This window comes from Mesoplodon mirus, assembly GCF_964341445.2.
Source record: "Mesoplodon mirus genome assembly, chromosome: 3".
Classification (NCBI taxonomy): Eukaryota; Metazoa; Chordata; class Mammalia; order Artiodactyla; family Ziphiidae; genus Mesoplodon; species Mesoplodon mirus.
Window position 1 is genome coordinate 174909736 of NC_138978.1, and position 144179 is coordinate 175053914.

Genomic DNA, 144179 nt, shown 5'->3' on the forward strand with positions numbered 1-144179 from the left:
ATTTGAGAGTTTTAAACACATAGCAAGGAATTTAAACTTTTCCACAGATATAGCCTATGATTTGGGGTTAGGGAGTGGAGTTTTTGAACAAAAGTAATAGCATGAAAATTTAGAGAGACCACTTAGGAGATTACTAGAATAGACCAGGCAAGTGGAAATTAGGCCCTGGACAAAGAAAAACACATGAGACTGGACTGAGAATATTGATGAAAGAAAGAGGCATTGGCAAGATAATAACCTCCAAAGAAAGCTAATTAGAATTACCCTCAAAGACCTTCTGGCATGAATCCCAATACACAGAGTAGAAAAAACTAGGCAATATAGACGATCCTCCAAATCAGGAGCTCAGCAAATATAGATTCTCTGAACCAGAGAAGTCCAGTGGCATGGCATTTAATCATGGAAGTCAGTTTAATGGGCAAGAAGAGTCTCACAAAAGCTTATCTGAAGTTGGGAAGAATAAGGCTAATCAGGTATATTATCCAGTGATTATATTTGCTTAATCTACTCTTCATGGAAAATAACTGCAACTAAACATGTTACCTGATTGGAGAGCATTTTAAGTAAACCCACTTGCAAAATTTGGTTCTTGCTTGAACATTGCTTGAACACTTGTGAGTGCAAGAGATTGCTATAATGGAGGTCAAAAACCCAGGTTCAAATCATGCCTGTCACCAACTAAGTTTGTAATCCTGAACAGCTGCTTAAACTCAATAATTGTTACTTTCTTCATCTGTAATATGTTGACAATAATACCTTCCTCATCTGATTATGACAATTAGAGGAGACAATGCATGTAGAAATACCTGGAACAAAGAAGTGCAGTAATACTGGTTTTCTGATTTTTGTTTGTTTTCCTTTCAATGCACTTGCACTGAAGTGCATAAGCCAATCCATCCAAGTCTGTGCTTGGGCACTGTGTAGTTTTGTTAGGTTCTGAGATAGTGGCCACATGATTAGCTTTCTAAGTAAGGGATTCTCACTACTGCCCCATTTAAAGTTAGTAAGTGGGCAAGTTAGAATCTTACTTAGAATCTATTTGGCCCACCATTTTATCCCCTTCTCACTTGTTTATTCTCAGTGTCAGAACTTTTTAATGCCAATGTGTCCAGCTCTGCATCCTGAGACCTTTAGGATGGAGAGGCCAGAGCAGCCTGGTGAGCAAGCTCCTTTGAGCAGGGTTGTAGTGAGGATATAGCAACTATGAATCATCAGAGGACAGTATTTCAAGCAGAATGAGAGCCATCCAGGCCAGGAGGGGCAGGATACTTCTCACTTGGAAAGGCTGACCTGCTTCTAATAAAGGGAGAGACAGATGAGAAGAGAAGGAGATGACTGGCAAGTCTTCACTGGGGAAGGATAACAGACAGCAGGGTTGAGGATCTAAGTCTACTTTCTTTTATCCTCCTGAAAACAAATTCAGAATTAGAGAATTAAGATGCCTGTTCATGTGTCTTCCTGTCTGTGGCTGCCCAGTTAGGCTGCTGTTGGAGTTATGCTACGTCCAGTCAACCACTCTTCCAGATCAGGTAACCGACAGAAAGGTATCATACCTGAAAGTAGGTTTACATGGATAATCCCCATAGATGTTATGATAAAACTCTAATTGCAGTATGCGTAACTCAGAAGTTCATTATAAAGAAAACAACAAAATTCATAAATAGTTCTGATTTTAGGGAGAGGTATAAATATGAGATATAGCCAAACTCTCCATCATCTCTAAAAGAGGCAGCATAACAGGGAGATCAGCTCAGTGCTTTGTGTCCACCTAGAGGGGTGGGATAGGGAGGGTGGGAGGGAGACGCAAGAGGGAGGGGATATGAGGATATATGTATATGAATAGCTGATTCACTTTGTTGTACAGCAGAAACTAACACAACATTGTAAAGCAATTATACTCCAATAAAGATGTTAAAAAATATAAATAAAATAAAATAAAATAAAAGAGGCAGCATAGCATGGAGGTTAAAAGTGAATGTTCTACAACTAGCCTACCTGGGTTCAAATCCCAGCTCCACCACTTACTAGCTATGTGACCTCTGGTGTTGTTTAATCTTTCTGTGCCTTGGTTTCCTCATCTGTAAAACAGATGTGATAATAATACTACATATATGTAATATGATTTGTTGTGACAAATAAAAATTAACATACATAATGCACTCAGTGAATGGAATCCAATGTTGAGGCAGAATCAAGAAGCATGTGTAATGATGATCCTCAAACTTTATTTGAGTACAATCCCTTGCTACTGCACAAAATTTTAACCAGAGCTTCAAGAAAGTAGCTGACTCTTCTGTCTCTGGAGACAGCTGTTGAGCAAAAAAGGGGAAAAGCAAGACTTGGAGAGGGGAGATAAGACAGTAATTGACCTCTGGAAAATCCCAGATGGCCTTGCCACCCTCTCTGGAGTTCTGTGGATGACACCTACTGTCATATATGATTAAAAGGGCAAGAGCATGGTTAAAGAATAGACCCAAAGCCCCTTGCTTCACACTTCCTGCAGGGACAACACCATGGATATCGATGAAAGATTAACTGAGCAGCAGCCTTAGAGGAATGAGTGCCAATCCCAGTTTGTTCACTGTCTACAAACACTAAATTAAAAAACAAAATGGTGTCTTCCAGGGCTTCCCTGGTGGCGCAGTGGTTAAGAATCTGCCTGCCATTGCAAAGGGACACACGTTCAAGCTCTGGTCCGGGAAGATCCCACATGCCATGGCGCAACTAAGCCCTTGTGCCACAACTACTGAACCTGAGCCCTAGAGCCCACAAGCCACTACTACTGAGCCCACGTGCCACAACTACTGAAGCCTTCTCGCCTAGAGCCCGTGCTCCGCAGCAAGAGAAACCATGACAATGAGAAGCCCGCGCACCGCAACCGAGAGTAGCCCCCGCTCACCGCAACTAGAGAAAGCCCGTGCACAGCAAAGAAAACCCAACACAACCAAAAATAAATAAATAAATAAATAAATAAATAAATTTTTTTAAAAAATGGTGTCTTCCTAGAGTGGGTATTTTTGCATGGACTTTGTCTTAACCAAAGAAGCCACCTGTAAACATGATAAATAATAAAAGGCAACTAGAAAGGTAGAAGCACATTTTGTACCATAAGACACAGAAACACTGTCCACTGAGCTGCCAGCAACACTGGCCATGCCTGTGTGAAATAGTGAAGGAGTATATGAAACATTTTATAATTAGGCATCATTCATTCAACTCCTCAACCCACATTTTTAAGTATCTACGATGCATTGCACATGTTAGATTCTTAGGCTGATGATCCCTGGTTGAGGAATTACACAGCACAGCTAAGCAGAGCACAATACTGCATTCCATGGGCAAACATGGAGATGTCACCTGGAAGCAGCAACCATAGAATTCTAGGTAAATGACCAAAGTAGGTGTATATGACTATAAAATGGGAAAAGACAGCAACAGTTATGAACCATTTCATAATCATTAAAGAAATACTTACAACTCCAGAAATACAGATAAAATATTCTTTATAACTTTCCCAAAGACTCTACATATAGGCAATACTTTTCCAGCCACATCTAAGACATTTTTATCCACTGGAGTCACAATGTTGAGGCCTTTTAGCCTGATTCTGAAGCTATGTTTACATTTACTATTTAATTTAAACAAAGCCTCTCTTTACAGAGAGCTATTTGTGCTGGATGAAGCCCTCCACACTCTCGTGGTGTTCTGTCAATGACTCCGTGGAATATGATTTTGGTTCAGGTCCAAACTGCCATGAACAAGTCACCATGGTCAATTTCAGTCAAAGGCTGGGCTCCAGTAAGACCAAGCCCTTCACCCTAACAGGAAGGTCCTCAGATTCCTTCTGGAGCACCTCACTCCACCCCAAGAGCCAAAAGCTTGACTAAAATTATATCTAAGAAGTATTTATCATGTTCTAAATTCCACAAGGAATATTGAAGATTAATCCATTGTTTCAAGGCCAGCTCAAGACGACTTTTGTTTGTAATCGCAAGTCTCAATGGACCCATGTATTGTTCCAACCATTCATTTAGTGTGGTTAGTTAGCTCTCATTGGTGTGATTTCTCATTTGCACTTTTACTTTTCTGACCATAAAAGTAATTTAGAGACAGCATGTAAGAACAGTTCATTTTTTGTGCTTTGAGTTCAGTCTAATTTAAAATTCTGTCACTTCCTACCTGTGTACTGTGGCAAGTTACCTGTTAACTTCAGATTATAGTGTTGATATAGGAATTAAATGACATAACACATTTATTGCACTTGACACATAGTAGGCACTCATGTTGATGATGATGGTATAAAGTGCGGAGAATATAGGAAAGAGAAAATAAAATCACACATAAATCTGATCACCTAAGGGATAAAGCACAGTTGAGATTTTGGTGTATGCCCTTCCTTTATCAAAGTGTACATATGAGTACGGATATCTTAGAAATGTTGCCCAACACTAAATATAGTTATATAACTTGTTTTTTCATGTATGAAATACTAAGATTTTCTCCACAATATTTACTTCCAACTCATGATTTTAATGGCTGAAAACTATCATATGTTTTACATAATTTAGTTCACTCTTCCCAGATTATCAGATATTTTATTTCCATTCTTCATCACTGTAAACAATGCAGCAATGAATATCTTTATGTGTAACCACTTTTGTGTGGCTTTGAGGGCAGAAGGGGGTTCAAGTCCTGGCTCTGTGACCCACTAGCTGTGTGACCTTGAGCAAGAAATTTAACTTTTCTGAGCCTCAGTCACATTCTTTGTAAAATGGTGAAAATAATAGTACTTACTCATAGGCTTTTCATGGGGATTGAATTGATAATCCATGTAACACACTTAGCAACAGAATAAACACTCAGCAAATATTAGCTACTATGATTATCTTTCATAAGGGGAATTACTGAGCCAAAGTTTGGAAGAGATTAGAGTAACATACACAGGTTGAGATCTTCATGAAATATTGGCGGGGGGGCGGGGGTGGTTCTATATAAAAGGGTTAAACTGGGCCTACAGGCTCCAGAACTCTGATTGGGATTAGTGTAAACAGTAACCTGAAAAACAACTGTGGGCACCTGTTGCCTCATCTGTCTTATCTTACGGTGTCATTGAATGAAAGTACATCCTGGGAGGAGCAGAAGTGTTTCCAGGGGATGCCTTGTTATTTTTAGTTATCCCATGGTGTGCTTGCCTGTAGTAGTAGGTGGGAGGGTGTCTGTGCAATTCCCAGAAGCAGTGCTCACCCTGTGTTCCAAAAGGGGGAGCACCTGCTCTGCATAAAGCCCACTTCAGAGGCTCCAGAAAGAAACAGTTGTGGCTCCTTAGTTCAATAAAGGGTCAGGGTCAGTCATGGAAAAGCTGAGAAGAGATGCTTCCATGGGCAGAGAAGGTGGAACAGGGGTCTCCCCCTGGAGAAGGAGTAGAGGCTGGGAAGCTGAAGGCAAGGAGGTCATCATGCAGCATCCTAACCCAACCCAACCCTGCTCTTCACCCTGTCTTTGCCATCTCACCGAAGGATACCATCTTACACCCAGCTGCTCAGGCCCAAAGTTTTCACGTTAGATATATCAGAAAACCCTCCTGCCTCTCTCTCCAAAATATATCTGGAACCCACATCTATCTTCACCCCCACTACTGTACCCCTGATCCAAACCACTATCACCTCTCACCTGGTTACTGCAGCAGCCTCCTAACTGGTCTCCCTATTTCCACTCAGGCCATGTCCCCCTCCCATGTCCATGCTCCACAGGGCTGCCAGAATAATCTTTCCAATGCATAACTCAGGTCCTATCACTCTCCTACCTAAAATCTTCCAGTGACTTTCTCTGCAACTAGAATAACCTTCTAACTCCTAACCCTGGCTTATAATTATATCTTGTGTCCCCAGCCTGCCTCTCTTGCCTTGCCTTAACTCCAGCCCTGCAATCCCACTGGCCTTATTTCTCTTTCTCTGGAAGGCCACCTCCTTCCTATTTTAGAACCTTTGCATTAACTGACCCACATACTTACATCTTCCACTTAATTGTATCATGCACACTTTCCCAAAGAGGGAAAGTACTGGCTATCTCAGGGAGTGGAGAGTTTCCTCTCAATGGAAAGTCCCCATTGGAAAGAAAAATCAGAGAGTAGTTTCCAAAGCATGAAGTGACAGACCAATTTAGGCACCCTTGGCAATTTCTCCCAACTCTGGGGTCCTGCATTTTCTTCCATGAATAGAGTTACTTTCATAATCAGATATATGAAGTCTTTTGCTTACTTGTTTGTTTTTCAAAGAAAATTCTGGAGTTAGTGTGAAGGATAGTTTGGAGAATGGTGTCACCATTTTCATGGAGACAAGTGAGAGGCTCTATTGATAGGACAGACATGAGTATGAAGACCAACCTTCCACAGCACAATAGGGATTCAACCACCCTAAGCTTAATCAATATGTAGTGGGATGGATTTTCAGGCAATGTTCTTCTTGGGAGTTCAATATATTTAGAAGGAAGAAGATTGCTTCTTTTACAAAAGGAATGCTGTAGGCACATGTGTGGTATATGCATTTGGAGGTGTCCCTTTCTTGCCTGAACCCCTTGTATCTGGATGTTGCATTTACAAGATAGCTGTGGCTATGGCTGGTACTCCACTCTATGGCTATAGAACAGAGCCAGGCCAAGTGTTCTTACAGAACCAATTTTATGACTTTGTCCTTATTAAAGAAAAATTATTATAATAAATAAAGAAAAATTATGATTCTCTGTCCAGCTAGGCTAAATAAATGCTCGCTGAGCTAAAGGATGATAAATGAGGACCAGGCATGGATCCAGGGTTTAAACTCTACATGAGAAGTTCAGCTTCCATTTGTCACTGTGGGACCCCAGGCCAGTTTCTTGCCCCTGTGTGTCTCGTTATCCATTTATAAACACAAAGTATTTGCTGAGCCATTCCTATACTAGAACTATGCTAGACATTCTCAGATGTCAGGTTGGCAAACAGATCAAAGATGCTGCTGATAGACACAGACACACATGCAAATTGATGTAGAAATAATGGGGAGTTCTACAGGATCTATTCCTAAGAAGTTATAAAAAGAGAGAGAGAAAATGAGAGTGGGAATTCATTTTAATTCAACAAATGTTCATCAAATACCTACTAAAGTCAATGAACAAGGCACCATGGAGAATAGTAAGGAGAGGGAGGGATACACACGCTTAATAATACAGTGGTCTGCCCTCCACAACTAGTCAAGGAAATAGTCATAGAGACAATTAAGTCAAGGTAGTGTTGTCAGACTAACTCTTACGTGTTATTCATTCTAACTAATGGGCTCATGGAGGAAGTAGCATTGGAGCCAAGCTTTGGAGAAGAAGCGTGAAGGAAGCATTAGAGTGGAGAGAGAGGGAAGCATGAGGTCAAGAACATCTGCTTGGTATAGAATCATCTCCATTCTGAAGGATGTGTATAGCTCTCCTTTTCTGTGTTAGGCAATGTGCTAGTCTAGGGATACAATGTGAGAAAAATAGACCCAATCTCTCTTTTTATGTACCTCGTCACTTAGTAGTGAATATAATATTAATGAAATAATTCCACTAATAAACACAAAGTGGAAACATGGACACCATATTTCTATTTTCCCTTATCAATAAGTTAGTTTCCCTCCCTGCACCTGCCCTTATGGCCCAGGGAAAGAGAACAAAACAAACACCTCCTCAGAAAGAAGAAGAATGTGACAGGGGAAATCCTGATAGACAGGAAAAGAAAGTGGAAATCCCATTTTATTCATCCTAGTTTATTATTGAGCGAAGAAGGAGACAAAGAGAGTGTGAACTGGTTAGGCATGCATGTCCTAGTTTTCCCCACTCAGAGCAGAATCCGAGAGGAGGAAGTGTGATAGTAACATTCCAAGAGCCTGACATTAAGAACTTTAGAAACTTTAGGAGATAGTTAATGACATACTTTCTTAAGCATAACAGTAGGAAAAGTTCTACTGAGGTCATTTCCATCATAGCCAAGGAAGACAGGGTAATATTTGCAGAGATAAAGCTGATGTTGACATTTTTATGTACCTTAGTAAGGAGGTACAAAGATGCTAAGAAATCCTAAAATCATTACTGAATTAGTCAGGACAGGCTAGATAATTGCTATGGACTAAACTGGTTCCCCCAAGATTCATGCTTTGAAGCCCTAATGTAATTGTATTTGGAGATGGAGATTTTGGAAGATCATTTGGTTTAGACGAATTCTTGAGGATGGAGTTTTTATGATGGATTAGTGCCCTTGTAAGAGGAGACAAGAAAGCCCTGCCCCTCCCTCTCTCTAGGGCATAGAGAAAAGGCTGCCACATTTACTCCCAGAAGAGAGCTCTCGCCAAAGACTGAACTGGTCAGCACTTTGATCTGGGACTTCCTGGCCTCCAGAACTGTGAGAGAATAAATTTCTCTTGTTTAAGATACTCAGTCTAGGGGCTTCCCTGGTGGTCCAGTGGGTAAGACCTCGTATTCCCAATGCAGGGGGCCCGGGTTCCATCCCTGGTCGGGGAACTAGATCCCACATGCCGCAACTAAGACCCGGCACAGCCAAAATAAATAAATAAATAAATATTTGGGCTTCCCTGGTGGCGCAGTGGTTGAGAGTCCGCCTGCCGATGCAGGGGACACGGGTTCGTGCCCCGGTCCGGGAGGATCCCACGTGCCGCGGAGCGGCTAGGCCCGTGAGCCATGGCCGCTGAGCCTGCACGTCCGGAGCCTGTGCTCCGCAACGGAAGAGGCCACAACAGTGAGAGGCCCGCGTACGGCAAAAAAAAAAAAAAAAAAGATACTCAGTCTATGATATTTTATTGTGGCAGTATGAGCAGACTAATACTGCTATACTGCTATAACAAACAATACCTCCCCTCTGCCAAATCTCAGAGAATTAAGGCAACAAAGATGTACTTCCTGCTTACTCGAAGGTAGCTGTGTTACCAGGCAATTCTACAGAACAACTGCTCTCAGTGTGAACACTCAAAATAGAAATAGTTACAGATGTAGAAAGCAAACTTAAGATTACCAGGGGGTAAGGAGGGGAGGGACAAATTGGGAGATTGGGATTGACATATACACACTACTGTATATAAAATAGGTAACTATTGATAATAACGACCTACTGTATAGCACAAGGATCTCTACTCAGTACTCTGTAATGGCCTATATGGGAAAAGAATCTAGAAAAAGGGTGGATATATGTATAACTGATTCACTTTGCTGTATACCATTGTAAATCAAGTATACTCCAATAAAAAAAAATTTTTTTAATGTGAGCACTCAGTGATCTAGGGTACTTTTATCCGGTTGTTCCACTATCTCAGCATGAGAAGCTACTGAAAGGTTTAATCATTTCTGAAGACAGCTCCCGAACAGAGGCTGTTCTGGAATGGATTTCAGTTGATCTAAGTCTCTGGAAAGCCAAGTGTAGTCTACAATGGGTAAAATGCTTACAAGTCCCAATAACAAACGTGAGCTCCTGTCTCTACAATGGGTGTTTGCTTCTGAGAGGAGTCTATATAGAATATCTTGTCTTCTTTCTCATTTACTCTCCTGAAGTTCTCTGCCACTTTCCCCCTACAGTCAAAGGAGAATCAAAGCAGAGACAGTCAGATAAGTATTCCTCCTTCTTTCTTCTACTACTGACCAAGTGGGTAGGTACGTCTTTTAAAAATAATCAAAATCTCTTTTTAAGATTTATATGTTATCTACATACCTAATAATTGCTTCAGGTCTGCAAATCAGATCACAAAATAATTATAAACACCAAATGTGGTTCAAACTGCCTCTTACAGTTTCAGGCAAGCAGGAAGATGGTGTTAATTTGCTGCACTGTTGCTCAGTGCATCTCTGGGGCCATTAAAATAAATGTTACATCACAACAGCATGCTGTATCCTGAAACATAGGGAATCCATGGCCTTGAAAGTTTCAGAGAATATCACTTAACAATTACATCACATAAGCCTCATTTCAAGTCTCCCCAGTCATAGAGACCAGGAGGCCCGTGGATGTTTGGGCTGTTTAGGGAAAAATATGACTCTAAGAATGTGGATTCTTAAATTCCCATTGCTATGGGGTGGCCAGTTCTCTGCTCTCTAACAAGCAGAATTAAGACACAAGAGACATTTCCTTTCCCCTGGGACTATGTTGTTTAGAAGTAAAGTTCAAACTTTAATACTGATGAATAACCTTGAGGGGAAAAAGAGTGAAAAGATTAAGATTAGAATTTCCTGGTGTTCTCTTTTCCTCTTAGCTACAATCAATTTTTATCCCTAGGAAGTGATGGAGGCAGAAATGATAGTGAAGACGCTAGGGCCTGGTGGGACAGGTGTGCAAAATATTAACAGTCTCTCTTTGTTTGATTAGAGCTTTCCAGTTTATAAATCACTTTCACAATCTCATGAGATTCTCTAAAAAATCTCATGAGGTAAGGTAGACAGAGTTCTTGTTTTTCAAGGGGAATCTAAGGTCTAACGGAGTGAAGGGACTGATCAAAGATCACATCACTCATGAGAAGAGGAGCCAGAACAAGACTCAGGCTTCCTGTTGCCTAAGACGTGCTCTTGTCACTATATCACCACTCTTATATCTTGTCTAGATTCTAGTAAATAATTCTGTTTAAAACGGTGGTTTAAAAATATCTGAGTGAGAGACTGAGAAAATTTCCACTCATGGAATTAAATTCAAAACTCCAACTCTGTTTCTTTAAAATTTCCAGCTCTCCTGGATATGTATGGAAGAGAAACACAGAAGATATGATGGATATCATAAGAATTCAGTAGTGGGATTGGGAGATTAAGCTTAGGTTGAGTGATGAGTGCTTTGGAAGGAATATTGCAGGTATGATGGCATCTGTGTGATATTTTCCCAAGTCAGATGCATTTGAGACAATGACTTCATCTAGAAATGGAAGTTTCTATCATTTTCTTTTTCTTCTTTCTTTAAAAAATATAATCATGAGCTTTTCATTAGAAATATGCTCTAGTGAATTAGCCATCTTCAAAGTGACCTTTTAAGGATTCTGATGGCTGCTCTTGTGAGATCCAGTGGGGAATCATAGAGCCACCAGTGACATACTTTGTTCTGGCTTTCACATAGAAGTAGCTGCCTCTAGGACCTGGGCTCAAAAACAGGGAAATAACCTATCCTCTACTGGCCTTACACTTGCATCCTAAAAAAAAAAAAAAATGTGTTGAAAGAATCTTTTCTTTAGAGATATGCTTTTTAGAAATAAATTTTTGAGATACTCAATATCATTGGTCATATACATGAAGATAATATAAATGAAAGTACAGGTGATGCCCAGATCAACTCTGGAAGCATGGGGTACATTGCAGAATCTGTGGGTTGATCCAGAGCTCCTGCAGAGGGGACTGAACATCTTGTTTTCAAAAGGTTGACTCATCAGGGCTTCCCTGGTGGCACAGTGGTTGAGAGTCCGCCTGCTGATGCAGGGGACACGGGTTTGTGCCCTGGTCCGGGAGGATCCCACATGCCGCGGAGCGGCCGGGCCCATGAGCCATGGCCGCTGAGCCTGTGCGTCCGGAGCCTGTGCTCTGCAACGGGAGAGGCCACAACAGTGAGAGGCCCGCATACCACAAAAAAAAAAAAAGGTTGACACATCAGTTTTTGGCCGCTGATAATTGCTGTCTTATATATGTCATTTTTTAAATGTAGAAATACGAGTTGGAGAAACAGGAATCTTGGAGATGGGGAGGAAGAACAGTAACCAGCCCTTGATGGGACAACAGCTAGGGATATCTGATATAGTCTTCTGAGAGGAGGATGAAGACCGTGAAAAAGAGAGGAGGGGGAATTTACCACAGTAGGATGCTCTATGGGTTGCTTTCTCTAGGTACCTTTTCCTTCTCCAACTCACACCCAAGCCTAGTATCTAACTTGGCTCATCAGCATGCTGTCATCATCAACATCATCCACACCATCAAGCATTAAAAAGTTGATTAAAAAGAAATTGCTGCTTGTAAGTCAGCTTTGTTAACACGTTTGGGAAAGCCAGGGGAAAGCTCTTAGCCTGTTTGCCTATGTCAATGACAGCTGCCAAAATAAGCCCTTGGCTTAGTGCTCCAGGGCCTAGAGAAACCCAGGTGGGCCTGAGAAATTAGAACAAAGCTCTGAGTTCAGTGATATCCAAAGTCTTGTCTCTAAACTTTCTATTTTCCTTTTGTAGGATTCTCCCCTGTCCCTGCCCCTACCCCCAAGTATACCAATCTCTCAGATCTCTTCCTTTGGTGATGATGATGCTGCTGCTGCTGCTGATGATGATAATTAACATAATTAAGCTTCTACCTTGCTTCTACAAGGTGTGAACATCCTAGAGGCCAAAGTAATGTGGTTTGCAAGAGTCATATATGCATAAATGATGCATATTTTAAACTTTTTATTAAAGCACAGATATATGCATAAAAGTGCACATAGGTATAAACACAATGAATTTTCAAAAGCAGAACACAATCATGTAACTAAACACCCAGATAAGAAAAATAGAACATTAACAGCATCCAGAAGCCAACCCTTCGCTCCCTTTTAGTCACTAGAACCCCCAAGGCTGTCACCCTCTTACTTCTAATAGCATAGGTTAATTTTGTCTGACACGTACTTTATAAAAATTAAATTCTACATTATGTGTGTTGCATGTTTTTCTCTCAGCATTAAGTTCATGAGATTTATTGTTTTATTTAGTAGTTGATTATTCGTTCACATTGCTGTATAGTATTTTGTTGTGTGACTATACCACAATGTGTTTATCCATTTAATGTTGAAGGGTATTTGGCGAATTTCCATTTTTTGGCTATTATACATAGTGCTGCTATGACTATTCTCATATATTTTTTGGTGAAAATATGTATGTATTTCTTTGGGTATGAGCTTATCGGTGGAACTGCTGGGTCATTGGGGATGCATATGCTCTACTTAAGTAGATTCTGCCAGTTTTCCAACAGGAATACACTATTTAATATGAACATATTTAATAGCACCATGGAGAGTTCCAGTTGCTCTGCATCTTCCCAAACTTGGTGTCTTTCAACTTAGCCATTCCAGGGGATATGTTCTATTATGGTCTTTTTTCCATTTTAGTTATTGAGTTTACCATTTTTTTGCCTTATTAATCTGTAGGAGTTCTTTATATACTCTGATATAAACCCTTTGTCAAGTATAAGTATCGTAAATATTTTTTTTCCACCCTATGGGTTGAATTTTCACTATCTTTTGACAAAAGAATTCTAAAAATACACCTAAAATACTTCACTGAGACGTTACTAACTGAGAGGATTAAGAAACTTCAGTCAGCTCTGTAGAGAAAGACATGGACTTGGCTTGGCCCAGCTGGGAGAAGTAGGAAACCTAAGCCTTACAATTAAGACGGGATATGTAATAATAATAATAATAATAATAATAATATCTATCATAGACTAATTGCCTACTACATGTCTGGAGATTATGATACATATATTATCAAAGTTAAACTTACAACTTCTCTACAAGCTGAAAGTATTATTATCAACCTCATTTTCGGATAGGAGACTGTGGCACAGACAAAGTAACTCTAAACCTAGTGTAAACTCTTCTAAACCTCTGCTCTCAACCATTACGATATACTATTTTTGTCAAGCTAACTCTAAAGCCTAAAGTGAATAATAATTTTCTATTTAATAAGACCTAAGCTAGCTAAACATGCCCCTCAGAAATGTCCCAAATTGGAGGGAAGAGGCTAGGCACTTACCTAACACTGAGCAGTCACTGGAGGCATTCTGACCTCATATTAATCCCGGGCAAGTCTGACCACATATTAATCAGCAAGTCATCAAGAAGGACTCAGCTGAGAGGTGTTGGCCACCAGCATCCCTGGCAGCTGGGAATATGACTGCTTCAGTCCTGGAGGGGATACTAAGAGGTGTACCACGACATCCACTAAGTCCACTCCTTGTGCTCTCTGTATCTCCACTCTTCATAAAATAGGTTCTGTGAAAAGCTCCACCAGGATTTTGTCAGGCCCTTCTCCTGATAGAAACTTGTAAGAGGAAGATCAGTAGCATGAACTCCAGCCCCTGCCACTACAGTTGTTCTTGAGGCTACAACATATACTCATCAGCTCTCACTTCCACCTCCCCCATTCCAGAGTCCCTCACCCCCTGTACCTCTGCTAGTGAATATGGGTTACCTGGTATAGTGACCCAGGTCCTCAACCCATTGCTGGCCCACCAACTGATCCAGCTTCAAAACCCCATATTCAAGTTTCTTGGGCCGCTCCTGGTACCAATTGTTACAGGTTGGTTTCCTGAGAAGGAGGCTCTGATATGGAGCTAAGCATACAGGGAAATGCTCTTGGAATTAACACCTGTGAGTGAGGAAAGGAAGCACGACTGGGCAAAGAGAGAAGTCGAGCTGCAAAGCAGTTGCAACAGAGACCTCAGCCAATCTTACAGGAAGCTCTGAAGTTGGATGGTCCTTCAAAATTATCACAAGTTGAAGGAAGAGGCTAAACCTTTGTATGCCCACATCAGGGACTTCCCTGGAGGTCCAGTGGTTAAGACTTTGCCTTCTAATGCAGGGGTTGTGGGTTCGATCCCTGGTCAGGGAGCTAAGATCCCACATGTCTCACGGCCAAAAAAACCAAAACATAAAACAGAAGCAATATTGTAATAAATTCAATAAAGACTTTAAAAATGGTTCACATAAAAAAATCTTTAAAAAAAATAAATAAAACTTTATATCCCCACATCAACTAGCCATTGGATGGAGCCTGGGTCCAGGATGGGGATTAAGTCTCAGGAAGGCAGTTCTCTTCATCCGAAAGCTGTTGACCAACAATGTGTCCAGTTCTTCAGTCCTGGAGGGGTGACCTGAGCAGATCACCATGGCATCCATTAGAAATACCAATGCCTTTGATCTGAGATGCAATAATTCAGGAGAGTGAAATTTGCGTTCGGAAATTTTGAGGTGGCCTTGGAAAAGCAGACTTCTGGAAGGGGTTTGGACTTACACAGGTAAAAAATTCTTCATTACTACCACGTTTCATCAATTATAATCATCAGTATGTCAACAATTATAAGATAATTTCAATTTTGTTATTACTTTATATACTAATAGAGAAATAAAAATAGCACCAATTAAACTATGAAACGCAATGTTAGATGTAAGAAGCATCTCAATTTCAGAGTTGGGAAAATGTGAATAAAACCCTCTATATCTTAGAATTGATGATATATGATAAATTTTGACATCTACCCTCTACACACACACACACACACACACACACACACACACACATGCAGCATTTCCCATAGTTTTAGTGAACATTGCCCAAATGGCAGTAAAGAAGGAAGGGTGAGCTTACTGGCAACACCATACTGAGTCAAGGTGCCCAGATAAAGCAGTAGTCACTGCACCTTGTACCTAGGTGTATGTGGTGGGGGGCGGGGGTGGGGGGAACACATCCCATACACAGGAAGGGAAAGCACTCGGAAAATGTCCAAGCCACAAGGGAGCCAGGCCTCCGCTCAAGAATCCTGCTCAGCTCAAAGGCAGACGTGTCTGTGCTTGGCCATTCTGCCTCTTCCATTCTTTAATCCTAGGATAGCAAGGAGCAGAAAGGGAGCTTTCACTCTTCCCCCTACTCCACTTCCAATTTCCTGTCACCTCTAATGTCATGAGGACCAGCACAGTAAAGAAGGTATTCCGGATGAATGATGTTCACCATTTAAAAGCAGGACACTGTTCATTGTCTCTCAGCCCACCCACACCTCAGGCTCTGCCCTCCCGACTCTCATCAACTCTACAGCAAACAATTCTCTCTTCAGTCATCCAAATAGCTTTTGAAATGTTGCCTCCTGCATGTAACATTTTATGATGTCCTAAGGGCGCTCTCCTTGGTCTCTTCCTCTCTGAACTCTGAGTCATCTTCACTCATGTTTCCCACTTAAATGCAGGTACATCTTTGCTAGACCAATGTCTGGCTTTGTTTAGTTGCAGCATTTGTCTGGGATTTTGTTGTCGGCATATCCTTTGCAGGCTGACACACGACCATGGTGTCCCTTTCCCACATTGTCAACAACACAGAGAAAGGACTTGACAGTACAAAGCCTGTCATGGATAGAGAGGCTCTTACCAGCCATCACTGCTGCTAATGGTGAAGGGTCCAGGATCTTAGATGTACATTGAGGTATCAAATGTACAGTGATTCAGTGTACAAAGAAGAACGTACATTTCTCATTGGAATGATCCAAAGAGGTCATTGCCAGCAGCCTGGTTTTCCCAGCAGCCATGAACAGTGGGGTGATTTCTGCTCCAGGTTTCTCAGATTTTCTGAGGTGCTGGGGAGAACTTGAAAACATCAACATTCATCACACACTAGAGGGTGCCATAGCCTTGAGTAACTGAGTCCATCTAGGAAGTATTTGTCTCTGAGCCTCAGCCTGAAGCCTCAAGAAAGGGAAGCTCCAAAAGTTTAAAGTGCCAGAGCTGGACTGACCACTAAGACATCGGTTAGAGGGGATGCCTACACTATCAGACGGACTGTTCCAAAATTTTCAACGGATCAGGATTTATGCCACTGCCTGAGGTTTTCAAAGGCAATACCACAGTGATATTTTAAAAAACTATCCTTAACAATAACTACCAATTTGCATAGCATTTACTTTGAGCCAGGCACTGTTGTAAGTAATTTATGTGCATATTAAATCCTCCCAACAACCCTAAAAGGCTATTTACAATTTACCAATGAGGAAACTGAGGCAGAGAGTTTAAGAGATTTGCCCAAGATCACACAGCTACTAAGAGGAAGGGCCAGGATTCAGATCTAGGAGTCCATCCTGGAGATCTAACGCACAGCATAGTAATTATAGTCAGCAATACTGTACCATAAACTTCAAACTTGCTAAGAGAGTAGATCTTAATTCTTCTTACCACAAAATATGACATAATAATTATGTGATACAATAGAAGTGTTAGCTAATGCTGTGGCAGTGATCGTATTGCAAATATATAAATGTATCAAATCAACACTTTGTACATCTTAACCTTACACAATGTTATGTGTCAGTTTTATCTCAATTATTTCAAAAAAGAAGAAAACAACAAATCTAAGAGTCCAGGTTCAAAATCTGCACCATTCTACCTTGCTCACATGTCAACACAAGCATCATGTGTTCAGTTGCCACATTTCTTGCCGGGAGTAACAAGAAATTTCTCCCAACTCCCCTGGTTAAGCAACCATCATGCTCAACACTGCTTACTGTCTAAAAGTTCTTTCTTAGCACTCCCTTGAATCTAGTTCCCATCCTTTAGGTCCACCCTAGACTTTCTGACCATTACTGTGAAGTTTTTACTGACAGTGCCAGCCTCAGCAATGGCTCCTGACTGCCATAGTTCTAAACCCAACTGATAAAATCTCTCTTGGATTTCAACAAGCTATTGGCTAACATTTCTTTAACTCCTGCTCCCAACAGTGGTGAAAGGACCTGAGGGAAAGTGACAAATTAGCTTCAATGACTTGACATTGCTCTTGAACTAATTAACTTTATAAAACTCTCAGCTTACCTTCATAGAATATTAGAGAAAGAATTAAGTTTTAAATGAACTAAACAACATAATGCCCTGGGATTTTTTTTCTTTACTAAAAAATAGCATATTTAAAGGTCTTCCTGTCTTATATTGTTGGCAGAAATTTATTAAATGCACCCACAACTGAACTTAGGTTGAATCTAAATTTGATTTCCCTTCTGACTTCACCAGCAACTCACTGTGGGACCTCACCACAGAATTTCCTCTTTCTGTGGAGAGAGAGAGCATCTACCTAAGAGATCTTTTCAGGAAAATTGTGGGCAATTTAGATTTTGGTGAATTAAATTACATTCTCAGTGCATTTTATAACCTCATGGTTATACAATGAGGAAGGCTTGTTTTATTCGCATTGGTACGTTCCAATTTAAACATATGGGATTGTCTGAAGGTGTTTGGGCCAAGTAGATTCTCTGTCAACACTTTAGCTCTAGAGAAAGCCCAATTATTTTGAGACCGGGGTATATTGACAAAGTTTGAAGATTGCTATTTCTAGGGAATGTGGTGGAGTCAGAATGCTTGGATTCCATTCTGACTCCAATTCTGGCTGTGAGATTTTGCACAAGTTACTCAACCTCACAGTGCCTCAGTTTCCTCACCTACAAAATTGGCATAATAATAGTACCTACCTCGTGGAAGTGGAGTGGTTATAAGAACCAAGGGAGTTAGCATGTGTAAAGCACTTAAAACAACACTGGCATTGACTTTGTGCTCAATAAATATATGTACTATTAGTCAACTTGCTTTTATAGTGACAGTCACTGTTGTCATTCCCAACAGTACTTAACTGTCCTGGGTGGGTGGGTAGGGGTGGGCTATACTAAAGCTGTTGCCCTCAGAAGGTACAAACTGGAATGAAAGGAAAGTAGCTTTCTCAGAATCCCTGTGTATAACATTATTGCAGCCAGGTATCCAACTGTGACTCTGAACTCAAGTGAGGGCTGGTACAGCAAAGCAAGAGAACGTTATTCAGTAACAGCAACAGGTCTCAACTGTTTCTTCTGCGTGGTAAGGCAACTCCAGGGATGCTTGAAAAAGAAGTCCTGCTGGGGTGAACCTGAACATGATCTGGCAGCCAGGTCTCCATCCTGGGTCCAATTGCCAGTTGTGCCTGTACGTGAGCTCCCAAAATTGGGTGGTCTAATTAGGTGGGCAATGATATCTCCAGTCATGCTTAACGGGAGCATTCCAGGTTTCCAAGGGATGATGGTCATCTGTCCTTGGAAAAGTCAGACTTGGAGCCTTACATGTCATCTCATCGCCTGTTTATAATGCTGTCTTGAACTAAGAGCTGGGGTTATAAACCAAGTTATAGGATGCTGACTGGGTGTTTCATGCTGTTCAAGAAATTGGCTACCAGATTTCAAGACTGTAGACAAAGAAAGTGTATTGTAAAGATGGCCTCCAACGATGGCCAGACACCTCTCTCAGGCTGATTAAGAGGGAACCAAACCTGTCTGCTAACACAAACCAACAATACAGAACCCACCCACTCTTTTTAGTCTAGTTTAAAACCAAACCTGGAGCATTGCAGAAAGAGATTGACGGAGTCATTGAAGTCATCAGTCATGAGTTTGTGGGTTGTTTTCTCTAAACCAGACTATGCAAGAGAGTCCCAAGAAAATCACTTGTTGAAATTGTGGGTAAGTGTGGGAAGGGCAAAGTGATATATTATCCCCAAATTGGACACCTGCGTAAGGGACAGATTTGCTGATTTGCAACTGAGCCTATCTGAGCAGAGGAAGAGAGCGATGAATATGAAGTTAGGGCAGGTGATGGTAGAATAGCCTGTGCTCCCACTGTTGGTCACAGCATGGGTGCATGAATTTCCCGTGAGTCACACAGACACTGCAGGAGGTTTGAGCAAGGTTTGGAGCATCTTGCTGTTACCCCAACTGAGAAGGCTGAGCTGCAGGTAAGTCAGCTCGTTCAGCCAGAAATTGTAGGAGGTTCTTGGAAGATACCAAGTCAGATGTAACTGTCCCATGTTGGAGAACTAAGGAGTGGGGAGCCCCTCACCCATCCTCACTCCCATGCAGGGCCCCCAAAGGATGCATTCAGGCCTGCCACACACAGGGCTTTTGGGGGCAGTGTGAGCCAGAGGAGAAGCAGCAGCCAAAAGAAGATCCTGACAGGTGGCTGACAAGGGCAGATTGGGTGCAGAGAAAAGATTATTCAGAGGTTACTTTGATTTTAAATTAATACTCCATTTATTAAAAACCCAGTTCTTTCTGAAGCTTTTAAGTTCAGCCTACAGATCTTATTATTCTATTTATAGTTCCAGCCATAATTAACAATTGCTTTTTAAGAAGCTGTAGTTAACATTTAGTGTAATTTACAAACTTAGTTCAACTCCTTTAAATATTTTCAGTTGCATTTATACATTAAATTATGAAATATATCTAATTTCCTTTTTAAGTTCCCCAGGTGTCTGACTGAACAACAACAACAACAAAATCCACCTTTCTATGTGCTTGAATAACTCTTATCAATCTAATAAATTAAACTTGTAAAAAGGTAAAACTTAGGACTTCTTAAATGTTCTAATGCAAATAGATAAACAGTACGATTTTTACTTAAAGTTACAAGTTCATTTTTTAAATTAATTTTTATTGGAGTATAGGTGCTTTACAATGTGTAATTTCTACTGTACAGCAAAGTGAATCAGCTAGATGTATACACATATCCCTTTTTTTTGGATCTTCTTCCCATTTAGGTCACCACAGAGCACTGAGCAGAGTTCCCTGAGCTATACAGTAGGTTCTCATGAGTTATCTATTTTATACATAGTATCAATAGTGTATATATGTCAATCCCAATCTCCCAATTCAGCCCATCCCCACCTTTCCCCCTTGATATCCATATGTTTGTTCTCTACGTCCGTGTCTCTATTTCTGTCTTGCAAATAAGATCATCTGTACCATTTTTCTAGATTCCACATATATGTGTTAATGTATGATATTTGTTTTTCTCTTCCTGACTTACTTCACTCTGTATGACAGTCTCTAGGTCCATCCACGTCTCTACAAATGACCCAATTTCATTCTTTCTTATGGCTGAATAATGTTCCATTGTATATATGTACCACATCTTCTTTATCCATTCCTCTGTTGATGAACATTTAGGTTGCTTCCAGGTCCTGGCTATTGCAAATAGTGCTGCAATGAACTTAGGGTGCATATGCCTTTTTTTTTTTTTTTGCCCAATTTTATTTTTTTAATGTTTATTTGTTATTTATTTATTTTTTCTTATTAGTCATCCATTTTATACACATCAGTGTATACATGTCAATCCCAGTCTCCCAGTTCATCACACCCCCACCCCCACCCCCTGCTGTTTTCCCCTTGGTGTCCATACGTTTTTTTCTCTACTTCAGTGTCTCAATTTCTGCTCAGCAAACCGGTTCATCTGTACCATTTTCTAGGTTCCACATATATGCATTAAAATACGATATTTGTTTTTCTCTTTCTGACTTAGGTCACTCTGTATGACAGTCTCTAGATTCATGCTGTCTCTACAAATGACCCAATTTCGTTCCTTTTTATGGCTGAGTAATATTCCATTTTATGTATGTACCACATCTTCTTTATCCATTCGTCTGTCGATGGGCATTTAGGTTGCTTCCATGACTTGGCTATTGTAAATAGTGCTGCAATGAACATTGGGGTGCATGTGTCTTTTTGAATTATGGTTTTCTCTGGGTATATGCCCGGTAGTGGGATTGCTGGGTCATATGGTAATTCTATTTTTAGTTCTTTAAGGAACCTCCATACTGTTCTCCATAGTGGCTGTATCAATTTACATTTCTACCAACAGTGAAAGAGGATTCCCTTTTCTCCACACCCTCTCCAGCATTTGTTATTTGTAGATTTTCTGATGATGCCCATTCTAACCGGTGCAAGGTGATACCTCATTGTAGTTTTGATTTGCACTTCTCTAATAATTAGTGATGTTGAGCAGCTTTTCATGTGCTTCTTGGCCATTTGTATATCTTATTTGGAGAAGTGTCTATTTAGGTCTTCTGCTCATTTTTGGAATGAATTGTTTGTTTTCTTAATATTGACCTACATGAGCTGTTTATATATCTTGGAGATTAATCCTTTGTCTGTTGATTTGTTTTGCAAATATTTTCTCCCATTCTGAGGGTTGTCTTTTCATCTTGTTTATAGTTTCCTTTGCTTTGCAAAAGCTCTTAAGTTTCATTAGGTCCCATTTGTTTATTTTTGTTTTTATTTCCATTACGCTAGGAGGTGGATCAAAAAATATATTGCTGTGATTTATGTCAAAGAGTGTTCTTCCTTTGTTTTCCTCTAAGAGTTTTATAGTGCCCAGTCTTACATTTAGGTGTCTAATCCATTTTGAGTTTATTTTTGTGTATGGTGTTAGGGAGTGTTCTAATTTCATTCTTTTACATGTAGCTGTCCAGTTTTCCCAGCACCACTTATTGAAGAGAGTGTCTTTTCTCCATTGTATATCCTTGCCTCTTTTGTTATAGATTAGTTGACCATAGGTGAGTGGGTTTATCTCTGGGCTTTCTATCCTGTTCCATTGACCTATATTTCTGTTTTGGTGTCAGTACCATTCTGTCTAGATTACTGTAGCTTTGAAGTATAGTCTGAAGTCAGGGAGCCTGATTCCTCCAGCTCAGTTTTTCTTTCTCAAGATTGCTTTGGCTATTCGGGTCTTTTGTGTTTCCATGCAAATTGTGAAGTTTTCAACTATAATCTCTTCAAATATTCTCTCCGGTCCTTTCTTTCTCTCTTCTCCTTCTGGCACCCCTATTATGTGAATGTTGTTGCGTTTAATGTTGTCCCAGAGGTCTCTTAGGCTGTCTTCATTTCTTTTCATTCTTTTTTCTTTATTCTCTTCCACAGCAGTGAATTCTGCCATTTTGTCTTCCAGGTCACTTATCCATTCTTCTGCCTCAGTTATTCTGCTATTGATTCTTTGTAGTGTAGTTTTCATTTCAGTTACTGTATTGTTCATCTCTGTTCATTTGTTCTTTAATTCTTCTAGATCTTTGTTAAACCTTTCTTGCATCTTCTCGATCTTTGCCTGCATTTTTTTCCCCGAGGTCCTGGATCATCTTCACTATCATTATTCTGAATTCTTTTTCTGGAAGACTGCCTATCTCCATTTCACTTAGTTGTTTTTCTGGGGTTTTATCTTGTTCCTTTATCTGGTACATAGCCCTCTGCTTTTTCATCTTGTCTATCTTTCTGTGAATGTGGTTTTTGTTCCACAGGCTGCAGGATTGTAGTTCTTCTTGCTTCTGCTGTCTGCCCTCTCACATGTGTCTTTTTGAATTATGGTTTTCTCTGGGTATATGCCCAGTAGTTGGATTGCTCAGTCATATGGTAGTTCTATTTTTAGTTTTTCAAGGAACCTCCATACTGTTCTCCATAGTGGCTGTATCAATTTACATTCCCACCAACTATGCATGAGGATTTCCTTTTCTCCACACCCTCTCCAGCATTTATTGTTTGAAGAAGTTCAAATTTATTACTCAATTAACCATTTTGAAATAGAGTCACAAGATTGACCTGCTACTCTAATAGGTAAATTCTCTTAAACAATGCAAGTACCTAAAGCATAAATGTGTACAGATTCCTTATAAAAATACTATGCTATAGGTTTAATTCTCTTAAAATTTTTATACTAATTCTAAATCTTGGGGCTAAAAATGTAGTTTCTCACTAATAAGATAATTTGGTCATCCAAGAAATTTGAAGGATACCCTTCTCAATAGTTGAAATTGAAAGATAATCAGTTTAGGGTCAAGGGTACATAGCCCTCTAAGCCCACACCATTCAGGTCCCAGGTCACTCATGGAATTCTGAATCCTCCACCTACCTGCTTCTTCACTTGACTGGATTTGTATTTATTTGGCCCTTAAGATATTTATATGCATTCCTGCCTAATTTTTTCTATCTCTTAGGCCACAAAATTTTTATATCTGTAAAAGATAATCAATGGGTTAATTAGTTGATCTCCAATTGAATTCTGAGTATCTCTATGGCTTGGCCTGTCCTTAACTCACCAACTCCAAGGTCATTCTATGTACAACCTAGGATGACACTTGCCCTCTTCTTATTCCTGCCTCTCATTTCTCAATCCCAATTAAGTTGGAACTAGGATCAGAAGAGAGAATAAGGCTCTTCCCCTCTAGTTTATTGAGGCCACAGGTCAAGCCTGAGCTGGAGAGAGGGGAGGAAAGGAGATGAGCAACTTAAATTGGAGTGGCATGGACTTTTTAATAACAAAATGAATAGAAAACTATGGGGTTTGCTTGAGAGATCTATAAGGGAAAGAAAGGGAGAGTCAACAGCGTAGAATTGAAGACAATGATCAGAAAACAAAACTTGTTTGGTGCTTATATATTGTTGAGTTCAAATTGTTCTATAAACATATAATACTTGAGCAAGGATAAATATTAAGACTTTTATTAAGCCTTAAGAGGTGTATGGCTGTAATTGTTTCTGACTCTTAGAATATATGGACACTTGATCTTCCACATCATCTTCTTTGAGTCCCAGTTGCTAATTCTGGAACAAAAAGAAAAATCCCCTTCAGTCTCTTGCTATGCTCTTCTCCTGAGTGATATTTTGCTCCATTACAAAAACGCACAGGAAAGTCTCGGTCCAGAATTCTACATTTCTTTTTTCTTTTTTTTTTTTTTGATGTACGCAGGCCTCTCACTGTTGTGGCCTCTCCCATTTCAGAGCACAGGCTCCAGATGCGCAGGCTCAGCGGCCATGGCTCACGGGCCCAGCCGCTCCGCAGCATGTGGGATCTTCCCGGACTGGGGCACAAACCTGCATCCCCTGCATCAGCAGGCAGACTCTCAACCACTGCGCCACCAGAGAAGCCCCCAGAATTCTACATTTCTTGTGTCATCTCCAGATCATTCTCATCTCTTCATCGTGGTCTCACCCTCATGGCCCTGTTTCCATGTCTGAGGTCCCTGATGAGTCGGGCGTATTTCTCAACTGTTGAACAAAAATTCGTAATGTATCCTGGATATGAATCCCTTGCCAGGGTCCCCAAGAAGAGTGAAGATCTCATCATGCCCTCCCCTTTCTGAGAGCTTGATTTATTCTCCATTTTAAATTTAGCTGCCTTTGGAGAAAGCAAGTGCCATGATGATTAAAACAACTGGCCAGAATCTGGACAAATCATACAGGCCCAGGACTGCAGGCTCTTTCTTTAATCTATGCCCCAGGCTCCAAGGCTAGAATAGGCCCTCTCCAGGCTCTAGGCCCAAGTGAAACCCCACCACCTCATCACAGCTGTGCATCCAAAATAAGGGAGAAACCCAGGTACCAAAGGAAGGAGACCAGAAGAGAAAATTAAACCCTTCAGTAGTAATGTGTTAAGTCATTGCAGCACTCAAAGGCAGCCATTCATATCATCCAAGAAGCCCTGAATAAATGTTTCAGTAATGAGACTTGCAGAAAGGAGCTTGTCACCCTGTGATAGTCTTTCTGCAAAGAGTTTGATTTAAGGTTGGTGTCAGAGCATGAACCATGTTAAAATACAATTACAGAAGAAACAGAAATTTCATTAGTGAATTGCAAGGAATAGCTTGGAACTGAAGAGGCTGATGAGAGCTGATAGGTGTTGGCAGGGAGAAAAAGGGGAGAAGAATGTGAAGGGAGAAGCTGTTTGTCCCTCTGTGCCACACTGGAAGGAAGATGGAGATGTCGCCTTCAGGGACAGGGAGGGATAAAATGATTTCCTCCTTTGAATTGGGATTCATGACCCTCTCAGCGGATCTGGCACTTCTACCTCTTACTAGAGTGACCATTAGTATAACTGTAACCCTGTGTCCCCCATCTTCCCACCACCTCCCATCCAACACACATACCCTACTTCTCTGTTAATAGGATCTTGATTGGCTGTAGAAAATGCCATTTCTGGGGAATTTAGGTAAAAGGGTATTGGACGACTAGAGGCTGAAGGCCCAACTCTATCACTTTCTATCAGTGGGACCACGTGTGTACCAGTACCTTATTAGCAAGTCACTAAACCCCTTTCTGAATCTGTTTCCTGTCTGTGATAAAGAGGTCCCTGGGACATAACAGGCACTCAGTAAACAGTACAAGGCTGATTATTACATGGTTCCAAATGGATGGATTAAATCAGTGGTCTCAAAGGTGGGGGATGCATGCAACCCAGGTGTGCAAGATGCCTCAGAGGAGTGTGAGAAGAAAATATTATAATTTCCATTAACATGTACTTTTTATCTAAAAAAGAAGAAAATTAAGCTTCATTTATCATCATTTAATAGATTAGCATAGTTAATTTTGTAAAAGTGCTTAGAAACTTATATGTGGCTAGCACACATAGTAAGCATTACAGATGGATTTGCTATACTTATATAATGTGTGTGTGGTGAGCACTCCAAATTATTTTTAATTATAGAGATATATAATTAAAATTTTTGACACCACTGTCTACACAATTAGTGCTCCAGAGGGATAAGGAAAAAGAAGAAGAGAGAGGGAAAGAAAGGCAAGAAAATAGGAAAAGGAGAGATCTCAGTTGGACTAGGGTATCCACAGATGGAGAGTGTTTGCTCTGGGGTACTTCCTATTACTCCTCTATTGTCACTCACTGGCCAGAGCTTCTCAGTTGTGATCTCAACAGGGCAGAAGCCAGCTGCGTAGGTGTTTCTATTCCTTTTTTTGAAATTTATTTTTCATTTTATTTTTTAATTTATTTTTTATTGAAACATAGTTGATTTACAATGTCATGTTAGTTTCAGGTATACAACATTGTGATTCATATATATATATTTTATATATATATATATACATATATACATATATATACATATATATAAGCCCATATATATATGGGTTTTTACAGATTCTTTTCCCTTATAGGTTATTATAAAATATTGAGTATAGTTCCCTGTGCTAAATAGTAGGTCCTTACTGATTATCTATCTTACATATAGTAGTATGTATATATTAACCCCAACCTCCTAACTTATCCCTCCCCCTTTCCTCTTTGGTAACCATAAGTTTGTTTTCTATGTCTGTGAGTATCTTTCTGTTTTATAAATAAGTTCATTTGTATCCCTTTCTTTTTAGATTCCACATATAAGCAATATCATATGATATTTGTCTTTGTCTGACTTACTTCACTTAGTAATGATAATCTCTAGTTTCATCCATGTTGCTGCAAGTGGCATTGTTTTGTTATTTTTTATGGCTGAGAAATATTCCACTGTATATGTATACTACATCTTCTTTATCCATTCATCTGTCAATGGACATTTAGGTTGCTTCATTGTCTTGGCTATTGTAAACAGTGCTGCAGTGATCATTGGTGTGCATGTGTCTCTATTCCTTTTGAAAGTATAAGAGGCAGTTGCTTTCCTTTGGGAATGGAGGACATCTTCCAAGTCTCATTTCCTGCTCCCTTTCCTCAGGTGGTGGTAGGGAAAGGCAGTTAAAGCATGGGTCTAGTCCTATAAGGATGAGGATCTTTCAACATGCCGCTTTTTACTTGGTGTCTGATGGAATCTCAAAACCAGATGGGATTGCAGGTGCTGGCCAAAGTGGAGTTAGCCCACCACAGCTCATCTTTCCAGATGATTACAATGAAAAACTCTGAGCACAGTAAAAAGAAACAAAACAAAACAAAAGGGAGAGCTTCAAGGCTGGTGACCACATGGAGATGTGGGAAGACAGTTTTGCTCCCAGGGGACATGGAAGCTTCACACTGCTTCCCCACATACCTTGCCCTATGCATCTCTTCCATCTGGCTATTCCTGAATTATATCCTTTTATAATACACCGGTGATCTACCATGTAGCTGACAGGGTCTTGGAGCTCCGGCCGGGTGTCTGGCCTGATACTCTGAGGTGGGAGAGCTGAGTTCAGGACACTGGTCCACCAGAGACCTCCTGGCCCCACACAATATGAATCAGTGAGAGCTCTCCCAGAGATCTCTGTCTCAACACTAAGACCCAACTCCAATCAATGACCAGCAAGCTACAGTGCTGGACACCCCATGCCTAACAACTAGCAAGACAGGAACACAACTCCACCCATTAGCAGAGAGGCTGCCTAAAATCATACTAAGTTCACAGACACCCCAAAACACAATACCGGGTGCAGTCCTGCCCACAAGAAAGACAAGATCCAACCTTATCCATCAGAACACAGGCACCAGTTCCTTCCAGAAGAAGCCTACACAACACACTGAACCAACCTTACCCACAAGGGGCAGACACAAAAAACAACAGGAAATACGAACCTACACTCTGTGAAAAGGAGACACCAAACACAGTAAGTTAAGCAAAATTAAGAGGACACAGCAGATGAAGGAGCAAGGTAAAAACCCACCAGACCAAACAAAAGAAGAGGAAATAAGTAGTCTACCTGAAAAAGAATTCAGAGTAGTGATAGTGAAGATAGTAAAGATGATCCAAAATCTTGGAAATAGAATGGAGAAAACACAAGAAACCTTTAACAAGAACATAGAAGAACTAAAGAGCAAACAATGATGAACAACAAAACCAATGAAATTAAAAATTCTCTAGAAGGAATCAATAGCAGAATAACTGAGGCAGAAGAACGGATAAGTGACCTGGAAGAAGAAATAGTGGAAATAACTACCACAGAGCAGAATAAAGAAAAAGGAATGAAAAGAATTGAGGACAGTCTCAGAGACATCTGGGAGAACATTAAATGCACCAACATTTGAATTATAGGGGTCGCAGAAGAAGAAGAGAAAGAGAAAGGGAATGAGAAAATATTTGAAGAGATTATAGTTGAAAACTTACTTAATATGGGAAAGGAAATAGTCAATCAAGTCCAGGAAGTGCAGAGAGTCCCATACAGTATAAATCCAAGGAGAAACATGCCAAATCACCTATTATTCAAACTATCAAAAATTAAATACAAAGAAAAAATATTAAAAGCAGCAAAGGAAAAGCAACAAATAACATACAAGTGAATCCTCATAATGTTAACAGATGATCTTTCAGCAGAAACACTGCAAGCCAGAACAGAGGGGCAGGACATATTTAAAGTGATGAAAGAGAAAAACCTACAACCAAGATTACTCTACCCAGCAAGGATCTCACTCAGATTCAATGGAGAGAGTATAACCTTTACAGACAAACAAAAGCTAACAGAATTCAGCACAACCAAACCAGCTCTACAACAAATACTAAAGGAACTTCTCTAGGCAGGAAACACAAGAGAAGGAAAAGACCTACAAAAACAAACCCAAAACAATTAAGGAAATGGTAATAGGAACATACATATCAATAACTACCTTAAATGTAAATGGATTAAATGCTCCAACCAAAAGACACAGACTGGCTGAATGGACACAAAAACAAGACGCATATATATGCTGTCTATAAGAGACCCACTCCAGACCTAGGAACACATACAGACTGAAAGTGAAGGGATGGAAAAAGATATTCCATGCAAATGGAAATCAAAAGAAAGCTGGGGTAGCAATACTCATATCAGACAAAACAAACTTTAAAATAAAGACTAGGGCTTCCCCGGTGGCACAGTGGTTGAGAGTCCGCCTGCCGATGCAGGGGACACGGGTTCATGCCCCGGTCCGGGAAGATCCCACATGCCGCGGAGCAGCTGGGCCCGTGAGCCTGCGCGTCCAGAGCCTGTGCTCCACAACGGGAGAGGCCACGACAGTGAGAGGCCTGCATACCGCAAAATAAAAAATAATAATAAAATAAAAATAAAGACTATTACAAGAGACAAAGAAGGACACTACAAAATGATCAAGGGATCAATCCAAGAAGAAGATATAACAATTGAAATATTTATGCACCCAACATAGGAGCACCTCAATACATAAGGCAAATGCTAACAGCCATAAAAGGGGAAATTGATACTAACACAGTCATAAGAGGGGACTTTAACACCCTACTTTCAACAATGGCCAGATCATCCAAGATGAAAATAAATAAGGAAACACAGCCTTTAAATGATACATTAAACGAGATGGACTTAATTGATAATTATAAGACATTCCATCCAAAAACAACAGAATACACTTTCTTCTCAAGTGCTCATGGAACACTCTCTGGGATAGATCATACCTTGGGTCACAATTCAAGCCTTGGTAAATTTAAGAAAATTGAAATCGTATCAAGTATCTTTTCCGACAACAATGCTGTGAGACCAGATATCAATTACAGGAAAAAATATGTAAAAAATACAAACACATGGTGGCTAAACAATACACTACTTAATAGTCAAGAGATCACTGATGAAATCAAAGAGGAAATCAGAAAATACCTAGAAACAAATGACAATGAAAACTCAATGACCCAAAGCCTATGGGATGCAGCAAAAGCCATTCTAAGAGGGAAGTTTATAGAAATTCAATCCTACCTCAAGAAACAAGCAACATCTCAAATAAAAAACCTAACCTTACTCCTAAAGCAATTAGAGAAAGAAGAACAAAAGAAACCCAAAGTTAGCAGAAGGAAAGAAATAAAAAAGATCAGACCATTAATAAATGAAAAAGAAATGAAGGAAATGATAGCAAAGACCAATAAAACTAAAAGCTGGTTCTTTGAGAAGATAAACAAAATTGATAAACCATTAGTCAGACTCATCAAGAAAAAAAGGGAGAAGACTCAAATCAATACAATTAGAAATGAAAAAGGAGAAGTAACAACTGACACTACAGAAATACAAAGGATCATGAGAGATTACTACAAGTAACTATACGCCAATAAAATGGACAACCTGGAAGAAATGCACAAATTCTTAGAAAAGCACAACCTTCCGAGACTGAACCAGGAAGAAACAGAAAATATAAACAGAACAATCACAAGCACTGAAATTGAGAATGTGATTTAAAATCTTCCAACAAACAAAAGCCCAGGACCAGATGGCTTCACAGGCGAATTCTATCAAACATTTAGAGAAGAGCTAACACCTATCCTTCTCAAACTCTTCCAAAATATACAAGACAGTGGAACACTCCCAAACTCATTCTACAAGGCCACCATCACCCTGATACCAAAACCAGACCAAGATGTCACAAAAAAAGAAAACTACAGGCCAATATCACTGATGAACATAGATGCAAAAACCCTCAACAAAATACTAGCAAACAGAATCCAGCAGCACATTAAAAGGATCATACACAATGATCAAGTGAGGTTTATCCCAGGAATTTCAAGGATTCTTCAATATATGCAAATAAATCAATGTGATACACCATATTAACAAATTGAAAGAGCAAAACCATATGATCATCTAAATAGATGCAGAAAAACTTTTGACAATATTCAATACCCATTTATGATAAAAACTCTCCAGACAGTAGGCATAGAGGGAACTTACCTCAACATAACAAAGGACATATATGACAAAGCCACAAACAACATCGTTCTCAGTGTTGAAAAACTGAAGCCCTTTCCACTAAGATCAGGAACAAGACAAGGCTGCCCACTTTCACTACTATTATTCAACATAGTTTTGGAAGTTTTAGCCACAGCAATCAGAGAACAAAAAGAAATAAAAAGGAATCCAAATAGGAAAAGAAGAAGTAAAACTGTCACTGTTTGCAGATGACATGATACTATATATAGAGAATCCTAAAGATGCAACCAGAAAACTACTAGAGCTAATCAATGAATTTGGCAAAGTAGCAGGATACAAAATTAAAGCAGAGAAACCTCTTGCATTCCTATACACTAATGATGGAAAATCTGAAAATAGAAATTAAGGAAACACTCCCATTTACCACTGCAACAAAAAGAATAAAATACCTAGGAATAAACCTACCTAAGGAGACAAAAGACTCATGTGCAGAAAACTATAACACACTTGTGACAGAAATTAAAGATGTTACAAACAGATGGAGAGATATACCATGCTCTTCGATTGGAAGAATCAATATTTTGAAAGTGACTATACTACCCAAAGCAATCTACAGATTCAGTGCAATCCTTATCAAACTACCAATGGCATTTTTCACAGAACTAGAACAAAAAATTTCACAATTTGTATGCAGACACAAAAGACCCTGGATAACCAAAGCAATCTTAGGAAAGAAAAACGGAGCTGGAGGAATCAGGCTCCTTGACTTCAGACTATACTACAAAACTACTGTAATCAAGACAGTATGGAACTGGCACAGAAACAGAAATTTAGATCAATGGAACAGGATAGAAAGCCCAGAGAGGGACCCACATACATATGATCACCTTATTTTTGATAAAAGAGGCAAGAATATACAATGTAGAAAAGACAGCCTCTTCTATAAGTGGTGCCGGGAAAACTGGAGAGTTACAGGTAAAAGAATGAAATTAGAACACTCCCTAACAGCATCCACAAAAATAAACTCAAAATGGATTAAAGACCTAAATGTAAGGCCAGAAACTATCAAACTCTTAGAGGAAAACATAGGCAGAACACTCTATGACATAAATCACAGCAAGATCCTTTTTGACCCACCTCCTAGAGAAATGGAAATAAAAACAAAAATAAACAAATGGGACCTAATTAAACTTAAAAGCTTTTGCACCACAAAGGAAATCATAGATAAGACGAAAAGACAACCCTCAAACGGTATTTGCTTTTCTCTTTCTGACTTACTTCACTCTATATGACATACTCTACGTCCATACAGTATGCTAACACATATATATGGAATCTAAAAAAAAAACAAAAAAAATGATTATGAAGAACCTAGGGGCAGGATGGGAGTAAAGATGCAGACCTACTAGAGAATGGAGTTGAGGACATGGGGAGGGGGAAGGGTAAGCTGGGACAAAGTGAAAGAATGGCATGGACATATATACACTACGAAATGTAAAATCTATAGCTAGTGGGAAACAGCTGCATAGCACAGGGAGATCAGCTCCGTGCTTTGTGACCACCTAGAGGGGTGGGATAGGGAGTGTGGGAGAGAGATGCAAGAGGGAAGAGATATGGGGATATATGTGTATGTATAGCTGATTCACTTTGTTATAAAGCAGAAACTAACACAACATTGTAAAGCAATTACACTCCAATAAAGATGTTAAAAAAAATAGACAACCCTCAGAAATGGAGAAAATATTTGCAAATGAAGCAACTCACAAAGGATTAATCTCCAAAATTTACAAGCAGCTCAATATCAAAAAAAGAAACAACCGAATCCAAAAATGGGCAGAAGACCCAAATAGTCATTTCTCCAAAGAAGATATACAGATTGCCAACAAACATATGGAAGGATGCTCAACATCACTAATCATCAGAGAAATACAAATCAAAACTACAATGAGGTATCACCTCACACCAGTCAGAATAGCCATCATCAAAAAATCTACAAACAATAAATGCTAGAGAGGGTGTGGAGAAAAGGGAACCCTCTTGCACTGTTTGTGGGAATATAAATTGATAAAGCCACTATGGAGAACAGTATGGAGGTTCCTTAAAAAACTAAAAATAGAACTACCATACGACCCAGCAATCCCACTACTGGGCATATATCCTGAGAAAACCATAATTCAAAAAGAGTCATGTACCACCATGTTCATTGCAGCTCTATTTACAATAGCCAGGACATGGAAGCAACCTAAGTGTCCATCAACAGATGAATGGATAAAGAAGATGTGGCACATATATGCAATGGAATATTACTCAGCCATAAAAAGAAACGAAATTGAGTTATTTGTAGTAAGGTGGATGGACCTAGGGTCTGTCATACAGAGTGAAGTAAGTCAGAAAGTGAAAAAAAAAAAACCTTATGCTAACACATATATATGGAATCAAAAAAAAAAAAAAAAAGAAAGAAAAACGGTCATGAAGAACCTAGGGTCAGGATGGGAATAAAGATGCATTCCTACTAGAGAATGGACTTGAGGATACGGGGAGGGGGAAGGGTAAGCTGGGACAAAGTGAGAGAGTGGCATGGACATATATACACTACCAAATGTAAAATACATAGCTACTGGGAAGCAGCCACATAGCACAGGGAGATCAGCTCAGTGCTTTGTGACCACCTAGAGAGGTGGGAAAGTGATGGTGGGAGGGAGGGAGATGCAAGAGTGAAGAGATATGGGGGTATATGTATATGTATAGTTGATTCACCTTGTTATAAAGCAGAAACTAACACACCATTGTAAAACAATTATACTCCAATAAAGATGTTAAAAAAAAAGAAAAGAAAAATCAGTTGTGTTTCTACATACTAACAAAAAATGTAGAAACTAAAATAAAAACGCAATACCATTTGCCATTACTCCAAAGAAAATGAAATGCTCAGGTCTAAATTGCATAAAACATGTACACAATTTGTGTGCTAAAAATTACAAAACAGTGATGGAAAAAATCAAAGACCTAAATAAATGGAGAGATACAGGTATTGCTTCCTGCCTGTTGTCAGAGTTTCTTTTTTTCTGTGTTTACCTCTCCACCTCCACTTGGGGTGCATTAGAGGTAAAGAGGGCACCAGGGGGAGACATCATGGGCACCTCATATGCCATGATTTTATTTCCATCTGTGACAGTTTACATTAGGTTCCACTGATCTCATTCTTCCAAACTTAGACCATTTGTGAGCTCACAAATGGTACTGGTAGCCATTTCTAGTTAATGTTTTTAGAACTCATTAATTCAACAAATACTTATTGGGCACCCACCAATAATGCACTCAATGCTGTGGGTACAGAAAAACAGACACAATGCCTTTCACAGAAGATAAAAAAAAAAATTTTTTTTTAAAGATCCAGTGCCTACTGGAAAAGATCTAATCTCATACCTTCTATAGTGATCAATAGAATCTCAGCTTAGGAAGGTACAAATGAAAAAGAGTGTTTTCTAGAAAAATTAACCAAAATCTTATGTTTCTTCTGAGGCTAATACATTTAGCGAAAATACACAAAAATGTGGCTGTTTTCCCAACTCTTTTTCTTCTAAATTGATTCAGAGATCTGGGAATTTGTTGTTCCTTCCTGTTGGTGTTCCAGGGCCTGATCGATTGGTCTCAACTGTGCCCTGAGTACTCACACGAGGCCAGCTTAATAATATGCTGACTCATTATCATTCTTGACCAGCCAACCAAATCTTACTCCAAGGATATCACTGAATGCAGCCACCGTGGAGGTAAATTCTGAGCCCAAATGCCACCCATCCCTAGCTCAGGATCTGTGGAATATGGAGCAAGGAGGGTCAGTTAGATCTTGATTCAAAACCTTCCATCTCTTATCTCCTCTGTGGCTGGGTCCAGTTCTATAAGCTCACTGGATCCTCAAATTCCTTTCTACGATGGAGATATAAAAGAAAAATATCTTCTTTATGGGGATAGTAGAAAATTTAAATGAAGTAAACATTAGTCAGAGTTGCAAAGCATGTAAATATGTACTTGAGAAAACATTCAATTTCTCCCTCACATCCCTCTGCTCTTCCAATATGGACAAGTTACTCTGGGGTTCTTCCCCAAAGTTAGAGAGGTCTTGGCTCCCCTGAAACAGGTCCAGGTAAGTCTTGCATGTCCAAAATTTCTCCTCAATCAAACCAGTTTAGATTGAAACCTACAAATCTCATCTTAACCATTTCAACCCATCCCCCTCTTCAGCCCAGGTTAGTCCCCAGCATCCTGTCCTCTCTGGGATCCTAACATCTCCAGTCACACATTCAGTATATGATTTCCTGGGCCAGCATGGGTACCACATGCATGCTGAGGCTCACTACCCAGTTCTTCGATGGCTCCAGCCTCAGGATGGGTACCACCTGCCAGCTTCATCAAACCATAGAGTCCTTAGTGAAATATTGATATTTTGCCTACAAGTTCAGTTAGTCTCCAAGTAGAAGACTAGGCCATCAAGCTCTTAGACATAACCTCACATGTGATATTGTATTAACTGCTCCTTGATATAAATAAGAAAGCCACAGGTCCCCAAAATTTATTCCCACATTAACTGGGCTAATTACACCTTTTCTATGTTTCCACTGGCTTGCTCTGGGCATCACAGTCATTGCATTTAACTCTCTGGAGCCTAGGTCCATTCACCCATCAGCCAGTCTCACCCAGCAAAACGTGAACTCCTTCATGGCTGGGAAGGTGTTTTGTTCATCTTTATATGCCCAGTAGCCAACACAGTGCATGTCATGTGTGCCCAATAAATATTTGTTGAATGAATGAAATAAGTCCCCTAAATGAATGAAAAATTCCTCCTGTAAGCACGCCATCTAAACATTGTACGTCTGAGCACGTAGGCCTAGCATTTCCCCATGGTGTCATAAATGGATGAGGCTGCCTGAACAATTCTACAGGATAAACTGGCTGCCTTCTGGGCTTTTCTCTAAAATGCAGACTGCTATCAAGGCTGCTAATATTTTTTCCCTGGGTGTACCACAGAGGATGCCAGGCTTTATTCATCTAAGGTGTTTGCCTCATGTAACAACTTGCTTCTTAATGAGCTTGTTTATCTCACCATCTTGGATGTTAATATTGTCGAGAGGGAAGCATGCTGATTGACTGTTACCAAAGCAAAGATGAAAATCTCCAGGGAGAGCATCAAATACATTCTATGTGTTAACAATTAGTCAATATCTAAGCTCTCTTTCAAGAGAAAAGAAAAGAAAGGGAATAAAGGGAAAGGAATGGCTTTACGATGAGCCATAAAACATTGTTTGTAACTTTCTTTTCTAAGCTTCTGGTGAGGTCCATGAACCAAACTGCTAATCTTAAACTCTGCCTTGCAGGTTGAGGCTAGGGACCTACTGGGCTCACCCCTCAGCCACGCACTCTGCAGGAAAACATATACTCTGAATACAAAGGCAAGGTGGAAGGCTGAACAGTCCATCCTTATCAATGTTTCCATTTGCAATTTGAGTTTTGGCTATAGGAGTCTGCTTACTGAAACAGAACACTTCCCCCAGAGAATGGCTTCCCTGCTGGTTATTCCCTATTTGCAAACTGCCTCCCTCCCCAGGCCCATTCTCCGCTCTCCTCTGCCCTACTCTGGGACCCAGAGGCTGGCTTCCTTCCCTCTGGCTTTTGCTGGATTTGGCCACCAGTCAGCAGTACAAGATCAGAGGGTGGGACGTCCGAGTCCTCTCATGTCCCACCTTGCTGCGGTGTCCAGTTCCCTAGCAGGAACTGCCTGCTTCTAGGGCTACTGCTCCTCCCTGCTGGCTCTCATTGAGCTCCAGTACACAATCTCTTTCTCTTGCCCCTGAGTCCTTGGGGCTGTAACAACCTCCCACTGTGGGTAATCTCTGGGTGCCTCAATTTATCTTGTCTGTGGTTTTAGCCTTGCCCACACCTCCTTAAATGGAACTTTTACTCAAATTTCTTACTTTGAGCCATCTGAGACGAATACCTATACACCCTACTGTCCCAAGTCAGAGGATGTGGTCCCTTGTTATTCTTTTTCATATCATGTCCCTCTATGGTGTTTTCATATTTTGCAAAATATTTCCAATTCCAACACATCTCAGCCCCATGGGGATTCTGTGATTTAGGCAGGGTGGGTTGTTATCCCCATTTCTTACCCTCCATCAGATAAGAAGGTTGAGACTCAGAGGCTAGTCACATAGGCCTCTCCCAAGGAGGGAAAACCTTATTGGAAAAATAACACATCAATCCTCACTGAAACTAGAAAATTTAAATCATTCTCTATCCTCTTTTCTCTCAAAGTTCTTGAGAAGGTGAGAGGGGATGGGAACAAAGCACAAAAGGAGAGATGGACCTTAAATGGAAGCAGGGGCATTGCCTCCATTTCAACAGGCTGGAAGGCAGGATATATGGCTACAGGTGCAGTGGTTTGGAAGAACTGGCTGGATGAGAAGGACCTTGTTTTTTTCCAACTGTATCTTTGAAGTAAGATCACCAGCTAGGGGATAGTGGCAGAGACTGGAGGGAAAGGAAGGAAGGTGTAAAATAGTCATTTCAGAGAGTGGGAAGGTGAATTTCTACATTTAGGAAAATATAGTTGGATTGTTTGGCTAATGCATTCTTTTGAGATTTTTGGTCATAAGTTTGAAGATGTCCAGTAAGCAGAGTTCTGTGTGTGTTTTCTTCACCCTCTCCTTCCTTTTCTCTGTCTCTCTGTCTCTCTCTGCAATTCTCAGCTTCTCTGCTGTGGGCATACAGTAAACGGATGCTTGATTTTAACCAAGTTGGAACTTTGCCAGTTGTTTACCAGAAGGGATGGGGAAAGAAGTTAAAATTTTTTATAAAGGAGAGGCTGCAGTGCTAGAATATGGAATCCAGGTAAAGAAGAAATGATGACATGATAAAGATGAGGACAGTAGAAAAACTGGTAGGCCCGGTGGTTGGTGATCTTCATGGGATAGAAAGTAACACTTGAGTAAATTAGCTGAAAGTGTAGAACTTAGTGCTTGGAATCCAGATTTTGGAAGATCTTGTTATCCTCAATGTCTTATCTTGTTTTTAACCTTAGCATTCAGCACAGTGCTTAGCATATAGCCAGAAGCACCAGAATGAAGTTTGCAAAAGTGGACGAATCGTCAGTATCAAGAGAAACCACCCTGTGGAAGGGACAGATATTTTGCCTCTGCTGTTCATTTATTTAATATGCGCATTGCCAGTCAGCCCTTTCTCCGTGCTCCATCCCTGTCTCCTCTCTGTCTGTCTCTCTCATACACACACGCACACACACACACACACGCACGAGTACTGCAGCAGCAATCGTCTGCTTTCTGTTTCCCTGAACTTCTGACTTCTAGTGTCTTATTCCAACCTACCCACCTGAGCCTAAAATGCCATCCCTCTGCACTCTGTTTCCTGTAATGGCCCCTATCATTTCCTCAATGAAACTTTTCTGAAGTCCTTCAGCCAAAATAGCACTGTTTCCCTCACACCCATGGCATATCATTGGAGCCATTGCTATGGCACTTGCTTCATTTTGCCTTAATGACTGATTTTATTTGTCTTTGTCACATAAGGAGAGTTTCCAAATCTGATTAGGTTTTGTGTGCCCCATGATCCCTCTACAAATCTTTGTTGAGTAAATAAACAAATAACTGGAGTTTTCCAAAGAAAGGCACTATCTAATGGTAAGTCAACCAGGTTCCGGTTTAGGGTGAAGGAAACAATAGACTGTCATGAAGAGTGAGTTTTTCTTGAGCTCAGAGAACAAAGTAAATCCCTGTATTTATCAGCAGAGAGAGAAATTGACAGTTTTGACTCAAAGAATCAGGCTATTAGGTTAGCATTTCCATAATGACAGAATAGAAGCCCTGGATCTCTGCTCCTCTGTGCGCCGCCAGCTGCGTCTCGATCTCTGGCCACAATGGATCTACTAATGTTTGCTTGATATATTAAAATTAATAATAGCAACAGCAACAATAACAGCTAACATTTGTATAATGTTTAATTGTGCTTTTCACACGTGTCCCGGTTATTTCCCACATTCTGTGAAGTTCATTTGTAAATACCCATTTTTATTTGTAAAAACCCATTTTTATAGTCAAACAAACTGAGGCACAAAGAGATTATGGCATTTGTCTAAGGATATATAGCTGATAAGTAGGTAAAGGAAAATCTCGGTTCCAAACCATTTGAATCCAAATCTCATAAGGTTTGATTTTATAATTATTTCTTAAAGAATCCCCGGGATACCACAGGGGTATGTATTGCTCTGAATTTCATACTAGAGGATTGGGAGATGGAGGCCCCAAGGAAATTGGTTAACACAAACCCAGAGAACCCAGGCCTCTTGTCGCTCAACCCAGAACATCTCCAGCCAAGACACAGCACTCCTCTAGGTAGTAAGAACATGGAGAACCCTTCCAACTTTTCATTCTGAATCTTCTATTCTTCATTAGCAAGGGGACCCATATCTTGAGTTCTAAGGTAATCCATTAAAAATGGGCCCATCACTTCCATGGAGAAAGTGGCTCCCAGTCGAGGAAGATTGGTCACATGATAGAGATCCTTGAAAGAGAGTCATTTTGAGATCAGAGGTGAGGGGTTATCCCAGCTTCCTGAGTCTGGAGGGCCACGGGGGGTGAGACTTTTAGCTATAGGCTTAACATGAGGCAGGAGCAAAGAAATTTAAAAAGAAAAAAGATGGAAGCGGAAATAGATTCTTAAAAATCCTTCAGTGTTTTTTTTTTTTTTTTTAAGAAGTATGATGAAAGGCTAGTGTGAGGAAGAAAAAGAAAACAGATATAAAAATTAGTTCGCAGGAGGCAGATACCTGCACATAAAGAAATGAGAGTAGGGAGTTCACTCAACATTTGTTTCAGTTCCCACATCCATGAAATAAGTTGGGACCATCTTTCCCTGCATAACTGAGGGATTATTTTCAGGATCCAGCAAGATCATGTGATGATCTTGATGTACAACTGCAGCCAACGATTGCCTCGAAGCCACTAGTAGCCACGTGTGCCTGCCGCCAATTAAAGTGACACTGTCTCTCAAACCAGGACCCAAGAATATTCTCAAGAGTGTAAGTGATTCTACAAGAAGTTTTATATTTTACATTTACCTTTTGATAGTAATCTAAAAGATATTCATCAAACCATTTTTTTAAAACCATCTAAATAAAACCTCATGACCTAGTCTGCCCCTTGATCCCTGTACCCACATGTAGGCTTGTATATAATAGCTTTGCTGGTTTGTCCTCTCCTCCTTGACCTCTCAAAGCGAGAATGTCCCCTGCCTTTACTGTGTTGATGCCTCTGACTCTGCTCCTTGGTCCTTTTCTCTTCTTTATTTATACTCACTCATTTAGTGATCTCATCCAATCACATGGCTTTAAGTGTCATATGAGTTGACAACACCCAAATGTATACCGCTGACCCAGAGCTCTCTCCTGAACCTCAGCCCAACTGCCTACTCAACACCTTCACTTGGATATCCTATTGGGTGATCTTAGGTCTTGGGTGAACTGGGACAGCTCTGGATGACTCCTGCTGCTCCAGCATGATTATTAATAGTGTCTCCTTTCTCCTCCACACTCAAAAGTGTCCTGGTTTGGACAGTAAGTTATATGATCACCCTGACAACAGGCTTCCCAAACTTAACACGTCCAAACTGAACACTTGATCTCCACAGAATGGCCCCATCCACTTGTCTTCCCTATTCCAGTCGAAGGCAGCTAAATCCATCCAGTTGTCAAGCCAAAGAATCTTAGCCCCTCTTTTTTCTTTCACTTCACATTCAAACCAAAGGGAAAATCCCTTGGTTCTTCAAATCTGACCATTAGCTGTACCCCCTCGGCTGACACCATCCTGGCCTGTACCACCATCATCTTTCTTACACCTCTTTGAAAAGGTCTTCTAATCCAGCCCTCTTCCCCACAATATAACCTCAACACAAAAGTCAGGGTGCTATAATTTAAAGGTAGGTCAGACATGTCATGCCTCAACTTAGAGGCCTCCAATGAGATCCATTTCTTCCAGAGTAAAAGCCAGAGTCCTTACAATGACCCATGTGGGCCCAGGAGATCTGGCTTCCCTGTTACCTCTCTGACTACTCTCCCCCATCACTCACTGGTATCTGGCAATACCAGCCTCTTTGCCAGGCACTTACAGCCTCAGTACTGGTTCTTCCCTCTCCCTGCAAATATTCTTCACCTCTTTCAAGTCTTTGCTAAAATTTAACTTTCTCGATGAGTCCTAATGGAGCCATTCTATTTAAAATTGCAGCACTCACCCCCATCCCCATCCCGATCCTCAATCCATGTACCTTGTTTATTTTTTTCTCTTCATAACACTTCTTAGCTTCTTACACACTATACACTTTACATATTTATTAATCTTCTTGTTTATTGACTGTCTCCCCCATTACAATGTAAGCACCACAAGGGTAAAGGTATCTCTTTCTGTTTTGTTCAGTGATGTAGTCTGAGCACCTAGAACACTCTCTGGAACATAGTAGGTGCTCAGTAAATAATTTTAAATAATACTGTCTTATTTGCCCTAAGCTAAGAAGAAAATAATTTAAGAGGATGTATTACAAAAATGATGTCTTCCTATCAAGTGAAAAGCATATGATGTCACAGGGTAAATGTTTCACACTTGTTTGACTTTTAAAAGGTAGTGACAGAAATGAGTCCTCATGTGGCAGATGAGAGATAAGCATGATGAACTCAAAAGAATTACCCCTTAGCACTCAGTACCTTATTCACTTTTACAGGGTCAAATTATTTTAACAAACCAACATCAACCATCACATTAAAGTAATGCCCATTTGAATTGAATTACATTTTAGCTTCATTTAGACTTTATTTATAAATTTATTTTGGTTTTATAATTGTATAGAGATTAATAAGCATAAGAAGTAGTTTCATATATACTCATTATTTAAAACACACACAAAATAATAATTTAAGTTAGTCCTCTGGATCCATAGAAGTTTTTCTTCCTTTAAAAAAGACACACAATGTTCACTGCAGCTCTATTTACAATAGCCAGGGCTTGGAAGCAACCTAAGTGTCCATCGACAGATGAATGGATAAAGATGTGGCACACATATACAATGGAATATTAGCCATAAAAAGAAATAAAATTGAGTTATTGTAGTGAGGTTGATGGACCTAGACACTGTCATACAGAGTGAAGTAAGTCAGAAAGACAAAAACAAACACCATATGCTAACACCTATATATGGAATCTAAAAAAAATTTAAAATGGTTCTGAAGAACCTAGGGCCAGGACAGGAATAAAGACACAGACCTACTAAAGAATGGACTTGAGGAAACGGGGAGGGGGAAGGGTAAGCTGGGATGAAGTGAGATAGTGGCATGGACCTATATACACTACCAAATGTAAAATAGATAGCTAGTGGGAAGCAGCTGCATAGCACAGGGAGATCAGCTCTGTGCTTTGTGACCACCTAGAGGGGTGGGATAGCGAGGGTGGGAGGCAGGGAGACACAAGAGGGAGGAAATATGGGGATATAAGTATATGTATAGCTGATTCACTTTGTTATAAAGCAGAGACTAACACACCATTGTAAAGCAATTATACTCCAGAAAGGTGTTAAAAAATAAAACCCCATAAAGTTCAGAAAAAATACTGAAAAATACTGAATACTGAGCTAGAGCATATTTGGACTTTTAGGGCTGCCTGTATCAGAGTGACCTCAACCTCTCATCTGTCCAGATGTGAGGCAGATTTGACTCATTGGTAATTCTATCTTCCAGGTTAGCCAAGCTCATTAGCACTCTCATCCCCTGCAGTTCAGTGATTTACCTAATTAGTCCCTCAAACATAATTAAGTGTCTACCCTGTGCCAGGCAATGACCTAGGTGCTGGGCTGCAAACACGAAGATGGCAGGGTGTCTGCTACTTTGAGCCATTTTAACACCATCTTTCCCACAATCTAATACCGTATGTGTAAACAGCAAAGTGCTCCAATGTACATCCACCTTATGAGGCAGGAAAGTCTGATGTAGGAACTGACACGCCCAGAGATTAAGTGACTTGTTCAAGGTCACATGGCTAATAATGTCAGAAGGCAGAACTCAAGCCCCAATATTTAACCCTTTACTCTTTAAGTGATAGCTTCTTCCTCCTATAGCCACAGCATCTTTGTCTCTATCCACTCCCTCTCCCACCTCCTTGATTTCCAACAAGTTTTCCCAGGACTTCTGATGCCTTCTTGCCTCTCAGTGGGAGGACCACAAAACAAGAGTAATGTTTCTTATATTTTGTGGGCCCCTTCCTTTCTCTCTGCACCGTGAGCCTGCAAGAGCAAGTCTAAGGTCTACAGTATGGCCAGGGCCATCAGTAGTAACGTGATTTCAAATCCAGAAAGTGCTCAGTGCACCCAGGTCATGTAAATACTTTCATGTTCATGTGTTTGAAGAGAGTCACGTTATGGATCATGGAAGATGAATGCTGGGTTCCTTTCCTTCTAGTAATATCACCTGGCATATGGGGCCAAGACTGCATTCTTCCTGCCTGATCTGATCTGCAGCCCCATGCTCTGCTGTAAATGCCCATCTGCCATCAGGACACAGAGTGTCACATTGCTCCCTCAGGGCATCCCACCAGATCTGTTTCTTCCTGGCTTTGGATAATGACAGCCCTTGAACCCAGGAAAGTCCTGTGAGGGTCAGGGTGCTAGTTTCACTTGGACCTAATATTTTCAGCATCTGCAGTTGTAGCAAGCACATTTTCCCACTGTCAGCTAAAGCCTTGTCCTGTATCTACAGCTCAAGCCATTCAAAAGGTCTGTGTGGATTGTTTCCCCCTTTGTGTTTCTCTCCTGTCAGTGCACTTGTTAAAAACACTTCACACACATCGGTGTTGGATGGATTTTTTCCTGAATAATACTTTGCATCCAGATAGCACTCCCAGAGCTTTCTCAGAAAGTTGTTACCCTCATCCTCATTTACTAGATGAGAAAATTGACGAGCAGGGAAGTTATAGTTTTGCCTGATAATAATACACTGAGAAGGGGTGGAATCTCCCAAGAATTATGGTGTAAGCAAAACAGAAGTATGACCTCAGGACAGAGGGCGTAGCATATGGGGCCATGTGCCACTAGGTTTACATTCACTTTGTTATACAGCAGAAACTAACACAACACTGTAAAGCAATTATACTCCAATAAAGATGTTAACAAAATAAAAAAAGACTTGAAGAAATAAAATAAAATGATTTAAAAAAATGATATCCACTGGCCAGCATGTGGTAGATGCTCAATAAACATTTGTTTTATGAGTGGTTGACAAAATGCCGTCACACTATCTCCCTTTGTCCTCATAACTGCTCGGTGTGGTAAAGTGGAACAGGTATAATTATTCCCAATCTATAGAGAAAACACTGAGGGGCTGCAAAGCTCTCAACATTACACAGCTCAGAACATAACAAAGGTTTCTAACTATAAAATCATGGCCCTTAGTATTTGGAATCAGTTTAGAATTCTGATTCCATCACTTACTAGCTGTACCATTTGGGCAGTAAATGGCAGTAATAAGAATATTGTTTTTGGAGTTTTGATGAAAATTAGAGATAATTTCTTAAAGGATCTAGCATAATACCTGGCTCAGAATAGAGGACCAATGAATGCCTTATTTTATACTAAATCACCTCTAGATATGATCCTTCTTATTTAAAAAAAACTATATTCTGGCAGCAGAAATGACATGTAGAGAGATGTAAATAAAAACTTATCAAACAGAATTCATAAATGACATCAGTACCCTATAGCAAGGGAGGCTGGGGGCAATGGGGAAGTGCAGAGGGGGATGCTAGTACAGCCAGCTTTTGACCAAATGGGGCAGCCTTGGATAATTCTCCTTTGGTGCTCCCTCCAACCAACATCTAACTGTTCTGCAGTTCCTTCTGTGATGCACAGACTTTCCAGTGGTCCACAGAGCACCGAGTTTTACATTAGTTCCCCTTAACTCTTCCCAACTTTATCAACTTTACTCAACTATTAACAGGTGAGCCTTTTCCTTCTCAGTCTGGTCATCCACAAGGCTGACATCACAGGAGGCTGACGAAATTGGTGGTCCCAAGACCCATCCTAATGGGAAGGGATTCTGGAGTCATTCAGTCTTCAGCAGGAGCTGTACTGGTGTTGGGACCATGATATGGTGGCCATACAGTGCAGATACAGTGGCCAGCCTTGAGGCTCTCACATTTCAGATGGGGAGAAAGATGAATAAATCAAAACTCAAGGACAACTTCTTACTGTATGTTATTGGGATGGATAAAGCTTCGGGAAAGAGAATGTTTGGAGGCACTCTTACTAACTACTGTTAATGAGTTCAGGTTCTGGTGAACAACAACCCTGGAATTATTATTCCTATTAAATTAAATTAATTAATTATTTAATGGTTACACCACACGGCATGTGGGATCTTAGTTGCCCGACCAGAGATTGAATCCATACCCCCTGCACTGGGAGCAAGGAGTATTAACCACTGGACTGTCAGGGAAGTCCCATTATTCCTATTTTAGAGTTGAGGAAACTGAGATTGGAGGAGGCTAAATAGCATAACCAAGGTTTGGCTAACAGCAAAACAGAGCATTAAACCCAGTCCTATCCCATATCTTCCTATTATGCTATTCCTGGAAGGGTGCAAAATGGCAGAGGGAGAAAAGTAGGTTGTTCTGGGCCCAAGAGCACAGCTTGGGAGGAGGGACCCTTAATAATGGGCTGGGGGACCTTTTTGTACATTTTCCCCCATGTTTCTCTGCTCAGGTGTATCCCCCACTCCTTCCTTACTTGACACACAGAACCTCTGCTGCCTGACCCTTTCCCATCATATCTCCCAAGAGCACAGGCTCTGGAGTCAGACAGCACAGGAACAGATCTTAGCTTCACCACTTACTGAAGCAACAAGTCAGCTAATAACCTTCATGCCTCACTTTCCTCATCTGTGAAATGAGAAACAAAACATTACCTTCCTCACAGAGTTACTTTTGAGATTCAATGATTTCTTAATGTAAACACTTAACACAATGCCTGACAAGTGACAAATGCTCAATAAACGTTGTGTACCTCATTGTAACTATTACTATTATATTATTACTATCTGCAGGAGCCCAGACTTTCAACCACACTCATCATTTCACTGTTCCTTAAACACCCCTTGCACTTTTCTATCCCCAGGTCTTCTGCTTTATGTTCCCTTCACTTGAGGTGCCCTTCATTCTGTCTCATAGTTTTGTTTTATTCGTCTAGACTTTTATTTGTTGTTATCATATGTCACAGTATCCTGCACACAATAAGACCTCAACAACTGTCTGTTTAATCAATAATTAAATATATGTTAATAATACTACTAAATATATGGTCTGCTAGAGTTTATCCAAAACTCAATAACTGTATAAAAATAAAAATTTCTTATAGTGTCATGTTAGCAGATAGACTGTGAGATGCTGAAGTGCTTTCTTTTTTTTTTTTTTTTTTGCGGTACGCGGGCCTCTCACTGTTGTGGCCTCTCCCGTTGTGGAGCACAGGCTCCGGACGCGCAGGCTCAGCGGCCATGGCTCACGGGCCCAGCACCTCCGCGGCACGTGGGATCTTCCCGGACTGGGGCACGAACCCGTGTCCCCTGCATTGGCAGGTGGACTCTCAACCACTGCGCCACCAGGGAAGCCCTGAAGTGCTTTCTGAATCAAAGAAATTTTAAATTATGCTCCATAGAGTAAGAACATGGTGTGTGATCTTACATTCTAACACTTCGAATATTAGTGAACGATTTATAAAATGTATAGCTTTCATCCTCCATCTGCTCTGCAAAAAAAGGAAGCTAACTGTAATTGGTAGTAATAATATTACTTTGAGTTTGAACTTTTGAGAACAATGACAACATTCACATGTGAACTTGAGCTTTTCCAAACAATCTCCCAGACTTCACCTTTCATCCTTTCAAATTTCTCAGCAGTGGGCACAAATGATTTCAGAGCGGAGTCCAGTCGAGGCCAAAGTCAGTATCTTGGAGCATCATCTACAGCAAGCCCTAGAACACCAGAAGAATAAAGCTGAAAGTCCAGACACAACGCCCCCTCCCAGAATAGTTGGTACTTGGCCAGGTTCCTTCCACCAAAAGAGACAGTGCCTTCCAGTAGAAAGAATAAGCATTCTTCTTGGCATTGACATCTTCTGTTCCCTTAGAATTTTCTTATACAAATGTGAAAATTGGTACCTGATACCACCACAAGCCAATCCACCCATTCCCAGGCCAGCCATTGGTATAATCTGGACCAGGTCTCACAGTCTATGTTTGAATAAGCCCTCTGGGGATTTTGACACTCACTAACATTGGAGAACCACTGGCATGGAGGAGGGAGAAACTGACCAGAGTCCAAGTCTGGGATTGCATTCTGGATTTGCCATTTAACAGTGTGTGCCCTTGGAAAAGTCACTTATCTCTTGTAGCTTAGCACTGAAGCCCCTAAATAGTTCAGTCTTCTAAGCCCAGAATGTGACTGGGAGAAACCCAAGACCAAAACTGGGCAGTATTTCACCTCCTTGGACTCCCAAATGCACTGCTTCACTACTGCTTCTGTAAAATGGGACAAATTACACGTACTCTGCTCAGAAAGTTGTTTTGAGTCTAATAAGATAATGTAAAAACATTTGGAAACTAGCACATAATACATAATTATCAAGAGCTTGAAATATATTTAATGAATAATTAAATGATGATGTGAATCATGATGTATGTAACTAACATATTTTGGAAACCCCAGACTGTTTCTTTACAAAAAGTCTTTTGTTATTAGATATGCATCCGTTTCCTTACTAGCTGTAAACTTTTTCCATCAGAAGTGGGTGTCTGATCATGATCGCTTAATGAAGAGCTAAGTTATTTTATTTTAGCACTATTAATAGATCAATGAGGAAAACAACCACCCAGGTAAAATGGCCCATTCATTCCAGGGCACAAGTACCTTTTATGTGACTGTTTCCCCACCTTTTAAACTCAGTTGCACAGCTGGGAATTTGCTGAGACACCCGAAGTTGACTGAGGCAGCCATTCTTAACATCTGGCCCTTCCAACCACACTGGATGTGAAGCTTTTCATCTGGCTCTGCCAGTACACTCACCAGCTGGTATTGTCTATAATTAGGCAAACCTACTTATGAATATGACTCAGTCACTCCCACCTCAATCAAGAAATATTGAGAAGGATGATAGGAGTTTTATTTTCACGTGTATGTTCAGCAAATCTAAAAAAAATTAATAACTGTTACTGAATGCCTATTAAGTTCAAGATATAGTATATAGCCAAAACTTTCTGTATACCCTCCTGTTGCCATAAAACTGCCTACACAGATCCAAATATGTGCCTCCCAGACAAATTGCACCACTCACATTTGAGAATAATTTTCAAATATAGCCATGCCAGGTAACCTTAACTAACCAGCCCAAATCTACCAGTCTCAGCACAGGCAGAATATGGTGGTGGATACAACCTTGAATCAATCAACAGAAGACCTGGGTTCTCATCTCGGTTCTGCTGCTAACCAGCTCCATGACCTCTTCCCTGCCATTTGCCCTCTAAGCTTCATTTCAATTTTTTGCAAAGTGTGAATTTTGAAATGACCTTATAAGTCTCCTCCATTTCTAACATTCTCTTTGGTGCTCATATACATGTCCCAGGTGAATGTAGCTATGCATTGCTCCTATGTCGCTTTTCTGTGTACTTGCTTACACTCTCTCCTTCTCCCATCACTTATACTAGATGTAAACATCTTTAAGGTAGATGGTACAGCCAATGCTGCCTTTGAAACATCCTCCCCAGGACATCCTCAGGGAGCACTCACTTTACATAGCTGGCACCTGGCAAATGGTTTCTTTCCATTTTTAACAAACTCAAGAAACCAACATTTGCTCCTACAAGCATCTTCTCCGTTTTGCTTTATGGCTAATCCCACTAGTCTAATGGATCTGTGTTACTGACCCATCATGAGGTGAGAAAGACAGAATTGTCCTGCCACCATTTTCAGAGAAAACCTACAGTTCCACAGACAGACCTGTCCTTCGGTGGGAAAGAAAATAGGAGAAAAGGCTGTGCTGAACCCTATCTCAGAAAAGGTGCTCACTGCTCACTGACAGAGCTGATTGTTGGAGAAATCACTCACGTCAAAACCAGTGCCCCTATGTGGAATCACAACATGTCTGTCTCAGAAGTTCTCAAGTAGCCTCCTTCTCCTTGTAAGAAAACCAAAGCCTTAAGATAAGAAGAGATATCCCTAAATTCATCTATCTTGTTAGGGACATGGCAATTAGGATCTATCCATCCCTCCCTTCCACTCCCAGTACTCTAGGAGTTTGAATTACAAGCAGAGAGAGAAAACGTGGAAATACCAGAGACTGCAGGCAAGGACAGCTGTTTGAAGAGCTTTAGTCCAAGATAATCTCTGCTAGAAAGCTGGTGCATCATGTTACAAGGTTGACAGCTCGATGCTTTTTGACCACCTAGAGGGGTGGGATAGGGAGGGTGGGAGGGAGGCTCAAGAGGGAGGGGACATGGGGATATTTGTATACATAGAGCTGATTCACTTTGTTGTACAACAGAAACTAACACAACACTGTAAAGCAATTATACTCCGATAAAGATATTAAAAACAAAACAAAATAAAAAAGAAAAGAAAATTATCAGACGCAAATGGTAAACTCGGATGGGGACAAGTGCCATGGAGAATGCTCGGGGAAAACTGCCCAAATATAATATGCTGCAGAAATATTATACACAATAGAATATTCTGACTCGTTATATGCACATACAGCAGAGAAATATTATAGGCTTAGGGGTCTAGAAAATCAACATGAGTCAGCGGCACAGCAATATTGTTTGATAAAGCAAGAATGGAATACGGAAGCAGAGGCATAGAACAGTAAACTCAGCACATTTGAGGGCTCTCGCTCTCTTTTATTATTCTCTAATCGTATCTTGTGTCTAAGTCTTGTCTCCCCAATGAGATTAAAGGCTCCCGAAGGACTTGATTCTTCCCTTGTATCTTTTTACCACTAGCAAGAAAATATATGTTGAGAAAGAGAATTTAGAATCTTCGCAGAGCCCTGGTGGAATTCTGGGATTCTATAATTCCAGAAGGAATTTGTTTAAAAGACATGGATGTAGAAAAATGGAGCATGAAGCCAAAATTAAAAGAGTTGCCTTAACATAAGCCTACAAAAGAGATGACTGCAGAGACAGAGAGTGACACTAGTAGCTGTTGTTTATTGAGTGCCTGTTAAGCCACAGGCATTGAACATCAATCATATCTAATCCTTACAATGACCCTGCAGGGTAGGTTTTAGTAGCCCTATCTCATAGCTAAGAAAATTAAGACTCAGAGCACTTAAAAGACCCTGCTTACAATCATAAAACTACTAAGTGACTGAGTTAGAATTAGAATTCAGGGCTGCCTGGCCCTGAATTCCAAGTCCTTTCCATTAGGCCCATACATCATCCAAAGGATGGAGAATATGTGTATCCTATCTCTGCTGGGACAGAGAAACAGCGCTTAACACAGCAAGAGTATCCTGGGCCTTGTGGGAGTAATATCTTTCTGGCTAGGAGGGTGGTCATGGAGAGCCCAGCCTCACAACTGTGGAGGTCGAGATGTGGGCACATGGGGTCCAGTGCAGAAAGACCCACAGTGGCTGGTGCTTGGATAACTGTCTGAAGTCCTAGAGTCAGAGGAAGATGCAAGGCCCAGCTGCTCTGGAGATGGTCCAATTCCATCTCTATTTGTGTCCCTTCCATGTCCCTTTGGCTGACTCCTCCTGTTGTTCTCTGTGAAGGAGCTCAATCACTGCCCTTGTCATAATGAAATAAGAGATCTTGAAACAAGCTTCCCCACGATAAGTTGCAGAGAGAAATAAGCAAGAAAAGATTCCTGTTACAGCAAAAAGAGTGGAAAGAAATAGAACAAAATGTTAAGTATTGGACATAGAGTTGTTTTTTTACTTCCCCTTACATTTCGCTGAATTTTCTAGATTTTCAAAGTAAAACTGCTCTTCTTTCATAACTAGACAAAATATTACACACATTTAAAATAAAAATGGAAAAATAATACATACATTTAGACGTAAGGAAATTACCCACGAGAGATTTTTAGGAAAATACACACAATGATTACTTCTGTTCAATTATAACCTTTTCTAGTGCTCCCCACTGGTGAATAATCTTCATAATTTAATCCTGTTCTTGAGATCAGAAACATCTTTCTCCCATGCCATAAATTACAACCACAAACAGACATAAAATTAAAATTTTAAAATTTTTAAAAATTAAAAAATTAAAAATAAATGATAGCTACAAACAAACATATAAAGAATTGCTTTTAAATGTCAACAAAGTATACAAGCTTGCAAAGTTGACTAACACAGCAGTAGCCTTTGCAGTACAGAAACAGGCAGTAAGTACACTAGTGATCACAGAGATAATGTGTCAGACAAAAGTTCTTCCTCCCCTAAGGAATTTGAGCCAGGCTAGCTAGAACACTGGAACACCCAGGAAAGCAGTCTAGGATTCCATTTTACTGTGGTACTGGGAATTCCAGGGCAGAAATATTCCACCTCTATACTGTCAACATAAAGAAGAGAATAACTCTCTAGGCAAGGCGAGATACATCGACAGCCAAACAAGAGAGCTTCAAATTCCCTCATTACTCTCAATTTGCAGCTGAGTGTGTCTGGTCTCAGAAGGATATTTTCAGATAGAACCAACATCTCATTCAAACCAAAAGGTCCTGGAAGATGTTTTAGAGAAATTTACTGGATGCCCCTCAGAACCAGCAGATCTGAGGGAAGGCTGGTGAAGTAACTCTGTAGTGGGTTCTCTGAGATGGAGAGATAAGAGATCATAAAATCACTGTTTAGAATTGTCACTGAACAGTGTCTTCGAGCAGAACTTCTCAAACTTCATGCTCATAGGAAGCACCTGGAGATATTAAAATGCAGATTCTGATTCTGTAGATGAGACCTGAGATTCTGTGTTTCTATCAAGCTTCCAGATGATGTTGATGCTGCTGACCTGAGGACCACATTTTGGGTAGCCAGGTACTGGAGATCATCTAGCCCTCAAATGATAAGTAGGTTTCTTCTTGAGTGTCCATCTTGGATTAAGATCAATTGATTGTGGAACTGGAACCTGATTTTAAGAAAGATTTTGAAGTATGTGGAGCAGCTTCAAGACCCAGAAGAAAAGTTGTATGATCCATTAGTGATGTTTGGTATGAGGGAGAAAGTATAACATTATCCTTGAGTTATTTCTGTGCCCTCATTCCTAGAATAATTGACTTAGACATTCTCCTGCAATAAATATGGTTCGACCAGATATTTTCAGAAAGGCTAACTAGAGATAGCTGTGGTGTAATGAAAAGGGCACTTATCTTGGAGTCAAAGGTCTTAGCTATTACTCCCAGTTAATCCTTCTGAGTCTCTCTGAGCCTCAGTTTCCTATTCTGTAAAATGGGGATAATAAAACCTTCCTGACAGGGTGTCAGGGAGATTCAGGTTAGAGACAGCATAAACTCTATGGAACTACATGAATAAAAATACTATTTTATATTCTGTGATTTACTGAGTGGTGATTCAGTGTGCCTGGCAGCACCAGATCTGAAAAGACAAATATGGAAACTATGGTGTTTAATATGGTTTTTACAGTCTAGTCCAAGAGACAGAGCATGTACAGGTAGAAGGTAAGAATATTGTTATGTTAAAAGAATATAGTGAGAACTAGTTATTTAATTGCTAAAGAGATTCCAACAGCTAATTGGAGTTGGGTGGAAATAATCCAGGGAGATTTGCAGACAGTTAGTATTGAGCTAGGACAGGAAAGAAATGAAGGCTGTGGATTGATAGAAAGGATGAACAAATTGCTTAAGCAATCTAACTCTTTTTCTCATCTGTAAAATGAAGAGTAAAATAAAACCTCACAGGGTTCTGGTGGGGATTAAATGAGATGATGTATTTATAAGCTTAGCACAATGTCTTACACACAGTAAGTACTCACTGCTTGATTTTTTTTAACCCTTACTGTTTTTTTTTTTATTTGAAAGAATAATATAAACTCATGATTAAAAGACTAAATCAATATAATAAAGTACACATTGACAAGTCTTGCTCTCATGTCTCTTCCCTTCCAGCAGATGCTCCCTTTCCCCATAGGTAACTACTGTTAGTAATTTGTATTTCTTTATGCAGGTATAAGCAAATACAATTCTGCATTCTTTTTTTTAAAATTTTTGTTTATTTTATTTTATTTATTTTTGGCTGCATTGGGTTTTTGTTGCTGCGCGCGGGCTTTCTCTAGTTGCGGTGAGTGGGGGCTGCTCTTCGTTGCGGTGCATGAGCTTCTCATTGCAGTGGCTCCTCTTGTTGCAGAGCACAGGCTCTAGGGGTGCGGACTTCGGTAGTTGCGGCCCACAAGCTCTAGAGCACAGGCTCAGTAGTTGTGGTGCACGGGCTTAGTTGCTCCGCGACATGTGGAATCTTCCCGGAACAGGGCTCGAACCAGTGTCCCCTGCATTGGCAGGCAGATTCTTAATCACTGCACCACCAGGGAAGCCCCCAAATCTGCATTCTTATTCCACCTTTCTTAGGTGAAATGTAATGTATGATATACACTTTTTTGCACTCGAGTTTTTCTCTTTCTCCTTTTCATATAACTAATTAGATAACTTTTTCTCTGTCTTTTAAAACTGAACATGATTCTTCTGTGTGGTTGTACCGTAGTTTATTTTTATTGAGACATAATTGACATATAACATTAGTTTCAGGTATACAACAGAACGATTCGATATTTGTATTTATAAAAAATTGATCACCAAAGTAAGTTTAGTTAACACACATAATTGCAAATTTCTTTTTCTTGTGATGAGATCTATTCTCTTAGCGTCATACCATAGTTTTTTTATCCAGTCCCCTATTGATGGACATTTGGAGTTCTTCTTATAAATATGCTACAATGAATACATTTTGTATGCCCATCATTTTGTATGTGTGCATTTTAACTCTATAGGCTAAATTCCCGGAAGTGGGTAAATGCATTTGTAATATTGATAAATATTGGCAAATTTACAGCCATGGAATGTGGGGTTGTACTGTTTGGCCCTCTCATCAGCTTACGTCCCCACAGTCTTGCCAACAGACTGTGCTGTCAAACTTTGGATGTTGATACCACCTTCACCACTTACTCTGCTAAATTATTTTGTTAATCAGCTCTGTTTCTAAACTTTATAGGTTGTGTTATGTTTTGTTTTCCCATTAGGTATCATTATCATACTCTTTTTATTATTGAGGTTGTATAATATGCATTATTATCTATAGAGGGGTTAAAATCTCTTCATTGCGCTTTGTTTTCAGAATTTTTTTTTTTTTTTTTTTTTTTTTTTTTTGCGGTATGCGGGCCTCTCACTGTTGTGGCCTCTCCTGTTGCGGAGCACAGGCTCCGGACACACAGGCTCAGCAGCCATGGCTCACGGGCCCAGTCGCTCTGCAGCATGTGGGATCTTCCCGGACTGGGGCACAAACCCATGCCCCCTGCATCGGCAGGCGGGCTCTCAACCACTGCGCCACCAGGGAAGCCCTGTTTTCAGAATTTGTATGATTATCCTTGCTTGTTTATTTTTCCAAATGGACTTTAGAGTCAACTTGCTCAACTCCAGGGAAGGAGAGGGGGAGGTCTTTGTTATCACTTTTTTTTGAATTAAATTAATTGTATTAATTAAGAACTGACCTCTTTACAATGCTCAGTCTTTCCACGCAAGAACCTAGTTACTTTTGCATTTGTTGAGTTCTGCTTTTATGTTGTTTGTGTCATTATTGAGCTTATTTCACACTGTGTAATTCATAAGTAAAAAGGCAAAAGGACAAAGACTAACAAGGTATGATCACATAAAGCAAACATATTAACCTGTCCAAAAGTGAAGGGGCCATAACTCTGAATACTGGCAAAGCGGTAAGAGGCAGGATTAAGTCAGGAAGGAAAAAGTGGGAGAAAAATTATCATTACTATTTGGGCTTAATGCTTTATACTGATTATCTATTTGAATCGTCATTTCACAGATCATGAAGTGCAATAATAATAATTATTTTATCCATGAGATAACATATGCAAAGCATTTAGCATAGTGTGAGCCATAGGGACACAACTCAACAAATGTTAGGGATTATAATGCTGTTGAGAATGAAAAAGGAGGAGGAGAAGTTGAGGGTCTGATATATGAAATAATTTGTCAAAGTTCTTACAGAGCCATAATTCAAACACAGGTCAGCCAGTTTCTAAAGCCCATGCTCTTTGTACTGTCCCACTAAGATTCTGGGGGAGTTCATTTAATTCAGTTTAATAAGTGTTTATTAAGTATTTGCTCCAAACAACTTGAATATTATGTTCTGTTTCTGAGGTCACTCTGGTGCAGGCTCATTCATTTAAAAATAATAGAAGCAAATTCAACCTATCTTAAGTATAACATGTATAAAGGAAGTATTTATTAGTAAATGTAACCAATTATGGAAAGGGTGAGAGTAAGAGTGGCCTCGGGGACCACTAGGTTCAGAGATTCTAATGCTGTCACATTGATTTCTTTCTTCTATCTCCCTTTCTCCCCTCTTGCCCTAGTTGTTGCCTCCCTTTCCTGCCCCTTTTCTCATCTCTGCTTCCCTGTGCTTTATGCTTTCAGTCTTGTTGTCCCAGGAGTCCAAGCTCACATCATTGCTCCAGGCTTACATCCTCACATCAAGCGCTTCAGTCCGGTTCCAGTTAGAAAACTCATAGGAGTCTTGTTGGCCAGGCTTGGGCCACACTCTCATGCCTCGGTCCAGAGGGCTGGGTGTTCATTGGCCGTGTCCACTAGAATCACATGGTTGAAGGGGAAGAAGAGAAGTTGCCCAGTTGTTTCCAAGCATGTTGGTGCTTTGGGCCGAGAGAACAACAAATGACAATGACAAAAGTTAAATAAATAAGCAACGAGGACGCATTGTACTGCACAGGGAAACATAGCCATTATTTTGCACTAACTTTTTTTTTTTTTTTTTTTGGTGGTACGCGGGCCTCTCACTGTTGTGGCTTCTCCCGTTGCAGAGCACAGGCTCCGGACGCCCAGGCTCAGCAGCCATGGCTCACAGGCCCAGCCGCTCCGCGGCATGTGGGATCTTCCCGGACCAGGGCACGAACCCATGTCCCCTGCATCGGCAGGCGGACTCTCAACCACTGTGCCACCAGGGAAGCCCCTGCACTAACTTTAAATGGAGTATAATGTACAAAAATATTGAATCACTATGTTGTATACCTGCAGCTAATATAATATTGTAAATCAACTATACTTCAGTTTTAAAAAGCAAATTATAGTACAGCTACTCAATTGGGCTATTATGCAACCCTTTCAAAGTAGGTTTAAATTTTAATATGATCATGGGAAAATGTTTTCACCATGATAATAGATGAAGAAAACCAGAATAGTCAACTGTATGAACACAGCCATGTAAAAGCAAGAAACAAAAACCTTTTCATAGAGGAAAGACAGGAAAAAAAAAAACCAAACCTGCACCAAATGTGAACACTATTTATCTTTCGGCTGTGTGACAGTTAGTGATTTTTCTTCTACCTATAGTCTCTGTTTTGTTATTGTTTCTTTTATGGTAGTAATTTATATCTGGCCTGAAAATGTTTTTCTTTTTAAATTATTTATTTTATTTTTATCAAGGTAGTGCCCTAGTGTCTAAAAGCAAGAGTCTCTTACCCCCCACCACCAACACCCATTACCCTGTCAGTCGCACTGTCCACATCTGCCTCTTTGAACTCTCATGCTATCTCTTCTAAGTAGTAGTCTAATATGCTACATATAGCACATTTAATAATATGCTTATATTTCTATGTCTTGGTTTATTCAGTTTAGACTGTATCTCTTTATTTCCTTTCCTAGTATTTGAAGATTTAACCCTTTAAAGTCATTTAACCATATATATGAACATTTTCTTCTCCCTATTGTCCCTAAATGATTATATTAAAATTATTATCTAAGACTGTGATCAGAAGAAAACTCTCTGTCCTCTGGACGTACATGTCAAGGAGACATGGGGGTGCCCAGCCGGGGTTGTCCTTCCTGTCACATGGGGTCTGGAAGACAGATCTAGATTTTTATAGTCGACCTGGAAACAAACTGTGCCTTCCAAACAGTGGTTTTTTTTTCTTTTTATAAATTTATTTATTTATTTATTTAGTTTGGCTGTGTTGGGTCTTCGTTGCTGCGCGCGGGCTTTCTCTAGTTGCGGCTAGCGCAGTCTACTCTTCGTTACGGTGCACGGGCTTCTCCTTGCGGTGGCTTCTCTTGTTGGGGAGCACGGGCTCTAGGTGCACGGGCTTCAGTAGTTGTGGTGCGTGGGCTCAGTAGTTGTGGCTCGCAGGCTCTAGAGCAGAGGCTCAGTAGTTGTGGCGCACGGGTTTAGTTGCTCCGCGGCATATGGGATCTTCCCAAACCAGGGCTCGAACCCGTGCCCCCTGCATTGGCAGGTGGATTCCTAACCACTGTACCACCAGGGAAGTCCCCCAAAGAGTGGTTTTTCTAACTCAAGGTTGATTACATGTTAAGTGTGCTCCTAACTTAACAATAAGTTAACAATAAGTGCATTCTCCTTCGGAGGCAACTTTCTAACATGTAGTGATTTGTAGTCAACAGTGGCAGGTTGTCTCATGGATGTCTTTTTTGTTTCTGCAGAATTTTAAAAATTACCAATGTCATTAAGCATCTTCAGCTCTGATGGGTGAAATGTCTTGTGTACAAAATGATGAGAGTCTTTAAAAGTGCACATGGGAGGGGCTTCTGCTCAGAGTCTGTGTCAGAGCAGCTCTTGTACTTCATGCCTTCAACTCAACAAATGATCATATTCCTTAAAATAAAATGTGAAGTTGTTTTTTAATCAAAAAAATTATTATCTAAGTAGAGAGAGATTATATGATGATGATGATGTTAAACACAGTTTTCTGTTTGGCCAAGCAGTGTCTCTCTTTCTTGCTTTCCTCACTTCTTCTGCAAAATATCCTCAAGTAGCTTCTTAAAAGATGTTTGAGAGTAAAAATTTTGTATTTATGTATCTAAAGATACTTTCTACCTTCATCCTTGATAAAGAGTTTAACCAGATATAGAATTCTACATTGAAAGCTGTTGAAGGGCTACCCTCAGTGACATCCAGAATCTAGTACTACTATTGAAGAATCCAGTGACGTTCTTGACTTTAGGACCCATATTTTTCCTCTCTTTAGAAGCTTCTCTTTATCTCTAATGTTCTAAAATTTCAAAATTATATGTCCCCCCCCATTAATTATGTTGTCACTTACTGGGACCATTCAAACTGAAGATGCATGCCCTTCAATTCTGAGAAATTTCTGTATTTCTCAGATATTTTCTTCCATTTTTCTCTGCTGTCTCCTCTGGAAATCTTAGGTTTATAGGAGACATTTTGAGTCAATCATACAAGTTTATTTGTTTTTTTTTCCTGCTATTTCTCATTTCTTCCATGTTTTATAATTCTTTCTGGGATATTTCTAAGGGCCCTTCTACTGATTTAATTTTTTATTATTATATTTTTAATTTCTAGAAGCTCTTACTGCATTTCTGTTTTTTTGTCATAGTATCCTGTATTTGACTTGTGGTTACAATATTTTTTCTTATGTTTATAAGGATACTGTGTGATTTTGTTTGTTGAAATTTTTCTGTTCCCTGGAGAGCTATTTGTTTTCTTCAGGAAGGTTTTTTTCCTTCTTTGTTTATGTTGTTGTTCCCTGCTCCTTCTTTTATGTTTAAAGCTTTCCTCAAATATCTGACGATTCTTTATTTTGTGTTCCTATTTAATTTGAGGATAGAGGTGATTGTCAGCTGTTGAACATCTGAATAGGCTGAAAAAGGAGTGAAGGAGGCTTTTCACTTGGGGCTTCCAAAAGTCAGTATGTAGAGGTATTTTCTCCAGAGAAAAGATGCTTCAACTTCCTGCTTAGGGACAGTAAGCAGAGGAGGATAATTAGGCAGGGCTCAGCATGCTCTGGTGAGGGTCCTGAGGAGATCTTTGTTCAATACATAGACTTACTCTTCTCCTTTATAGCCCCCCACCCCCCTCCTTAGGACCTCCCACACCCTGGGGGTAGGGGCAGATTGGAGGAGACATATAGTCACTTGGCTGTACAGGGTCCATAAGAGAATTTGGCGGGAGGTCTAATCTCCTTGTAAAACACCTTTCAACCATTCATCCTCTCTTAGGCACTCCAAAATCTCAGCCTTTTTCTGTATTGAATCTCTCTAGGGTATGTTAGGTGAGTGGGTCTCCTTTTCATCAGACTCCCTCTCTATAGGCACTTGAATATAACTTCTCCACTCTGCTTGGTCAGTAAGCTGTTCTCCATCTGCTTTCCATTTCTGAAAACTTACTGATCTCTGTTCCTTTGTTCCTCCTAGGTTAATTCCTTTCAAAAATCATTTCACAACAACTTTGGTGTACTTTCTGGAGAGGATAAAAACAAATGGAGTCAATTAACCTGATTAATTTGAAGTCTCACTGCCTATCTTTGTTTTCAACTTTTTAAAATGAACATACTCTGTGTTTATAATGGAGAAAATACACTTTAACTTTTAAGTGGGTAACTAAAAAATCAAGAAGGAAAAAGAAGAAAAAAAAATCCCAAAGTTAGCAGAAGGAAAGAAATCATAAAGAAATAAATGAAAAACAAATGAAGGAAATGATAGCAAAGATCAATAAAACTAAAAGCTGGTTTTTGAGAAGATAAACAAAATTGATAAACCATTAGTCAGACTCACCAAGAAAAAAAAGGGAGAAGACTCAAATCAATAGAATTAGAAATGAAGAAGGAGAAGTAACAACTCACACTGCAATAATACAAAGGATCATGAGAGATTACCACAAGCAAATATATACCAATAAAATGTACAACCTGGAAGAAATGGACAAATTCTTAGAAAAGCACAACCTTCTGAGACTAAACCAGGAAGAAATAGAAAATGTAAACACACCAATCACAAGCACTGAAATTGAAACTGTGATTAAAAATCTTCCAACAAACAAAAGCCCAGGACCAGATGGATTCACAGGCAAATTCCATCAAACATTTAGAGAAGAGCTAACACCTAGCCTTCTCAAACTCTTCCAAAATATAGCAGAGAGAGGAACACTCCCAAACTCATTCTACGAGGCCACCATCACCTTGATACCAAAACCAGACAAAGATGTCACACAAAAAAGAAAACTACAGGCCAATATCACTGATGAACATAGATGCAAAAATCCTCAACAAAATACTAGCAAACAGAATCCAAAAGCACATTAAAAGGATCATACACCATGGTCAAGTGGGATTTATCTCAGGAATGCAAGGATTCTTTAATACAGGTAAACCAAACAACATGATACACCGTATTAACAAACTAAAGGATAAAATCCATATGATAATCTCAATAGATGCAGAAAACGCTTTCAACAAAATTCAACACCTATTTATGATAAAAACCCTCCAGAACCAATAGTTAGTGGGAAGCAGCCGCATAGCACAGGGAGATCAACTTGGTGCTTTGTGGCCACCTAGAGGGGTGGAATAGGGAGGGTGGGAGGGAGGGAGGACCAAGAGGGAAGACATATGGGGATATATGTATATGTATAACTGATTCACTTTGTTATAAAGCAGAAACTAACACACCATTGTACAGCAATTATACTCCAAAAAAGATATGAAATAAAAAAGACAACCCTCAGAATGGGAGAAAATATTTGCAAATGAAGCAACTGACAAAGGATTAATCTCAAAAATTTACAAGCAGCTCAAAATAAAAAAAAACCAAACAACCCAATCCAAAAATGGGCAGAAGACCCAAATAGACATTTCTCCAAAGAAGATACACAGATTTCCAGCAAACATATGAAAGATGCTCAACATCACTAATCATTAAAGAATGCAAATCAAAAATACAATGAGGTATCACCTCACACCAGTCAGAATGGCCATCATCAAAAAATTAAAAACAATAAATGCTAGAGAGGGTGTGGAGAAAAGGGAATGCACTGTTGGTGGGAATGTAAATTGATACAGCCACTATGGAGAACAGTATGGAGGTTCCTTAAAAAACTAAAAATAGAACTACCATATGACCCAGCAATCTCACTGCTGGTCATATGCCCTGATAAAACCATAATTCAAAAAGAGTCATGTACCACAATCTTCACTGAAGCTGTATCTACAATAACCAGGACATGGAAGCAACCAAAGTGTCCATCAACAGATGTGGGGATAAAGAAGATGTGGCACATATATACAATAGAATATTACTCAACCATAAAAAGAAACAAAATTGAGTTATTTGTAGTGAGGTTGATGGACCTAGAGTCTGTCATACAGAGTGAAGTAAGTCAGAAAGAGAAAAACAAATAACATATGCTAACACATATATATGGAATCTAAAAAAAAAAAAAAAGGTTCTGAAAATCTAGGGGCAGGACAGGAATAAAGACGCAGACATAGAGAATGGACCTGAGGACACGGGGAGTGGGAAGGGTAAGCTGGGACGAAGTTAGAGATTGGCATGGACATATATGCACTACCAAATGTAAAATAGATAGGTAGTGGGATGCAGCCCCATAGTACAGGGAGATCAGCTCAGTGCTTTGTGACCACCTAGAGGGGTGACATACTCCAATAAAGATGTTAAAAAAAAAAACTCTCCAGAAAGTAGGCATAGAGAGAACTTATCTCAACATAATAAAGGCCATATATGACAAACCCACAGCCAACATCATTCTCAATGGTGAAAAACTGAAAACATTTCCCCTAAGACAAGGAACAAGACAAGGTTGCCTACTCTCACCACTATTATTCAACATAGATTTGGAAGTTTTAGCCACAGCAATCAGAGAAGAAAAAGAAATAAAAGGAATCCAAATCGAAAAGGAAAAAGTAAACCTTTCACCGTTTACTGATCACATGATACTATACATAGAGAACCCTAAAGATGCTACAAGAAAGCTACTAGAGTTAATCAATGAATTTGGTAGTGTAGCAAGATACAAATTTTTTTTTAAACATCTTTATTGGGGTATAATTGCTTTACAATGGTGTGTTTGTTTCTGCTTTAAAACAAAGTGAATCAGCTGTTCATATACATATATCCCCATATCTCCTCCCTCCTGCATCTCCCTACCTCCCACCCTCTCTATCCCACCCCTCTAGCTACTGATTTTACATTTGGTAGGGTATATATGTCCATGACACTCTCTCACTTTGTCCCAGCTTATGCTGCCCCTCCCCACGTCCTCAAGTCCATTCTCTAGTAGGGCTGCATCTTTATTCCTGTCCTGCCCCTAAGTTCTTCATGGCCACATTTTTTTTTTTTTTTTTTTTTTTAGATTCCATATATATGTGTTAGCATTCAGTATTTGTTTTTCTCTTTCTCACTTACTTCACTCTGTTGACAGACTCTAGGTCCATCAACCTCACTGCAAATAATTCAGTTTCATTTCTTTTTATGGCTGAATAATATTCTATTGTATATATGTGCCACATCTTCTTTATCCATTCATCTGTCGATGGACAGGTAGGTTGCTTCCACGTCCTGGTTATTGTAAATAGAGCTGCAATGAACATTGTGGTACATGACTCTTTTTGAATTATGGTTTTATCAGGGCATATGCCCAGCAGTGAGATTGCTGGGTCATATGGTAGTTCTATTTTTAGTTTATTAAGGAACCTCCATACTGTTCTTCATAGTGGCTATATTAATTTACATTCCCACCAACAGTGTAAGAGGGTTCCCTTTTCTCCACACCCTCTCCAGCATTTATTGTTTGTAGATTTTTTGATGATGGTCATTTCTGACTGGTGTGAGGTGATACCTCATTGTAGTTTTGATTTGCATTTCTCTAATGATTAATGATGTTGAGCATCCTTTCATGTGTTTGTTGGCAATCTGTATATTTTGTTTAGAGAAATGCCTATTTACGTCTTCTGCCCATTTTTGGATTGAGTTTTTGTTTCTTTGATATTGAGCTGCAAGAGCTGCTTGTAAATTTTAGAGATTAATCCTTTGTCAGTTGTTTCATTTGCAAATATTTTCTCTGATTCTGAGTGTTGTCTCTTTGTCTTGTTTATGGTGTCCTTTGCTGTGCAAAAGCTTTTGAGTATGATTAGGTCCCATTTGCTTATTTTGTTTTTATTTCCATTTCTCTAGGTGGTGGGTCACAAAGGATCTTGCTGTGACTTATGTCATAGAGTGTTCTGCCTATGTTTTCCTCTAAGAGTTTTATAGTGTCTGGTCTTACATTTAGGTCTTTAATTCATTTTGAGTTTATTTTTGTATATGGTGTTAGGGAGGGTTCTAATTTCATCCTTTTTCATGTAGCTGTCCAGTTTTCCCAGCACCACTTATTGAAGAGGCTGTCTTTTCTCCATTGTATATTCTTGCCTCCTTTATCAAAAATAAAGTGACCATATGTGCGTGGGTTTATCTCTGCACTTTCTATCTTGTTCCGTTGATCTATATTTCTATTTTTGTGCCAGTACCATACTTTCCTTATTACTGTAGCCTTGTAGCATAGTCTGAAGTTAGGGAGTGTGATTCCTCCAGCTCTGTTTATCTTTCTCAAGATTGCTTTGCCTATTCGGGGTCTTCTGTGTTTCCATACAAACTGGGAAACTTTTTCTTCTAGTTCTGTGAAAAATGCCAGTGGTAGTATGATAGGGATTGCATTGAATCTGTAGATTTCTTTGGGTCGTATAGTCATCTTCACAATGTTTATTCTTCCAACCCAAGAACATGGTATATCTCTCCTTCTGTTTGTATTATCTTTAATTACTTTCATCAGTGTCATAGTTTTCTGCATACAGGTCGTTTGTCTCCTTAGGAAGGTTTATTCCTAGGTATTTTATTCTTTTTTGTTGCAATGGTAAATGGGAGTTTCCTTTATTTCTCTTCCAGATATTTCATCATTAGTATATAAGAATGTAAGAGATTTCTGTGCATTAATTTTGTACACTGCTACGTTGCTAAATTCATTGATTAGCTCTAGTAGCTTTTTGGTAGCATCTTTAAGATTCTCTATGTATAGTGTCATGTCATCTGCAAACAGTGACATCTGTACTTCTTCTTTTCCAATTTGCATTCCTTGTATTTCTTTTTCTTCTCTGATTGCTGTGGCTAAAACTTCCATAGCAATGTTGAATATTAGTTTTGAGAGTGGGCAACCTTTTTTGTTCCTGATCTTCATGGAAATGGTTTCAGTTTTTTACCATTGAGGATAATGTTGGCTGTGGGTTTGCAATATATGGCCTTATTATGTTGAGATAAGTTCCCTCTATGCCTACTTTCTGTACGGTTTTTATCATAAATAGGTGTTGAATTTTTCAAAAGATTTTTCTGCATCTATTGAGAAGATCATATGGTTTTTATTCTACAATGTTTTAATATGGTTTATCACATTCATTGATTTGTGTATATTGAAGAATCCTTGCATTCCTGGGATAAACCAACTTGATCATGGTGTGTGATGCTTTTAATGTGCTGTTGGATTCTGTTTGCTAGTATTTTTTTTTTTTTTTTTTTTTTTTGCTGTACGCGGGCCTCTCACTGTTGTGGCCTCTCCCGTTGCGGAGCACAGGCTCCGGACGCACAGGCTCAGCGGCCATGGCTCACGGGCCCAGCCGCTCCGCGGCATATGGGATCCTCCCAGACCGGGGCACGAACCCGTATCCCCTGCATCGGCAGGCGGACTCTCAACCACTGCGCCACCAGGGAGGCCCTGTTTGCTAGTATTTTGTTGAGGATTTTTGCATTTATGTTCATTAGTGATATTGGCCTGTAGTTTTGTGTTTTTTGACATCTTTGTCTGGTTTTGGTATCAGGGTGATGGTGGCCTTGTAGAATGAGTTTGGGAGTGTTGTCGCTCTACTATACTTTGGAAGAGTTTGAGAAGGATAGGTATTAACTCTTCTCTAAATGTTTGATAGAATTTCCCTGTGAATCCATGGGGTCTTGGGCTTTTGTTTGTTGGAAGATTTTAAATCACTGTTTCCATTTCAGTGCTTGTGAGTGGTTTGTTTATATTTTCTATATCTTCCTGGTTCAGTCTTGGAAGCTTGTGCTTTTCTAAGAATTTGTACATTTCTTCCAGGTTGTCCATTTTAAGGATACCAAGTTAATGCACAGAAATCTCTTCAATTCCTATACACTAATGTTGAAATATCTGAAAGAGAAATTAAGGAAACACTCCCATTTACCATTGCAACAAACAGAATGAAATACCTAGGGATAAATCTACCTAAGGAGACAAAAACCTGTATGCAGAAAACTATAAGACACTGATGAAAGAAATTAAAGATGATACAAACAGATGGAGAGATATACCATGTTATTGGATTGGAAGAATCAACATTGTGAAAATGACTATATGACGCAAAATAATCTACAGATTCAATGCAATCCTTATCAAACTACCAATGGCATTTTTCACAGAACTAGAACAAAAAAATTCACAATTTGTATGCACACACAAAAGACCCCGAATAGCCAAAGCAATCTTGAGAAAGAAAAACGGAGCTGGAGGAATCAGGCTCCCTAACTTCAGGCTATACTATATAGGCTACAGTAATCAAGACAGTATGGTACTGGCAGAAAAACAGAAATATACATCAGTGAAACAGGATAGAAAGACCAGAGATAAACCCATGCACATATGGCCACCTTATCTTTGCTAATGGGGGAAAGAGTACACAGTGGTGAAAAGACAGCCTCTTCAATAAGTGGTGATAAGAAAACTGAACAGCTACATGTAAAAGAATGAAATTAGAACACTCCCTAACACCACACACAAGAATAAACTCAAAATGAATTAAAGACCTAAATGTAAGGCCAGAAACTATCAAACTCTTAGAGGAAAACATAGGCAGAACACTCTATGTAATACATCACAGCAATAAACTTTTTGATCCACCTCCTAGAGGAATGGAAATAAAAACAAAAATAAACAAATGGTGCCTAATGAAACTCAAAAACTTTTGCACAACAAAGGAAAACATAAACAAGACAAAAAGGCAACCCTCAGATTCCGAGAAAATATTTGCATTGGAAACAACTGACAAAGGATTAATCTCTAAAATTTACAAGCAGCTCTTGCAGCTCAATATCAAAGAAAAAAACAACTCAATCCCAAAATGGGCAGAAGACCTAAATAGACATTTCTCCAAAGATATAAAGATTTCCAACAAACATATGAAAGGATGCTCAACATCACTTATTAGAAAAATGCAAATCAAACTACAGTGAGGTATCACCTCACACCTGTCAGAATGGCCATCGTCAAAAAATCTACAAACAATAAATGCTGGAGTGGATGTGGAGAAAAGAAAACCCTCTTGTACTGCTGGTGGGAATGTAAATTGATACAGCCAGTACAGAGAGTAGTATGGAGTTTCCTTAAAAAACTGAAAATAGAACTACCATATGACCCAGCAATCCCACTACTGGGCATATACCCTGAGAAAAGCATAAATCAAAAACGGTCATGTTCCACAATATTCATTGCAGCTCTATTTATCATAGCCAGGATATAGAAGCAACCTACGTGTCCATTGAAAGTGAATGGATAAAGAAGATGTGGCACATATATACAATGGAATATTACTCAGCCATAAAAAGAAATGAAATTGAGTTATTTGTAGTGAGGTGGATGGACCTAGAGACTGTCATACAGAGTGAAGTAATTCAGAAAGAGAAAAACAAATACCATATGCTAACACATATATATGGAATCTAAAAAAAAAAAATGTTTCTGAAAACCTAGGGGCAGGACAGGAATTAAGACGCAGACATGGAGAATGGACTGAGGACACGGGGATTGGGAAGGGTAAGCTGGGGCGAAGTGAGAGAGTGGCATGGACATATATGCACTACCAAATGTAAAATAGATAGGTAGTGGGATGCAGCCCCATAGCCAGGGAGATCAGCTCAGTGCTTTGTGACCAGCTAGAGAGGTGGCATAAGGATGGTGGGAGCGAGACGCAACAGGGAGGAGATATGAGGATACATGTATATGTATAGCTGAATCACTTTGTTATAAAGCAGAAACTAACACACCACTGTAAAGCAATTATACTCCAATAAAGATGTTAAAAAAGTTAATAAATTAAAATTTAAAAAAAAGACAGTATGGTACTGGCACAAAAACAGAAATACAGATCAATGGAACAGGATAGAAAGCCCAGAGATAAACCCACGCACATATGGTCACTTTATTTTTGATAAAGGAGGCAAGAATATACAATGGAGAAAAGACAGCCTCTTCAATAAGTGGTGCTGGGAAAACTGAACAGCTACATGTAAAAGAATGAAATTAGAACACTCCCTAACGTCATGCAGAAAAATAAACTCAAAATGGGTTAAAGACCTAAGTGTAAGGCCAGACACTATAAAACTCTTAGAGGAAAACATAGGCAGAACACTGTATGACATAAATCACAGCAAGATCCTTTTTAACCCACCTCCTAGAGAAATGAAAGTAATAAGAAAAATAAACCAATGGGACCTAATGAAACTTAAAAGCTTTTGCACAGCAAAGGAAACCATAAACAAGATGGAAGGAAAACCCTCACAGTGGGAGAAAATATTTGCCAATGAAGCAACTGACAAAGGATTAATCTCCAAAATTTATAAGCAGCTCATGCAGCTCAATCTCAAAAAAACAAACAAACAAATATAAAAATGGGCAGAAGACGTAAATAGGCATTTCTCCAAAGATATACAGATTGCCAACAAACACATGAAAGGATGCTCAACATCACTAATCATTAGAGAAATGCAAATCAAAACTACAATGAAGTATCACCTCACACCAGTCAGAATGGCCATCATCAAAAAATCTACAATAAATGCTGGAAAGGGTGTGGAGAAAAGGGAACCCTCTTACACTGTTGGTGGGCATGTAAGGTGATACAGCCACTATGGAGAACAGCATGGAAGTTCTTTAAAAAACTAAAAATAGAACTACCATACGACCCAGCAAATCCCTCTACTGGGCATATTCCCTGAGAAAGCCGTAATTCAAAAAGAGTCATGTTCCACAATGTTCATTGCAGCTCTATTTACAATAGCCAGGACATGGGAGCAACCTAAGTGTCCATTGACAGATGAATGGATAAAGAAGATGTGGCACATATATACAATGGAATATTACTCAGCCATAAAAAGAAACAAAATTGAGTTATTGTAGTGAGGTTGATGGACCTAGAGTCTGTCATACAGAGTGAAGTAATTCACAAAGAGAAAAGCAAATACTGTTTGCTAACACATATATATGGAATCTAAAAAAAAAAAAAAAGGTTCTGAGGAACCTAGGGGCAGGACAGGAATAAAGACACAGACGTAGAGAATGTACTTGAGGACATGGAGAGGGGGAAGGGTAAGCTGGGACAAAGTGAGAGAGTGGCATGGACATATATACACTACCAAATGTAAAATAGATAGCTATTGGGAAGCAGCCGCATAGCACAGGGAGATCAGCTCGCTGCTTTTTGTCCACCTAGATGGGTGGGATGGGGAGGGTGGGAGGAAGACACAAGAGAGAGGAGATATGGGGATATATATAGCTGATTCACTTTGTTATACAGCAGAAACTTAACACACCATTGTAAAGCAATTATACTCCAATAAAGATGTTTAAAAAATAAATATATAAAATAAAATAAATAAAAGTTTACAACTGTCCCTTAAGCGTGAAAAGATGCTCAATGCTACTTACAGAAGGAGCACTGAAATTAAAAGTATACTTAGATACCATTTTTTCATCATTTTATGACTATAAACAGCTCACCAATTATAAGAGATGGCCACAATTGACAAGGATGTGAATTGACTGGAAACTTCATACATTGCTACAGAAATGTAAAATGTTCCAGTTACTTTGTAAAATACTTTGGCAGTTTCTTAAAATGTTAAACCTAAATTTGCCATATGACCTAGTAATTCTACTCACAGGAAACTACCCAAGAGAAATAAAAATATATATCTACACAAACACATATATGAATGTTCATAGCAGCATTATTCGTAATAGCCAAAAGGGGGAACAAACAAAAGGTCCATCAGTTGGTGAATGGATAAACAAAATGTGATATATCTATGCAATGGAATACTCTTTTAAAATAAAAAGGAACAAAGTACTGATAAATGTTACAACATGGACTAACCTCAAAAATGCTATGCTAGGTGAAAGAATCTAGACACAATAAACCACATATGATTCCATTTATATGAAATTTTCAGAAAAGTCAAATCTATAGAGACAAAAAATAGATTAATATTTGCCTGAGTCTGGGAGTGGGAATAGAAAGTGACTGCACATGGACATGTTATTCCTTTTTAGGGTGATGGAAATGTTTAAAATTAGATTGTTGAAAGACTTGCACGACACTGAAAATTTATTTATAAATCATTGAATTGTGAATATAAAACAAATGAATTTTATGGTATGTAAATTAGACATCAATAAAACTGTGGAAGGAAGGAAGGAAAGAAGGAAGTAGGGATGAGAGAAGGGAAGAGAAAAGCTCCTGGATCTGACACTACGAAAAGTCAAGAATCTAAACACAAGTCACCGTGGATCTAATGTCTCTTGTTTGAGAGAAAACAAAGAATTAAACAGAAAGAAAAAAAAGTGTAAAATATGCAAATCCCAGGGTTTCAGAGAGGAGAAACGCTTGAGTTTTTCTTGTTTGGATCCCCAGGGGATGGACTTATTTAAAATAAAATATAAAAACAAAGTTACATTTGGCTAAATTATAGCAACACAGTAGAATATGCATAATTCAGATTAAACTAGTCCCAGTGCGAGTCAGATAACAAACCACTGGAATGATTATGCTGGCAAATAAAAGAGATTAACGGTTCAAGAAGCATCATTTTTATTCATTTGGAAATAGATCACACACTAACTCCCAGGGAACTAAATGAAATTTTAGAGCTGATTAGTGCAATCTAACATGTGGAAGTTACCATGTAATCAGAGCTGATTTCCCTTTGCCCTCTTTTGGGGAAAGGTTTTGAGGAAACTGATAAGCCAACTTTGCCTCGAAATATTACAACTGTAAAAAATGCAGGGAGTCATTTGAAAATCTAAAGGACAGAAAATCTTCTCGAAAGTATAGACTTTGCAGAGAATCTGATAGATTGTATAACACAATGATTACACTCTGATGCTTATCTCTGAACAACCAGAAGAACTCATCCTGTTAGCAAGTTCCCACTGGTTTTATGGGTGCCAACATAATGACAGATTTTCTCCAAGATCCTGGTTAGGGATGGTGTCACCTGTTCCATTAAAACCAGAACATTTTTTTTTAACTTCTCCAATCCACCAAATGGCATCAGTAGTTAAGACCATGGTCTTTAGTGTCCGAGGACTGGGTTCTCATCCAGCTGTACTCCTTACTAACTTCATGACCTCAAGGAAGCTATTAACCTCCCAGTCTCTTCATCTGGAACAGGGGTATGGAAACAATAGCACCTCCTCATAAGGGTAGTTATCAGGGTTAAATGAGATAATACAGACGTAGACAAGACCCTGGCACTTAGTAGGAGTTCAATCATGTAGGCTAGGATTTCTTCTAGGAGAAAAACATTAGTAGTGGCTATTATTTATTATTCACTCTATGTGACAGGCATTGTGTTAAACACAGATCATATCATTTAATCTTCATAACAATTTGCTGAGGTAAGTTCTGATCCCCATTTTCAGATGAGAAAACCGAGGATCAGAGAAGTTAAATGTCGCTCACAGAATGAGTATAGATATGGGATTCGAGCCCAGGTCCCTCTTATACCAAGTTCTAGCATACCTCTTTTTTTCTTTTTTTTTTTTTTGCGGTACGCAGGCCTCTCACTGCTGTGGCCTCTCCCATTGCGGAGCACAGGTTCCGGACGCGCAGGCTCAGGGGCCATGGCTCACGGGCCCAGCCGCTCCGCGGCATGTGGGATCTTCCCAGACCGGGGCACGAACCCGTGTCCCCTGCATCGGCAGGCGGACTCTCAACCACTGCGCCACCAGGGAAGCCCTAGCATACCTCTTAAAGATGAAATTTAAAATTAAGTCATAGCACCTCTATGATCATATTGAACGTTCTGCATATTTGGGGATCAAGCAGGTGATCAGAGAAAAAGACTGCCGAATACACAAATGGATATAATGGACAATGAGGCCAGAAAACGGGCAGTGGGTTAGGGGAGATCATGAGGCCCCTGAATGCCTGTTTAAAAGATTGAACTTTATTAAGAAATCAACAGGGAGCCATTGAAAGCTTTATGAAGACAACTCTAGCAGCTGCCTGGAAGATGGGATGGTAAAGCAGATTGATGGAGACTGGAGGCAGGAGAGATGAAGGCAAGGGAGAAAGACCCCAAGAAAACAGTCCACCTCATTCTCCCAGGCAGCTCTGTGCTGAACAATCCTCCAAACACAAGCATTTGTGTGCATATGTAAAATAAACATTCTTCTCTTGACATCCTCAAGGGAAATATGCTGGAGATGGCAGTGGAGATTAGGGCCAGCATCTCTGTCCCCGCTGTAGGAGCCTATAGGACAATGATTTTCACAACGCTTTGCAGAGTGCTGGTGCTCCACAGAGAAGGGCAAGTGGGGGAGGCTCTGAGAAGCCTACCTTTCAACCAGAGTGGCAGCCTGTAACCAAACCTGAGGACTGGGGTGTCTTTTGTTTACCACTGTGTCTTCAACCTAACACAGTGTCTTGCACATAGTAGGTGCTTAATATTTCCTGAATCAGTGGACAGATGGGTGGAATTACTTCTGAGATTTTATTTGGAAACAAACATTCCACAGAAACAAGGAGAAGAAGAAGAGGAAGAAAGAAGGAGAAGGTTTGTAATGTCTCTTCTGAGTGAAAATATTTGCCAGCTTTCCAGTGATCCCATGATTGTTTGAACAAACCTGTGCAAAAGTCCTTTCTTGTATCTGACCTAAATATCTTATTCAGTAGCATAAGCCCCTTTTCTTTCCCCCGCTCTTGGTACGATGAAGGAAAATTCATCACAGTAATGATTTGCTTATTGGAGACAAATTATAAACCTGTTTCTTGTTGTTGTTTTGTCTTTATCAAAGACCACTCACCAAAGCATGTGTTGTATGTCATGGGCATGACAGTTTTCTCTGGGAGAAGATGCTGGGAGGGTTGCAGAGTGGGAGGTAACCATGAGACCAACCCAATTAAAAAATCAAGGCAATAGAGTGTATTGGAAAGAAACCTGCCTGGATATCTGGCACGACCTGTAGCCCAGATGAACCCTTTTGTTAGCTGTCTGACCTCGAGTAACTTACTTAACTTTTCTAAACTTCTGTGTCCTCCACTATTAATTAAGAATATTAAATAATACCTACTTTCTATGATTGTTTTGGAGAGTAAAGCAAAATATATCATATAGCTAACAGTGCTTAGCACATTGAGGTACTTAATAAATGGTACCCATCATTTGAATGGGCAATGGCACAGTACATCATAATGATCATATCTCTCTGCCTATCAAAGTTAACTTAAAAAATTAGTAAAACTTGGGCTTCCCTGGTGGCGCAGTGGTTGAGAGTCCGCCTGCTGATGCACGGAACACGGGTTCGTGCCCCGGTCCGGGAAGATCCCACATGCCGTGGAGTGGCTGGGCCCGTGAGCCATGGCCGCTGAGCCTGCTCCGCAATGGGAGAGGCCACAACAGTGAGAGGCCCGCGTACCGCAAAAAAAAAAAAAAAAAAAAAAAAAAAAAAAGAAATTAGTAAAACGTTTCTTGAAAAACAACAAGTGATTTAAAACAAGAATAATTGCCCTATGCACACACTTACACACACCCACAAAGGTTTATAGACTCAAAATTTAAAAGAAATCATGGCTGTCTTAGAACACTTAAGAAACATTATTTGGCAGTATCCAAGGATACCTAGAATTTAGGGATTGAAAATGAAAATGGAGATCTTAGAGCAGGGTTAGTTCCTGATTTCAGCCTATGGAGGTACATTACAGTAACAGCCTTTGTACCCACACTTGAAAGGAGGGCCCAGGGATGTTGAAGTCATGGTATCATTCATTCATTCACTCATTCATTCATTCATTCATTTGTTCAAGTGAGTACTTCCCAATGCCAGTCTGATAAACTGAGCTACCCCTGAAAAGTGAAAGGCCTTCAGAAAGAAGAGGGGCTAACCACCAAGGGAGCTCTTCCAGCTCAAACGAAGGAGAAAATGTAGATTAAGAACAGTCAAGACCAGCCAACATTCTAGGTAACATGGTTAAACCCTGGCAGTCCTCTCATTCCTGTTCCCTATGTGGCATTCTGCAGCAAACTGAATTAGTGGCCCCATTCTTTACCCCTCCCTGTATCCACTGCCAGTTTTCAGTGCCCTCTCAATCAGACATAAGGCCAGCATCAACTTGAAAAGCACTTGCAAGCTAAGACTTCCCTTCTCCCTAGCCAAGAGAAAAACCTGCTCAGACTGGTCCCAGACAAGCCTGCTGGTCCCAGGAAAATGATGCATGACAGAGCAAAGTTGGCCCCAGCAGACCCACAATGGGAGAGAGACCAACGAAAATCGACGTGGTCACCCAGCCAAGGGCAGCCTAGGGCAGCGAATCTGCAGATCAATGAGGATACAAACTAAATCTGAGGGAAATGAGTAACACACCACGTTTGTGGCAATAGCTAACACATACACACTCCCTTTTACTTGAGAAAAATTCTGTTCTACAGAAAACAAAATCTGAAATGCATTCAAATTAAAGTTTAAAACATGTTTGTTAAAGCTTAAAAAATAATCCCACACGAGGGCTCCTTATTTAATCTGAGAACAAAGACTTTAAAGCAGTGACTTTCTTTTCGTGTGTGTGTGCACGCGTGCATATGTGTGTGCACACGTGTTTGGGAAGGATGCTAGGAAGGGGTATTCAGCATAAAATCCTCTCCTCAAAGGGAATCTTACAGAGAATCCCAATGGATAAAAATGATAAAAAGCCAGAAAGTTGCTTGAAGATGTGATATCCTCCCCAGGTCCCTAAAAGCACATTCCCCAAACTCTGGAGCAGTATCAGGAGAATTGTAAAAGTATAATCCAAAGTGAGATCCCATATGCCACGGAGCAACTAAGCCTGTGCACCACAACGACTAAGCTTGTGCTCTAGAGCCCGCGAGCCACAACTACTGAGTCCAAGTGCCACAACTACTGAAGCCCGTGCGCCTAGAGCCCACGGTTCGCAACGAGAAGCCAGCGCACCGCAACGAAGAGTAACCCTGGCTCACCGCAACTAGAGAAAGCCTGTGCGCAGCAACAAAGACCCAACGCAGCCAAAAATAAATAAATAAATAAATAAATAATACGTTTATTAAAAAAAGACATTTTGATGAGAAATGGGATATTTACATAGTTTCATAGTACCTCCCTATAAAATATGTAATAAGTAAAAAGGGAGAAAGAACAACTCCTCAGGAGAGAAGTCTGGCAAACACTACCTTAATCAAATGATCAAAGAAACTGCTTTATAATAGGACAAATAAAAATTATGAGCCACCTGATAATAAGACGCAATCTCAGCATCATCACTTCATTGATATTCCTGCCAAAGATGCATAACCAAAGATGTATCTAAGCATGAAGCATCATCAAAACTAAAATGAGGGTCATGCAACAAAATAACTGTGCTGTTCCTTCAAAAATTTAAGAAATTGAAAGTCAAGAAAAGGTTAAAGAACTGTTCTAAACAGAAGACTGAAAAACATGACTGGATTCTTTTGCTGTAAGTGGCATTACTGAGCAACTGGGGATCTGAGAGTTAGATGGTACTATATTAATGTAAATTTCCTTATTTTGATGATGGAATTGAGGTTTTAGAGAATACGCTCATTTGTAGGAAATATTAGAAGGAGTATTAGAAGGTGATGACGTAACAGATTAACAATTTCCTTTCAAACAATTCAGGTGGGAAATATTCTTTATTCGTGTTATAGTTGTGTTTCAAAACAGGAAATTGTAAAACAGAACTTCATAGTTAAATATCATGGAGAATCTCCTGTTGCATATCATTAAAAGTTAAAGAGGTGTGATAGTCATGATAACATGATTAAAACTGAGGGCTGTGCTCCACTGACTTTTGGTAAGAGTCCCTTTGACCTTTTTGTTCACTGTGCTCCCCACACGCCCAAGTATAAATACTCTCCAACCTGCCCTTCTCTATATCACTAAGAAAGATATTCACCAACATAGCGCTTAAAATTCTTAAGTACTTATGTCAACAAGATTATGTTTTTGGAAGTCTTCTCACTAAATACAAGTGTGAACTGTAGTTTCTTTTTCATTTGATCCAAGACAATCAAATTCCTTGAGGCTTGTAATTGTATTCCACAGGAACCCATGAAAGGTTCAATGATGCCTGGTAGAAAGGTCTTAGGGCTGGATTGCACCCTCGGGGGTATTCCCTGAGACTATCTAGATTGAGCTGATGATTTGGGAAAGTCAATGTCATTCCTGAGAAGATAATAGAGCATCAAATCTGAGAGGGGAGGCAAAGATGGGTAAAGAGCAAGGCTGACACCCTGGAGAGGCATGACAGCATGAGACAAGTGTCACGACACTAGTATGGGGCTCTGCCCCCCTTTTGGAGAGTTTTAACTAGGCACCCCCTTTTTCAGAGTCCAGCATGAGATGCAGACTGGGCTAAGCTGCACTTTCTCTTTGATATTTAAAATTTTCCCTTTTAGCTAAATCAAATAGATATTGTTCAGTCGTTCTCTTACTTGCATTTTCTACAGTTTTATATTACCATGTTCTTCTTGAATTGTTGCCCTTGATTTTTACGTGTCTACACCCTACAGAATGGATGGTTTATCTCTTCCTTTTGGAGCTATGCCTTCTCAGCATCCTTTGCAGGCTTCTTTCCTTCCCCCATCCATTACTCTCCCCAAGGTTTTATTCTCATCTCCTTTTCTCACGCCACCAGACTCCAGATACATTCTTGATCCCTAAAGGATCTGTAGCTGGGCTCCAGGTAATCTGTGTATCTCTTGAAAATCTATGTAAATATTTGTATATATAAGTGTGTGTGTGTGTGTATATATACACACAATTTTCTGATGAAAATAGTTTTCCTCATATTCTCTAAGGGGTCCACAATCACACAATCACACAAAGTTAAGAAACCTGGCATGTGTTCTAGGTGTTCCACAACCTAGATCTTTGGGTCATTCTTCTCCCTGAGCTCCAGACTCATTTATCCAACAGACGTCTCTAATGCAACATGTTCAAAATGGAACTCATCCTCTTCCTATCCAAGCCTCTCTCTGTTTCCCTTATGAAGAGCACCATCATCAGCTCAGGTGTCCCAGTAAGAAACCTTAGCATTAACTTAGGTTCCCCTCTCTCTTTCACAGCCTCATGTCCAATCAAGTTTCAGGCCCCAGTATTTCTCCCCTCTTAATATCTCTTCCATTGGTCTGCTTCTCTCAATCTTTTAGACACGAGGTCATGTCCCTCACAGTTCTTGAGCCACTGCTCAGTCCCTGCCATCAGGTTTGCCCTCCCCCCAAACCATTCTCACACTACAACTAGAGTGATCTTTCTAAGATACTAATGTGCTCATTTTTCTCCCCTTTCTTAAAACTCTTCCAAGTAGTATCTTTTCCGTAAGCTAAACCTAAACTTTATAATATGATGTCTAATTCACTAAATTATCTGTCCCCAACCAACATCCCATCTCCCATCCCTTCATCACTCTCACCATTTTGCACACCATGGCCCAGTCACACTCAGCTATTTACAGATCCCCAAAAGGCACCATCATGTTGGTAGATTCTGAAACTTTGCACATTTTAATGTCCCAGAACCTTCTAGGTCCCCACCAGTGACTAACACAGTGCTCAGAACATTGATAGGCTGTGGTGGTTTAATATGGTGTGAAGTTGGCTAAGCTGGAAAGATTTTTCCCAGAGCTCATCTCTGTATGGTTCCAGGTTAGAGTTGGCCAAAAGAGAATTCAGACAAGATTTGGAAGGCATAAGTAAAGCAGCAGTCATTATGTTCCAAAGGTTATGTGGATGGAGGTGATGAGGGAAGAAGTGGTATGGATGAAGACCAGTTTGCCTTGCGCTTCCCCCTGCCACACATCCTGCTCTTCTTCCTGACTCCCATTCCTGTCCACCAACAGCAACCCAGGCCTACGATCAGGCTGTGAACTCCCAGATACAGATGCTACAAAGAGACAGTCTTCTGTCTCTTTGTAGACAGAGACACGAGACACGAGCCCCCTTTCACGGTCCCAGTGCGTTAGCTGGACACGCCTAACATCCAGATTTTCCTGCAAGCTCTGACTTGTCCATTCACACCAGCACTCCAGGAGGGCTGATTAACAACCTTTCTCTGAACTCTTTTTTTTTTTTTTTTTTTTTTTTTTTTTTTTTTTTTTTTTTTCTGTACGCGGGCCTCTCACTGCTGTGGCCTCTCCCGTTGCGGAGCACAGGCTCCGGACACACAGGCTCCGCGGCCATGGCTCGCGGGCCCAGCCGCTCCGCGGCATGTGGGATCCTCCGGGATCGGGGCACGAACCCGTGTCCCCTGCATCGGCAGGCGGACTCTCAACCACTGCGCCACCAGGGAAGCCCCTGAACTCTTAAATCTCCTTTTCAGACCTTTACTTCCCCAGGCTTTCCCACATTTGTGTTAAGGACTAACTCCCGTAATAAGTTCCTTAGTCCCCAAAAGTCAGAATGGCTCTGCTTCCCTGACAACCCCTTGATTCTGTTGACTAGTTAGCTTGAGTACATCCTTCAATATGTCCCCTCTAAGGGAAGCTTCTCTCGGCCTAGAGCTGTAGGGGGCTCAGTGAGGAGGGAGAGTGCAGAGACTCCCATGGCTACCCTGTCCCCGTGCTCACTCTGCAGCTCCGCCCCAAGTAAGGGAAAGTCTGGCTCTGATTCTTGGTGCTCTACGCAGGGATAGGATGTCTGGATGACCACGCAGATTCCTTACACTCTCATGAAACTGTTCTACAGGCAGCTGGCCACTCCCAAGAAGCTTCCCACACCTCCACCCTAAGGCTGGGGAAAGAAGAGACAGGGGCTGTGCTGGGGTCACTTTTCTGGTCTAAAACTACCCTGGGGAGATGTACTTCAGGTGCAGGTGGACCCTCAAAATGTTGCTTCTGGGAGCAATTGGTTAGCACCCAACATCCCTGGGATTAAAATAAGCATCCACTAGAAGCAGGGGATGGGTCTTGTCTCTTAGCCAGGTGGACTTAGGGGCAAGCCTTATCCAAATATGCTGCACAGGATGGGAAGGCTTTACACACTCCTACCTCAGAGGCCCAGCTCTGTGCCCTTTAATACCCTAATGCCAGTCCTGCTGAGAGAGTAAGCAACTCCATCCATCCCTCCAGAAGCGTTTCTGCTTGCTTGTGAAGGCCCTTCGTGCCAGTTTTCACAGATGGTGCCTCTATGCCACCATGCTCTTTGAAGGCACTACTGGGGACTGTGAGTTCCTTGATGGCTGGGACCATGCCTGCAGCCCCTTAGTTTTCATCTCAACTCTGGGGAAAGAGATAATAGGTAGAGGGTGCTGGAGAATAAGAACCAGAAACCTAAAACAGAACAGAACTTGACTGCCAATTGGGATGCTGGAATATGAGTGGAAAGAGTAAAACAGCAGAGAACCCTCAAGCCATAAAGTGAGGTCTGGAGACATCTGAGTGTGTCACTTCTTGTGTCAAGCAGATGCACTATATGATTTTGATGTCCAGTGGGTATTTTTGAAAATAAATAATAGAATTTTGAAAGGAGCTAAGGTGTATGCAGAAGGAGGAAAGAAAAGGAAGGAGAGGGGCAAAGGAATTCTTGATCATGGAAAATATGGTTGTTTCTTCTACGCTTTACATCCCCAAAACAGGCCAGGGATGGAGGCATACATTTCAACAAAATCTATCTGGAACAATATCCTGCCAAAGAGATGGCACTAACATGGACATTTCAGGATGGGCATGGCTAGTGTGAAGTGTGTTTGGGAAGCTGTTGGGGCCTCGCTGAGCCATATAGATCATCCAGCCTTGAGTACCTGTGTGGTGCCTGATGCTGTGCTAGGTACCATGGATGCAGGGAGCAAAAAGAAAAATCCTAGTTCTGCTTCACTCTCAGGCTTTATTCTATCCCCTCAGGAACTCTGTTCAGAAGGACATTCATTTTACATACCCATTATACAGAAGAGTGTGCTCAGGCCTGAAGAAATTTGTGACTTGACTAAAGTCAGGGAGCAAGTTAGTGGAGTTGAGAGCACTCTGTATACATAGACCAAAGAACTTGGCTTTGGTTTCATATAGATATAGATATAGATGGTATAGATATAGATATGTGCCTGCTGTCCTATTGCCCCATTATCTTCAGCCTAGGGGAACACTGAAGCACCCTTGCAGGGGTATCTCCCACATTTCAGTGGCTCCTTTTTAAATACAATTTTTAAAGGTTACAGTCCATTTACAGTTATTACAAAATATTGACTCTATTCCTCGTGTTGTACAATACATCCTTGTAGCCTATTTGACACCCAATAGTTTGTACCTCCCAGCCTCCCACTCCTATATTCCCCTACACACACACTGGTAACCACTAGTTTGTTCTCTATATCTGTGAGCCTGTTTCTTTTTTGTTATATCCACTGGTTTGTTGTATTTTTTTAGATTCCACATATAAGTGACATCATTTTGTACTTGTCTTTCTCTTTCTGACATTTCTCAGTGGCTCCTTTTAGGCCGAACAGAGGTGGCTGCAGATCACAGACAAAGAGCCCCTCCCTCCGTGACCACGTCTCCTGGGCATTCACTTTGTCAGTATGAGGCTGCCCTGCATGGCCTGGATTTGTCCCACTTTCTACTGTGCCAGGTTGCATGATGCCAGCCAGGCCCTCTCGTTAACTCCCATGTCCCATCCCCACTTCTCAGGCAGAATAGCTTGTGATCTCTAAATAGAAGTCAGCCTGCCTGCTCAAGGGCCCCTCCTCAGATTCAGAAGCACTCGTACAAACCCTGTGACCACCCAGAGCTCTCTGCCTTGTAATTCAAGGCTTACAGATCTCTGCCTTGGTGAACCTTGAGCTCCTTGAGGGACGCATGTATATCTGCTTTGCTCACCCCTAGCTCCCTGGTGTGGACCCACTGTGAGACGGACAGCAGGTGCTCAATAAAACACTGACAGCCCTCGTGGCCCGGGAACTCATCCACCTGTCTGCCCCTCCTTGTATCTCCCTTTCAGCATCAACCAACGGTCCCAGAGAACATTGAGTAACCAGTGACCCAGGAAGTAACTTCACACACATTTTCCCAGAAGAAGTCTCACTTAGAAAATGGCTTTTTGCCAGGAAGGCTTCGCCTCCTGGGGATTTTCCTCGTTCAGTTTAATGCTGACTGATGGCTCTGTTCTTGGCATAGTATTTCCTGAGATCATCGTTCTATAAGAGAAAGAACAAGGCTTCTCAATGGAAAAACAGTCTGGCAGAGCCTTTAGTTTTAATCAGAAGTGTACAGGTATAAAGTGATTGATTATAAACTGTCCCTTGCTTCATCTTCCCCATGTTTAAAATGGCTAATTATTATCTACCCCCAATCAGTGCACTGAGACCATGAATGCCATTTTATCATTTTGAAAGGGGTTGCCCCTACCCTGGACTAGGCTTGATGGTTGTACACATACACAAAACCCTGTGACTCCCCCATCACAGCGCTTAACTCACTATGTTGCCTTCATTGGCCTAATGTTGGTTCCCTCTCACCCCCAGCAACGAACCCCTAAGACCCTAGAATCCCAGAATCAGCTCACAATGTTTAAAGGCTGAGTGCCGTGATAAAAAGCATCAGTTTTGAAATCAGACTGACCTGAGCTCAAACCCTAAATCTGTCACTTTGGATGCTGTGAGTCTGGGTCAGTCCTTTCGACACTCAGTTTTCTCATCTGTATGATGGGTTGCTTACTACATGCCCAGAAGTAGGATAAGAGAAAAAATGCACGTGATAAGTTCCTGGCTTATACTATATCCTATTATGATAACTATCATTATTTCATTAGTAAATAAACTCTAAGAAAATAATTCAAAAGAAAAGTTAAATCCAAAGGTTATCATTACAATATTTTCAGTAAAGGAGAAAAAAATTTAAAACATAGCTGTCTGAAAATAAAACAACGGTTTATTATAGTATTGACTCTTTTGACACAGAAGTTCTACCTCTAGGAATATATTCTACAAAAACACTTTCACAAAAAATGCCCAGGGGTATATGCAGAAGAACATTCATTGCAGGATTTGTTGCAATAGAAAAATGTCGAGACAGCACTCTAAAATTCCATACAGCCATGTCTAAAAATGAGTATTTCACAAAATGAAAGAATATTCATGGTACTTGTTGAGTGAGAAAAACAAAAAAACAAAAAATTGTGGGACACTATGTATGATGTATGTTCAGCTCTGAAAAGAAAGAGAAAAGAAACAGAAAATCTTATATCTTATATATTATATAAATATACAGAAAAATTTGGAAGGTTACATATGAAACTTTAGAATGGGGGAGGTTAATTTTTAGTTTTGTATATTCTTTTATTCTTTAAATTAAAAAATGTATGATTTTTATATTTTTAAATATGTAATTAAAAATGAAAAAAAAATAAGTTTTTGAAAAGGGGGCATGTGGACAAGTAAAGATCATAAGACTTTGCAAGTAGGAGTGCCCCCAAAAGACAAAGTGTTTTCATCAGAGAGAAGGGCTTACAGAGCCCTGCAGTGGCAGGTCCACTAAAAGTGGCAGCCCCTCAGAGATAACCACAGACCAAGACCTGGCTCCTTGACTCATAGGTCCAATAATGAAAGCCACTAACGTGTTTTGAGTGCCCACCACATGCCAAGAACTGTGCTGAGTACATTTGAGCATCACTCTACTTCATCGTCATGGCAACCCTGTAAGTGTATACTATGGTTGTGTCTGTTTCACAGAGGAAATTGAGGCTCAGGTGTGAACTTGCCTAGGTTCAGAAAGCTCATAAGCCATGGAACCATGGATAAAACCGAGACCACTCCAATTTTTTTTTTTTTTTTTTTTTTTTTTTTTTTTTTTTTTTTTGCTGTACGCGGGCCTCTCACTGCTGTGGCCTCTCCCGTTGCGGAGCACAGGCTCCGGACGCACAGGCTCAGCGGCCATGGCTCACGGGCCCAGCCGCTCCGCGGCATATGGGATCCTCCCAGACCGGGGCACGAACCCGTATCCCCTGCATCGGCAGGCGGACTCTCAACCACTGCGCCACCAGGGAGGCCCGAGACCACTCCAATTTTGAGCCCAAACTCTTAACCAGTTAGCTCCAATGTCTTCATAATTTGTTCTTTCAGTTCACCCATGATGATTTCCTCATATAAATTAACTAAACCTATAAGGGACAAATATATAAACCAAATGCCAGTGTAATTATTTATCACAGTCATGTCCACATCCAGAACACCACCCTTCCCTGTATCAAGTTTTTTTGGGAAGCTGACGCACGGAGAATCAGCAACTAGGAGTTGGATAGTTCAGAATGTCTTTCAGGAAAAATGACGAGCAGTGTCAGGAGGCCGGAGAGCAGAGTGCCTAAGAGAGCCCTAGAGGCAGACGGGCCTGCCCTCAAAACCTAGGTCTCCCACTTACCAGCTAAGTGACTGGCTTAGAAATCTAGGGACTGGTGTTCTCATCATAAAATGTAGATGATAATGGTCTTATGTCACAGGGATTTTTTTTTTCGGTACGTGGGCCTCTCACTGTTGTGGCCTCTCCCGTTGCGGAGCACAGGCTCCGGACGCGCAGGCTCAGCGGCCATGGCTCACGGGCCCAGCCGCCCCGCGGCATGTGGGATCCTCCCGGACCGGGGCACGAACCCGTGTCCCCTGCATCGGCAGGCGGACTCTCAACCACTGTGCCACCAGGGAAGCCCTCACAGGGATATTTTAAAGGTTAAATGTAAAAATCTATTAAAGCACTTTAGCACCTATAGGGCCTGACATATAACAGGTGTTCAGCAAATGCAATAATATGGCTAATACATTTTATGTATAAATATAAAATATAATGTAATATAGTTTTAGTATCTGTCACCACTCCCCTTACAGTGTTCCCCTGAGTGACCATATCATCTGTGTCTGTCAGGTACAGGCCCTCCATCTCATGGATAGAACTGGATAAACCCTTTCTGCCCAACTCTCTTTTCCATACACACCACAACCCTCACTGAGACAGGTTACAACGCTATTGATTTGGTTCCACCTCTCTGCGGAAACTTGCCCATTTTGTGAACACACTCCAGTCACCTTGATTGTATTTAGGTGTTTGCCAAAACTCCATCAGCAAGCCGTCTCTTAGGGAACTCCCTTCTGCCAAAGCAAGCTTCCTTTTAATTGATTTTAGCTCATTTTCACTTTCAAAGTGTGTCCTCTGCTAGCATTGTTAGCTTTGGGGTGATTAAATCAGACTGGAACGGTGACTTAAAATTGACAAATTCAAGGGTGGTTGTTTTTTTTTTTTTCCCATCTCTATTCCTTCTACCCTCAAGGAGTCCATAGATAGGAAATCAGCTGACAGTTTTTTCTCACCTAACATAAATCTTACTCTCCTGGATGACTAGGAGATTGCTTTACTCGGAATGAAACACTGGCCTGGATGATTTATAGAAAGAAAATGCTTCCAAACCCTTCTCTGATTTTTCATCACAGATTTCCCAGGTCAACATCATTCTGGTCTTTGTCCTCTCTGTAGATTCCAACTCACACAGCTAGACAGACCGAAATGGTTCATGATTCCAGTCCTGTGTGAAAATGTGTGCAAGTGCCTAAAAATAAGCTTTAAGTGCTCTAAAAAGGCAGCGTGTTATTCTGGAAAGAGTCACCATTACTCAGCAATTTGACAGCAGTGCTGATGGGCTACCTGCATAGGGTGTAACAAAGGCTCATTCACTGAATATTGACAAAGTTCTTAGACCTCCTAGCACCCAAAGGGATCACCAGCGAAAAGCTCTGGGTGTGTGGGGGGTGGTGGTTAGGAGCAGGGAGGGATAATTGGGTGTAGCCTGGCTGTGGGATCTTGAATCCATAGAATGCAAAGTTAGAGGGGCCTTGGGGAACATCTGGGCCAAAGGGTCTCAACATAAGGCAGAGGTCTGCTTATACTGAAATCATCAGAGAACAGGTTAAAAAGACAATTTCCTGCGTCCCTCCCTCAGAGGATTTGAATCAGCAGGTCCTAATAGGTCTCTGGAAACTGTATTTTTAACATGCAGCCAGGCTATTCTAATGTGCAACCCTGTTTGGAAAATACGTGCTGATCTAATCTAAACTTCTCATGATGCAAAGGAGGCTGTCACCTCAGAAGCAATGGGTACTACTTGGACATAGTGAGCCAGGGATTAAGGAGCAGTTGTCACACCAAAATATTACCCATAACCAAGGCATTTGCATAAATATTCCCCACATCACCAGAAGAGAATGCTCATGTGATGGACAAATGGGGAAACAATGACTCAGAGAAGCCAGCCACCCTGAATCCAAGCTCCTGCCATGTTTCAAAGCTCACAAGCATGAGAGACAGAGGAGAGAAATCAACTCTGTTAATTTGCAGGGGCAGAAATTCCTCCTGCCAATTTCTCTAACTGTCTTCCCATACTGAACTACAGACTGTTTCTGTGCTCTTCAAACACCTCTAGTTCTTGCTTGGTACAAATGAAGGAAAGCCTTTTTTGTTGCCATGGCACCACCACAATAAGCTGTTTTCAAGTGTTAGATATTCTGAAATGAAAGGCTCTGTTTTGAGAAATAAGAATGCTGACGGGGTCAGTAAAAATTGCCAACTTTCACGTGCCAACAGGTTGTCACAAGTCAGTAGGGTCACTCTACCAGGAATTTATTCCTGAGACCAGAGAACGTATGTTTTGACAATCTACCCCAAGCCTGAGTCCCAAGTGGATGTGATGACATCTCTCTCTTCTGGCCATGCAGCTAGCTAAGAGACCTCAGCCAGTCAAAGACCACTTATAGTTTCCTACTCATATTAACACCAAATGAAGGTTGATATGCTCAGGTCTGAGTCAGGAGCAAGTACTGATCCAGTGGAAAATAACAAAACATTGATGTCCTTCCTCTGTTTTCTTTTTGCTTGGCTGCATCTCCCATACCTCAAAAAATGAAGACATATGTCTTCAAGCCCGCCATTCCTGGAACAAGATGGACAATTGTACTTTGTAATACATGTGTTCCAGGACTTGAGGCAGGCTAGTTCATTAGTTAAAATTTTGTTTTTAGCCTTGTACTCTACTTAAGCATGCAATGTGTATGTGTGCCTTTCTGTACTGTAAACTCCTCAGGATCATGGTTTATTACTCTCTACGTCTGCCACAGTGTCTGGTGCATATCAAGTACTCATCAATGTTTGTTAGGTGTTCAAAATTTAAACTTTTTTAAAAAAAGAAGTGTGTGTGTGTGCCTGCATGTGTGTGTTTTGTGTGATATGGGCTAGATTAGTGAGATGATAGTGAGAATAGAAAGGAAGAGAAAACTTCAAGTTGCTTTAGAGGCATCTCCAAAAGTAGCTGTTAGCAAACTTTGGCTAATATCATAAGCCCCAAAGAGTTCATTTAAATAACAGATTTCAAGTCCCCACACCTGGAGTTTCTGATTCAGCTGGGCTGTAAAAAGACCCAGGAATCTTTTAAATTCAGATCCCCAGAGCATTCTGATGCATGCTAAAGAATCTAGCAGTAGATTAAAATGAAAGGGTGAAGGATGCCTAAACATTAGCAGCTCTACATTTAAGTAATTAATAGAATGTGTTAGGAGTTAAAAGCTGTGCATGTTAAACAATTAGGAATGAAAATAAGCACAATAGAAAAGAGTACATAGTAATATGTAAAACAAGCTGATCCAATGCCAAATGCATGAGTCAAATAGTAAATGCCTTTGTGGTTCTCAGACATCATCAGGGATGACTTCATGGAGGAGTGAGACTTGAAATGAAAATGGGTCTTTAAGAGCTGGTAGAACTTTCTTTTTTAAAAAAATTTATTTATTTTTGGCTGTGTTGGGTCTTCGTTGCTGCACGTAGGCTTTCTCTATTTGAGGTGAGCGGGGGCTACTCTTCGTTGCAGTGTGCGGGCTTCTCATTGTGGTGGCTTCTCTTGTTGTGGAGTATGGGCTCTAGGCACGCAGGCCTCAGTAGTTGTGGCATGTGGACTCAGGAGTTGTGGCTCACAGGCTCTAGGGCACAGGCTCAGTAGTTGTGGCACATGGGCTTAGTTGCTCCGCAGCATGTGGGATCTTCCTGGACCAGGGCTCAAACCCGTGTCCCCTGCATTGGGAGGCAGATTCTTAACCACTGCGCCACTAGGGAAGCCCAAGAGCTAGTAGAACTTTCTTGGCAGAGGTGGAGGGGACATTTCAGGACAATATGTTTCTTATCTCTACCGTGTTTTGAAATGTCAGAGGGTTTATAAGTAATATTGTAACCTGGTGAGGACCAGACTAGAGATAACAATCTTACATTTCTGCCACAACATGGGAGTTAGAGGTTCTGCTGTAAGGCTATGGATTTAGGCACCTGCTTCCTGATTTTCTGAACACTCACCGTTCTCACAGTTTGCTCCCAGGCTGCTATATTTCACATCAACCAAAATTTTATGTAGATAGTGATATAGATGTGGATGTAGATACACACATAATAGATGTAGATGATATACATACAGAATAGATGTAGATAGTATAGTTATAGAATAGATGTAGATGGTATAGATATAGAATAGATGGTGGTGGTATAGTTATAGAATAGATGTAGATGTATGGATATAGAATAAATGTAGTTGATATATAGAATAGATGTAAATGGTATAGATATAGAATAGATGTAGATGGTATAGATATAGAATAAATGTAGTTGATATAGATACAGGATAGATGTTGATATTAAGCAAAGAGAAGCAGCCTCTATGTACTCACCTTAGTTTCCTGACTCTGTCTTTTTAAGCGAATTCTTTTGAAATTAATGTCAGATGAAGGGAAGCAGGAGCATGAGAAGAATAGAAAAGACTTAGATGGCTTTCCAAATAAAGCATCTGATATCAAGGGGTTAAACAACCATTTGTACTTAGGAAAATCGAAGGGAACAAGGTAAGAATCTGCTGTGTCCGTAAAGAAGGAAGATAAGGATAAGGAAAAAACCACAAAAGCGATTAAGAGAATAATAAAGGCTTTTTTGTACACCTGCCCTGGCAGGGAAGGCAAGAACGGTGCAGATGTGAGCCCACTGACAAATGGGAGGCATATTAAGTAGACGATTAGTACAAAATGATCCACACACTGAGCTTCACTCACAGAGAAAAAGACAGAGAAGCAGCAGTGGACAATTAAGAACTACTGTGATACGATCAGAAAGAGGTGGGGGCAGAGGCCAGAAAGGGGGAGGGCTTGGGGAGCTGGGATGCAGGCAAATTAGCAGGGTCCTGATTTCCAGAGAGCCCACGGAATTTGTAATGAACCTGGACTGTCACAGCTGACTCAGCAGGAGCAGTAGGGTGGGGTCCTGGGGGCTGCAGAGAGCAAAAGCGCAGCTCCAAATTTCTCAAGAGGCCTGAGAAACAAGTGGCCAGTGCCAAGAAATAGTAGCATCAAGCTGTATCTCTGTGAGTGCATAGTCCATGGAGAATATGTGTAAATACATTCTATCTGCAAGTTAATGCTACCTAAAGAAAGGCTGATCTGTTTAAACAACTGCATAAAGAAATAAGTAGGTAGGATAAAGTATACCAGTCATAAAGTTGGTATGTTTATATAATTGGACTAGAGTGATAACAAATTAGAACAAGTCCTTCATCAGAATTCAGGGGGCTAGATTCCATTTCCTGTTATTATTTCCAGTGTTACTGAAAACAATTACCTCTAATTTATGACTGACCATGTACCAGGCGCTAGTGCTAAAGCATTCTACATATAATAAACTCCTTAAACCCTCAGAACTTCCTTATGGTGTAAGTTTATTTTCATTTTACGAGTAAGAAAACTGGAGCTCAAAGGGATTAAATGAATTTTATAAATTCACATCACTAGCACATGGCAGAGGAAAGACAACCCAGATCTGTGTGCCACCGAGCAAGCCTCAGTCCTGTCCCCAGCTCACAATGGAACCCGGAATGGGTCCCTTCACTTCCTAGAGCCTTTATTTTTTTCACATTTGTGCCATGTAATGGGGATGGGGTGTCACTAGGAGTTCTTCAGTAGTATGTGGATGGCATCTGTGGTAGAAGGAACAAAGGTTTAGAATTTGGATAGAACGGAGTTTAGATCCCTCCAGCACCAGGATGCTGGATAACCCATCTGTGCCTCAGTTTCCACATATACAAAGAGGAAAAATCACACCTAACTCATAGGGCTGTTGTAGAATTCAATGGTCCCCAGTAGCTTTAATATTCTATAATTTTAGTCTAAATCGACCTGACTGTAATTACATGAAAACCGAAAGGTAATTTATGAAAGAAAAATCTTTTTAAAATTAATGTAATAAGTTAAATTTATTGAAAAATCATTAGTTTCTGAATGTGTTATATAGAGTGTGAGATGCTGTAATAATAAATTACTTTAAAGGGGGCATTCAGCCTTTGATATTCCACAATTTAGAAAGAAAAGTTATAAAGGCTTTATTCCCTTAAGTCACTCAAAATTGAATTCTGAATCTCATAGCAGATGCCAGAACCTCTGAGGATAATGAGGAAATTATCTTCCAAAGAACCTGTTTTCATTGAAGTAAAACATTGCATTACCCAGTCACTTCCAATAAAGGGAGTGCGTTCAGGTAATAGAAATATTTGGGGAAATTTATGCTATTTTGCCCTAGGACAATGAACTTAACATATTTTTTTAGTGCAGCCAGCATTTATCTTTGTAACTTCTTTCCCATACCAACTTAAAATCCTTTATTAGCCATTATTTACTTCAAGAGAGCAGGTGAAATCACAAATTGAATTTAAGTAGTTCCTTGATGTCCTTTATAATACTTGATTTGGTCAAAATCAGTCCTCCCCTTAATCAGTTATTGCAGAATAGGGAGACAAACAGGAACTGCCAGATGGCTGAATTGGAACAAAACTCGATCTTCATTCCCCCACCAAAAATGTAGAAATGAAGGAAGTGTGATAGCAACCAAGACTAACATCTTCCACTTCCTAATGATACAGTGGTCTGAGAGAAGAATGATTTCAGATGATATTTACTGAGCACTGACTATGTAGATGTTTTCCTAAGATGTGGGATTAGCAGATGCAAACGGGTATATATAGAATGGCACAGGGAACTATATTCAATATCCTGTGATAAACCATAATGGAAAAGAACATGAAAAAGAATATATATATATATAACTGAGTCACTTTGCTGTACAGCAGTAATTAACACAACACTGTAATTCACCTATACTTCAATAAAAAATAAATTTAGAAAAGAAAAAATAAGAATTCATAGTGCTCAAATGCTTCATCACATTTGATGCTTGAAACAACACTGTGAGGTGAGTGGTCACTGTTTCCCTCATTTTATAGCTGAGGAAATTGAAGCACAGAGAAGTAGATAGCTTCCCAGGAGTTTTTAACCCAGGCAGTCCTGCTCTGGAGCCCAAGCTTTTAACCACTGTGTCATGCCTGGGCCACCTCTGGCGTGGTCAGAGCTAGCTCCTGCCCTGGCTTAGCCAAGAATACCGTGGGTATTCATTCTAAAGGCTCCCTTCAAAAATTTAATTACCATTTATAATATAATATTTTATTTAAGTAAAAATGCTCATATCTGTGTACCCTGTTACTGCTCACAAAGCATCTGATATACATCCATTCCTTGGACTCTTATGACATAGGTAGGTGCAAACACTGTTAATTTCAGATGAGAAAATAAGCTCAGAGGTATGAAATGACTTGCCAGTGTCACCCAGCTTTTCTGGTGACACAGAAAGGATGAAATCTAAGAACTTCTGACTCTCACTCCAGGGCTCCTTATGCTATAGCAGCCTTCCCTGAGGAAAAAAATCAAACCCTGGAATCTGCTGGCAGTTCTGGAACCAGGAACCTGCACCTCACAGCACTTCTGGGACAGCAATATTGATACTCAATGAGCACTTATTTTCTACCAGGGACTACGTAAAGCATTTTATTTTATTAATCTTGTTGAAGCCACCTTCCCAATCCTAGGATGTGAGTCTAGTTAACACTTGTATTTTAAAAGTGAGGAAATTGAAGCTCAGATTAAACAACTTATCCCAGGCTACACGGCAACTATGTGTTCTGGGAACCACGTGACCCAAGCTGGACCTGATACTTGAACACATATCCATTTGATTGCAAAACCAATCTTCTTCAACACTAAGACATGAAGGTGTCCTTCCAGAACCTACAGAGCCATGGTCTGTTTCCAACATAGCCCTGACATGCTGTATTAGTTATCTATTGATGTATGACAATATCACTACAAACTTAGAAGCTAAAACAACACACATGTATTATCTCACAGTTCTGGTGGGTCAAAAATCCAGATACTTATTGTTTGGATCCTCTGCAAGGCTGCAGTTAAGGAGTCTGCTAGGGCTGTGGGCTTGTCTCAAAGCTTGATTGGGAAAAGAGCCCCTTCCAAGTTCACATGGTGGTTGGCAGGATTCAGGTCCTTCAGGCTATAGATTGAGGGCCTCTGTTTTTAGCCAGCTGTAGACCCAAGGCTGCTCCCAGTTCCTAGATGGTTTTTGGCCAGAAGCCATCCTCAGTTCCTTGACACATGGGCCTCCACCACATGGCCTCTTGCTACATCAAACACAGCAAGGGTCTCCCAGAATGACAGTTTATGATCTTATGTAAAAATAACATCCTATCATCTTTGCCATATTCTGTTGGTAGGAAGCAAGTCACAGGTCCTGCCCACACTCAAAAAGGGAATTACTCTGTGAGTATGAGAGGCAAGGATAATTGGAAGCATCCCAGAGTTTGGTTAGCCAAACATATAAGTCTGAGAACATTTCTGATTTGATGGTGCCCCCTTCTCTCCTTAACAAATCTTCAAAGAGCAAACAAGAAAGATATTTTCCGTTTCTTTCATAAAATTCAAAGACATTTGTAACCCAAACCACAATATAGAGGAGAGTCCCCAGATTCTAGGACAAGTTTCATAGGGGTGCTCAAAGGGGTAAGAGAGGATGCCCGTGGCTTTAGGGTTTAGACAAAGCTAGCAGAAAAGAGTTCTAAAAACATGGGCACATTATTAGGGGCAAAACCACAGTGTGGTAGTAGGATTTTCCATAGTTTCTTTTTGGTACAAATCCTTGAGAAGTTGAGAAGGTACGGCTAAACGAGGAATCACACAGACAAGCCACGTTTGCGAGAAGCAGTCTATCAGGATGCCAAGGGGAAAGAGAGAGGCTCTAAATTGGGAATCTTCTGCTGTGCCAACCTGGTTTGGCTCAGGAGAAAGGAACACCAGAGGAAGGCACTCATGCAGACACAGTCCCATCATAGAGAAACTTCCTGTTGGCCTGGATGGAGCCCTGGCCCTCTCGGACACACATCTTCTGCAAATAACTGGTCCAGAAAAGATACAGCTCATTCAAAGATGATTGCTTAAATAAGTGCAAAACCATCAGTTACTTATGGTTAACTTACGGTTAAGAATAAAAGCAACAGGAAAAGAAAAAGCAGTTGAAAACACATGCACAAGAAAACTGTTGTAACAGAGCAGATGGAAAATTTGACCAAATTAATATCACATTTAAAAAATAATAATAATTAATCACTTCCATAGAAACAAGTCTTTAGAGCAAAGATCAAAGAGTTCAGAGAAACACGTCAAGACAATAGAAGTAGATAAAATATGAGCCAGCAAAAAAGAATAGTAAAAACTGTTACAAAAACAAAAAACAAATTGAAAGCACCACAAATGTGAAGAAACCCTTTTGAAAACATAGCAAGGAAGTGAAGAACAGAACAGAGAAACAGCAAACAAAATGGCTGAAAATTAAAAAAAAATGAAATCAAAGTAAATAAATGCTTAAAGAGGATTAGAGAGAAAAAAAGAAATGTAAAAGATACACATAATTAGTGACCCAAAAGAATATAATCCAAATAAAGGGACAAAAACATTATTTAAAGATACAGTTAAATAAAATTTTACAATAATGAAAGAAATTTTGGCTCTATCTATTGAAAAGACAAACTTCCCCATAACCAACAGCAGAGATAATCTGATAAAATTACAGGACTTCAAAGATAAAGAATCTTTTGGACAACTAGACAAAAATGTTTGAGTCACCTAAAAAGAAAAAAAAAAGCTAAATGATAAGCAGACTAAGTGATAAATGGCTAAGCAATGAAAAATGAAAAATAAGAAAACAAAAAATCAGTTAAGTAATAAATGCTTCCAAAGTCCTTGAGGAAAGATATAACCCCAAAATTTTATACTCTGAAAAAATTAGTTCAAATATAAAGGCAGCATGAAAATCTCTACTGAACCACGCTAGAACTTAGAATACTTACCATGAGTACTTCTTGGAGAAAGTATGAGGACAAACTTTAGCCAACTAAGTAATAAATGGAGAAACTGCAGCAAAAGGCAGCAGTGAGCACTGAATCCTTAAATTTGTCACAAACTTGGTTGAGAGTCTGCCTGCCAATGCAGGGGACAGGGATTTGAGCCCTGGTCTGGGAGGATCCCACATGCCGCGGAGCAACTAGCCCCGTGAGCCACAAATACTGAGCCTGCGCGTCTGGAGCCTGTGCTCCGCAACGAGAGGCCACGATAGTGAGAGGCCCGTGCACCGCGATGAGGAGTGGCCCCCACTTGCCGCAACTAGAGAAAGCCCTCACACAGAAACGAAGAGCCAACACAGCCATAAATAAATAAATAAATAAATTAATTAATTAATTAATTAAAAAAAAATTTTGTCACAAACTCAACCAGATGTGGACATTAGAGATACAGAACAAAATGAAATGTTAGGAATCTTTACTACAATGTACATATGAAATAACTAGCAAAGTTTAGGAGGGTAAGTGAAGACAAATGGTGGAAATAATATATTATGATTTATCTTTTATGGCTAGGTAAAAAATATACTATTTAAAGTTGCTAAACCAAGCCATAAATATATAAATGTATGGGAAAAACAGGAATTTTAACTTAAAAAATTATATAGGAAGTAGAAATTGAATGGTTTAGAAGAGGGAGGACACGAGGAGAAAGAGGAAGTATACTAATGTTATTTCCTTATTGAAGATAATCAAGATACCACCTGCAGAAGTAGAAGACTGGTGTATTTTATAAAGGTATAGATATAAAAATAACTGCTAGAAGAAAATACATAAAACTCTAAAATATATATTATACATACTTATGTATTACATAATTTGTATAATTGTGATGATTGATTTTATGTGTCAACTTTGTTGACATGGTGCCCAGATATTTGGTAAAAAATTATTCTGGATGTTTCTGTGAAAGTGGTTTTGGATGAGATTAACATTGAAATTGATGAACTTTGAGTAGAGGAGATTACCCTCCATAATATGGGTGGGCCTCATTTAATCAGATAAAGGCCTTAATAGAACAAAGACTTTCCTCCTGTGAGCAAGAAGGAATTCTGCCAGCAGACTGCCCTGGGACTCAAACTGCATCTCTTTCCTGGGTCTCCAGCCTACTGGTCAACCTTGCATATTTTGGACTTGCCAAACTTCTACATTTGCATTAGACATTTCCTTAAAATAAATCTCTTTCTCTATTTCCCTGGAGAACTCTGACTAATACAATAGTATGATGTGTGTGTGTGTGTTTCTTTGTAAAATTTTAGGGTCATATGAGTTATAATATGTAATTCTAAAATATGCATAACTCTATCCTGTGGTAAAATTGACCATATTTTTTTTACAAGATCCCAAAATTATTTGAAAAATTGACCATTTATTAGGCCCAAAAGAAAGTCAATACATTCCAAAATGTAGAATGAGTATACTCATTATTCTCTGGTCACAATACAATAGAACTAGAAATCAAAGCTAGAAAAATATAAGAAAACCTCTCCCTTATACAACAATTAGTTCAAATAGGAAAAGTGAAATTGCATTTCATCAACAAAATAACCATAATTAAAACAGTGTCATAATCTATGAGCAGTGCTCAAAAATGTACATTTATATTAATAAACAAGAAGAAAAATTTATGCTTACATATTTTAATAATAAACAAGAAAATATACTTAAATAAACTTACATTAATAAATATGAAAGAATAAAAGTAATCCAGAAGGTAAAAAAAGAACAATAAAATGTCTAAAAATCAAAGGAAGAAAATATTATAAATGAAAACAGAAATTCACAATTTAGAAAATAGAATAATGATAAAAGAAAAACCCAACACATCAACTAACATTAAAAAGGTAGAATGATGTAGAAAAGACATTCTTAAGTGAAAAGAAAACCCATATTTTTTTTAATGACTGATAAATTCTACACAAAATCGTTTGTGTTGGAAAAAAAATACCACTTAAAAAGCCAAAGGCAATTGACAAACTAGTAAAAAAATTAAAAGTCCAACTCAAGTCACAGATAAAAGGCTAAGTAATATCTAAAGAACTCCTACTGGGCTTCCCTGGTGGCGCAGTTGTTAAGAATCTGCCTGCCAATGCAGGGGACATGGGTTCGAGCCCTGGTCCAGGAAGATCCCACATGCCGTGGAGCAACTAAGCCTGTGCACCACAACTACTGAGCCTGCGCTCTAGAGCCCACAAGCCACAACTACTGAAGCCCGTGCACCTAGACCCCATGCTCCACAATGAGAGAAGCCACCCCAGTGAGAAGCCCGTGACCCGCAACGAAGAGTAGCTCCTGCTCGCCACAACTAGAGAAAGCCCATGCGCAGCAGCAAAGACCCAACACAGCCAAAAATAAAATAATTTTTTAAAAAAAGTAAATAAAGAACTCCTACTAATCAATAAGAGGTCAACAACCCAATTTTTTAAAAATCAAAGAGTATGAGCAGGAAAATGAATCACGGAGGACTCTTAAAAGTAAAGAGACACTTGGCCTCATTGGTAAAAGAAGTGAAATGTAAAATGATAATGTTATCCTTTTTTTTACCAGCTAGATAATATAAAATCAAATATTTGGAAACATGTTGGCAATAATATAGAGTAACAGGCACTCTCCTCACATAGCTGGTGGTGAGGTAAATTGATAGAATCTCTGTTGAAAGCAACTTGGCAATATCCATCAAATTATAAAGCATGTATTCTTTTACCCAGCAATTCTACTTTTAGGACATTATCTCATATATATACCAGCATACATATAAATGATATGTACACAGTTATTCATTACAGCATTGTTTATAAAAGCAATCTGTTGGAAACTATCTACCAATAGAGAACTTTAAAAAAACGGATACATTCTTATATTTCAATACTATACAGCTATTTTAAAAAGGATAAGACTGTTCAATATGAATAGAAATGGACTAATCTCCAAGGTATTATATATTGTTAAATAAAAAAGATCAGAGTGTAAACGAGTCAGTTCAGAATGCCAACTTCTGCTTTCTTAAAGAATAGGAAACATTTATACATGTTTTTGCTTATGTATAGAATTTGATAGGCAGGATACACAAGAAATTGATAATAGCAGTTACCTTTTGAGAAGGAAACAAGGTAGGAGGTGTGACAATGGAAGACAATCCTACCTTTTACTACCAACCTTATTGAATATTTTTGTTTTTGTACCATACTCATATTATTTAAAAATAAATGACAAAGAGTTAAAAGAGAGAAAATGATATGAGAGCTCGCTAGGGGATCTGAATTCTAATCAGAATGGCTCAGAATTATTTATCACTATCCCTTCCCCATGGCTCCGCCCTAACTGCTATGGTTCAAGATCCATTTCTCTGATTCTTGAGGATTTAAAACTCAGTCCTGTATAGCTTTGGGATGTACCAGTTGGTCAGCTTTCTGGGTCTTTAACTTAAGCCCTATCAGTTCTGAGGCTAGTAGATCATTGACTCTGTTGGTACCAAGGATCTACAGAAATGAGACGTAACTCAGGAGCTCAGGAGGGAATGCAGAAAAATGGGAGGTCCAAGGACCTGTTGCAGACCAACTGCCAACTCAGAGGTTTTCTTGAGACACTGATCAGCAGACTGCCCCACCCTGACAGGGGAAGGGTCTGCTACCCCATTTCTCACCCCTCCTGCTGATCTAAACCACCCTTAAAGAGACTGAACAAAACACTGGACTTTGACGTGAGGATTAAAGTAATGTCCTTTCTCTAGGGCAGTAAACATGATTTATTTGGGTTTCATTGTTTCCAACATCCATTGTCTCCTGAAATCTAATTTGCCATTGTGCCCTAAGCTTATTTGGGGCTAGATGGAACAGAAATTAATGTGAGGTACCAGAGTCTCCATGCAGGTCCCAACAGATTAGTCAATCTTAATAACCTCATTAATGATCAGAAGGAGGTTGGGAAACAGCCTGGTTGGAAATGGGTGGGAACATTTCTGAAAAGAGTCTCTGCTTTTCTTCTCATGTTATTAGCACCCAATGCATTTTTTAAATTGTGATCAAATTTAATCTTTAGGACTGTGAACCACTTTTTTTTCTTTCAGAACTGTTAGCAGCTCCAATGAAGAGAATACAGAGAGACTTGCCGGCACAGGGAAAGTGCAATTCCAGGGGATCTAGGGGTTGCCACATGGCCACACTCCCTTAGCCTCCCCTGGGTTCTAATCTCTGGATTAGAGCAACAAAATCCACTAGGAATAGGTTTTCCTAGATAAGCTGTTTTTTATTTGTCTGTTCCTCCTATCCAAGAGAAGTCACACTCCTAAGTCAGTATTGCAGAAAAAGTAAAAATACGTTCATCCTGTCATCCATTGCATGAAATTGTTACTAAGCACATATTGAACAGTGGTAAGTGAAAGAGAGGAAGCCTATGGCACAAAAGAAATGTAAGACTCATCTCTGCCCACCAGGAATTTACAAGTCTAGTTGGTAAGATCTTAAGAACGCACAGGAAAAGAACCAGAGAAAATGCACATTTGTGCTTGATTATTAATTGACATCACACATCCATGTTCAATGACCGACAGGTTTCCGAACATTCAGTCTCTGCTGGAAGAATGTCTAGGAGTTTGGCACCAGTGGGCCTGTGTTAAATGACCTTCCTTAGACAGGCTGCAACATAGTTTTCAAACAGAGCTCTTGTGTTCCCTTGAAAGAGAGAAAAGAGGAAACTTAAGATCTCTGAGAGCAGTTACATTAATGTTTCTCAGTGTGCTGGGGGAGTCAGCTGATAAATAATATCCAGAGGCCCTCTCAGGGGTGAAAGGTTGATTTCATATTAGGGTGTCAACAATGGGGGGAATGATGGTCAGGAAGAGTTTATACCTTCCTTCACTGTTCCTTTGGATGTCTCAGAACTGAAACCCACGAGGATGTGGATTGGATCTTTCTTCCTGCCTAACACAAAGCATAGAGTCCTCCATTTCCAGAAGTATAGCAGGGATTTGGAGAATTTCCTGCTGCACTCTTAGCTCTATGTCACTGACCAGTTACCCAATTTTTCTGGTCTATAAAATGAAAATTTTAGTATCTACTGATATCTTGCAGAGTGTTTATATTGTTCAGATATAATTTATGAAATGGGTGGGACACATAGTAGGCACCCCAAAATGGTAGTTACTATTACTCTTGGGCCAGGTTACTATGCTCCTCAAAAAAAGATGAGAGGGGGCTTCCCTTGTGGCGCAGTGGTTGAGAGTCCGCCTGCCGATGCAGGGGACAGGGGTTCGTGCCCCGGTCCGGGAGGATCCCACATGCCGTGGAGCGGCTGGGCCCAGTGAGCCATGGCCGCTGAGCCTGCACGTCCAGAGCCTGTGCTCCGCAACGGGAGAGGCCACAACAGTGAGGGTCCTGCGTACCGCAAAAAAAAAAAAAAAAAAAAAAAGAGTACTTAAAAATTACAAGCAAATCCAACTGCTCAGGACTGTGCTATGACTTCCATGGGCTCCTTCCTCCATAAAAAAATATTTTAAATTATATTTATGCATTGGAATAAAGAAGAATATATTAAAACATTTTCTCTGACCTAAAAAATCCATTTTTTTCTGATTTTAAGTGAAAACAGTTTTATGGGCCCTATGCCCTGTGCCTACTGTGCTTACTAGATAATTTGGCTCAGATGGGGTGAGAAATTATAAAGGCAATGGCAGGGAGAAGAAAATTGGAAATATGAAAAAAAATAAACATCTCTGAGGACCATAGAGTGGTAACTTAGAGAAAGCAGCAAAAAAGCTAGCCAAATTCTGTAAGGTCCTCAAATGCAGTCTCACATTCTCAGAGGTTAAAATCTGCAGGTCTTCAGAATTTGTTCATTTTACATTCAGGCTGATTACAGCTTTACAGGAAGCAACAAGGTGATCACTTTTCAGAAGCAAATGTTTTTCTGATTACTTTGCATTTGTGTATCTAAAACTGGAATTCCATGAATGCTAACTGCTGCAATTTGAGTTTCCAGTTGAATTGTCAAGTGGCGACTTTGTTCTCTCATTTTTAAATTTCCACATAGTGTTCGTGGTTTCCTCAGTTTTTCTCCTTTCCTGTAATCCTGAAGTGTGTTTAGAAGCTGTCAGTCTCTGTCAGCCAAACTGGAGGGGGCTCCACAAAGAGCTGGGAGAATTATGGAAAACCTTATACAGCACTGTCAGAAATATCCCTCTTAACTTTTCCCCAGACCTGTGTTTTTCTGGCCAGAGGTATGAACACAACCAACATACCTGGCACCCTTACTTGCCAGACAGCGTCTCCAGGATGTCCCTGGAAATATTTAGTAAGCCTACAATGTGGGCACCTACCCAGCCAGCCACTCCAAAGTAGGAAGATGGCTACCATTTGAGATGCTCCTTGCCATTGGGCTGTGAAGGTAAACTGTTTTTCTAACAATCTCAGTGTTAACATGGCAACAGGCTTCCACTCACTTTCAAATCCAAATGGAACAGGATATCTACTTTCTAGAAGGAAGGAAGACATACTTCCAACCTCCATTAGTGCTATAGTTTCTGCCCCATATGAAATAGTGCTCCTGCCCTGTGCTGTTCACTTCAATGTCAGAGCACCTGTTATGAATTGTTTTCCCACTTGTGGAGACAAGGTTACATTGACTTATCCCCTTTCTTTTAACTAGCTCCCACTCTGGCCACCAATTGCATTGAGATTGTTTTCCTCTAGGGAGAAGGATGAATACTTATTGACCACTTACTGTTGGACTAGCTTTTTTCTTTCCTATGTATTATCTCACTTAATCTTCACACCTTTTGGAGGTAGAAGTAATGGTCCTTTATGGATGAGGAAACTGAGGCTCAGAGAGATGAAGAAATTGAGAGAACTCAACCACAGAAATGAGAGAAAAGCAAAGTATGAAAGACAAAATGTACCAGATAATTAAGGATATGATTTTATTCAGGCTATTGCAATAAGGAGAACGTTTATTAATGAGGAACATCTCAAAAAGAGGACGGGGACCTGGGTTTTGCAGAAGCAGGTAAACAAGAAAGTCATCTTTGTGTCTTATGGGAGTCAGGAGGAAGGATGGAAATGGACCTTGGAATATACAAAGGAAGGATGGTCCTTTGTGATTAGCTGCACCTGGGACACAAGAGGGGGGCGGATTTCTTTTTTCATTTGGTTGGTTGGTTTTTGGCATTCATTTTTATTTTATTTTATTGAAGTATAATTGATTTACAGTGTTGTGTTACTTTCTGGTGTACAGCAAAGTGATTCAGTAATACACACACACACACACATACACACACACATATGCATATACATATATACATATATAGCTGAATTTCTTTTCAAATTCTTTTCCATTATAGGCTATTACAAGGTACTGAACATAGTTCCCTGTGCTCTACAGTAGAACCTGTTGTTTATCTATTTATATATAGTAGTGTGGGGATTTCTTAATTGTTGCAACTTTCTGGGAGCACAAGTTTCAGAAAATAATTCATTTTCAGAACCTTTTTTTTCAGACAAATATCATTCATTGATGAACAACTCAGAGGTGATCATAAACCTCTTGAGAGGGCAAAGTAGAGTCTAAGAAATAGTTTCCCAAGGATTCTTGTTAGTGTTATTCCTGTAAAACCAGTTGAACCAGCTGTTGAGAAGTGGTGGCCAAGATCAGTCATTTTAGGGTTCCGGAGATCAGGCTTCTTGAAAGAGGGACGTCTAAAACTAAAAAGGTAAGTATTAGCATTGAATATTGTATTAAAGAGCCAGGAGCTGAATTCTGAGGGCAGCCAGTCAGTGGATTCCAAGTGGTTGGTAGTGGATATTCAGCTCTACTCTTTGAGTTTCTTAAAGCTTTCCAGCTGGGATGTCAATATTCTTGGTGATGTTGTCCACTGTCTTGGTTATGTCTTGTAAAAGAGCATGTATGACCTGAGCATTTCACTGGACTCCCTTAGTGGTCCAGATGCAACTTGTCCAGGGAGAATTCTGCTGCAGTGATGAGCCCTTATAAGTTTATGGCAAGTTGTTGGGCTTCAGCTTGCAGGGTCTCTTCAGATCTTAGGGAAACCTAGTGTCCTGATAGGGATCTGGGCAGTCAGGTTTTAGTTCTAGAAGTTGCTAGATTTAAACTAAAGAAGTAAAGTTGCAATGAAGTTAACATTTTTTTTTTTTTTTTTTGTGGTACGCAGTCCTCTCACTGCCGTGGCCTCTCCCGCTGCGGAGCACAGGCTCCGGACGCGCAGGCCCAGCAGCCATGGCTCACGGGCCCAGCTGCTCTGCGGCATACGGGATCCTCTCGGACCGGGGCACGAACCCGCGTCCCCTGCATCGGCAGGCGGACTCCGAACCTGCGCCACCAGGGAAGCCCAACATTTTTTTTTAATACTGAAAATATGACTAACTCTACACTGTTGTTGTCTAAGGCAAAGAAGAACCAGGACTCTGATAAATAGGAACATATTATAGACAGCAAGGGCATTGACAAATCTCTAGGAACTTCCCACATGACACGCAATTTGAAATATTTGTATTAATAACATCACCCATACAAATTTACCTAGGGAAGGCTAAGCATCTCTTCTGATTTGCTAACTCTTTGCTTGCATTCATCAATAGTAACATATCAAATAAATTTTATTATTTCTAGCACCTCTCTTTTTACAAGGTGAAAGAACAAATCCTCTGTGATTTTCTAGGGGCCCTCTGGGAAATTTCAAAGACAGTTTTAGGTGTAAAGATATCACTTATAATTGGATTTTGGAAAGACAAAAATCAAAAGTTGCTAGGAGATTTGAACACCTAAGATAGAATTGGATCATGGTTACCTGAGACACATCATTTTGCTTCTCAGTTCAAAGTGAGAATGAAACATTCAAAAATAAACACTGAAGGTGACATGTTCTTTCCTAAGTGATAAGCTTTTATTTTCTTAAATCATCAAAGATACATTAAAATCAACATAAACCATAGAAGGTTATTCTGTTAAGACACAAAACCTTTGTGATCTAAGACAGATTATACAGAAGGCAAAGAATAACATTTTATAACCTCATATTAAGAGCAGGCCAATGGTCCAAGAAAATTTTGCTATTTTAACAGAGATAAGAACAATCCCAGTTTTCCATCAGCATAGTATTTGACACTGAAAGTCCCTTTTGAAATCTTATAAATAAACCTATCAAACCCAAGCTAGTTTTGACCACAACAAATACAATTTCCTTTCCACAAATCTTCTATAACATTTTATATCCTTTCAGGTTTGGCCTTCCTCTTTCCTCTTTCTCATTCTGCAGCAACCAGTCATTACAGTTTAGGACCAAACCACTCTCTTCTTTCATTAACAAAGGCACATCCTGCCTACCTTGCATACAAAATTAGTCCTCTCTACCATCTCCTTCACATGTATTGATTATAACTTTTAACCACAGTAACTTCTATTCCACAGAGAAAACTAGGAGGCCAATAACTGTGAACAATCTGTCACACACCAGCATTTTGCAGCAGATTAGCAGAGCTCACAACTTCCTATAACCATACACATCCCTTCTAGTACAGTGTCTCAAAGTGGCAAAAATTGAACATGCTCATTAACAGACCCAAAATAGATAGACTCCCTGCAGCATATAAAAATAAGAGGTAAGCGTATTTAAACCTAAAAGTATGATCAGTAATTAATGTTTTAGTACTCTATCTTACTTGGAGGTGATGTATGTATCCAGTGAATACCCATTAATTAACTCAATTTAGTAGAAGACCAAGGTTTTAAGTCACCTAATGTTTTCGGAAGTTATCTTCCAGCTTACATACTATAAAACATAATCATTGTTGAAATAAAGTTTTCAGAATAATGATTCAATTTGGTTAAATACAAATGTATGTTTTTCATAACCTTAACCATTAAGTAAAAGTTCTGTTAACTTATTTGATAAGTGAACATGTATATGCTCAGAAAACCCATACCAAAGTAGAATAAAAATATATGCTTCTCTTATACTTACTGTCAATAACACAGAAAAAACAGCTGTTTTTATTAAACCAAAATTATTGAACTAGTCTTCTTTGCCAAAGATTTACCTAAATTATGTGAACTTGAATTCTTTTCTTTTTTAATTTATTTATTTTTATTTATTTAATTTTGGCTACATTGGGTCTTCGTTGCTGCGTGCGGGCTTTCTCTAGTTGCAGCAAGCGGGGGCTACTCTTCGTTGTGGTGCATGTGCTTCTCATTGCAGTGGCTTCTCTTGCTGCGGGACACGTGCTCTAGGCAAGCAGGTTTCAGTACTTGTGGCTCGCGGGCTCTAGAGAGTGGGCTCAGTAATAGTGGCGCCCGGGCTTAGTTGCTCCACGGCATGTGGGATCTTCCCAGACCAGGGCTTGAACCCGTGTCCCCTGCATTGGCAGGAGGATTCTTAACCACTGCGCCACCAGGGAAATCCCCATGAACTTGAATTCTTAAAAGGTTTCTGAGTTAGTTTATATAGCAATATCTCTCTTTTCACATTGAAAATATTTGAGGTATAATCTCCTTAATTTCTTAGAATTTTAGGAATACTCCTTTTACATAAGCACTTATTTACCTCTAAGGTAATCAAAACAGAGCTCCTATAAGAGATTTATAATCTAATTTGGTAATACAATTCAGAAGTAGGAAAATATCACACACACAATGAAAGTGAAGATTTTTCTGAATTACAGACATATAAATATACAGACACAACAGAGAGAAAGCTTATAGCTTCAAATTTAAAATTTCAGCTATGGGTCAAGGGTAAACACAGAAATACAAAACTCACCAGTCCATATCAAGGAATTCTTCCCTTCCCAGTGTTTACAAATTCTTAATTGATTTGAACTCAAACAAACAGAAAAGACTAACAATTCTGATTCTGTGCCATCTTTCATCCAACAGAGAAAAGACCTGTTTCATGACATTACATCTGTCACATTTACATTAGCCTGTTACAGAGAACACCAACTTGTCAGATGATAAAACCAAGAAAAGCCAGGACCAGAAGTCAAGTGAGTACTCAAAAAGAATCAACATCAAATACTTACTCTGCTAGTAACAGACAAGAGCCCAGAGTACAGGACCCAGGGTGGAGTCCACTGTTGGGGTCCCACGTCAGAGGTCAGGAAGGGAGCACAATGGCTCTGAGAAGCTTCAATATATAGATGGAGTAAATGAAGATTCAAAGATGAGGTCCAATACTATTGGAGTCATAGCACCAAAACCGCGAAAGGCAAAATGCACTGGACAAGTAAGGATATGATTTTACTTAGGCTATTACAGTAGGGAGAATGTTCATTAATGAGGACTGTCTCAAGGAAAAGGAAGGGGACCTGGGATTTAAAGAGGCAGGTACACAGTGAGTCATTAGGAGTCTTTTGGGAGTCCTAGGGAAGGATGGAGACAGATCTTACCTCAGAATATGCAAGGACCCAGGGTCCTTTGTGGTTAGCCAGTCCAGGGACACAGAAATGTGGAGGGATTTTTTAACTGCAGCTTCCAGGACCGCAGGGTTCAGATAAAGTCCAACACTGTCAAAAGCTTTGTTCTTTTTTTTTTTTTTTAAAGGAGAAAACAGTGCACCATACACCTCAATTATATTTCAGAACAAAATGACAATGCTTTGCTTATGACATGAATAAAGGTCAGCCTTAAACAGAGTATGCTTTGAACAGCTAAAGAAATTATTTTTTTGAGGCTTCCTTGGTGGTCCAGTGGTCAAGACTTCGCCTTCCATTGCAGGGGGTGCAGGTTCGATCCTTGGTTGGGGAGCCAAGATCCCACATGCCTCGAAGCCAGAAAAGTATTTGGCCGCGTTCGATTTGAACTAGTTTTTCTACCCTGAAACCCAGGAGGAGCCTCTTCTAGCTTACATCTGTCTCTTCTTTTTTCCATACTGAGAATCCTGGCTTTGGAGAAGCAGTGGTTCAGAGCACGGGCTGCAGGAACAAGTGCATGAGTCCACCAATAGAGAACAATTTATATAGATACATTCCTTGGAGCTTCTCCAAAATCTGTTGGAAAGTGAAACCCTGGAGAAAAATAGATTTCTGGTAGTCCATGCAATAGGCCTAGTAATCTTTGTATCTTGAATACCAAAGAAAATAAAATATTATTTTGCAGTCACAGACTGCTGACTCTGGTAATATGCTGGATATATATATATTTTTAACATCTTTATTGGAGTATAATTGCTTTACAATGGTGTGTTAGTTTCTGCTTTATAACAAAGTGAATCAGCTATACATATATATATATATATATATCCCCATATCTCCTCCCTCTTGCATCTCCCTCCCACCCTCCCTATCCCACCCCTCTAAGTGGTCAGAAAGCACGGAGCTGATCTCCCTGTGCTATGTGGCTGCTTCCCACTAGCTATCTATTTTACATTTAGTAGTATATATAAGTCCATGAACTCTCTTACTTCGTCCCAGCTTACCCTTCCCCCTCCCCACATACTCAAGTCCTTTCTCTAAGTCTGCGTCTTTATTCCTGTCCTGCCATTAGGTTCTTTAGAATCTTTTTTTTTTAAGATTCCATATATATGTGTTAGCATACAGTATTTATTTTCCTCTTTCTGACTTACTTCACTCTGTATGACAGACTCTAGGTCCATCCACCTCACTACAAATAACTCAATTTTGTTTCTTTTTATGGCTGAGTAATATTCCATTGTATATATGTGCCATATCTTCTTTATCCATTCATCTGTCGATGGACACTTATGTTGCTTCCATGTCCTGGCTATTGTAAATAGAGCTGCAATGAACACTGTGGTACATGACTCTTTTTGAATTATGGTTTTCTCAGGGTATATGCCCAGTAGTGGGATTGCTGGGACATATGGTAGTCCTATTTTTCATTTTTTAAGGAACCTCCATACTGTTCTCCATAGTGGCTGTATCCATTTACATCCCCACCAACAGTCCAAGAGGGTTCACTTTTCTCCACATCCTCTCCAGCATTTATTGTTTGTAGATTTTTTGATGATGGCCATTCTGGCTTGTGTGAGGTGATACCTCATTGTAGCTTTGATTTGCATTTCTCTAATGACTAGTGATGTTGGGCATTCTTTCATATGTTTGTTGGCAATCTGTATATCTTCTTTGGAGAAATATCTATTTCGGTCTTCTGCCCATTTTTGGATTGGGTTGATTGTTTTTTTGATATTGAGCTGCATGAGCTGCTTGTAAATTTTTGAAATTAATCCTTTGACAGTTGCTTCATTTGCAAATATTTTCTCCAATTCTGAGGGTTGTCTTTTCATCTTGTTTATGGTTTCCTTTGCTGTGCAAAAGCTTTTAAGTTTCATTAGGTCCCATTTGTTTATTTTTGTTTTTATTTCCATTTCTCTAGGAGGTGGGTCAAAAAGGATCTTGCTGTGATTTATGTCATAGAGTGTTCTGCCTATGTTTTCCTCTAAGAGTTTGATAGTTTCTGGCCTTACATTTAGGTCTTTAATCCATTTTGAGTTTATTTTTGTGTACAGTATTAGGGAGTGTTCTAATTTCATTCTTTTACATGTAGCTGTCCAGTTTTCCCAGCCCCACTTATTGAAGAGGCTGTCTTTTCTCCAGTGTATATTCTTGCCTCCTTTATCAAAAATAAGGTGACCATATGTGCGTGGGTTTATCTCTGGGAAAAGCTTTGTTCTTTTGAACGTAAAATCCTTTCCAGTCCTTTTCCTTCATTCCTTTAACTTTCCTGGTTTGGGCTCTGAGTAGATAGAAGGTGCATAATAAACGCTTGTGGAGCTAACTTTAATTGAATATGATGATGGAGGCTCTACCTACCAGGGAGGATTTGGGGAGGAAGGAAAGGGCTTGCTGTGATCCAGAGGGATCTGGATCTGTCAGTCTGTGAATGTCAACAATGAATAAATCCATGATTGGAGTGGACACTTTTCAAAGGTTCAAATTTGTCTCTCCTACTGGGAAACTTAAGTAATTTTTCAGAGACTCATTTTTTCATCTCTAAAATGGAAATATAACAACATACTTCACAGACGTCTCTGAACCTTCAGCTACATAATAACACTAAAATGTCTGCCATATGTTAGACACTTAGTGTTCCCTGCTCCCCACTCTCATCCCCACCCTGTTTACAGAGCACTTTTTTTTTTATAACTCAGTTACAGCTCAGTCTTATGGTACTGGGCTATCCTTTCACACTACACTGCAAGCTCTGTCTGGGCAAGGAATATAGACGATATACCTTTGAAACATCTTTGCACATCAAGCATAGCAAGTGCCCGGTGAATGTCAAGTTCATTGCTGTTAGATAGCCATAGGCTGAGATGCTACAACAAAGAGCCCCTAACAGAAAGTGACTTAATAAGACCGAAGTTAATTAATCTATAGGGAAGCAGTTAATCTAGAGGGAATTAATCCAGAGGGAAGCAGTTCAAATTGGCGGAATGTTTCCATGTGACTATTTGGGGATCCCATTGTTGTTGTCTGTGGCTTTTTCTTAAGATAGACTCCTAAAGTAGAGTCAGCAAACTGAAGTCCATGAGCAGATCACCTGTTTTTTAAAATTTTATGTAAACACAGCCATGCCCATTTGTCTACATATTGTCTAGGGCTGCTTCTGTGCTACAGCAGCAGAGTTGCTGACCATATGGCCCACAAGCCTAAACTATCTACTATCTGTCCCTCAACAAAAGTCTGCCAACCTTGCCCTAAGGCACAGTCCTCATCTGCATGGTTGAAGCTGGGTGTCTGCGAGATGCTTGTTTCAGGAAGGGGGAGAAGATAGAATTTCAGAACACGTAATTTTTGTTTTCATTGAAGATGACTCAGACACAGCATGTATGAATTCTGCTTACATCTCATTGGTCTGAACTTTGCCACATGGCTACATCTAGCTGCAAGAGAGTTGGGAAGGGCTTCCCTGGTGGCGCAGTGGTTGAGAGTCCGCCTGCCGATGCAGGGGACATGGGTTCGTGCCCCGGTCTGGGAGGATCCCACATGCTGCGGAGCAGCTGGGCCCGTGAGCCATGGCCACTGAGCCTGTGCGTCCGGAGCCTGTGCTCCGCAACGGGAGAGGCCACAACAGGGAGAGGCCCGCGTACCTCAAAAAAAAAAAAAAAAAAAAAAAAAGAGCGACTTGGGAAAAGTAGCCAGATGCCCAACTTATACCCCAAAAGTTCAGTCATTAAGAAAAAAAACGATGACAAACCACAGATCCGACAAAGGATCGCCATCTAGAACATACGGAGGACTCTCAAACTCAACAAATAATTTTTAATGGTCCCCAAAATGAGCAATCTAATTAGAAAATGAGCAAAAGATATGAACAGACATTTCACTGAAGATATACAGGTGGCAAATAAGCCCACAAAAGATACTCCACATCATTAGCCATTAGAAAAATGCAAATTAAAACCACAAGGAGATACTGCATACTTATCAGAATAGCTAAAACAAAAAATAGTGACACCAAATGCTGGTGAGGATGTGGAGAAATTGGATCCCTCATACACTGTGGGTAGGAAAGACACTTGGCAGTTTCTTATAAAACTAACTATGTAACTACCATACGCTCTAACACCTGCACTCTTGGGCATTTATCCCAGAGGAATGACACTGTTGACTAAAAAACCTGTAACAGATGTTCATAGCCCAAACTGGAAACAATTACATATTCTTCAGTGGGTGAATGGCTAACAAACTGTGATACACCCACACCATGGAATACTACTCAACAATAAAAAACGAATTACTGATACATGAAACAACTTGTATGAATCTCAAGGGAATTATGTTGAATAAAAAAAGTCAATCTCAACATGTTACATACCTTAGGATTCCACTTACACAACATCTTTGAAATGCCAAAATTATAAAAATGGAATAGATCAGTGGTTTCCAGGGATAGGGACAGTAGTGGAGGGCCATGGGGTGGTGGGGGGAGGAGGGGAGAAAGAGACAGGAGGGAGAGGGAGGTGTGGTTATAAAAAGGCAACACTAGGGACCCCTGTGATGACAGAACCCTTCTCCATCTTGACTGTGGTGATGGATACACAAACCTACACAGGTGATAAAATTACATAAAGCTAAATACATGCACACAAATAAACACAAGTAAAACTCAAAAAATCTGTAAAAAGGAAGAAGGAGGAGATGACCGCTGGGGGACAGTTAGCAGTCTCTGCAACTGTGTTATTGTTCTGGTGCAAGGATTAGAGATAGAGGAATATTCTTATCACTCTGACTTCACTTCTGCCCATTTCTCCTGAAATTTGCTACATGGCATGAGAATACTAGCATGTGACTGACATTATCTCTCCCTCCTGCCCTCCCCCAAAAAGAAGAAAAGATGAGAGCAGCAGCTGTTTCTCTGCTAGTTAAATAAGGAATTTTTATTATCCCATAAGAATTCTTATTATCCCATAAGAATTCCCCATGGATTAGAGAATTAGAGATAAACTCCCCCTTTTTACCAGATAACAAAATAATAAGCTGAACACTTGAGGGCTTTAACAGAGCAAATAACAATGAGGTTGTTTTCCTCTTTGTAAAACTTGGGTGCATGAATCATTTAAATTGCAAGAGGGATTCTTGGAAGTGGCAAACATAAACTCTTTTAATCATCTGAGTTTTCCAAGGCAACAGGAATCGCATAATAATGCATGATTCCGGAAAAGTCTGGTTAGCCATACTAAAAAAGTACATTGTGCTCTTGGAATGTGTACTAGTAACTGTTAGCCCTGGTAACACCTTTGCTGCCCAGAAAGGGTCATTCAATTTCCCATCTGCTGGTCATGCACACTCATGCAAATTGTTTACTTTTTAATTTCAGTAAGGCAAGAAGGGGTGCAGGAGTTTCGGTCCATGGCTCCCTGTAGGGGAATGGCAGTCAAGGGTGTTGACTCAGGCAAGCACGGGTGCTAGACCCACTCCAGTAACCTGAAATGGGACCAAAGCTGACAGAGATGGGCTCCACCGGCTCTTGAATGGTACTTTCTTCTGCTTCGTGGCTTCTTTCTGAATGCCAAGGCACTACTCATCAAGCACCATACCTCTGATGCTCCAGAAAGATTCCTAAAGGAGGCTAGGTTAGGAGACTGTCTTTTCTCTTAGTGAGGGTGGATTTATCCCTGAGTGAACCAACCCCAGGGCCTGAGCAAGGGATATAGTCTCTCCGGTTCCATCATAGAGGATTATTTTAATCATGGATCTTACAAGTATTTATTGAACATCAACTATGTGGCAGGCTTCATGAGGACAAAGGTTAAATCATGGGCAGGGGTTAAATCCCAAGGTGACCCTGACACCCTAATATCACAGATTCTCTGACCGTCCTGTTATCAGAGTCTATGAGATCGTGAGACTGGCTGGTCACTTTGTGGCCAGTGTGGGCATGTTTGAGCCTCGTCCATGTTCTGCATCCTTTGTGACTGTGACTTGCTTTTCAGAAGGGTTTGCTTAGATGTGGAATCTTAAAAAAATGGTACAAATGAACTTAGTTACAAAACAGAAATAGAGTCTCAGATGTAGAAAACAAACTTATGGTTACCAAAGGAGAAAGGTGGAGGGAAGGGATAAACAGGGAGATTGGGATTGACGTAAACACACTACTATATATAAAATAGATAACTAATAAGGACCTAATGTGCAGCACAGGGAACTCTGCTCAATAGTTTTCAATGACCTATATGGGAATAGAATCAAAAAAAGAGTGGGTATATGTATATGTATAACTGATTCACTTTGTTGTACAGCAGAAATGAACACAACATTGTAAATCAACTATACTCCAATAAAAATTAATTAAAAAAAGAAAATGATGCTATACATCATTAATGTAATCAAGAATGATTTGTCTAAGTCAGTGGTTTTGAAGTTTATTGTACATCAGAATCACCTGGAGGGCTTGTTAAGACATTTTCTGATTCAGGAGATCTGGGTCAGGGCCCGAGAATTCACATTTCGAACAAGTTCCCAGATGCTGCTCCTGATGATGCATTTGGGACCACACTGTGCAAACCACTTACAACCATCTCCTTAGAATTCCTCCTTCTACTCCTTTCCTCACTCTTAGCTTTGCATGATACAATTTAACTTCACGTTTTCCTAAGATAGCAGCTCAGCATTGCTTCTCTGTGTAGGTAGAGCCAGCAAGTCCTCTGGACACAGAACTTTATTAGAGAAGAATCTTTGGAATGACCCTCTTGGTTATGCAACTCTAAAACCAGAAGTTATCCAGAAGAGGAAGATGGAAAAAGACTTTGTGGCCTGATGTCTCCCCAGGACCTCTTGCTATGCAGGGCCCAGGGAAGGGAATGGACTGATTTGCATAAGACCCCCCCCACCAGGGGGGTCTGTTGGGTGTGAAGGGACTCAAATTTAGTGACTTAAAACAACACCCACTTATTATCTCCTGGTTTCTGTAGACAGAAATCCACACACTGCTGAGCTAGGTTCTCTGCCTCAGGGACTGAAACCACAGTGTTGCCCAGGCTGTGTTCCTTCTTGGAACTCGGGGGGTCCTCCTCCAAACACAGATGTTGTAGGAAGAATTTGATTGGTTGAGACTGTAGGACTGAGTCCTACAGTCTGGCTGTTGGCTTGGGGCTGCTTTCATCTTCTAGAAGTTTACTGCTGTTCCTCGCCATATCATCCCCCACCTGCATTCAGCTCCACTGGCCCTCTCACACTTAGTACATCTTCCTCTTCCGTAAGGCCAGCAGGAGTATAGGTTTCTAACTTCTTTTAAAGGCTCCTCTGTTGAGGTCAGGTCCATTCAGGGAAATCTGCCTTTTGATTAACTTTTGATCACTAATCATGTAAGTGATATCCTATTATATTCACAGATTCCAACCCCACAAAGGAGATGGGATTATACAGGGCATCTACCCAGGTTTGGGCATGAGGTGGGGGAGACTGGGGAAGGTGAAACTTGAGAGACATCTTGGAATCCTGCCTAGGACACCACCCTTGACCCTGAGATTCAAAATTACTAAATCATATTGGGGAGGATTCAAGTGATTCTGATCAAGGTCAAACTGACAAGCAAGGATGCCTAGGGACTCAAAAGTACTCTCACAAATAGAAGAGGTTGGGAATGGTGACTTGGTCTCATATGAAGATTTAAAGTCTCCTGAGAGAGATGTCTTAGGCCCAGTAGTCAGCTGAGGCTGTACTGAGATTTACTTAGGAACAATGGCCAAGCAAAGCATAGTAGAGAGAGTGGAAAGGTGAGCAGGGCCCAGATGCTAGAGGGTTATATGTGTCCTAAATGTAAATGGGAGCCATTGGTAACTAGGCAGACAGTAGTGTGGTCAGCCCTGTGTTTTAGAAGATCACTCTGGCTACAGAGTGAGAAATTGATTGGATAGTGATAGCAGCAAAACTGGAGGATTTTGGAGGCTTTCATAATCATCTAAATGGCAGGGCTTAAACCAGAACATAGTGATGGGGGCAGGAGTTAAGAATGTTCAGCATTCCCCCTCCACAGGAACAGCTCTGTTATTTAGTAGTTGATGAATGCCAATGCATCTGCCTTCATTCAGACCTCATTATCTCTCCACTTGACTTTGTCAACAGCCCATTCCATCTGTTGTTAAAAAGGCCAGATCCAAACTTCTTGGTCTAGTATTCAAGGCTCTTCGTGATTTGGCCTTGTTCTCACCAGCTTCGACTTCTGTCTTCCTTCAACATGCAGTCTATAGTCTAGTTACTTTACAGATTTTTGTAGTTCCTGAGCAGGTGAGTCTTTCCACATTACATGCCTTCAGCCTAGAAAATTGGCAGAACTCCTACTCATTCCTCAAGGCCCAGCCCCAATGCCCTTTTCGTCATTCTGTAACTGTAGTAGACTGAATAATGACTCTCAATGATATCCAGGTTCTAATCCTACAAACTGTTACCATGTTACCTTATATGTCAAAAACGGGACTTTGTGGGTGTGACTGAGTTAAGGATCTTGAGGTGGAGAGATTATCCTAGATTAGGTGGACCTTAAATGTCATCACAAGACTTCTTATAAGAGAAAGGCAGAGAAGATTTGACTAAAAAAGAAGAAGGAGATGTGACAACAAAAGCAAGAGGTTGGACTGATGCAAGGAAGAGGTCATGAGTCAAGGAATGCAAGTGGCCTCCGGAGGCCAGAAAAGGCAAAGAAACTGATTCTCCTCTACAGTCTCCAGAAGGAACCAGCCCTCCTGATACCTTGATGTTGAACCAGTGAAACTGATTTCAGACTTCTTGTCTCCAGAACTAGAAGAGAAAAAATGTGTGTCATTTTAAGCCACTAACTTTCTGGTAGTTTGTCACAGCAGCAATAGAAAACTAAGACAAACTCCCTCAGCAGTTAATCACTCAGGAACTTAAGTTTCTGTTGAAGTACTAACCACATATTCTAACTATGGATTTACAAGTCTATCTTCCCCACTAGTTTATGAATTTCTCAAGTGTAGGGATTATGTCATTCATCTTTGTATTCTCAGTGCCCTCACACAGTGCTTGGCCACAGTGAACCCTCAGTAATTGTTTGAGGAAAGAAAGGGATGAAGGAAGGAGTCAAAATAAGAAAAATGCTCCACTGGGTATCTTTCCACCATGTTTGTACCCCCATCACCCTCTATTCATCCCTTTTTACGAGGTTTCGTTGTTTCTTTCTGACCATGGCACCCCAGCCACTCAAATTGAGGAGTCAGGAACTGAGGAAGGATGAGAGAAAACCTGGCAAGAAGATGCTCTACTCTTTCCCAGGTCAAAACACACTCTTCAAGAAAACTGGATAATAGAGAAGATTGAGAAATATCTCCTGGGGACAAAATCAGCCCCACTTGAGAACCACTCAAGGTTCTCAAGTGAGGGATGCTCCTGACAGGCTATGGGAAATCTGTACCAAAATAGAACCTTTCTGAGGACCCACATCCTCATGGCCACTCGATATGGTGCCCTGTATGGTTGGTTTTGATAAGAGTTAACTGCCCAATTCTTTCTTCCCAAGTCCAACGCAGCCCGGCATTTTGCCAAACAACTCCTTCCAAAGGATTATTACACAAATATTTCCTGCAGTGAAATCTAAGCCTAAGGACATACCCTCAGCTGCACTTTAATATTTCCTAAGTCTCCAGCAGCAGCACGTTGACAAAGCACTTCTCAGGGTAGCCCCTCTGGCACGGCCAAGTGCATCCACTGTTTGCTGAGTCTTCCTGGCCTGTCTCTTGGATGATGACTCATCTGCCACGTTCTTGAGGCAACTCACTGCAGATTCCAGTATTCTATTCCTGAGCTGAACCTGATCAGAGCAGGATTCAGAATGACTAATGCAGACAAGTCTGCCAGGCACAATTTAGGCAGACTTTCCTGTGTCCACTATTGGGTGTAGGAGTGGGAGGTCTTACATTAAATGTGCTCAATTATAAGCATTACTTATTTTATAATGGTTAATATGGACACATTGGGAAGGCATTCTTTTGGTGTTGGCTTTCTTTAAAGGTAAAGGAAGTCCAAATGAGGTGAATTATGGAATTAATAGAGGAAGAGATCCCTGAGCATTTGGGTCAGGATGGGTCTAGAGGTGGAAAGTGTTGAGCTCAGCAGAAAGATGCTGTACTAAATGAAACTAGAGTTTTGTAACCAACTGGATTAGATAGACTCCTGGACCAATAGAAATATGCAGTCATCTGAGCAGTCGCCAAAGACATTAGGAAATTAAACAAAAAAAATTTCTCAGAATTTAGGAGCCAAAGCAGGGGGTGTGAGATGTCTCAGCAGATTTTGCAGGGCAGAAGTGAGTCCAATACAAGGTCTGACAGTTTGCAGCGTATCTCCAGAAGCACACAGCTCTCCATTCTCCACAAATACCCAGCAGACAGGCATCATTATATATCTTTTATGTTATTCCTTTCCACTTACATAATGCTGGGCACAAAGGTATTCAATAACTGTTGATAGATGTTTTTTAATTCAACCATGATGCAAACATAAGAAAGTAGCTATTTACAGATGTGGAAACTGAGGTTCAGACTTCTTTGCAGACTGAGGGGCAAAGCCAGGATTCAACTCAGATTCCAGCCTGATGGCTCTAAGTCCCTTTTTCCTTTCTGCACAAATTAATAGAAATCATGTGTATTCCTACAGCTACCTTTTGGCTCTCTCTTTGAAATTATGCCATCCTAAATCATTTTACTGGAGCTAATAGCAAGTAATAAAATGAGCATATTTCACTTTTCACTCTTTTTCTTTCCCTAAGGAGAAGCAAAAGTCACACGTTAAAAAAGAATTAGGGGGCTTCCCTGGTGGCGCAGTGGTTGAGAGTCCGCCTGCCGATGCAGGGGACGCGGGTTCGTGCCCCGGTCTGGGAGGATCCCACATGCTGCGGAGCGGCTGGGCCCGTGAGCCATGGCCGCTGAGCCTGTGCGTCCGGAGCCTGTGCTCCACAACGGGAGAGGCCGCACAACAGTGAGAGACCTGCGTACTGCAAAAAAAAAAAAAAGAATTAGGGGGCTTCCCTGGTGGCGCAGTGGTTGAGAGTCCGCCTGACGATGCAGGGGACATGGGTTCGTGCCCCGGTCCAGGAAGATCCCACATGCCACGGAGCGGCTAGGCCCGTGAGCCATGGCCGCTGAGCCTGCACGTCCGGAGCCTGTGCTCCGCAATGGGAGAGGCCACAACAGTGAGAGGCCCGCGTACCGCAAAAAAAAAAAAAGAATTAGGTAATAGACCACTGTATGATCAAAAGCTATATTTCCCCAGAAGACCCACCAATTTTCAAAACCAGGTCAAAATATTCAAGTTCTAATGTAAAGAGCTTCAAGGTAAGCACTGGAACAAATCTGGTCAAATGAAGCATAAGCCTGTGATGTTTTGCATGAGCAGGGACAAACAGCACTGTGGAAGGACAACGGCCACCCTGGAGAAGTGAGATCTGAGTTTGATCCCAGTTCTGCCACTTCCAAGCAGTGTGGCCTTACACAAGTCCCTGAACCTTTTCCAGCCTTTTTCCTTATCTTTGCAACTGAGCTGATGATACCCACATTACAGAGTTGTGGTGAGGATTACATGAAAAACTAATAGGGACTACCAGTTTCTGGTCCAGCATGTAAAGAGCTTGGAAGTTGTCACTCTTTCTTAACAACAAATAAAAGCTGAACAAACTTTAAAAAGATCAACAACTCTTAGATTTATCAGAGAAGTGAGTCTGTCCTATATTCAAGGCCAATCCCTCCTCTTCACCAATGGCCACACCAAGAGAAGGTCATTCCTTTTATCTCTTTCCCTTCCTTCACTCTCCCCAATGACCTTCCTTCCTATCACCCTCAGAAAATAGAAGCCACCAGAAGAGCACACCCATACCTTCCACCTACCTGTATCTATGCCAGTATGTTCTGCCTTGCTTCCTGTTACCACAGACAAGTTGTCTATGTTGTATTCAAGGCCAATCCCTCCTCCAGATTCCACACCCTCTCACTCAAGGAAATGACCATTCTCTCTCCTATGTCATCTATTTTTTTCCTCTCTATTTCCTCACCCTCACCAGCATACAAACCTGCTGTCTAGTTTTTTTTTAATCTCTTGACCACATGTGCCCCACCAGGTATTTCCCCACTTTTTTGCTCCTCTTCAGAACTCCCAAGTGGTCTACACTACTTACTTCTGTGTCTGAATCCTGTCCTCCCATTTTCTGTTGAGATTCTGCAATCAGGATGTTGTTCCCATGACATAGAAACCAGGGACCTCTAAGTTGTTAAAAACAATAGTCAACTACCCATTCTCATCTTAGGTGACCCATCAGCAACAATTTGATGCAGATGAACAAAGCCTTCATCTCAAAACTCTTAGAACATTACCCTCATCTGGTCACCCCCCCCCGCCTCACCAGCTGCTCACTTTCACTTCCCCTGCTGGTTCCTCCTCATTTTCTTGACCTCTAACGTGGAGTGCCTCAGGACTCATTCCTCAGCTCTCTTCTGTTCTGTATCTACATTTACTTCCACAAAGAACTCAGTTTCATGCCTTAAAAAAAACTTTAAAAACTGTGTAAGCACACACACACAACTCCCACATTCTAACTACCTTCTGCACTTCCTTCTACATTGTCCTACAGGTCTCTGCTCAAATGTCAGCTTCCCAGTGAGGCCTTAACCAACCACCCTTATTTAAAGATGAAACCTACCCCCAACTCACTAGGCTGTTCCCTATCCCTCTCCCCTACTTTTTTTTCTTCACTATATATATTTTTTACCTTCTAATATCTCATATAACCTATTTACTGAGTTTATTTTGTGCTTCCTAATACTGGAATGTAAGCATCATGAGAGTAGGAATTTTTGTCTGCTCTGTGCTGCTATATTCTCAGAACTGGGAATAGTGCCAGGCACACAGTAAGTGCTCAATAAATACTTGTGAAAATGAATGGATGAATGTCCTTACAGGAGCTGTCATAATATTAAAGGGCAGAAAATCATAATTGGAAATATCCATTTCACACAAAATTGGTGAGCTTGATTCCTAACTACACATCTGTTTATTCTCACCTCTGAGGCCCCAAGCCTAAAAGCCATATGGTATGTTCAGCTCCCAAAGCATCTTCACAGTGTTGCCTCCAGAATACTGTAAGCCAGGTATCTGAGTCCCACAGAAGTCTGGGGGATACCTAGTATGACAGATAGAATGCACACCCCCAAAGTTGTCCACGTCCTAATCTCCCTGTGAATATGTTACAGTGCTCAGCAAAAGGGACTTTGCAGGTGTAATTAAGGTTATAAACCTTATAATAGGGAGGGTAGCCTGCATTATTCAAGTGGACCCAATCTAAGTACATCAGCACTTAAAAGCAGAGAACTTTCTGCAACTAGAAGCAGAAGAGATTTGGCAGAAAGGTCACATGATTTGAAATGTGAGAAAGACTCTCAACCTGCCAGAGCTGGCTTTTTTCCCGCAGCTTTACTGAGATATAACTGACACATAACTTTTTGTAAGTTAAAGGTGTACAACATGTTGATTTGATATACTTTGCTAAATGATCACCACCTTAGAGTTAGCTAACACCTCCATCATGTCACATACTTACCACTGCTTCTTTTTAAAATTTTTTATTGGAGTATAGTTGATTTACAATGTTGTGTTAGTTTCTGCTGTACAGCAAAGTGAATCAGTTATATATATACATATATCTACTCTTTTTCAGATTCTTTTCACATATAGGCCATTACAGAGTATTGAGTAGAGTTCCCTGTGCTATACAGTAGGTCCTTATTAGTTATCTATTTTGTTTGTTTGTTTTTTTGTTTTCTTATCTCTTATTGATTTTGTGGACTTAACATAGGTGTTGAATTTATCTTGACATTGACTTTATCTAATTATTCTTTTTGAATTTTATTTTATTTATTTTATACAGCAGGTCCTTATTAGTCATCAATTTTATACACATCAGTGTATACATGTCAGTCCCAATCACCAATTCATTCCATCACCACCTCCACCTCCCCTTCTGGTGTCCATACGTTTGTTCTCTACATCTGTGTCTCAATTTCTGCCCTGCAAACTGGTTCATCTGTACGATTTTTCTAGGTTCCACATATATGTGTTAATATACAATATTTGTTTTTCTCTTTCTGACTTACTTCACTCTGTATGACAGTCTCCAGATACATCCATGTCTCTACAAATGACCCAATTTCCTTCCTTTTAATGGCTGAGTAATATTCCATTGTATATATGTGCCACATTTTCTTTATCAATTCATCTGTCAATGGGCATTTAGGTTGCTTCCATGACCTGGCTATTGTAAATAGTGCTGCAATGAATTTTGGGGTGCATGAGTCTTTTTGCATTATGGTTTTCTCTGGGTATATGCCCAGTAGAGGGATTGCTGGGTCATATGGTAATTCTATTTTTAGTTTTTTAAGGAACCTCCATACTGTTCTCCATAGTGGCTGTATCAATTTACATTCCTACCAACAGTGAAAAAGTGTTCCCTTTTCTCCACACCCTCTCCAGCATTTGTTGTTTGTAGATTTTCTGATGATGCCCATTCTAACTGGTGTGAGGTGATACCTCATTGTAGTTTTGATTTGCATTTCTCTAATGATTAATGATGTTGAGCATTCTTTCATGTGCTTCTTGGCCATCTGTATGTCTTCTTTGGAAAAATGTCTATTTAGGTCTTCTGCCCATTTTTGGATTGGGTTGTTTGTTTAATATTGAGCTGCATGAGCTGTTTATATATTTTGGAGATTAATCCTTTGTCCATTGATTCATTTGTAAATATTTTCTCCCATTCTGAGGGTCGTCTTTTTGTCTTGTTTATGGTTTCCTTTGCTGTGCAACAGCTTTGAAGTTTCGTTAGATCCCATTTGTTTATTTTGTTTTTTATTTCCATTACTCTATGAGGTGGATCAAAAACGATCTTGCTGTGATTTATGTCATAGAGTGTTCTGCCTGTGTTTTCCTCTAAGAGTTATATAGTGTCCGGTCTTACATTTAGGTCTCGAATCCATTTTGAGTTTATTTTTGTGTATGGTGTTAGGGAGTGTTCTAATTTCATTCTTTTCCATGTAGCTGTCCAGTTTTCCCAGCACCACTTATTGAAGAGACTGTCTTTTCTCCATTGTATATCCTTGCCTCCTTTGTCATAGATTAGTTGACCATAGGTGCATGGGTTTATCTCTAGGCTTTCTATCTTGTTCCATTGATCTATGTTTCTGTTTTTGTGCCAGTACCTTATTGTCTTGATTACTGTAGCTTTGTAGTATAGGCTGAAGTCAGGGAGTCTGATTCCTCCAGCTCCATTTTTTCCCCTCAAGACTGCTTTGGTTATTTGGGGTCTTTTGTGTCTCCATACAAATTTTAAGATTTTTGGTTCTAGTTCTGTAAAAAACGCCATTGGTAATTTGATAGGGATTGCATTGAATCTGTAGATTGCTTTGGGTAGTACAGTCATTTTCACAATATTGATTCTTCTAATCCAAGAACATGGTATATCTCTCCATCTGTTTGTATCATCTTTAATTTCTTTCATCAGTGTCTTATAGTTTTCTGCATACAGGTCTTTTGTCTCCTTAGGTAGGTTTATTCCTAGGTATTTTATTCATCTTTTTGCAATGGTAAATGGGAGTGTTTCCTTAATTTCTCTTTCAGATTTTTCATCATTAGTGTATAGGAATGCAAGAGATTTCTATGCATTAATCTTGTATCCTGCAACTTTACCAAATTTATTGATTAGCTCTAGTAGTTTTCTGGTGGCATCTTTAGGATTCTCAATGTATAGTATCATGTCACCTGCAAACAGTGACAGCTTTACTTGTTCTTTTCCAAATTGTATTCCTTTTATTTCTTTTTCTTCTCTGATTGCCGTGGCTAGGACTTCCAAAACTATGTTGAATAATAGTGGTGAGAGTGGACATCCTCGTCTTGTTCCTGATCTTAGAGGAAATGTTTTCAGTTTTTCACTGTTGAGAATGATGTTTGCTGTGGGTTTGTTGTATATGGCCTTTACAATGTTGAGGTAGGTTCCCTCTATGCCCACTTTCTGGAGAGTTTTTATCATAAATGGGTGTTAAATTTTGTCAGAAGCTTTTTCTGCATCTATTGAGATGATCACATGGTTTTTATTCTTCAGTTTGTTAATATGGTGTATCACATTGGTTGATTTGCATATATTGAAGAATCCTTGCATCCCTGGGATAAATCCCACTTGATAATGGTGTATGATCCCTTTGGTGTTGTTGGATTCTGTTTGCTAGTATTTTGTTGAGGATTTTTACATCTATATTCATCAGTGATATTGGTCTGTAATTTTCTTTTTTTGTAGTATCTTTGTCTGGTTTTGGTATCAGGGTGATGGTGGCCTCATAGACTGAGGTGGGGAGTATTCCTTCCTCCACAATTTTCTGGTAGAGTTTAAGAAGGATGGGTGTTAGCTCTTCTCTAAATGTTTGATAGAATTCATCTGTGAAGCCATCTGGTCCTGGACTTTTGTTTTTTGGAAGACTTTTAATCACAGTTTCAAGTTCATTACTTGTGATTTTTCTGTTCATATTTTCTTTGTCTTCCTGGTTCAGTCTTGAAAGGTTATACCTTTCTAAGAATTTGTCCATTTCTTTCAGGTTGTCCATTTTACTGGCGTAGAGTTGCTTGTAGTAGTTTCTTAGGATGCTTTGTATTTCTGCGGTGTCTGTTGTAACTTCTCCTTTTTCATTTCTAATTTTATTGATTTGAGTCCTCTCCCTCCTTTTCTTGATGAGTCTGGTAATGGTTTATAAATTTTGTTTATCTTGTCAAAGAACCAGCTTTACTTTTATTGATCTTTGTTATTGTTCTCTTTGTTTCTGTTTCATTTATTTCTGCTCTGATCTTTATTTCTTTCCTTCTGCTACCTTTGGGTTTTGTTTGTTGTTCTTTCTCTGGTTCCTTTAGGTGTAAGGTTAGACTGTTTATATGAGATTTTTCTTGTTTCTTGAGGTAGGCTTGTATAGCTATAAACTTCCCTCCTAGAACTGCCTTTACTGCATCCCATAGGTTTTGGATTGTCGTGTTTTTATTGTCATTTGTCTCTAGGTATTTTTTGATTTCCTCTTTGATTTCTTCAGTGATCTCTTGGCTATTTAGTAATGTACTGTATAGCCTCCATGTGTTTGTGTTTTTTACTTTTTTTTCCCTGTAATTCATTTCTAATCTCATAGCGTTGTGATCAGAAAAGATGATTGATATGATTTCAATTTTCTTAAATTTACTGAGGCTTGATTTGTGACCCAAGATGTGATCTATCCTGGAGACTGTTCTGTGCACACTTGAGAAGAAAGTGTAATCTGCTGTTTGGGGATGGAATGTCCTACAAATATCAATTAAATCTATCTGGTCTATAGTGTCATTTAAAGCTTCTGTTTCCTTATTTATTTTCATTTTGGATGATCTGTCCATTGGTGTAAGTGAGGTGTTAAAGTCCCCCACTATTTCTGTGTTACTGTTGATTTCCTCCTTTATAGCTTTTAGCAGTTGCCTTATGTATTAAGGTGCTCCTATGTTGGGTGCATATATATTTATAATTGTTATACCTTTTTCTTGGATTGATCCCTTGATCATTATGTAGTGTCCTTCCTTGTCTCTTGTAACATTCTATACTTTAAAGTCTATATTATCTGATATGAGTATTGCTACTCCAGCTTTCTTTTGATTTCCATTTGCATGGAATATCTTTTTCCATCCCCTCACTTTCAGTCTGTATGTGCCCTAGGTCTGAAGTGGGTCTCTTGTAGACAGCATATATATGGGTGTTGTTTTTGTATCCATTCAGCAAGCCTGTGTCTTTTGGTTGGAACGTTTAGTCCATTCACGTTTGAGGTAATGATATATATGTTCCTATGACCATTTTCTTAATTGTTTTGGGTTTGTTTTTGTAGGTCCTTTTCTTCTCTTGTGTTTCCCACTTAGAGAAGTTCCTTTAGCCTTTGTTGTAGAGCTGGTTTGGTGGTGCTCAATTCTCTTAGCTTTTGCTTTTCTGTAAAGCTTTTGATTTCTCCATCGAATCTGAATGAGATCCTTGCTGTGTAGAGTAATCTTGGTTGTAGGTTCTTCCCTTTCATCACTTTAAGTATATCATGCCACTCCCTTCTGGCTTGTAGAGTTTCTGCTGATAAATCAGGTGTTAACCTTATGGGAGTTCCCTTGTATGTCATATTTCCCTTGCTGCTTTCAAGAATTTTTTTTGTCTTTAATTTTTTCCAATTTGATTACTATGTATCTTGGCGTGTTTCTCCTTGGGTTTATCCTGTATGGGACCCTCTGCACTTCTTGGACTTGGGTGGCTATTTCCTTTCGCATGTTAGGGAACTTTTCGACTATAATCTCTTCAAATATTTTCTCGGGTCCTTTCTCTCTCTCTTCTCCTTCTGGGACCCCCATAATGCAAATCTTGTTGCATTTAATTTTGTCTCAGAGGTCTCTTAGGCTGTCTTCATTTCTTTTCATTCTTTTTTCTTTATTCTGTTCTGCAGCAGTGAATTCCACCATTGTGTCTTCCAGGTCACTTATCGGTTCTTCTGCCTCAGTTATTCTGCTATTGATTCCTTCTAGTGTAGTTTTCATTTCAATTATTGTATTGTTCATTTCTGTCTGTTTGTTCTTTTATTCTTCTAGGTCTTGTTAAACATTTGTTGCATCTTCTCGATCTTTGCCTCCATTCTTTTTCCGAGGTCCTGGATCATCTTTACTATCACTATTCTGAATTATTCTTCTGGAAGGCTGCCTATCTCCACTTCATTTCATTGTTTTTCTGGAGGTTTATCTTGTTCCTTCATCTGGTACATAGCCCTCTGCCTTTTTATCTTGTCTATCTTTCTTTGAATGTGGTTTTTGTTCCACAGGCTGCAGGATTGTAGTTCTTCTTGCTTTTGCTGTCTGCCCTCTGGTGGATGAGGCTATCTAAGAGGCTTGTCTAGTTATCTATTTTATATAGTGTGTATATGTCAATCCCAATCTCCCAATTTATCCCTCCCATGCTTTCCCCCTTGGTAACCATAAGTTTTTTCTACGTCTGTGACTCTATTTCTGCTTTGTAAATAAGTTCATTTGTACCATTTTGTGTGTATGTGTGTGTAGTAGGAATATTGAAGATCCACTCTCTTAGCACCTTTCAAGTATATAATGCAGCATTGTTAACTATAATCACTATGCTGTGCATTAGATCCCCAGAACTTATTTATCTTCTAACCTGAAGTTTGTACTCTTTGACCAACATCTCCCCATTTCTCCCTCCCTCCCTCGAGCCCCTGGTAACCACTCTTCTACTCTCTGTTTTTATAAGTTGAACTTTTAAAAATGCTACATATAAGTGAGATCATTAGGTACTTCTCTTTCTTGTCTGGCTTATTTCACTGAGTATAACACCTTCTAGATCCATCCATGTTGCCGCAAATGGCAAGATTTCTTTTTTTATATGACTGACTAATACTCCATTGTATATATGTACCACATCTTCTTTATCCGTCATCTGTTGACAGACACTTAGGTAGTTTCCATATGTTGGTTATTGTGAGTGATGCTGTGATGAACATGGGGTACAGATATCCATGAGCTAGGGAATGCAGGTGGCCTCTAGAAGAGGAAACAACTTCCAACTGAGTCAGGAAGGACACTGGGACCTCAGTTCCACTACTACAAGAAACTGAACTCTGAAAATGACCTGATTGAACCTGGAAGCAGATTCCCCCTCAGAGCTTCCCACAAGAGCCCAGCCTGGCCAACACCTTGATTTTGTCACTGTGAGCCCCTGAGCAGAGAATCCAGTTGAGCCCCTTGGACTTCTGCCCAAACTGTGAGATAGAAAATGGGTGTTATTTTAAGCTGCTAAGTTTGTGATAATTTGTTATGACAGCAATGAAAAGCTAATACATCCAGTAGCTATCTATCACTGAGTGAACAGGTACACAAATATTTGTAACAAGAGAGCTTTCCTCCAACCCAAGAATCAGGCCCACTTTGAGATATCTGGCTTCTCTTGCCTTCTCAAAGATGTCAAACTGATGCTTTGAACTATCATTAAATCACCACTTTCTTTTGATTTCCCTGGTGTCAGAAATTTAAATGAACCAAAATAATAGAGGTTGTTCTACATTTTTTTTTTCAGGTTGTGGGAGAAACATTTGAGAGACTTTCCCCTTTGCATAAGCTGGGCTGTGTCTAACTAGTGGTCTGATTTTCTATTAAGCTTCAGGGGAAGTGAGAAATGGCTGCTTCCATAGAATTAGTAAATGCCACCAAAACTAAAGGTCAAACTAAGTTGACATTAAATACAGTATTTCCAGTGGGGCAATATGGGGTGCTTGAAAGAGCAGTTCCCACAAGCCCCTGCAATGCCTATTCTCTGAACTTGTTGTGAGTGGTAATGGAATCCAATTAAACTCTGTCAGTCCCCGGCCTTTCCACCTGTGACCTATATTAGCCACAATAAGTCTGTTTTCACAGACAAAGCCCCTTAGGTGACCAACGTGGAGAAAATCGTGGGGCTGGTTCCACACTGCAGATGTTATATTCATTCATGCAGGCTTCTCAGGGGCCCCCGGCCCTGCCAGCTTTCAGGATCACTGTGAGCTGAACACTGATTTATCCCCTCATGTGGCTTTGGAGGGCAGAGAAATAAAGGAGGATGGACACAGGGCAGATTCCAGCTGAGCCGAGTTTGCACTGGAAATTCAAGCTTGAACTAAGGGCCTGGTAACCTGGAAGGTCCAAGAAGCAGAGGGAGGCAAGCCTGTAGGGGGAATATGCACAGACTTGGGAATGAGGCTGTTGTAGGTGTGAATCCCAGCTCCAACACTTAATAGCAGATAAACGTAGACACAGTTTTAACCACTCTGATCCTAAGTTAAAACTTAGATACAGTTTTAACCACTCTGGATCCTAAGTTAAAACTTAGATACGGTTTTAACCACTCTGATCCTCAATTTCCTCATCTGTAAAATGGGATAGTATTAAATTAAAAATAAGATAAAGGAAGTAATGTACCATCCCTACTTCAGTGTTTTCTATTACTCTTACTTTGCTTTATTTTTATCCATGGCACTTATCACCATCTGACATCAACATATCTACATGGTTATTGTTTAACATCTGTCTCCCTATCCACAAGAATGTAAGCCCCATGAAGTCAGGGACTTAGCTTGTTTACTGAAGTATCCTTGGTGCCTAGAGGCAACAAGAGGCAGGAGAGCCTAGTGGTTAAGAGCACGGGCTCCAGAACCAGGTTTCTGAGGTTTCAATATGGGGACTGCAAATTACTAGCTGTGTGGACCTGGGAAAATTACACAACTTCTCAGTTCCTCAGTTTTTCCACCTGCAAAATGAGGTCAGTAATAGAACCTCCCTCCAAGAGTTATCCCAAGGATTAAGCAGCTAATACATGTAAAGCATTTATAAGAGTGCTAGGCACACAGTAGGTATTCAATAAATATTAACTATAATAATGGAACCTGGTATACTGCAGGTAATGACTCAGTATTGGCTGTACAAATAAATATTTACAAAATTCTTGGAACTATGCCTAGCACACAGTAGGTCCTCAATGAATGATAACTTTACAAAGAGATATGCTGGTATATGTTTAATAACTGATTCTCAGAAGGCAGGAGGTGGATTTCTCCTGTATGCTGGTGTCTCCTGTCATGGCTGATTTCAGCTACCAACCTGACACCAGTGAACACAGATTTGTGAAGAGATGCTCAGTAACATTCTAATATAGAGAATTTCTACTGTATAGATCCCATAAATACATATAATCTTGAGAACATAGATAATAGGAAAATAATTAGGAAGTGAAGAGTTTTAAGTATTTGTTACCTTTGTTTTAATGTAATTTAATTGTAAGTTTGCATAATGTAATTTTAATAATTGCTGAATTTAATTTTAAATAACAGGCTCTCAAGTCTCCTGAAAATTTAACAATTGGCTTTTTCGAGCCAGTACAAGCTAACTCCAGCACACAACTCACTGTATACATGTTATTCTTCTTACCCAAATAGGTACCCTTTCCTGGCCCGAAATAAAGAAAGAAAGAATAGCATAAATGCTTGTGCAGCAATCTAGGGCAGACCTCTCTCCCAGGCAAAGCATGGAATCAATCCTAAAGAGGAACTGCATTGATCCCCTTCTAAATACTTGACCAAACTTGGTGAAATGGTCAAGTCCTAGACCATTGCCTTCTAAGGCACTGCCCAGATTTCCTGACTGTGCTAGAATGTCATTGTCTCAAGTACTGCAGGAAATAAAAATGAGTCATTAACCTAGACTTGGGTGTCTCTAGACTACACGGTCATTTAAGAGACTAGACTTTAGGGATTTGTGTAGAGAAATGAATAGACAGGGCAATGGTGAGGGTCACAGCTGTGTCAATAATCATTGTCACAGCTGTGATATGTGTATTCTCCCACTTGTCACCTTTCTTGCTCTCAGCTCTACATTCAGGAAAACAGAAAATATGAAATCCAGAGAAAACTCAGTTTAGTCTGCTAATCTCCCTTTGCTCTACTGATTATAGTCCCCCCAAAAAGTTCCTCAACTACCCTGTGCCATTATTGTTCTTCAATGTCCTGTCAGTAGGGTGACCAACCATCCTGATTATCCAGGGCTCTTCCAGTTTTAGCACTGAAGGTCCAGAGTCTCAGGAAATCCTTCAGTCCTGGGCAAACCAGGACAGTTGTTCATTTTAACTCTTGGCCCTCAAGGCCAGGATTCCTGGGGCTTTCAGTCTGCCAGGAGAGCCTCAGATGATTCTAGAGACAAAGGCTGTGAAGTAGGAGCATGCATAGATCCAAGAGGCCAAGTATTAGAAGTCAGAGTGTCTTAGTCAATTCAGGCTGCTGTGCAGAATTTCACAGCCTGGGGGCTTAAACAACAAACATTTATTTTTCATGGTTCTGGAAGTTAGATGTCCAAGATCAAGGCACAGAGACTGGGAAATATAGAGTAGCTGGGCAGTCATACACCCAACATGGCAGCAAGGCAGCCTTCGCCAACATATGTACATCATTGGGAAGAACTGTGATCCTAACCCTGCAGATGTGTAGGGGAGAACTTCAGATACACAATAACTGGATAAACCAGAACTAGATTAATAAGTCTGCCTCAAACCAGTGATTTCCAATTAGCAAATTATCACTGCTAAGTAGAAAAGTGACTCTGCCCCTCCCTCTCCAAAATCTACAGAGATCTCCTAGGCTCCTTTATGATGTGCCTTCCCTGCATCCTGTCCAACCATCAGGGACTCAACCTGTCCAACCACACACAACTCATCTCAACACTTCATGTGCCTGGAATCACAGTCCCCATCAGGGAATAGAAGACTTTGAGGGAAATAAAAGTGTCGTCTCATTAGAGAGACTTGGGGATTCCATACTGGACTCAGAGATCAGAGCTTCTCCCAGCAGTACCAGCTAACCCCTCAGTGTTGCATGTCCCAGGAGGTGCTTAGCGTTTTTCTGTTCCCTGAGGTTCCTCTTTGCCCTCCTCTCACACTTGTAGACAACAGAAGTAGCATGTGAGCAGTTCAGTTGTTCCTAACTGTTAAAAATATGTCTTCAGAGACTCCTTGTTTTCCTACCGTTGCTGCTCCCACAGAATAAAGGAAGCGCAGGCCCAGTGCCACCTTTCAATGGGTCATCAATGCCTCATTTTCCATGACAGGGAGGAGACTGTGCTGAGATGGGCGTTATGTTTGTTAATAAATTAGTTAAACAAGCATGTGCCAGGCACTGTCCTAAGTGCTGGGAAGAGAGTGATAAATAAGACATATATATTTTTTGTGTCTCATATTGCCCATCTCCAACCCACAGAGCGGCAGTGTGCTTTTTCTGAAACATAAACTAAGTTTCATCACTCCCCTGCTCAGCCAGATCATCTCTTCAGCATCATCTTCAGGTCATTAAAAACAGACAAGCTGAGTGGGGGAAGATCTGGGATGTGAGATTTAGAAATGTTGGCTTGCCATGGTCCCAGCCCCAGGAGAGCATCCTTAAATGCAGTAATAGCTTGCTGGCATATGCAGAAGTCATATGAAGAGAGCTATGAGTGTGCAAAACTAGGTCCTCAGCCTAGAGAGGCGAAGGGCTCCTCAGGGGCTGTTCAAAATATGTTTCTCTCCAGCAGTGCCTCATAATAAAGTGGGTCTTCTCACTCCTTTCTTCACACTCCTCCCTACCAGCAACTATTTTCCCTGTCAAGTCCCCAGGTGCATCCTTCTAAAGGTGATCACACACTCTCTAAGACACTGCACAGACCTAAAATCAGTTTGGTTGGCTAGGGACCTCTGAAAGACACCCAACAATCTTGTGTATTCCCCTGGAACCTGCCACCTTTTCACCGAAGGCAATTCCTTCATTTCTCCTGAGGTCAGGCTCAAAAGGCCACTCCCTCCAGGAAGCACTCCCAAATTTACCTCTCCACCCACCATCTCTAATAATTTATATTACTCTGTCACCTTCTAGCAGTATTGTGAGTTTTGTGTTCAGTTTTGATCGTGTCATTCTCCATTTGTTGATATGTCCATGTGACTACAGATTCTTTGTCTTTTATCCAAAACCTGTAGAATCAAATGTATTGTGGAATTCAGAACTATTTTAAATTTTAGAATAATAGAGTTTCTGTGGTAGCACCTATAATCAAACACATTAATATTTGTTCCATGAAACTTGTGAGTATTCACGCCAAGTGGGATACATGGAGATTATAATCAGCTTTTTATCAGTTCATGTCAGGTTTTGCCACGAATGAGTTCAGTATTTTAGAAGTATGAATATGAGCTACTAATAACAGCCGCCACTACTGAACCTTCCTCTGTGCCAGGCACTCTGCCCTATGCATATAATCTCAATTAACCCACAGCAGGGCCATGGGAAGGAGGCATTGTTTTCCACATGAGAGAGGAGGAAAGTGAGATTCAGAGAGGGTAAGTAATTTACCCAAGGTCAAACTTCTAGAAAATAGAGGAACCAGCATTCAAACCCAAGGCTATCTGACCATAAACTTGATGGTCAATGGCCAGGTTTCATACGAAATGTGCTTCCTCTCATATCTCCCATGACATATGCAAGATGGAACATATAAATACTTGCCAACAATGCAAACAAACAGAAGAGCATTTAATTTTTTTATTTGTAATTCACAAGTTATATTTTCCTTCTTCCGAAAAGACCATATAGGACGTAAATTTCAGTTAGTTGGGTAAGGCAAGCACCATACCTCCTGGAGTCCAGATGTGACCACAGTAGATGAAGGCATAGCAAACATGTTATGGGTCACATCAGGAAGCACATGGGCCACACCGACTACCACATGTGTTCTCAACAGCTCACACAGCATCAGTGGTCAACATTTAGAACTCAGGGGATTTCAATTCAGAGTCCAGTTTCTCTAAGTGTTAAAAATATGGTTTTTTAAAATATGTGTTTAATATTCATAATTTTTTCTCTTGAAAAATCGGATATTCCTACTATACAGTGTTTTCGTTCCTTCACTGCAATAATCAGCTGATGCTGAGTAGCAGCTTTAGGTGGAGTAAGTGTTTCCCAATTAGCAACGGTCCCCCACTTCTGCAACACCTGGATTCTGAAGGAATTCGAGTTTGGGACCACTGTATCTGATAGAGTTAACCAGTATCTGATAGCTTGACCTGTTATGCTCCCCAGCAGGCTGGCAGTCTGTTTAGTGATGTGAGTGATGTGTTGTGACTTGTATCTTCTACTACAAGTCAAGAACTTCCAGTAAGGATGAGACTGGAAGATCATATTTTCAGCACCATCACAGGCACCAACACACAGCAAGAACGGATTGAGAGAGACAGAGAAAGAGCAGCAGAAAGGGAGGGAGAGAGAGAGAGAGCAAGAGAGAGAGAGATCATTTATTCATGCCAGAAATAGAAAAGAAATTTGAGGTGGTGAAGGAAGCTTAAAGCACACCTGCTGGGCCAGGAGCCAGAAGGAGGCAGAAGTGGCCCAGTGTCAGCTCCCAAGTGGTAAAGTTCCTCATGTGAAGCAACCAAAACCTAGGTCACTTCTTGAACCCAGGATCCACTGCTCTTGAAAGGAAGCTGAGAAAAGCTACAACAAATTGTTGTTTGGGGTCATGGCATACATATGGTTCTGTGATCAGAGTACCTACATGAAACACAGTATCACAGCAGGGCAAGGCCACAGCCACCTTTTGTGAATAACCACCAAAAGAATACAAATATAATTTCTATTTTCCTAACTAGCAGGGATATGACAGAAAGGAAAAAGATAGGTTCACCAAAAGGTAGGAAATTAAAAAATAAAAAGAGAGGGGAGGGCTTCCCTGGTGGCGCAGTGGTTGAGAGTCCGCCTGCCGATGCAGGGGACACGGGTTCGTGCCCCGGTCCGGGAAGATCTCACATGCTGCAGAGCGGCTGGGCCCGTGAGCCACAGCCTCCGAGCCTGCGCGTCCGGAGCCTGTGCTCCGCAACAGGAGAGGCCACAACAGTGAGAGGCACGTGTACTGCAAAAAAAAAAAAAAAAAAAAAAAAAAGGGGGAAATCAAGGAAGAATACACAGGAGAATAAAAAATGTATTTCCTGGGTTTTCCCACTTTCCAAGATGATCACCCAACACCCAAGTTCACCAGTTTTGTGACCTTTCTCAAGGTCAATAAAAGCACCTGCCTGTAAGACCCAGCAGAGTTTACATTTGAATCTGTATGGGCAAGTGTTTCTTTTCCCACCAGTGGGAAGCCAGATGTTTGCCCATTATTGTCTGAAGCCCATGGTGCAGGAAACATCTACCTTCAGACCGTCAATTCCTAGCACCGAGTCCCTCACAGGGGACATCTTGTTTGTTTAGAGAACTCTCAGGGAGGCTCTCAGGAATACATAGAAGGGTAGCAGTAAAGTCCAGACAACCGATTACGCCAAAGCTTGTCAAGGGCCATATGGGCAAAAGGACCTTGAACAGATCTACCCACCTGCCATCTTGTAAAGAATGAGAGTGACAGTGGCCTGTCCTCTGAGAACCAGCTCCACTTCTTGTCAGATACATGTATAACACCGGTGATTGGATTCTGAGCAAATATGCCCTCCTGTCAATATCCTAAACTGAATGGAGGCAATGATTTAATAGTCCTCTGAAATTTTCCAAATTGTCCAGATCAGGTCAGTTTCCTGGACCTAGGAAAGAAAGCTCATCGGGTTGTGTGCCCCAGCACCCTGGGAGCTGAGGTGTTGCCAGACCACTCTCTAGGAGCCAGAAATGTAATGTAGATAAGGTAAACTGCATTGTTGTTTTGGTTTGGACCTGAGAGGCAAACATCCAATTTGAGATCAAATAAATGGGTTCTGGGCCTGAATAAGCTTTTTAAATAGAATTCACTCTAGAGCAGTCTGAAAATCAGAACGCTGCACCAGCAAAATTCTGCCTATGCTTTCTGAGCTAAAAAAGAGAAGCCCCACCCAGCAAGTGGACCCATCTATACTAGGTAGTACGTTTTACATTTAGAAAAGTACAGCCACAGGCTTAGGGAATGGGGAAGGATCTTATACAATTTTGACTTGAATGAAGACAAACAGAATTTAAATTTATAGTACGAATGGTTCCAAAATAAACACAGCTAAGGTTTATTGAGCACTTACTATGTGATTGACACTGTTTCAAGCACTTAATAACTATACAATGTTACCAACTCACTATTTGCAAAGTAATAATAATAACAATCTCCCCCAAACTGTGAAGTAGGTGCTATTGCTATCCCTAATTTACAGACGAGAAAGCTGAATAATAGCTAGTATGTGCTAGTGCCAAGATTCACACTTCAGATTTCTGACTCTAAAGCTCATAAGCAAAACTGCTAATCTATCTAGGAAGTAATCTTACAAAGCATTACTCCAAAAAGATTTCAGGATCTATGAATCTCACCTGTAACAGAGCACACACCTCTTCCACCCCCCCCACCCCCCCGCCAATAGCTATAGTTAGCCTTGTCTGTAGTTTATAGAATTTCGCACTGTTGGAGAAGCAACATCTCAAAGAAAGAGGGATCCTTCTTCAGACCTAGGAGGGGGACTATGATTGGTTTGGGCCATGCAGGGTTATTTCTTTTCTCTTTGCTGGCGATTGGTGGACATGTGACACAGATCCAGCCATGAGACCTGGGCAAAATTCTGCTAGAGGTGACTGGGGAGGGTTTTGCTCCATGATAAATAGATATATTGAGAGAGTCCACTACATTTTTCCTTTTTTGAATGTGTGTAAAGCACGATGCTAGGCGTTGAGACAATTATTTTAGGCTTGTCAGCCTATGAACAAAAAAGCCAACATGCTGAGGATGGCAGAACAGAAAGATTTTTTAAAACCTGGGTTTCTGATGACAGATGGAGCCTACACATCAAACCTGGACTCCTCTGTCTCCAGATTTCTTGCTACAAGGATAGTTGTACGTCTTTATTTCTTAAGCCATTGTAAGGCGTTATGTCACTTTGCCTCTAAATGCATCCTAACTTATATATATATCCTTTATCTATGTACAGATATATGTTATAGCTACACATTTTTCACCGTTCTTTATTTCAGTTGACTTGTAGCTACGTGGTCAGCTAAAACCAGGCAGTCAAGGAAAGAAAGGAAATATATTTGAGCAGCAGTTTATCAACACTGTTTTGGGAAAAAAAAAAAATTCAAGACTGCTGTACTATTGTTTACCAATCCCCTACCCCAAATCTTGCTTAGCTGCATTCACCTGCAGGCTATGACTCAGCAGTAAACAGAATAAAATATATGCCCAGCTTCCTCATTAGTAAAATAAGCAATATGAACCAGGTGATCCTTAGAAAAATTTCAGCACTGACATTTTATGCTTCATGCTCTATCTATCTATCTATTAAGAAGGGTTATATTCTAATAATTTCTAGAGATGCCCTGTAAATAATGACCACATCCTTAAACACTTAATAAAATCATAACAGTTTATCACAGTCTAAGTCCTTCCCTTCTGCAAGTCTCAGTTCCTTATCAGGAACATGTGAAAAATGAAATGGATGCTCTTTAAGGCCCTTTCCAGCTCACACACTCTTGAATCCAGCCAGATTCTTAAATATGTGGTTCTAATCCTCATAGACTTTCTGAAAAGCTGATGCAGTCAGGTCCTGACGATGTCTGAATCACACAGATCTTTCTGGAGCACATACTTATGCTAAAAGTTAACTGACTCAAACTGTGACCTCCTCATTTCTCGGCTTCTCCTTGGTACCCAGCACACCATGTGGTACATGGTAGGCTCTCAGTAATTACCGGTAATCCAATAATAGTACCGTGTTTTTTGAACGTCTACTATTTGACTGAGATTTTAAATAGAGTATCTCAACTCCTCACAATAATCCTGCAAGGGCAGTATTTTTACATCTATAACCTGAATAAAAAACTGGGCCGCCTGTAGGCCAGTCTCAGCATGGTGCCACCTCCAAAATAAACCCAAACCCAAACCCAACAACTTGAAGAGTTATGTAGGTCTTTAATGAAGTCTTGAAAGATATGGCAAAAGAGACAATTATATGGCAAAACCTACAGCAGAAACTCCTTTTTACCCATCTTTCCTCCTAAAATCCTCCCACAGCCGCAGAAAGATCCCCATGTCCATCTTCCCCAAATGTTCTAACAAAACTCCTGCCTCCTCCCCATTCTAGTTCACCCCTTTGGGGTCTATTCTGCCTCTTGGGGGGTGGTCTCATGCCCTGTGTAACCTAAATTAGTTTGAAAGTTTAGCCTCTCCAAGGTCTCTCTCTCCAGTTTTCCCATTGACTTGCCAAGTGCATTCTACAAGTATGGATGACACCAGCATTTGGTGCAGCCCTTTGATCCAGAGCCCATGCTCTCCCAAAACATCGTGCAATGGATGTGCACTGCTCTGTTCATGCAAAGCTGCTCTCTTTGTGTATATCCTTTAACCAGTGACTGCTTCAGAACCACCCAAGGAACATGTCAAAAATACAGATGTCTGGTCTGCACACAAGTCTCTCGAATCAGAGCATCCTAGAGTGAGACCCAAGATTCTACATTTTTAATAAGCTTCCCGGGTGATTCTGAGGCATAGTCAGGTTTTGAAGCACTGCTTTACACCACAGGGCTTTAGAATTAAGCTACAGAGTCACTCATGCCCACAGGAACAGGAATATTCTCCCAACTCCCATTCTACTATCTGGTCTTCCTGACAACATGATGTCCCGGGAACACAAGCAATCCTCAGCTTCTGAACCCGGTGAATTTCAAAAAATATATTAGTCTGTGGTGTGCAGCTCAGAATGCTTTCCCCAGAGAACAGGGTTGGGAGATCCCTGTGGGCCTGGGAGAGTGCTCCAAAGCTTTGCAGGTCTTTGCAAAGTGATTTTGTGAGAAAATATACACAAAAGTCCCCACTGGAGTTGCCAGGAACAATTTCTCCCTGAGGTTGGGCAACAAGAAGCTAACCTTGACTGCTCTCCTTTCTGGGGGACTGGTGGCAGAAGGGGAAGTTCAGATGGTGACAGAGGGAGCCCAGAGCTCTGGTAGCTACTGGGAAAGATATCAGAAAGGTAACCCTCCACAGAACCAGAAGTGGGTCTCCAGTTAGGAGGGGGTGCAAAAAGCAAGATTTTCATAGAAAAGGCCCCAGGAAGTGGCTTCTTTCACAGTGTCACGGCTCTGAACTGAGAGAGGGAAAAGACATTCACTGGGCTGAAGAGGCACCTTGAGGGAGTGGAGGAGGGCTCGGGCCTCAGATCCCTCAGGCAGCAGCAGCCAGGGCCCCATGAGGATCAATCCATCAAGAGGATGGGAGGGCCAGGCCTAGCATAAGAGCAAGCCTTTTATCACGCAAGTGCTCACTGCAGGGTTCCCTCTCCTGGGTCGTCCTCCAAGCTCTCTGCTCCCTTTGGAACGGACTTCAGCATCTGGAGTTTCCATATTCGATCCCTCCAAAAAATTTAGCCCCCAAAGGGAAAAAAAACCTCATTATAAGGTGATCTTATAAGATTCTGAAGACACTTTCAGAATGAGGGCCCATGCATTTTGAAACTCAATTGCATTGCATGATTAGGAGCAATTACTGTCAACAAACATTTATCCAATATCTACTGATGCGCTAGGCCTGAGGAACATGTGGGCAAGAGTGAATCAATCCTTTGGCAGAGCATAGAGTACCAGAAAGCAGAACACATGATCTGACAAGCATAACTGTCCTTGCGAATCTGCTGGAACAGAAAATTTTAATACAGGTCTACTTCAGAAAAGCCAAAACATTTGTTTGCTCGAAATAAGGCTGGAAAGGTCAATGGAATCATTGATCAAAACAGTTAATTGGTTCTGCACACATGGGGGTAAATTCAGTGTAATCATAACATGAGTTTAGATCCAACATCAAACATGGATACAGCCATCTGTACAAGGGAAAGAGACTTCACCTTTTTCTACACAGCTTCCACAACACAGTGCAACAAATCAAGGTGATTGCTTCTCTGGATGGCTACAGGGACATACACACAGGTAAACTTTTCTTTACCTAGTGCCCCTCTGTTTTTTTTTTTTTTTTTTTTAACATGTTTATTGGAGTATAATTGCTTTACAATGGTATGTTAGTTTCTGCTGTATAATAAAATGAATCAGCTATACATATACATATATCCCCATATCCCCTCCCTCTTGCATCTCCCTCACACCCCTACTCTCCCACCTCTCTAGCTGGACACAAAGCACCGAGCTGATCTCCCAGTGCTATGCGGCTGCTTCCCACTTGCTATCTATTTTACGTTTGGTAGTGTATATATGTCCATGCCACTCTCTCACTTCATCCCAGCTTACTCTTCCCCCTCCCCATGTCCTCAAGTCATTCTCTAAGTCTGCATCTTTATTCCTGTCCTGCCCCTAGGTTCTTCAGAACAATTTTGGTTTTTTTTTTAGATTCCATATATATGTGTCAGCATATGGTATTTGTTTTTCTCCTTCTGACTTACTTCACTCTGTATGACAATCCCTAGACTCCTCCATGTCTCTACAAATGACCCAACTTCGTTCCTTTTTATGGCTGAGTAATATTCCATTGTATATATGTACCACCTCTTCTTTATCCATTCATCTGTCGATGGACACTTAGGTTGCTTCCATAACCTAGCTATTGTAAACAGAGCTGCAAAGAACATCATGGTACATGACTCTTTTTTTTTTTTTTTTTTTCTTTTTGCTGTATGCGGGCCTCTCACTGTTGTGGCCTCTCCCGTTGCGGAGCACAGGCTCCGGATGCGCAGGCCCAGCGGCCATGGCTCACGGGCCCAGCCTCTCCGCGGCATATGGGATCCTCCCAGACCGGGGCACGAACCTGTATCCCCTGCATCGGCAGGCGGACTCTCAACCACTGCGCCACCAGGGAGGCCCTACATGACTCTTTTTGAATTATGGTTTTCTAAGGGTATATGCCCAGTAGTGGGATTCCTAGGTCATATGGTAGTTCTATTTTTAGTTTTTTAAGGAACCTCTGTACTGTTTTCCATAGTGGTTGTGTCAATTTACATTCCCACCAACAGTGCAAGACAGTTCCCTTTTCTCCATACCCTCTCTAGCATTTACTGTTTGTAGATTTTTTGATGATGGCTATTCTGACTGGAATGATGTGATACCTCATTGTAGTTTTGATTTGCATTTCTCTAATGATTAGTGATGTTGAGCATCCTTTCATGTGTTTGTTGGCAATCTGTATATCTTCTTTGGAGAAATGTCTATTTAGGTCTTCTGCCCATTTTTGGATTGGGTTGTTTTTTTTGGGGGGGGGTTGTTTGTTTTTATGAGATTGAGCTGCATGAGCTGCTTATAAATTTTGGAGATTAATCCTATGTCAGTTGCTTCATTTGCAAATATTTTCTCCCATTATGAGGGTTGTCTTTTCATCTTGCTTATGGTTTCCTTCGCTGTGCAAAAGCTTTTAAGTTTCGTTAGGTCCCATTTATTTATTTTTGTTTTTATCTCCATTTCCCTAGAAGGTGGGTCAAAAAGGATCTTGCTGTGATGTATGTCATAGAGTGTTCTGCCTATGTTTTCCTCTAAGAGTTTTATAGTGTCTGGCTTTACATTTAGGCCTTTAATCCATTTTGAGTTTACTTTTGTGTGTGGTGGTAGGGAGTGTTCTAATTTCATTCTTTTACATGTAGCTGTCCAGTTTTCCCAGCACCACTTATTGAAGAGGCTGTCTTTTCTCCATTATATATTCTTGCCTCCTTTATCAAAAATAAGGTGACCATATGAGTGTGGGTTTATCTCTGGGCTTTCTATCCTGTTCCATTGATCTATATTTCTGTATTTGTGCCAGTACAATTCTGTCCTGATTACTGTAGCTTTGTAGTATAGTCTGAAGTCAGGGAGCCTGATTCCTCTAGCTCCGTTTTTCTTTCTCAAGATTGTTTTGGCTATTTGAGGTCTTTTGTGTTTCCATACAAATTGTGAAATTTTTTGTTCTAGTTCTGTGAAAAAAGCCATTGGTAGTTTCATAGGGATTGCACTGAATCTGTAGATTGCTGTGGGTAGTAGAGTCATTTTCACAATGTTGATTCTTCCAATCCAAGAACATGGTATATAGCTCCATCTGTTTGTATCATCATTAATTTCCTTCACCAGCATCTTACAGCTTTCTGCATACAGGTCTTTTGTCTCCTTAGATAGGTTTATACCTAGGTATTTTATTCTTTTTGTTGCAATGGTAAATGGTAGTGTTTCCTTTATTTCTCTTTCAGATATTTTATCATTAGGGTATAGGAATGCAAGAGATTTCTGTGCATTAATTTTGTATCCTGTTACTTTACCAAATTCATTGATTAGATCTAATAGTTTTCTGGTAACATCTTTAGGATTCTCTATGTATAGTAAGTATCATGTCATCTGCAAACAGTGACAGTTTTACTTCTTTTCCAATTCAGATTCCTTTTATTTCTTTTTCTTCTCTTGTTGCTGTGGCTAAAACTTCCAAAACTATGTTGAATAAGAGTGGTGAGAGTGGCAACCTTGTCTTGTTCCTGATCTTAGAGGGAATGGTTTCAGTTTTTCACCATTGAGAATGATGTTGGCTGTGGGTTTGTCATATACAGCCTTTATTATGTTGAGGTAGGTTCTCTCTATGCCCACTTTCTGGAGAGGTTTTATCATAAATGGGTGTTGAATTTTGTCAAAAGCTTTTTCTGTATCTATTGAGATGATCACATGGTTTTTATTCTTCTGTTTGTTAATATGGTGTATCACATTGATTGATTTGCATATATTGAAGAATCCTTGCATTCCTGGGATAAACCCCATTTGGTTATGGTGTATGATCATTTTAATGTGCTGTGGGATTCTGTTTGCTAGTATTTTGTTGAGGATTTTTGCATCTATGTTCATCAGTGATATTGGCTTGTAGTTTTCCTTCTTTGTGACATCTTTAGTTTTGGTATCAGGGTGATGGTGACCTTGTAGAAAGAGTTTGGGAGTGTTCCTCCCTCTGCTATATTTTGGAAGAGTTTGAGAAGGATAGGTGTTAGCTCTTTTCTAAATATTTGATAGAATTTGCCTGTGAAGCCATCTGGTCCTGGGCTTTTGTTTGTTGGAAGATTTTTAATCACAGTTTCAATTTCAGTGCTTGTGATTGGTCTGTTTATATTTTCTATTTCTTCCTGGTTCAGTCTCAGAAGGCTGTGCTTTTCTAAGAATTTGTCCATTTCTTCCAGGTTGTCCATTTTATTGGCATGTAGTTACTTGTAGGAATCTCTCATGATCCTTTGTACTTCTGCAGTGTCAGTTTGTTACTTTTCCTCTTTTCATTTCTGATTCTATTGATTTGAGTGTTCTCCCTCTTTTTCTTGATGAGTCTGGCTAATGGTTTATCAATTTTGTTTATCTTCTCAAAGAACTAGCTTTCAGTTTTATTGATCTTTGCTATAATTTCCTTCATTTCTTTTACATTTATTCATGATCTGATCTTTATGATTTCTTTCCTTCTGCTATTTTTGGGATTTTTTTTTCATCTCTCTCTGCTTTAGGTGTAAGGTTAAGTTGTTTTTTTGAGATTTTTCTTATTTCTTGAGGTAGGATTGTATTGCTGTAAACTTTCCTCTTAGAACTGATTTTGCTGCATCCCATAGGTTTTAGGTCATCATGTTTTCATTGCCATTTGTTTCTAGGTATTTTTTGATTTCCTCTTTGATTTCTTCAGTGATCCCTTGATTATTTAGTAGTGTATTGTTTAGCCTCCATGTGTTTGTAATTTTTACAGATTTTTTCCTGTAATATCTACAGGATATCTAATTTGACAGCCTTGTGGTCAGAAATGATACTTGATAGGATTTCAATTTTCTTAAATTTACCAAGGCTTGATTTGTGACCCAAGATATGACCTATCCTGCAGAATGTTCCATGAGCACTTGAGAAGAAAGTGTATTCTGGTGTTTTGGGATGGAATGTCCTATAAATATCAATTAAGTCCATCTTGTTTAATGTATCATTTAAAACTTGTGTTTCCTTGTTTATTTTCATTTTAGATGGTCTGTACATTGGTTAAAGTTGGCTGTTTAAGTTCCCTACTATGTTTTTTTCACTGTCGATTTCCCCTTTTATGGTGTTAGCATTTGCCTTATGTATTGAGGTGTTCCTATGTTGGGTGCATAAATATTTACAATTGTTATATCTTCTTCTTGGATTGACCCCTTGATCATTATGTAGTGTCCTTCTTTGTCTCTTTTAATAGTCTTTATTTTAAAGTTTATATTGTCTTATATGAGAATTGCTTCTCCAGCTTTCTTTTGATTTCCTTTTGCATGGAATAACTTTTTCCATCCCTTTACTTCCCTAGGTCTGAAGTGGGTTTCTTGTAGACAGCATATATATGGGTCTTGCTTTTTTTTGTTTTTTGCAGTACGCGGACCTCTCACTGTTGTGGCCTCTCCCGTTGCAGAGCACAGGCTCTGGACGCACAGGCTCAGCAGCCATGGCTCACGGGCCTAGCCGCTCTGCGGCATGTGGGATCTTCCCAGACCTGGGCATGAACCCGTGTCCCCTGCATCGGCAGGTGGACTCTCAACCACTGCACCACCAGGGAAGCCCATGGGTCTTGCTTTTGTATCCATTCAGCCAGTCTATTTCTTTTGCTTGGAGCATTTAATCCATTCACATTTAAGGTAATTATCAATATGTATGTTCCTATTACCATTTTCTTAATTGTTATGGTTTTGTTATTATAGGTCTTTTCCTTCTCTCACATTTCCCGCCTGGAGATGTTCCCTTAGCATCTGTTGTAAAGCTGCTTTGGTGGTGCTGAATTCTCTTAGCTTTTGCTTATCTGTAAAGGTTTTAATTTCTCCATTGAATATGAATGAGATCCTTGCCAGGTAGAGTAATCTTAGTGGTAGGTTTTTCCCTTTCATCAGTTTAAGTACATCCTGCCATACCCTTCTGGCTTGCAGAGTTTCTGCTGAAAGATCTGCTGTTAACCTCATTGGGATTCCCTTATGTTATTTGTAGTTTTTCCCTTGTTGCTTTTAATATTTTTTCCTTGTATTTAATTTTTGATGGTTTAATTAATATGTGTCATGGCATGTTTCTCCTTGGATTTATCCTGTATGGGACTCTCTGTGCTTCCTGGACTTGATTAACTATTTCCTTTCCCTTATTAGGGAAGTTTTCACCTATAATCTGTTGAAATATTTTCTCAGTCCTTTTCTTTTTCTTTTCTTCTTCTGGGACCCCTGTAATTCGAATTTTTGTGCGTTTAATATTTTCTCAGAGGTCTCTGAGACTGTCCTCAATTCTTTTCATTCTTTTTTCTTTATTCTGCTCTGCAATAGTTATTTCCACTATTTTATCTTCCAGGTCACTTATCCATTCTTCTGCTTCAGTTATTCTGCTATTGATTCCTTCTAGAGAATTTTTAATTTCATTTACTGTGTTGTTCATCATTGTTTGTTTGCTCTTTAGTTCTTCTACATCTTTGTTAAACGTTTCTTCTATTTTCTCCATTCTATGTCCAAGGTTTTGGATCATCTTTACTATCATTAGTCTGAATTCTTTTTCACTTAGACTGCCTATTTCCTCTTCTTTTGTTTGGTCTGGTGGGTTTTTACCTTGTTCCTTCATCTGCTGTGTATTTCTCTGTCTTCTCATTTTGTTTAACTTACTGTGTTTGGGGTCTTCTTTTTGCAGGCTTCTTTTGCAGGCTTCTTTTTGCAGTTTCGTAGTTCCTATTGTTTTTAGTGTCTGTCCCCAGTGGGTAAGGTTGGTTCAGTGGGTTGTGTAGGCTTCCTCGTGGAGGGGACTGGTGCCTGTGTTCCAGTGGATGAGGCTGGATCTTGTCTTTCTGAGGGGCAAGACCACGTCTGGTGGTGTGTTTTGGGGTGTCTGTGAACTTAGTATGATTTTAGGCAGCCTCTCTTCTAGTGGGTGGGGTTGTGTTCCTGTCTTGCTAGTTGTTTGGCATGGGGTGTTCAGCACTGTAGCTTGCTGGTCATTGCATGGAGCTGTGTCTTAGCATTGAGACTGAGATCTCTGGGAGAGCTCTTACCGATTGATATTACATGGGGCTGGGAGGTCTCTGGTGGAGCACTGTCCTGAACTTAGCTCTCCCACCTCAGATGCTAAGACGTGACACTCAGCTAGAGCACCAAGACCCTGTCAGCCACACGGCTCAGAAGAAAAGGGAGAAAAAAAATAAAGAAAAAAAAAGACAAAATAAAATAAAGTTATTAAAATAAAAAAATTTAAAAATGTATTATTAAAATTAAAAAGTAATAAAAAAAGAAAGTAGAGAGCAACCAAACCAATAAAATAATCAACCAATGATAACAAGTGCTAAAAACTATACTAAAAAAAAAAAAAGAAAAAAAAAAGGACAGACAGAACCTTAGGCCAAATGGTAAAAACAAACCTATTGACAAAATCACACAAAGAAGCATACACATACACACTCACAGAAAGAGAAAAAGGAAAAATATATATATATATATTTTAAAAAGGAAGAAAGCAACCAAATCAATAAACAAATCTACCAATGATAAATCTCTAAATACTAAACTAAGATAAACATAAAACCAGAAACAAATTAGATGCAGAAAGCAAACCCCAAGTCTACAGTTACTTCCAAAGTCCACTGCCTCAATTTTGGGATCATTTTTTGTCTATTCAGGTATTCCAGAGATGCAGCGTACATCAAGTTGGTTGTGAATGTTTAATCCTCTGCTCCTGAGGCTGCACAGAGAAATTTCCCTTTCTATTCTTTGTTCACACAGCTCCTGGGGTTCAGCTTTGGATTTGGCTCCATCTCTGCACGTATGTCACCCTCTGGCATTTGTTCTTTGCCGAGACAGGAGTGGGTTAAAGGAGCAGCTGATTATGGGGCTCTGGCTCACTCAGGCCAGTGGGGAGGAAGGGTACAGAATGCAGGGCGAGCCTGTGGGTGGCAGAGGCCAGAGTGATGTTGCAACAGCCTGAGGCGCACCGTGTGTTCTCCTAGGGAAGTTGTCCCTGGATCACAGGACCCTGTCAGTGGCGGGCTTCACAGGCTCCCAGGAGGGGAGGTGTGGATAGTGACCTGTGCTTGCACACAGGTTTCTTGGTGGCTGAAGCAGCAGCCTTAGCATTTCATGCCCATATCTGGTGTCCACGCTGATAGCTGCGGCTCACGTCCATTTCTGGAGCTTGTTTAGGAGGTGCTCTGAATCTCCTCTCCTCACGCACCCCAAAACAATGGTCTCTTGCTTCTTACACAATTCCAGACTTTTTCCTGGACTCGCTCCTGGCTAGCTGTGGCACACTAGCCCCCTTCAGGCTGTGTTCACGCAGCCAACCCCAGTCTTCTCCCTGGGATCTGACCTCCGAAGCCTGAGCCTCAGCTCCCAGCCCCCACCCACCCCGACAGGTGAGTGGACAAGCCTCTCAGGCTGGTGAGTGCTGGTCGGCACCCATCCTCTGTGCGGGAATCTCTTCGCTTTGCCCTCTGCACCCCTGTTGCTGTGCTCTCCTCTGTGGCTCCAAAGCTTCCCCCCGCCCCAGCCCACACCCCGTCTCCACCAGTGAAGGGGCTTCCTAGTGTGTGGTAACTTTTCCTCCTTCACAGCTCCCTCCCAGAGGTGCAGGTCCCGTCCCTATTCTTTTGTCTGTTTTTTCTTTTTTCTTTTGCCCTACCCAGGTATGTGGGGAGTTTCTTTCCTTTTGGGAAGTCTGAGGTCTTCTGCCAGCAGGTGTTCTGTAGGAGTTGTTCTGCATGTAGATGTATTTTTGATGTATTTCTGGGAGGAAGGTGATCTCCACGTCTTACTCCTCTGCCATCTTGAAGGTCCCCTTTGCCCCTCTGTTTCTCATACATTCCAGTATATCCCCTTCCCATTCCTTCATGTAATATTCCTGCCTTCAGTCTTGTTTTGAAAGGACTGGCATTGTCCTTGCTTCATAATAGTGGTTTGCAGAGTTACTATAGACAGTGGAATACTTTGGGCAAAATAAACTTTCTATGCCACTCCAATATTTTAAACACATAAACAGAGATCTCTGAGTCTGTCCTTTCCGCAGACTTTCTCCAGCTTCTGGACCCACCCTGGAATCTAAGGAACACAGTTGATCTAAAACCTCAATCAGGGGCTTCCCTGGTGGTGCAGTGGTTAAGAATCCACCTGCCAATGCAGGGGACATGGGTTCAAGCCCTGGTCTGGGAAGATCCCACATGCTGTGGAGCAACTAAAAGCCCATGCGTCACAACTACTGAGCCTGCACTCTAGAGCCCACGAGCCACAACTACTGAGCTCACATGCCACAACTACTGAAGTCCGTGTGCCTAGAGCCCATGCTCTGCAACACAAGAAGCCACTACAATGAGAAACTTGCACCCCACAATGAAGAGTAGTCCCCACTCGCTGCAACTAGAGAAAGCCTGCGTGCAGCAACGAAGATCCAATGCAACCAAAACTAAATAATAAATAAAATAAATAAATTAATTAATTAAAAAAAAACACCTTAATCAACACCAATTTTTGCCTCTGAGGCAGAGACTGCAAATTACCATCCCAGTATCCCTTTCCCTTTCTTTCTTAGTAACAGAATTCTAATAAGGGTGGGAATGAAACCAATTAAAATATGACATT